General features: G+C 43.5%; 1 protein-coding gene and 1 long non-coding RNA gene across 5 annotated transcripts; one reads left to right on the forward strand and one right to left on the reverse strand.

The window, feature by feature from the left end:
• Positions 1-5,707: 5,707 nt before the first annotated feature.
• On the forward strand, positions 5,708-76,309 carry Ednra (endothelin receptor type A). 3 transcript variants are annotated; one of them, XR_005496613.2, is made up of 10 exons: positions 5,708-6,507; positions 10,126-10,601; positions 43,410-43,537; positions 57,114-57,312; positions 60,621-60,773; positions 63,819-63,952; positions 64,278-64,386; positions 66,474-66,695; positions 74,143-74,248; positions 76,126-76,309. XR_005496613.2 is itself a non-coding variant. In XM_039097468.2 (8 exons), exons 2-8 carry the CDS (start codon positions 10,182-10,184, stop codon positions 66,124-66,126), a joined length of 1,200 nt encoding a protein of 399 aa, XP_038953396.1. In that variant the 5' UTR covers positions 5,708-6,507; positions 10,126-10,181; the 3' UTR covers positions 66,127-69,633. The 3 variants fall into 3 exon arrangements, 2 of the variants coding, with proteins under 2 accessions (XP_038953396.1, NP_036682.1); XM_039097468.2 differs by lacking the exons at positions 74,143-74,248; positions 76,126-76,309 and having other exon boundaries at positions 66,070-69,633; NM_012550.2 differs by lacking the exons at positions 74,143-74,248; positions 76,126-76,309 and having other exon boundaries at positions 6,272-6,507; positions 66,474-69,633.
• LOC134483343 (uncharacterized) lies at positions 59,141-76,209 on the reverse strand. 2 transcript variants are annotated; one of them, XR_010060198.1, is made up of 5 exons: positions 76,077-76,209; positions 71,765-71,873; positions 64,626-64,720; positions 63,787-63,913; positions 59,141-59,770 (listed from the first exon to the last, which is right to left on the reverse strand). It is a non-coding gene; the product is annotated as an uncharacterized LOC134483343 (long non-coding RNA). The 2 variants fall into 2 exon arrangements; XR_010060197.1 differs by lacking the exon at positions 76,077-76,209 and having other exon boundaries at positions 71,765-72,056.
• Positions 76,310-106,755: the final 30,446 nt, after the last annotated feature.

The raw sequence follows: 106,755 nt of genomic DNA on the forward strand, positions 1-106,755 counted from the left end.
AATATTCTATAAAATATGAAACTATTCTCCTACATACAAAGACAAGATTTTAACATTTAATACATTTCAGGGTGGCTATATGCATCTATGTAAATGCCACGTGAGCAGAGGTCAGAGGACAATTTCTCAGACACCTTCTGATTTGTTTGTTTGTTTATTTGTTTGTTGAGATGGAGTCATTCACTGGCCTGGAACCACCAGTAGGCTAGGTTAGTTGGCAAAAAGCCCCAGAGATTTCCTGATCTCTAACTTCCCACCCAGCCTTAGGACAAATGCCTGTCAACCCATCTGGTGTTTTTCTTTACTTTACTTTTCTTTTCTTTTTTTCTTAGTTCTTCTTTTTAAAACATGTGTTCTCTGGGGCTATAACTCAGATTCTTTTCCTTTCAGCGCATTGCTGACTGTGCTGTCTTCCCAGCCCCAAACTAGTAAATTCCTAACACTATCTAATACTGATTTCAAGTGTCCAAAACAAATGAAAAGGATGACCTTTAGAGTTGGTTTTCTAAACCTGGACCTAATCCAAGACAATGCAAACGCCCTGATCCTGTCCAGTTGTCCATCCTGAAATCTCTTTAATATGGGGTGGGATGAAGAAGGGACTCCCATGGGCTGGCTTGCCTGTGGTCCTGGCTACAGTCACACCTTCAGGCTGCTTGCTTCCTCATGTTATTTGCTTCTCCTGTGGCCTCTTCGCTCTCTTTTCTGGAAACAGACGCTAAAGTCTTGATCATACTCAAGTTAGCCACTTCTGGAGTGTACTGTCAGAAGACACTCAGCATCTGGTTTCCCATTGTAAGTGATGCTAAGGCTAGAGCTTTCTCAGCTCTCTGATGACATGGTCAACAGCAACTGAGCTACATCGTGCATTAAATACTTTTTGATGGGGTATCCTGGGGGATTGGGAAACTGGGTACAGCATTGTTGACAAACGAAAACACCTCTGAATTGTCAGCAAGCCATCCATAGTCATGCACTTTGGAATATAGTTCACCCTAAAACACCACAGTTTTGAATTGCATGTACCCTCTTGTAAGTGAAATTTGAGTTTCTTTACCTAAGAACATGCTGGAAATTTTCTAAATATGAAAAAGGTATGTCATAAATGCACAGAAATAAGTAGAAAATGGCCTGGCTTGTCATGCACTATCATAAAGGACACATGAATGGTTTAAGAAGTTAAAATTTAAATAAAAATACATGCAAACACCAATAGACTGTGCATAGTGTCTTTGGCCACAGGATGCTTGAAACTATGGTTTAACTGTCATGCATTTTGTATTAGCATAAAAACTTAAATGTGTCACTTATTGTTGGGTGACAAGAGTGGCCAAGGTCTGCTTAAAACCTGTGTTATGCTGGTCATCTCCTGTGAACAGTTGTTTCCAATAAACTATGAATGAAGTAAAAGTGGCCTGTCCTGGTTTGTACACATTTTCAGCATATATTAAACACATGAAATGAAAAATAATTGTTCTGTTATTGGCTAGACTCTTGATCAACAGCAGGCTAGTCATGGCTGAATGCTAGAGAATTTATTGGGCAGCTAGAGCAGAAAGTGACCTGGGACAGCTAAACATCAGCCTGGGTGTTATCACATCCTGATCTGAGCTCCAACACAGGTCAGCACCCGGTATCACACCAATCAGCATGATAGACTCAACTGCCATCTAACCTTCAAAGCTGGGAACGCCTCACAGCAGGACAGAGAGGGAATGTTAGTGGCATCTGGTCATGCCAGGGACAAGAATATCATCATAAGGGTTTGGGAGCAGAGAAAAAAAGGTTTATATACGAAACAGATATGTTTTTATCAACGGGTGTGTTGCCAAGGAAGATATATTTAGACAACAGACCTCTATATGGGAGGAGAGCAGCCAGGGGCAGCTTCCTTGTGCAGGAGATGAGGTAAAGATAGAGTGCTGTGGAATGGGAAGGAGTCTGTGGGGGCAGCAATGTTACAAGCCCTGGTGGAGTCCCTGCTTAAGACAGCATACAAGCCGTCTATACCCATCATGCACTCTAATCATGCCCTGGGGGTCCTCCACATGATTAATTGTACAACTGGCAGAATTGTGAAGAGAAATAGGAGAAGCTCCAGAGTTAGGCCTTACTCCAAGCCACTTTACACATGGTGATCCCCGATGGGCAAGGGCCTTGCACCCTTTCTATACAGAGAGAAGTGAGGTGAGTGTTCATGCTGAAGGAGACAGGGTAGCCAGGATGAATCAATATGATGACATAGATGATGGTTTCATCAGGCCTTTCTCGCTGGACAAGACTAGCCTACACTGCAGTGAAGACCATGGGGAAATTCAAGAAGAGACCCAAGGTTAGCAGCCATCGCAATGTCCCTTGCTAATGCTGCAAACTTCAATAAGGGCCCAGATTCCAAAGTTCAAAGAGGAAGAAACAGTTCATCCCCAACTGAGAGTTCATCTGCTCTTGGGCATACAAGGGCTTCCTGTGGGAAAGTATGGGGTCAAGAACTTGAGGCAGTGTGCACTGCGGGGCAGCAGGGGAAGATGAACTCTGCTCACTTTCTTTTGATTCAGTCCTGGCTCTCACTCACCTATATATAGACAGTACTGCACAGAGAATGATACCGCCACATTTAGGACACCCTCTAGACACGCCCAGAGGTAGGTTTCCATGGTGATCTAGTCAGGTTGACTTTTCTAGTCAGGTTGTTTCCTCCTGGCAAACCAGGCATAGTATAAATTATCGCTTTAACCTCCTCAAGTGCACAGTTCATGAACACTAAGTATGTCACCATTGCTGTGTAGCTCCCACCACCGAATCCCAGAGCCTTGGTATCACCCAAACTAAGCCTCTTAAATGCATAAAACAGTCAGCCCCCTGCCACCATGCTTTTCCCACAGGGCAGTCAGCGAAGAGCACCTTTCCTTCATGAAGTTGCTTCTCGAATTTGGTCACAGCAATGAAAAAGATAACTGAACGGGAATCTGTGTCCAATTCCCAAGTTGTTTGAGCATCAATCATATTTGCTTTTGAAAATAAAGCACTTACTGGATAATTCTAAACAACTAACCTCAAGCCAACGGTGCTGCCGTCCTGCTCCACACATGGCTCAGATGAACACCGGGCTAACAGTTGTCAGCCTCTCGCCTACACATTTCCCTTCTTCCCTTCCTTTCTCTTTGTGGTTCTCTGAATCCTTCCTGCTCTCGTTCCTGCTGAAAAAAAGAAAAAGGAAAAAAGAAAAGATCAGTGCATACTTTTATTCTCAGAAAACGCTGAGACTCTGGTGTTTTACTGTGGACTGAGTTTGAGGATCCTGGAAGTTTAGCAAGTGTGAGATGGATTTGCAGACCTGAACTGTGAAGTAAACTTACGTGAATATGTGCCTTAGGAAACATGAACAGTTGGCTCGTAAGTGCTGTCTTGGGTATGTCTTAATCTACGGTTGTTTATTAAATCAATATGATTCCCTGCCCGGCAGAGTCACCGTAAGTGCCATGGCAGAAACGCTCACTGAACAAGCAGATGAAGGCAGAAGGAAGGAAAGTTTCCCTGAAGTCTAGAAAACTATCAAGCCCGAATGTACCTTCCAGGGAAAACAAAGAACTTTTAAAAGTTAAACTCAGAAAATTTGGCAATATATACTAATTGGCTACCCTTAGGAAGTACTAAACAGGGAGCACGGAGGAGGAAGCAAGAATATTGTCATGCTACAGGGAGGAGGAAGCTGGCAGACGTTAATTTAACCAAAAAGATTAATTAAAGTTCACTGGGGCCATGGCCCTCAATGTAAAACAGAGAAAAGAAGCTACACTTACAGCCACAAGGAGAGTCTATGGGGTCAGGGCTATGAGAGGTAGGGCTAAGCTTTCTAGCTGCAGGTCTGTTTGGGGGCTTCCAAAAGCACGTTTATTTGGATATGAAGGTCTTTCTTAGTCAACTCACTTTATACATAAACAGAACACACAGCAATTCTGGCTTTTATATGTAAATGAGATTTGTTACCTCCTGGCAAACCAGGCATAGTATAAATTATCGCTTTAACCTTCTCAAGTGCACAGTTCATGGACACTAAGTATGTCACCATTGCTGAGTAGCTCCCACCACCGAATCCCAGAGCCTTGGTATCACCCGAACTAAGCCTCTTAAATGCATAGAACAGGAAGTCCCCTTCTCCAAGTCTGAGAGTCACTAGTTTACCTTCTCTATGGTTTTGACTATTCTAGGTCCCTTTTGTAAATGTGATCATGGCATTCAATTAAAACAAACAAGCAAACAACAGCCACAGAACAACACAGAAACACATTTGAAATGGACTCACTCAAGCTGAAGTCCATGTCATTAAGCAGAAACTAAGCTGTTATCTGACCTTTTGGGGAATCAGTTAAATATCATGGGCTCATAAGATAGCTCAGTGGGTGAAGTCATTTGCACTTGAGCCTTCCACCCAACTTCCCAAGGTCGCCTTTCACCCCCACACACTCACATAAATAAACACATTTCCCAAATAGGCCAGTTTGCTGGAATCCTTTCTCTCTATATATATTTAATACAAACACTCGCCTGAAGTAACTTGATGTTAACCAAGCATGCACCTTCCTGCTGATCTGTCTCTTGGGCCCAACCTTAGAAAGAGCACAGCCTCTCTCTGGCTATAACACCAACCTTGTCTGCCCATTTTATAGACCTATGCAGGAGTGGCCCCTTGGTAATTTTGGGCGTAATTATTTGGGGAGCATCGCTGGCCTCCCACTGCTGTTGCCCACAGTAGACAGGAGCTTGCCTCTTGTTATCTTAGCTTATTTTCTAGCTTCATTTATGTTTAAATAGTGAACGTCCTAAGGAGTATGAAAGAGAAACGTTTAGTGCTTAGTCCACATGACAGTGGGATCAGCAAGAGGTGGGGGAACCTAGGGGTGTAAAGAAGATGAGGCTGACAGACATGCTCAGTTATACAGACGGTGCACTGTATGTCACCAGGGAGCAGGGCCTGAGACCCCGTACATTTCACAAACCAAGTTATGATCAGTCTTCTGGAAGGAGGCAGTAACTTTCCTTCCTGGAAAATAATGTGGCCAAGCTGTCGCCACAAAAGCTAACCCCTTCGGAGCAGACTGAGACGATTATTGTGGGTCCTTCCTGGAGAAACTCTGAATAAGCACCAGATTAGTGGACAGGGTAATGCCTGCCCCAACAGTACTAGGAGAATATTAAAATCCTTTCCACTGGGGTGTTCTGCTGATTGCTGTGACAGTTTTACAAAAAGGCCCCTGACAGTGGCGTCTCTGTGCCCTCCCCCTTTAATCAGGGATCAGTGGCTAACAGAATTGAGCAGAAGCTCCTCTGTCTCACTATCTGGACCAAGCCTTAAGTAGGTGGCATTTTCTATTTCCTCTCTTTTGGGATTTTTGTTCTTGGAATCTGGCCACCACACTGTGCGGGAGCTATTGCTAAAACCCATCCCTAGGGAAGATAAGTCCTATCTCCCTCTTCTCCGAGATGTCCCAAGAACAAACAGGTTCAATTCCACTGTAGATACTGTGGGGAAACAATGAGCCTCTTGGGCATCCATACAGTCAAGCCTCCTTCCCCAGGAGCCCTGGTGTTGGGCCCTTATCTCTCCTCCCACTCCCCCATCTTATCATACAAACTTAACACAGTCCGTGATAAAGACACTCTCTTCTGAAAGGTATCCCCATTGTCATTTCAACTTTCGGACATGATTATTTCTTGGAGCACAACCTAGAACTTTCCACAGACCCCCCAGCTCCCCTGTGTGCCTTGGGTTAAGGCTTTGTTATCCTGCAGGGCACACTTGAGCTAAAGACCTGTCCACCTGGATTCTTTAATTTCCTCTAAAGTGAAGAGTACTAACAAGCTAAGCAAAGTTGATAGGGGACAAAGGAGACATAGCCCTTGTTCCCTGGCTTCCCCTGCTCATCAAACTCTCCCGTACTCACTGCTCAAGTGTCTTGAATTTCTTCCTAAAACTCTACACAACCTTGTGTCTGGTCTGTTATTCTATACTTTTCAAACCTACCCATCCTAGACTAACCCCCAGCTTCATCTCAGGAAGGAAATAGTTAAAGATCCCTGCCCTTCAGGGCCTGGCGGGGGCAGCAGCATCGCAGCTTGGTGGCTGCTCCCTGGAGGGCAGGCGGGATAGCGCTCCTGCAGTTCGGTCCCAGAGTAGAGAAGGTCTGGGAGTCTGGAGCCTAAGGAGGATCGCGGGAGGCGTGTTCCTCCAGAGTTTGCTTTTCCTTGGGAGCCTCGCGCCCACACCCATCCCCTCTGGTCTGGCAGCTGTGTCTAAAGAGGTGGGGAGCCTCTCTCTGATCCAACGGACCATCGCAGGAGCTTGCAGGCTGAGCGAGATCTCCTCTAGAGAAGCCGGGCCGTCCTGGGAAGTTTCCTCCAGCCGAGACTGGGCTGCAGCCCTGGTCGCGCGCCACCCTCGAACTCCAGCTCAGGCTCCGTCTGGCTCCGGCGCGGACCTGGCGCTGTCTGCGTCCGAGGAGCTCTAAGGTCGGTGCAAGCCTTTCCTTCTGAGAACCAGGGCTGAGACTAGGGGCAGGGTTGCCACCCGGGGAACCGACTGGGAGGAACAGGGGTGTCGCGCAGCGCCGGCGAAACACAGCAGCGGGGCCTGGCACCTACCTGCCCGGGCGCCCAGTGTGAGGCGCTTTCCTGGGAGAAGAGCGCTGGGGGAGGGGGGTGGACACCAGACACGACGATTGAGCTTTGACTCGGATTTTTAGGAAAGGGGAGCCTAGAAGTTCGCCCAGGGGATGTCTTTTTCTCCACAGGCAGGCAAGAGCTTTCAAGAGCATCCACACCCAGGGCGCTTGCTCCAAAGCCTCCTGGTGAAGTTGGTCTTTTCTAATTCCGCACCCTGGGTGTGCGTAGGCTACTGTGAAGAACCGACTTCTGTGTACCCCTCCTCACACCACGATGGCAGCTGGGGTTGGAAATCTGCCTGTTGTTGGAGGTCTGGGCGGTTTGCTCTGGGCTGCCCTGTCCTTTAAAGGGCACTTGTTGCCTTTCATGTGCAGAACACTGGGACTGTTTGTAGATAAGCCACCTCTGATTACACCACCCTAATGGCCTCACCTCTGCAGACCCCAGGCGAAGGTATATTAAAGTCAGAGGGTGCCCCCAAGGAGAGTGGGATAATTTGTCTTATCCAGAGAGCAAAAGCACAGAGAACTCGAGAAAAAGTTCTTAGTTTAATACACAACACACACACACACACACACACACACACACACACACACACACACTTGTAGTTGTTTCTGGTTTCCTCACAACCACCAACTCATCTGTTTTTTAAAGCTGGGCTAACTGAAACACTTCAGCAACCACATCACATAAATTACCTGACTTAAACTGTGCAGTTTGGGTGCTGTTGGAATTTCCAAATTCCTAATGGCAAGTGAACATTTGTCCTGAGAATCTGATACATCAAATAAAGCACTGAGGGGTCAGCTTTGTGTACCACCAAACTCTAGGCCCACAAAAGGAAAAAGGCTGAATCCGTAGACATGTCCTTCTGGTCCGCATGCGAGTTGCTTCTCCAGAGCTCTGGCTGACTACAGCAGACAATGCCTGTCGAAACTTAACTAGAATACACTGAAATGAGCTACAGATCCGTCCCTGGGAAAGCATGTACTCGAAAGAGGTTTCTTTTATTTGGTTTTGTGTTTTTTCACTCTGTGGCAATATGGCATCCACATGTTTTTGACAGATGTCCCTTAGATGTGGTGAGCTGACAGAGGTGTCAAGAGAAATGAGTTCTTGGTAGTGTCTTTGTTGGGGGAAAGGAAGGAAGGAAGGAAGGAAGGAAGGAAGGAAGGAAGGAAGGAAGGAAGGAAAGAAAGAGGGGAGGAAGGAAGGAAGGGAAGGAGGTTTTAAAGGTAGCTGGCTCACACCATGGTAAGAAGCCATGGTTGAAACTTTCTCAGTGCCTGTAGCAATCAGCTGATCCAGGAAAACAGCAAACTCATGTGAGGACCACTGAGCTCTACACGAGTCGTACAGTGGCTGTGACAGCCAAGTGGTTCATGAAGTCCCCTCTTGGATGATTCTAATAGAGGTCATAAAGCTATTTTGTTTATGGAAAAGGCCTCTGTCTCTCATTTTAAAGAAAACTATTACTAAATATTCTATTCCCACTGGGGAACTGGGAACCGTTAATCACAAAGCAATCAGGAAATTAAAAGAATTGTGCCTCCTGTCACTATCCGAAGAGGCAGATTGTAATGAGCTTTGTGCTTGGCATTCTGGTCTCCATCAGGGAAAGGAAATGATGTTATTTTGCAGGCCTACTAATGATTCAGCCAGCTGCTCTAGACTGTAAGAGATGGGAGAGGAAATCCATAACTACTAACAATTAAGGGTGAATGGTAGGCCCATCACTTTGAAATCACGGCAGCAAGCGAATGCTTACGACCCATCTAGAAGATAGGGTGATGGTCCAGCCACCTTTGGGCTGTGTAACCACAGTCACTTCACTTATTCAAGACTCCTTCTCTAGTGCTGTAGACGTTGATTCTGTCTGTATAAATGGTGATGCTGAAGTCAAGAACCAGTTGGTGCCTGTGAGAGGCAATGTGTAAAAGGCTATGGCTGTTTCGGGAAGGCAAAAGCATGAGGGACCTCCAGCTAGTGTTCCCTGATACTTCCTATAGCATGTTGCCATGTCTTATTTGGTCCACCTATTGACTAAGCCTAAACTTAAAAATGTCCCGTGACAACTCTCACAATTCCTAAATGTGGTCAGCCTTGAACAGACTCAAAAACATGAGTCTTAAAATGTAGGATTAGGTATATATATATATATATATATATATATATATATATATATATATATATATATATATATGCCATAGACACACAGACCACTGTCCATGAATGAAGTTACCTAAGTATAAGAGGAGAAATCTAGATTTGCTGTGCACCAGGGACCACTGGCCCTTCAAAAGTGATAAAACCTGTGAATGCCAAGTAGTCTTTGATAGTACCTGAACGCCCCTCCCAGTCTCCTGCCTCCTCTAAATTCTGGAGACATCTTCAGCGTGTTGTTGGTGCAAATAAAGCACAGAAATGAGAGAGGCAGGACAGTTTAGTGGTTAAAGCTCAGGTCTGGAGTCAGATCAAGCTGCCTCAGAGTTGTGGATTCGTCTCCACCTTTGACCTTCATGAGCTACTGGGCCTTCCTCTCAGCTTCCCGTCCTCCTGAAGGACCTGTGGATGGCTTGTTGGTATCATTACACTAGTCAGCAGTAGGACATGGTGTATTTTGGCCCAGTGCCTGTCCTATCCTAGCTAGATAGGATGCTTGCAAGATACTAAGAAGTCAGATAGCCTTTGGCAAACCAAAAAGTGTGACAGCCTGGGAAAACCTGTCATGCACAGGACACCATTGACAAGTATCATGGTGGTTTCTGATGGATAGAAGTCGGGGCTTTAAAATATGTGGATTGTGCAGATTAGTCATCAAGGGTTTCAAACTAAATCTCTTCTCTTCAACAGTGATCAGTGATCTTTTCTTTTCTCTGTGGTTCTGGGGATGGAGCAAGTGTGAGTACGCCTAGCAAAGCAAGTGCCACTCCTGCAGGCTTTCGGTTATTTCACATCTAGTTAGAACTTGGAATGTTAGATGTAGTTATGGTACTAAGCGGACATATGGCTTTAAATGAACCCTTTAATGCTTTAGACAGCATGGCTGTCCCGTTCCTGCCATGTGGAACCCAGCATCCACTGGGGGATGCTGAATTTTTAGAATTAGATTCTTGTATTTTTGTGCCTCAGTCTGAAGCAATGTTTCTTCTTTTACCACAAAGTTTTCTGTCTCGTGCCTGAAAGATTTGGGCTCTCATTAGCCTGAATAAAGAGGGAAAAAAGGTTGCTATTTTTAAAGAAAGCTGAAATATCTTTATTCAATTATGGTCTATACAGATACAGCTGTGGAAACAGCCAGGGTTGGGAGATTTCTTGCTACAATAGATTTTTGGCCTTTTCTATTTTGATCTGATTGGCCTATATTTTCATTAAATCAGTAAACATTCATTAACTACAATCTTTTGGGACAGCTAGATTTTGTAGCAAAAAATAATAATAATTTTCCTACTTTTTTTCTTCCAGGGGAAGGAAAGGTGTGAGACCAACATAACAGGACGTTTCTTCAGATCCACATTAAGATGGGTGTCCTTTGCTTTCTGGCGTCCTTTTGGCTGGCCCTGGTGGGAGGCGCAATCGCTGACAATGCTGAGAGATACAGTGCTAATCTAAGCAGCCACGTGGAGGACTTCACCCCTTTTCCAGGGACAGAGTTCGACTTTCTGGGCACCACCCTTCGACCCCCTAATTTGGCCCTGCCTAGCAATGGCTCAATGCATGGCTATTGCCCACAGCAGACAAAAATCACGACGGCTTTCAAATATATCAACACTGTGATATCCTGTACCATTTTCATCGTGGGAATGGTGGGGAACGCCACTCTCCTAAGAATCATTTACCAAAACAAGTGTATGAGGAACGGCCCCAATGCGCTCATAGCCAGCCTGGCCCTTGGAGACCTTATCTACGTGGTCATTGATCTCCCCATCAATGTGTTTAAGGTAGGAAACTCCTGAGGGCTTGTCTGGCGCTCCACTGTGCTCTGACTGGGAGGTTTACTTCTGCTGTCTTTCAGCTCAGACGGTTTAAGAGTTTTACTGTTGTGTATTAGACTATTTTCCAATTTGGCTGTTAATGGAACAGTATTTCAAGGATGATCCCAGTATTTCGGGATGGCCTGAAAAGTAGGTTCCCAGGCCAGCGCTCAGCTTGCAGGCTCTGTGGGAGGCTTGGGGCAACGCATGACTGAAAATTGTTGAGATGCTTAGGATGAGATGTACAAAGCTCTCAAAGAATGTAAGGTAATACGCACACAATTTCAGTTACCTTCCCATGAGGTGCTGTTCAAAGTAGATCTCCACAGCAGAACTGAAAGCTGCTGTTTCAGTCTGAGTCTCTGGGTGAATGATTGAAGCACAAGGACTTGCTGGCTTCCCTCAGTGTGGGTGACTTGGAGATAACAAAATCCATCTACAGCAGGCCAGGATTGAAACACTAACCAAAACCATTCAAAATAGGTCTGATAACCCCTTCCCTCTTCAAGCTGTAATGTGGGCCCAGCCCTGAGCTAAGCCATAGGGCCCTAAAGACAATGAAGAAAAGTTGGTGTTTTCATGGGAAAAGACAAGTGTTGAAATGCTGAGATTGCCTTAGAGACTCTTTTAAACAAAATAAACCAAATCCAATGGGAACAAAATATTCCATATTTGCTGTAGTCGTTGTGAAGGGGAAAATCCCTGTACAAAAAAATTTAAGTACAGTAAAAGTCAAACAAAATTGGCACGTGTGTGTGCCACATTTTAAGAAATGTCTTCATCCTAAACCTGAAATTGCGTTTTTCAGGTTTCTCTCCTCCCCACTCCCCTCTTCCTCCTCCTCCCTCCTGCTCTTCCTCCTCCTCCTCCTCTTTTCTCCTCTCCCCCCTTTCTCCTCCCCCGTTCCCTCTCCCTCCTTTTTCTCTTCTTTCTCCCCTTCCTTTTCTTCCCCCTACCTCCTCTAGCCTGAAGTCAGGCTCCTCCCCTTCCTCCTCCCCATCCTTTTCTTTCTCTTCCTCTCCCTCTTTCTTTTCCTCCTCCTTTGCCACAGGAACAAATTTTCTAGGTCAGTAGTTCTCAATCTACGGGTCTTGGGGTCTCACATCATATCCTGCATATCAGATGCTTCTGTTACAATTCATTGGAGTAGCAAAGCCATATATATGTATACATACATACATATATATATGTATATATATGAAGTAGCAACAAAATAATGTTATGGTTAGAGTCAGCACAACGTAAGAATTAAAGGGTCGCAGTGTTAGGAAGGTTGAGAACCTCTGTTGTCACTAACACCATTCTGAAATACTATTTTAAACAACTTTTTGCCAATTAAATTATGAGACCCAGAGTAGCCTGGAGTAGCCTCCCCCGTTTCTAGCAGATATACTTAAATCATAGTGAAATCACATGAAGCTGTCATAGGCACCAACGTTCTAGCACTAAGATGAGAGTAATGAGTTTTGTTGTTTTGTTTTTTGTCTCTCTATGTAGTTCTGGTTCTCCTGGAGCTCCCTATGTAGACAGGGCTGGCTTTGAACTCACAGAAATCATCTTGCCTCTGCCTCCTGAGTGATGGGATTAAAGGCATGCACCACCACACATGGCTGATAATTTTTTGAATGTTAAAAAATCTTTTGAAATCATACCATACACCCTTTGGAAAGCTAGAGAAAGTAGACAATGAGTTATCAAGAGACAACACAGTATGTCTTTCCTTAGAATAAGTATGAATGCACAGGATTTCAGTTAGAACATAAAAACAGAATTTTGGAACCAAACTATGAAGCAGAATTGGAAATGCTTAATTAATTTAAAATGTTTAGCATACTCTTTAAATTTCACTTTTTTCTCTTAAAAAGTCCTTAATTTTCCATTTATGAGTTATCATAAGTGGTTTTTATGGCTTTTGGTCAAAATATGACTCTTTAGTTTCAATTGGTTATTATTATTAATTCTTGATTATCCTCGCTTAGGCACTGGTTAACTGACTCATCTTTGTTCAAGAGAATCACTGACCATCTCTGAACAAACTCCCTGCCTCTGTTCAACTGAAGCATCCTCTGTACATTCAGGCTGTGCCACGCAGTTTCTTGTCAAACCAATAGGTACAGCTGCTGGGGAGAGAGAGGGGTGAGGGTCGAGGGGGATGGGGTGGGAGTGGGAGTGAGGGGGTGAGGTGGGCTGGGAACAAGGGGATGGGATGGGGGAGTGAGGTGGATGGGGTGGGAGTGAGGGGGGATGGGGTGGGGGTGGGAACAAGGGGGCAGGGGATAGGGATGGGAGTGAGGGGGATGGGGTGGGAGTGAAGTGGAATGGGGTGGGGTGGGAGTGAGGTGGGATGGGGTGGGGGTGGGAGTGAGGGGAGATGGGGTGGGGGTGGGAACAAGGGGGCTGGGGGTAGGGATGGGAGTGAGGGGGATGGAGATGGGGTGGGAGTGAAGTGGAATGGGGTGGGGTGGGAGTGAGGTGGAATGGGGTGGGGTGGGAGTAGGGATGGGAGTGAGGGGGATGGTGTGGGAGAGATGAGGGGGCTGGTTATCTTTGAGTCACTCCTGCTGATCATCACTGTAAGTTTTATTTCTACTCCATGGTTGAGTCACGTTAGCTGAGAGCCTTCTGAGTATTGAGGAAATCCAAATATAATTTAGGGTGCTTTCAAACAGATTGAACACATAGGATGTCGGACAGACTTCCATACATGGTGACCCAAGTCCGTAGTACTTCACTTTGGAGACTCTCATGAGTGATTTAACTTGTTATAATCCAAAGTAACGTGGACATTCAATCATGGTACTTTTATATCATATCACTATAGTAGTTCACTTCCTGGTTTTAAATGTCATGTGAGCCACTGGACCAATATGAGTTTTAGAAATCAAACCTTTTAAACTATTTAAGTATTAAGTAATTGTCTCAGTCCTCTTTAGAGGAGAGGAAGCAGCATCTTTCTGAGCTCCGACGCCACAGCAAAGAAGAGTCATCTCCCTGTTTGCCTGCCACACAGGCACATTCTGCCTTAGGTCAGAATACATGACCTCTGGCTGCTCCTCTACCAGGCTAGTCAGGAGAAATCCTGCCAGACATTGTGAGGCCAGGCCCCTGCTGCCCTTCCCCATGCTGCCTCAAGATCCCAAGGCATTCAGTTTTCTCCCATATCAGAGCTGGATGCCTGTAGCCACATCTAGTTCACTAGGTCAACACTGTCTGTCTCACTCAATCGTGTTTACGTAGCCAAGAAAGCAGCGTACGGATATCACTGAGGTTGGATCCCTGAACTCTTCATCACTCACTATCGAAGAATGATATTGAGAGAAGAATCCCTGACAGACCTGCCAGTCTCTTTAAATAGATGAGTTTTTCAGGGCTGGGGATATGGCTCTGTAGACAAAGTGCCCGGACCTGTGTTCACATCCCAGCACATGAGCAAGAAGCCAGGCATGGCAGTATATGTCTATAATCTCTGTGAGGTAGAGATGGGTGGATCCTGGGCACTCAGTGGTCAGTCAGTCAACCCCCCAAAAACCTGTGAAGTTCAGTAAAAGAAAAAGAATTAGATATTCAACTGAGGAAGACGACATAACAACCTTTGATCTTCCCTCGTACCTGTTATGGGCAAGCTCACCTACGTACACTCATATATGCATATCACACACACACACACACACACACACACTCACACACACACTCACACACACACAGTCACACTCAAACACATATATGCACACACATACACTATTCTGTTTAGCAGTTACATCAGATATATTTTTGACCCAACGACCACGTTTCATTTATTTAATTAAAATCTATTTATTTAATAGATTTATTTAAGTTGTAGGATTCTTTAAATGCTTTCCATCACTTAAAAGTGAGCCAAATACTCTTAGAACATCAGTTTCACTATATCTATTTAAGGTAGGGACCATGCACATATGGGGTAATCAACGTGTCTTCCTCCAGGAAACACGTGCTGCAAACCCATGTCCCTCAAAGTCTCCTGCACCTGCCCTACCATCCAGTCAAGGCCCAGCTGCCTCACAGAACCCACACACAAGAGTGGGAGGCCACAGTAACTGCCTTCCAGGAAGAAAGAACCTTGTGTAAATCTTCTTTGATAAATATGTTATGTTTTGTTCTTATGACTTTCAATCCAACATCCCGCTTGTGGTGCACCAGAAAGTTTCTTCTGCAGAAATCTGATATAGCTAAGATCACAGCCTGCTTTGAGGCACCAATCCTTAGTTGAAGGCTATCGCTTGAATGAAGGCTGTCTAGTTCTTGGGCTGGAAAGATGGCTCAGTGGTTATAGCACTTAAGAGGACCTGCGTTTGGTCTGCAGCACTGACGTAGCAGTTCACAGCCTGCAGTTCCATCCAGGGGTCCAGCCCCTGCTTCTGACCTCTGCTGGTTCCTGCATACACATGGTGTGCCTAAATTCACTCCGGCGCACAGACACATATATGTAAAAATTCACAAATACATCTTTAAAAAATACTTTGTTTCTGTCAAAATATACCTGCAAACACTGCCCTTAGTAGCACTTGACTACTGTTTGGTCTTACTTGGTACTGAGAATAAATGGGTTGTAAATAGGTTGGTCCCCTTCAGTCGAGTCTTAGTCGAAAGGAGATCATAGGTTTTCTGTGAGGAATTCATCCGTGAACTAGGCTCTCTATCTACAAGTACTGTCTGAACACAGTATCTTAAGTCCATCCTCCCTCAGTTACTGTCAACCGAGTCGGTTATGTACCCGGCCCTAAGGTGTTTTGGGCAGAGTCCAGATACACACAAGTGGGTAGTCTGGAGGCTGTGTAATGACGTCCTGTGAGTTAAGTCAGCCTCAGCTGAGTCAGCTGGAGCAATGTAAGGAAGAAAGAGAGGCTACGTGGTTGCTGTCTGTTGCCATGGTGCCTCTCGGTCTCCCTTCGGGATTGTACAGGAGTGTCCCACCAAGCGCCACATAGCCGAGCTGCTTCCCTCCATGCTGGCCATGTGTGGCCCTGGTGGCTTCGCATGGTCTGTGGACATGAAAGAGGCCGCTGCACGCTGGAGCTTAAAGCTTCCTAACCGTTCTCACTCTTTCCAGAGTTCCTCCCACAATATCGCCTTGGCTTTGCTCTACATCACTTCTTCAGTAAGACAGTGAATTCACATTTGTGCTACTGAACCCCGTGTTCAGCTGTCAAGGCCCCCCGGACTCTGACTGACCATACATTCCCTGCTTATTAACATGCATGTACAGAGAGAAAGAGAGAGAGAGAGATCATATATATCATACATCATAATATATATGTTTCACATGCACGCATATGTGCACACACATACATATATATACATATACATATATATCAGTGAACCTGACCCCAAATAGTTTCTGTCAAGACATTTAAAGATCTTAAATGAAAAGCCGGGTTCAGTCTGGGGTGGACATGTGGCATCAGGAAGAAATAAATTAAAGACGTTGAGAGAAATGAATGGCTCCAGACCTTGCTTGCACACACTCACCCATGAGTGACAAGAGAAAAATCACAAAATCTAACAAACACGAGCAGATGGAACACAGAGAGCAGACGAGCGCCAGGCACCCTCTGGGTTTCCAGACACATGTGGGCCTTGCAAGTGGCAGCGCTGAGGGACATCTATGTCATACTTCATCAAAGGACAACTCTAATTTTTAGTTGCTCAAAAATCAGATAATATCATAATTGAAGAGCAGACTAATAAATCTCGGTAGAGAGCTCGGCTGCTCTTCTGCCTGAACGGGCACACAGCCACACTGGGGACCCTGGACATGGATTCAGTTTGTCAGAAAAATAATGGTCTAATATTCCAAATTCAGGAAATAAAATTTGGCCAAGTACACTCAGAGTGTTCACAAAGCATTTGCATCTTAGAAACACGGAATGTAATGATTTTTATTCTTTAATTACATCTGAGATTATATTTACATCAGGTAGTATAGCCTGTCAGGATATAAGTTATTATTTGAAATAAAGTAAAAACCTCAAAAGTGAGGTTTGTGGGTGGGCTAAAGCTTGGCAGTGTGCAGTTTCTGGATAATAATTTACCCAGATGTTCACGCAGATGTTCCCAGAAGCCACTGCGCCTTGCCTTTTAAGCAGAAGCACAAATGAGAGAAAACATATGTGTGAGAGAACCTGGGTGAAATCGATGAGAGTTACGGTTGAGAAGAGTCAGAGATGAGCTTGGTGGGACGGGTCCTCCAGTAGCAACAGGCTGAAACTGGGTGTACTCTTCAGATAGTACGATAGATGAAGATCCCCCATTTAGCCCAGAGCAGAGGTAGATGTGTGAGAATCTCAGGGACAGAATACAGTAACTCTGGCGAGTACTGATTCTGTGGTACTCAGTGAACCACCCCCTTACAGAAAGCATCAGCCAGCCGTGAGCAAACACAGTTTCTGTTTGAAATAGCGAGAGGGATTGTGATAAGAAGCCCAGGGCATCTCCAGCAGAGGGTATGAGGAGGATGAGAACAAGAGGTTCTGACCCAAAGCCAGCTGCTCTCCAGATTCACCCAGTCCCTGGCATCTTGTGCTGTGGGACCCAGGGTCCAAATGTCCTTTCCCAGTACAGTCAATCATCGAGACAGCTTGGATATCAAAATAAGTTGTCATAACATATACATCAGCTGCCTCAAACATAGGTGTTCATTAATGCTTGTTCTGAATTGATGTGAGCCTTGACAGTTGAAATTACCTTCTAAACAGATTTCTCTGAGACCTTCAGATGATGATGGTGACTTTGAAAAGATAATAGTGATGGTGGTGGAGATGGTGGTGATAATGATGATGATGATGGTGGTGATGATGAAGATGGTGATGATGATGATAAAGATGGTGATGATGGTGGTGGTGATGATGGGGATGGTGATGGTGGTAATGATGATAGTGGTGGTGGAAATGGTGGTAATGATAAGATGGTGATAATGATGGTGATAATGATGATGATGATGATGATGATGATGATGATGATGATGATGATGATGATGATGATGATGATAATTTCACCAAAGGATTCTTCATTTATAGACTAGGTACCTGTGGTCTGCACATTTTCAAAGTTAAATTCCCTATGTGGTGTTCATGTTTCCCTTTCACTTCATCTTCCTGCAAATAGAAGCAGTTATTTCCATGTATTCCAGTGGTCATGTTATAAACCGTGAAATCAGCTGCAGAAGCTGTCTCTATTTGTAACAGGGAAAACCATTTCCTTTGGTCAAGATCTCTGTCCCTTGCTAATGTACAATATCCCAGCCATACCTGTCTCCAGTCCAGCTTCTCCCCCTCTACTCCTTTCCCCCTCTTCCCCTCTCCCCCCTCTCCCCCCTCTCCCAGTCCCTCCTCCTCTCCCTCTTTCCCTCTCCCTCTCTCCCTCTCCAGGCTTCTATCTACTTCAACTACCTGTCCTACCCAAGATCTCAAGGTGGTCAATCCATTTCAAATAATGTCCCCTCGTGCCTCTTCTGGGCTTATCACACTGTGTTTCAGGACAGAGCTTAAGCATCTCCTTGTACAGCTGCTCTTCATGACCCAGACTAGGTTTCCTGCCCCCTTCCCTGCATGCTCCCACACCCTCCATTAACCCTGTGGGAACATTTAACACATGTCCACAGTATGCTTGCCAAGATATGTGCTTGCCTGTGAGTTCCTCCAGGCAAATAATACATACATTAATACATACATACATACATACATACATACATACATACATACATACATTCAATTAAACAGTTTTTATCCCAGACCTAAAAACAGACTTTCTTACTAAATTTCTTGACTTTCTAACTCTTCTCTGCACTCCTGCAAATCAACCCCATATCTTGGGGCTCATAAATCTGAGAAAACCTTGTGAGAAGCAGGACAGCCCACTCTGACAAGACAGACCCCATCCCTTTGCCTCTGGAAGTGAAGAGTTCTTTTCCTATTGCTCAGGAATTATGCTACATAATTTCCTCTCTCTTTGGGGTTACATATATAATCAGTCCAAGGGTCTTTCCAAAATTACTGTACAATAAGCTTATATAAACTTATATTTAGTTAAACGTATTTGTGAGGTGACTTAGATAAATATATTAAGCCTGCAAGTGATTTAGAATATTAAAATCAACATTCACGAAACATTCCATTTGCTTTTTGGAGAGTAGAGAATGAGTTACATTTCTGGCATTGTGAAGACATGCACATTGCAAAACTCCATCTAAGTGGCTTCTATAAGAATAAATGTACATATGAGATGACAGAGTGATAATTTATTAGCCAATTTCTGCTCGTTGTGAGGAAGTTGCTGTCTGGACAGACTTCAGAACCCTGCCCGATTCTACCTCCCCTCTGACTGTTCATTTCCTGTGTCTGGGAACCTCATTGCTTTCTCCCATGGTCACATTACATAATTATTCTCATGTGGGTCTGCTCTGCTTAACCCTTGCCATTTGCCAAGCACAGCTCTCCCACCTCAGCCACAGGGGATGGAAGTCATCCACAACTGCAGAACTCTTCCCCTGGCCAAGGAGGGGGAAGATGGTTCCCATTACTGTTGGGAGATGCTGAGAGGGAAACGGAGTCCTGGCTTATGGGAATTCCTCCATCAAAGAGTTCACCTCATTACCAGAGTTTGCTTTATTCCACACTGAACATAAAATACACATGTGGAACCAGTCTAGAAAATAATTTTTCACATAATGTATCATTTGTGGTGTGTCTGAGTGTGTGTGTGTGTGTGTGTGTGTGTGTGTGTGTGTGTGTCTTGTGGGGGAAGGGTGTGTATATCTGTAGAGAGTGGTTGTGTGGTATGTGTGAGAGGTTTCTGTGTGTGGTGTGCGTATGTGGGTGGAGGAGTGTGTGTGTGTGTGTGTGTGTGTGTGTGTGTGTGTGTGCGCGCGCGTGCTCCGCAGTAAAGCCTATGGTCTGGCTTTTTCACTCTGATGCAGCTTGTAGTATAAGCTTACATGCTGCTTATGGTGGTACACTTAGAATGAACTGTGCACCATAAGATAATTGGGAAAACGGAATGTGTGGGCTCTGGAGCTGATGTTAAGACTACGGCAATTAAATGCGGACTATTTTAAGAAATCGCATCAAAAAAGACCTAACATCCTGCCAGGAGTTCTAGGGCTGCTTTCTGGATCTACCATGATCCCTTGGGAGTGATGAGAGTAAGTTTCTCTATCTACAGTTTTGTATTTATCTAGGACTAGTTGTTATAGAGAAACTGTTCTCCTCTGAGAAATTAATTGTAGAAACTAAATGCAATAATAAAACTGAATCCACCATTCAGTGTAAATTGTTGGCGGCCTTGCAATTAAATTTGAACATCAAAACTCCTCATTTGAGTTGAAAAAGTCTGAGCCTCCCCCCTACTGTGGTCTTTGACTTCGAGAACCAGAATCAGATGCACCCACGAAGTCTTACTATCAATTGCACACATTTCTGTGCAAATTTAGACTCTGAAATCCTTGTTCTCTAGCTTTCTAATTTCTTAAACAACTTACTTCAGAATGAGAGCACAGAGAGTGGCAACAAACCTCAAACTTTTCGTAACTCTTACTCAAAGGTAGGACTTGGCGTAGAGACGTGGCTCAGTGGTTGGCAGTAAAGGCTGCTCTTGCAGATGACATAAGTTTATTCCAGCACCCATATGACAGCTCAGAGCCATCTGTAACTCCAGTCCTAGGGGATGCAATGGCCTCCTGTCCTCCTTGGGTGTGCAGGCAAAACACTGCACATAAAGTGAGTAGAGGAGGGGCCATTGAAAACTAAACAGGACTCCAATTAATTCAAGCTTACATTCACAGGCAAATGAGACAATAATTAACCATCTGAGGATTGAGTTTCATTACAGCTTTCTTCCTTACACTTTTCCCATTTGCTATACGATAAAGACATTGGGGGAAATAACAGCAAACAAAACAGATAGCCACTCTCATTTTCCTGGAGCTTAGACATGAGGGAAACAGAAAGGCAGGAGACATAAGTAAATGTGAACATAGGGCAGATGCCGAGAAGTGTAAACTGAGACAGGGGAGAGAGAAGGAAACATTAATTATAAAGTGGGTGAAGGATGGGGCACCTAATAAATCACAGTTGAATGGAAGTTTATCTGGGGAACCAGGGATGTAATTTAGGGAACGTCTTGTCTAGCATACTCGATGGATTTGTCTCCAACACCACATTTTTTTTCTTTGGGGTGTTTTGTTTCCTTGGTTTTGGGGTTTTGTTGTTGTATTATGTTTTGGGTTGGTTGTTTGGGGAGGGAGTTTATTTTTTTTTTAAGAAGTTGGGTGGATAAGGAGATGGAGAGGATCAGGAAGGACTTGGTATAGGGGAAGATAATGATGGAGACATATTTAAATTTAAAATTTGTTTTAAATAATTCAGAGGCCCCAAGACAAGATTGTGCCTAGATAGATGATGTTAGATAGATGATAGATAGATAGATAGATAGATAGATAGATAGATAGATAGATAGATAGATAGATTTTTGAGACAGTCTTGGTAGATGATAGATAGGTAGGTAGATAGATAATAGATAGATGGATAGATGATAGGTAGATGATAGATAGGTAGGTAGATAGATAATAGATAGACAGATAATAGATGGATAGATGATAGATAAATGGATGATAGATAGATAGATAGATAGATAGATAGATAGATAGATAGAAGATAAATAGATGGATGGATAGATAGATAGATAGATAGATAGATAGATGATAGGTAGATGATAGGTAGGTAGATAGATAATAGATAATAGATGGATAGATGATAGATAAATGGATGATAGATAGTAGATAAATAGATGATTGATAGATAGATAATACATAAATAGATAATAGATAGATGGATAGATAGATAGATAGATAGATAGATAGATAGATAGATAGATAGATAGAATAAGAAACCATGGAGGCGCACACTTGTAGTCCTAGCACTTGGGAGGTAGAGGCAGGAGGCCCTAGGGTTTGAGGTCTTTCTCAACTACATGTAGAATTGAACCCCAGCCTGAACCACATAAGACCTTATCTCAAAAAAAAATAAATAAATAAAAAAGACTAAGAAAGGAAAAGGAGAGAACAAGGGAGAGATGGGGGAGGGTGAGAGAGCACGCCTTGCTGACTGTAAGGCAAAAGTATTCACGGTACAGGAAACAGCAAATTCAGAGGCCCCGAGACAAGATTGTGCCTAGAAACTTAAAGGAAAGCAAGGAGGGTCATGATGGCTTAGTGGGAGGCTGGGGTGGTGCTGAGGTGACAGGGACAAGAGACGGCGAGAAGGGAGAGAGGCAGATCACAGCAGCTTAATAGGGGCTGAGCTTATAATGTATTTGTCTAAATCAGGACAGTTCTGAGTTAAAGGGGACCTGATCAGTAATTACCTATGGATAGATAATAGTCAAAAGTCGGGAGTGACCTTGATAACGTAGGAGAAAAATGGATATTCATCTATCTGCAAGGCCTCCTAAAGCCTGTGGCTTTCCTCTCAGAATGAGCTTGAAAGTTTGAGACAGTATGTGCAGGTGAAGGGTTGGTCAGGCTTGACTTTAACAAGGCCACCCTGCTGCTGTGTTAAGAAGCATCCCCACATTGATATAGGGGAAATGGGCTATCGTGAAAGATAGTACGTGTGCCCCACTTTTTATAGTCACTTCTTTGTATGTTGGTTCGTTTGATCATTTATTGTGCATGGGCACACGTCCTTGTACAAGTGTGGAGGTCAGAGGACAACTTGTGAGAGTCAGTCTCCTTCCACAATGTGGGTTGCAAGGATCAAACTCAGGTTGGCAGGCTTGGCAGCAAGCACCTTTGCCTCATGAGCCATCTTGCAGGCCCAGTGATATTTATCCTGAGAACGACATTGTCTAAAACTTAGTGTTCACTCTGTTAGGCTCACTAAGGCAATCTCCCTAGGAACTTAGGACAAGTCACTGTTAGACGACAAAACTGATGCCCAGGATGTTCACATAAATCACCTTGAGTTCAGGCAACATGCAGGGGGCTGGGTGTTCTCATCCACCTCCTGGAGTGGCAAATGCATCCAGTGCCACCCGCTGTCCCAGAAACACAGCTCCAAAGACAGCAGGGACAGAGGCCACTCATCCTTCCTCTCATGCCCCACTTTTAAACTCTGATGTATTCACTTATCCATTAGTGGCACTGGGAATGGAACCAAGGACCTCGGATACACCAGACCTGTGTTCTACCACTGAGCTGCAGTCCACAGCCCCCAACAGTTTGTTCTCTGTTTAGAATGGAGGTAAGATCCTCTTGAGGAAAATGGGAACGGTGGAGAGATTTAAACCTCTGCAACTGACAGAATAAAATACGGAAAATAAGATATAAATGAGCAGAGGAAAAAAGGTTGAGTTCTTGGATGGATTCTTGCCTAGACACATTCTCGGTGGAAAACCTGTGGCCAAACTAAGAACCAATGTCTTACAATGTTCCGTTCGGCCGTTGGAAGGCCAGGCAACTTGTCCCTAGACACAGTGCGGCAGTATGGGTGTCTGCGACTCACCCATCATGTCAGCTGAGAAGGAAACACCAGCCTGGACTGACAGAACTGAACTCTGTCTGCGCCGACTTCCTTCCCATGAGCTTATGAGATGCTCTGGAACTTAAGGGAAAGTGTAGAAACATTCACAGGCGAAGGGTAGGGAAGTGCCTAAACTGATTATTAAAGTAAAGTCAAAAGTCCTGAGTTTTAAAGGACTTTTCTTTTACGTTGTCATGTGATCCCTGTATGCCCTGACACGGTAGTGAGGTGCTCAGGACCCACCCGTGTGCACTGTGTGATGATTGGATCCCATTATCTGGATCCATCATCATTTGCATGTGTTGGCAGCACTCAAAATCCTCTCTACCTGCAACACTTGGAGCCTACGGTTAAATGTCAGCTGCCCTTACTGTGCAACCCAACGTTACAAATTGCTCATTCCCAGCTGCCTCTGTATCCTCTAACTCTGTATGCTCTTCCTTTGGTCCTGTTCTCTTCCCCATTTCCTGGTAACCAATCTTCCATTCTTGCCTTCATCTGAGATCATCATTTTCCAGATTCTAACATGATAAAACACTGTGCTTACCTGGTCCTAGCTTATTTTACTTAACATTACACCTTTAGTCTATCCATGAACAATCGAGTGAAATTCCCCGTTCTCATGGGGTTTACACATAAAGTATACTGCTATGAAATAGTTCCAGGGAATCAAGTTAACAGACAATTTTATTATTTGCCCCTAATTTTCAAAGTAAAAGTCTTGAGCATGTTTACACTGTCCAAAATCATTGCCTGAATGCATGCCTGTTTTGTAAGTATGGAATGCTGTGCATTGTGTCAGATAATGGAATTTTACAGAATGTACTTAAAAACGAGGACCTGAACCCCGTGAGGTTTTCACCCACAGGAAGAGTTGTGTCTAGAGTTTATTGGCATTTTTCTTTTAAAGGGTCTTTCCCCAACCATTTCCACAGATTTTTTTATTTGCTTATACAAGCCAACCCTATAAAAATTACAGTAGTGTCCCATCAGTTAAGCACCGTAATTCAAGCTAGACATCCTGTAGCAGAATAAATACTGAAAAATAAGCTCGTGATGGCTCTTGGATTCCACAAAGTGAACACTTGCACATCACTATACCCAGGAGAGAATGTTTTCAACTCCCAGACATCCATCCCTCAGTCACCATCCTAACTCTAGAGGAACCTGCTGCCTGGCCTTTAACAGTGTGAGCATGCCCTTGGTGTCCTGTTTCTGTGGATTCCGCTCATGGGACCTATTTTGTGTCTGGCTTCTTCGTCCCAGCATCGTACTCCAGAGCGCCATCCACAGTGTGGCGTTTGGGTGTAGCGCATTCGTTCACATTGTTGGACAGCATTTCATTCTGTGAATAGACACTGAAATGGTTTTCAGCTATAATGGGAAGTGCCACAGTGTGCATTTTCACACGCACTCTTGTGCACACATATATGCAGTCTGTTGCATGTGTACAGATACGTATGGACACTTTTAACATAATTCTTCATATTACATTTACATTTTAATTAATAAGTTTGGAGCACTATACCAGAACATGGTATAAAACTACGAATGGGACGCAATTTGCTAAGTAGAATTATTTTTCTGATTCAAAAGCTTAGGTATGCGTGTAGACTATTATAAACCACCCATTACACTTCTTGACCTTTCAAGAAAATCTGTCATTTCTCTCCATCTGGATAATTCCTTAATCAACTCGCACACTGGCTAAGCATCTTCGAAAAGAGAGACACAAAGGGGAGCTGTGGCTTCAAGTTACACAGATTTTCTGTTGATACAAGCAAGAGTTAGAGTTAGAATCCCAGGGGAGTCTTAGAATCTGCTGGTTCATTTGTTTGTTTGAGACAGAGCATCTCTGGGTAGTTGTGTCTAGCCTGGAACTCACTGTGTAGACCAGGCTGTCTTCTCACACCCAGAGATACAACTTCCTCTCCCTCCAAGTACCAGCACTAAGGGCCACCTGGCTTGTTGAACTTCCTGAAATCATAGGACACACAAAAAATTACTCCTTTTTAAATGCAAAACACCGATGAAGCATCTCTCCGAAAACATCTCTTTCTCCCAGAATAATAGATCAGGCTAAACTTTCAAACAGTCAAATGAATCTCAAAATATACAGAAAGAAATAAAGTCTGGCTTCAGTATTCCTCGTTGCTTATTTTACACCAGACAACACTCATTGAGCTGTAAGGCACACAGCGAAGCCCCGATTAAGAGGCACTGGTTACAGATAACGTACTTTCTAGCAGTCAGAACTGGGTTGGTGAGGTTGTCCAGACCATCTCTTTGAGATTATTTTTGTAAAATGGTATGCACCAAGTCTGCCAGTTTCTAGGTAAAATGACTGGGTTTATCTAGGATCTGGTCAATACACCACACTAACACATGATGAATATGGGCGAGAAGATTAGGAGTAGAAACTTTCTAAACTGTAAAAACTTAGCATGAATTGGAAAGAAAAATTCTTTTTTTAACCACCAGTAGAATGTACATCACAGCGTCCCCAAAGCCAACCTCTCAAAATGCTGGCCACATAGTAACTGGAAGTGACCCGAGATCTGTTTAGTCACTGATTTTCTCTCTAAGATTCAATGAGTTTTCAGCAGTTCACCATGTGCTTAGCTGTGTTCAAGTAATTAGGAGAGCCACACACCAGATGGCCAGGTTTTAGGTAGACATCCCTGATTCAGGTAGGGAGAAGAGGAGAATGTTCCTTGACCTTTAGAGTCCCTAAAGCTCTTAAAGGATGAAAAATACCACAGACTTGAAGCACTCCATATGAAAATCACTATACTTCATATTTTCCAGGTAGACCAATTAAATTATGCAGTCATAATTAAAGAACTGACTTTTCTTCCACCAGTGCTGTAAAGGTCAGGGACTACTTTCAGGGCCGTAAGAAAGCTGGGTGGCGGACAAAGGGTGGGGTGTGGAGGTGCTCATTGTTTAACACTGTGTGCTCATGCATGCATGGAATTCTCTGAGGCCAGTGTTCTCTCTAGGCACAGATCTTTCCAGACCATGTGGAGGGAAGGGAGGGAAGCAGAGTCAGGAGACGGAGGGAAGAAAGCAGAGTCAGAAAATGGACAGCTATCCTAGGACTCACCTCTTAGATGCCAGCACTCAGAAGAAGCCCTGTGTGGCTTTGCCAAAGGTCAAGTGTGGGGTGTGAGAGTTGACACACATGGTCCCAGCCACAAAAGGACAAGGGCATGTGCTATTTATAATGTCACATTATAAGTCATTTATAAGGGTCACAAAGGCAGCCATTAATCAACCCCTGCCTTAGTTACTTTCCTATTGTAGATGAGACACCATGACAAAGGCAACTTAGAGTCAAACAAACCATGAGTGCTCAACAAAGAGAGTTTGTTTGGGACTTACAGTTCAGATGTCACGAGGCAGCAGGCAAGCAGGCATGGTACTGGAGCAGGAGCTGAGCGTTCACACTGTAATCCATAAAGAAGAGGCAGAGAGACTGGGAATAGCTTGGGCTTTTGTTGCAAACCTCAAAGCCAGTGACACACCTCCTCCAAGGCCACACTTACTAATTCTTCCCCACCGGTTCCAGTTCCATCAACTGGGGAACAGGCATTCAAGTACATGAGTCTGGAGCTGGAGCGATGGCTCAGTGGTTATTGACTGTTCTCCCAGAGGACCCAGGTTGGATGACAACACCCAATTGGCAACTCACAACTGTCTGTAGCTCCAGGAGCTGACACTATCACACAGACGTACATAAAGGCAAAAACATCAATGCATACAGCACTTTTAAAAGTAAATAATGTTTTAAAATTATGTGTATGTATGTACAGGTATGTATATATAAAATTGTATGTATGCATATATACATATATGCATATGTGTATATACATACACATATGTATATGGGCCTATGGGGGCCATTCTCATTCAAACCATCACGGTCCTGCTTGCAAGTGGAGTAAATCAGAACCTTACGCATCTCCTGAAGATTTGAGGGTTTTTTCCTTGCTTGCAGGGCACTAGTGAACTGTCGGAAGTGAGGAAATCTAGTTTTCTTGCAAAATCTCACAGGAGAAAGCAGATTCTGGAACTGATGGTATCTGATAAAATGTTCTTTCTGAGCCAGAATTTTTGGATTGCTGATAAAGACAGTATTTGTCACTAGATTGTGGTTTAGGGTCTGAGATTCTTGATCCAAGCCCACATATTGTTCAGACTTCCCCTTCTCTGTGAACGCCTTGCCTTTCAGGGGCACTTCCTCTACTCCTAGCAGATGCACTCTCGTGCATTTATGTCTTCTCATTCAACACAAATTTTCAGAGAAAATTCTAATTTTCTTTTTAAAAGAAAAATAAGGAATGCACGCACGTGCGCGCGCACACACACACACAGACACACACACACACACACACGCACACAGGAAAATGGTATATACATTGAGAAGTAATCAGTCTCCTCATTTCTGTTGTTTCTATGTAGTTAGCAGTAGTTTTGTTTGTTTTGCTTTGTTTGCCATGGGGTCTTACTCTAGACTTAGACTAGGATTGACTTGAATTCATGGTAATCCTCCTGCCTCCTTAGTAGCTTCCCAGGTACTAAGATTATCGGTATTAGCTACCAAGCCCAGCTGTCCTATTTTTTTAGTTAAATAGTTAGATAGCTAGTCAGTCAGTCAGTTAGTTAGTTAGTTAGTTAGTTAGTTAGTTAGTTAGTTAGTTAGTTAAACTGCCCCATACCTGTACCATTCCATATTCCTGTTTCTTAATCAATATTCTTCATCTTGGTCTTTTCATATGTCATTATATCTCAGAGATCCCTGAGAAGCCTACTTTATTCTTTTTAATTTCATACTCCCCCAGTATGAGAGAGCACCATGGTTTATACAATCCTTTGTCCCAGTCTTTTCCTTTAGCAGGCAATACTATGGTTATAGATGCATATGCACATCCTACTTATCGGTATGGATAGGATGACTATATGGGAAGTTACTACACAAATTGCTTTGCCCAACTCTCTCCCTAATAGTTACAGTTTCTTGCACTCCACTAGAACGGAAAGGGTCTTTGTTTCCTAAACTCTGTTCATTTTTTCTTTTTTCAATGCCAAGAAAAGTATTGGGAATATAGGTCAGTGAGTAAGGCACTTGCCACAAGTGTGAGGGTCTGAGTTGGAATTACCAGAACCCACATAAAAGCCAGACACTGCGGTGTATATCTGTAAGTTTGGTGCTCCAGGATGAGTTGGGAGGGGGAGACAGGAAGATCTCTGGGAACTGTGGGCCCACTATCCTGGCATACACAGCAGAAACACAACAAAGAAACCTTGTCTTAAACAGGATGTGAGACAAAGACTTGCTCTCTGAATTCTGAATTCCACATGTGAACTGTACCGTTCTCTCCATCCCTCCCTCCCCCACCCCCCCCTCTCTCTCTCTCACACACACACACACACACACACAAACACACACACACACACACTAGTGTTGCTTGTAAAAAATAGTAAAATAAGTTGAAATAATTTGGGGAAATATACTGTGTCTTGGAGCAAAATGTTCAACATGTCATTTACTTATACTTAAAAATAAAGAAGATACTAATTCAAGAAAATATAGTATAACAGTAAACATTTCCTACTCTGGGGCAATCATCATTCTGAGTCTGTGAATTCTATACTCTTATTTCAGAATTCATTCACCTGAGAATTGTCCAATCCATTTGTCCTCAAACTAGATTATTGTTAATTATTAGAAAAAGCATCTAATGTCACCTCTTCCAGACTACTGCGTGTCACAAAATGTTCAAAATGGAACCAAATTATTTCCATCTCTAATTTGGGTTGAAACACTGCAGATAAAAATTAGGCTTTTTTTTTCTGTAATCTACTTTGTGAATTGTGACAACTGTCTCCCAGTCAGTTATCACTTACTTGCATTTTAGACAGAGAACAGTGAAAAATCCCAAAAGCCAGCAAGTATCAAAACCCAGTGCAGACACTCCCCGGTGGCAGTGCCAGGACCAGGCAAGAGTAGAAGACTAACAAAGCCTGTTTGTCACCTATGGTGACAGGTTATGCCTGATGTCATGTGACAGCCATGAGTACTCTGAGTACCATGGCCAGCCTGAATCTGGGTCTCACTGAACTGAGCTAAGTGACAAGAAGCCCAATGGGCTGTGCCCTCCCCCAATGTGCTATGCCCTCCCCCAGTGGGATGTGCCTTCCCCCAATATGCTATGCCCTCCCCCAGTGGGATATGACTTCCCCCAGTGTGCTATGCCATCCCCCAGTGGGATGTGCCCTCACCCACTGGATACACTGTGGCCCAGAGCAAGCACAGACTTCAGGAAACCAACCATAGCAATGAGAAGCCTTCTGTTCCCATGCAGAGTCCTCTACATACGTGAACCCAATGACATAGCTGCCTTACTAAGCTGCCCCGGACTCCCCCCACACTGCCCACTTCGGATTGTCCTGTTGAAAGTTAGTTGGGGCTAGAGACTGTAGCCATGTTCAAAGAAGTGGTGACTGCAAATTTTCAATTAAGACTGTACAATTATTTTTTGTACTATAACAACAAAGAAAATAAAATATTACCAGGGTATTTATGTAATCTTGGATAGGTCGTGTAGCATGTCTGTCTGTCTGAGTCCTCTCATCTTTTACAGTCTTGAAAATCAGCAAGATGGCTCAATGGGTAAAGGCACTTGCCACGAAGTCTGACAATAGGGACCCACGTGGTGAATAAAGTTGTTTTCTGATAGACAGACCATAAACATACACCTCGTACACACTACATACATACACACACACACACACACACACACCAGACATACCACACACATATACTAACCATACAACAGACACCATTAACACACACATATTATACACATTCATATATTCACAGATAAATAGAAATATACACACATCAATAGAAATAGATAAAAAGAAGCGTATTGACCTAGATCCATTTTCTCTAACTTTTGGGTCTCAGAACCTCTGTGTATTCTTCACAGTGGCTGCAGGGGCTGGAGATGCCTCAACAGTTAAAAGTGCTCATTGCTCTAACGGAGCACCTGAGTTCAGATCCCAGCATCCACCTCAGGCAGCTCACAGCTCTCCGTTACTCCAGCTCCAGGGGATCTAGTGCCCCCTTCTAGTGCCCCCTTCTGGCCTCCTCAAGCACCTGCATACATGTGTGCACACTCACAGACACATAATAAACAACTAGTTTATGACTATTGCTATAATCATTACAAGTAAAACACTGGGAATTCAATAGAGTTTATGTGCATTGATTCACAAAAAAGTAAAGTACCCATTAAATATTAGGTTATTTTTATACAGAAAATGGTATTTTAAAACAAAAAATACTGAATGAGAAGAGCATTAATTTGAATTTTAATAAACCTCTGTAATGTCTAGCTTAATAAAATGCAAGCGAATTCTCCTATTCCATATTGGATCTGCTCAATTCCGTTGTTGTGGTTTAAATACATGACCACATCTGGCCTCCCACCAAGAGGGAAAAGAGAACATTGGTGGTTTTTTCATGTAATCATGACGATTCCTTGATATGTGGCCACCACTGGCAGTTTTTAAAGATTGTCTCTGGCACTGTGGCCTGGAAGACTTCTGATTAACTTTCCATACATGATGCATTAAAAATGGATCTTTAGAAGCATATGGCTTTGTAACATCTGTCAGCCAGTGAAAAAAGTTTTCATTTATACATATCTTCTAAATGTTAGCCTACTCGAGATGTGGTGTCGAAGCCCGCATCCACCACTACCATCACCAGCCCTTGTCAGCCAGAAGATTAGAAGATTCACACTCTTCACGTAGCTTGTTGCAGTCCCTGACCAAATACCTCGTTATTTCCCAATGATACAAATAAGACATGTCAAATTCATTTTCAACACTAAAAAGGGTATAGTAATATTTAACAGATCCTTGACTAGATGCCTAAAATTAATAATTGAAATTCTCTTTTGAGACACTATATAGTGATGTTTTTTTTTAATATTTCCTTTTTTTTTTATTAACTTGAGTATTTCTTATATACATTTCGAGTGTTATTCCCTTTCCCGGTTTCCGGGCAAACATCTCCCTCCCCCCTCCCCTTCTTTAGGGGTGTTCCCCTCCCCATCCTCCCCCCATTGCCGCCCTCCCCCCACAGTCTAGTTCACTGGGGTTTCAGTCTTAGCAGGACCCAGGGCTTCCCCTTCCACTGGTGCTCTTACTAGGATATTCATTGCTACCTATGAGGTCAGAGTCCAGGATCAGTCCATGCATAGTCTTTAGGTAGTGGCTGAGTCCCTGGAAGCTCTGGTTGCTTAGCACTGTTGTACATATGGGGTCTCGAGCCCCTTCAAGCTCTTCCAGTTCTTTCTCTGATTCCTTCAACGGGGGTCCTATTCTCAATTCAGTGGTTTGCTGCTGGCATTCGCCTCTGTATTTGCTGTATTCTGGCTGTGTCTCTCAGGAGCGATCTACATCCGGCTCCTGTCGGCCTGCACTTCTTTGCTTCATCCATCTTGTCTAATTGGATGACTGTATATGCATGGGCCACATGTGGGGCAGGCTCTGAATGGGTGTTCCTTCTGTGTCTGTTTTAATCTTTGCCTCTCTATTCCCTGCCAAGGGTATTCTTGTTCCCCTTTTAAAGAAGGAGTGAAGCATTCACATTTTGATCATCCGTCTTGAGTTTCATTTGTTCTAGGCATCTAGGGTAATTCAAGCATTTGGGCTAATAGCCACTTATCAATGAGTGCATACCATGTGTGTTTTTCTGTGATTGGGTTACCTCACTCAGGATGATATTTTCCAGTTCCGACCATTTGCCTACTAATTTCATAAAGTCATTGTTTTTGATAGCTGAGTAATATTCCATTGTGTAGATGTACCATATTTTCTGTATCCATTCCTCTGTTGAAGGGCATCTGGGATCTTTCCAGCTTCTGGCTATTATAAATAAGGCTGCGATGAACATAGTGGAGCACGTGTCTTTTTTATATGTTAGGGCATCTTTTGGGTATATGCCCAAGAGAGGTATAGCTGGATTCTCAGGCAGTTCAATGTCCAATTTTCTGAGGAACCTCCAGACTGATTTCCAGAATGGTTGTACCAGTCTGTAATCCTACCAACAATGGAGGAGTGTTCCTCTTTCTCCGCATCCTCGCTAGTATCTGCTGTCACCTGAGTTTTTGATCTTAGCCATTCTCACTGGTGTGAGGTGAAATCTTAGGGTTGTTTTGATTTGCATTTCCCTTATGACTAAAGATGTTGAACATTTCTTTAGGTGTTTCTCAGCCATTCGGCATTCCTCAGCTGTGAATTATTTGTTTATTCTCTGAACCCCATTTTTAATAGGGTTATTTGTCTCCCTGCGGTCTAACTTCTTGAGTTCTTTGTATATTTTGGATATAAGCCCTCTATCTGTTGTAGGATTGGTAAAGATCTTTTCCCAATCTGTTGGTTGCCGTTTTGTCCTAACCACAGTGTCCTTTGCCTTACAGAAGCTTTGCAGTTTTATGAGATCCCATTTGTCGATTCTTGATCTTAGAGCATAAGCCATTGGTGTTTTGTTCAGGAAATTTTTTCCAGTGCCCATGTGTTCCAGATGCTTCCCTAGCTTTTCTTCTATTAGTTTGAGTGTGTCTGGTTTGATGTGGAGGTCCTTGATCCACTTGGACTTAAGCTTTGTACAGGGTGATAAGCATGGATCGATCTGCATTCTTCTACATGTTGACCTCCAGTTGAACCAGCACCATTTGCTGAAAATGCTCTTTTTTCCATTTGATGGTTTTGGCTCCTTTGTCAAAAATCAAGTGCCCATAGGTGTGTGGGTTCATTTCTGGGTCTTCAATTCTGTTCCATTGGTCTATCTGTCTGTCTCTGTACCAATACCACGCAGTTTTTATCACTATTGCTTTGTAATACTGCTTGAGTTCAGGGATAGTGATTCCCCCTGAAGTCCTTTTTTTTTTTAATTTAGAGAATACTTTATTAGTTTTTGTAATCAAACCCACGTATATAAGACCTTACATATTTAATACAGTGTGTTACTCCTGTACAAATGGAAAAAACTTAAGTTCAACATTTCTAGACCAATATGGCTGTTAATTTCTGTACAGTGCCAACTCAACACAGTAAACGGGGATACTTTTTTCGAAAGTTGACAGCACAGGTAAAGTTTCAAAAAATTCAAATTATATATCTGTATATATATATTTATATTTATATAAAAAGACCAATAATAGCAGTGTGTTATGCATCAACAGCAGCAACAGCTTTTCTAGGTTCTGCAGTCATCTGAACAAAACTGTAGAGACATCCAGCACACTCCATTAAAAAAAAAAAAGTAAAAAAACAAAACCCGAGAAAACAGCACAGTTCTGTTACTCTTGTGGTACCTGGCACCATTTTTTTTTAAATTATCTTCTCAATCATCATCTGGAAAGAAAACATTCTGAGCAACATCATTAAAAACAGCTCTGATAAAGCACGGTCACTACTACGTATCATAAAGCAGGTACAAGCTATTTTACATCCACAGAGGTATGATACAGTACTGTCCTACATCTATAATACTAGAGGATACAATTTAAAAGGCATTATTTGAGACTTGATTCTACTTTTCCAGCAGAGGGCCCAAAGGATGGTGTGACACAGCTTTGTAAAGAAACATGCTCTAGACAGGATTTCCTTTCACTTGTGGCACACTTCTAAGGATTCATTCTCTCCATGAATGTCAGCTAAAACCGTTATTAAAAAAATGAAATATCCCTAGAACAAAACCGTATAATCACCGGATTCACATGAAGATGACCTAGTGGAGACAAGCTGGACCTCACCTTACCAACAAGCTATCAAATCTGTTATGTTAAAACAGTGAGACCTCCAAGGAAGGAGATGCCAAGTAGTGCTTCAAAGCTTCGGACCACAATCAAACACAGCATCCTTTTCAACAGAAGCAGAAGCTCATCTGAATATGCTCATGGATGCTGACATCAACATTTAATCATCTCCTCACTCACCCAGGAAGAGGGGGAGATCAGTTACTACTGTACTTTATTGTGTTCAACCAAATCACCATGTTACAAAAATAACAAGCTGCCATAATAAAAAATAAGGCTCCTCTATCCAGCACCAGATAGCATCATTTTACTTTCAAGCCTAGAAATTGCACACTTGTATATAAACCAATCGAAGATGAGGATTGAGAGTTCATCTTGGTGGATTTTTCCTTTGGTGAATATGAAGTGTCCTTCCTTATCTTTTTTGATGACTTTTAATTGAAAATTGATTTTATTTGATATTAGAATGGCTACTCCAGCTTGCTTCTTCTGACCATTTGCTTGGAAAGTTGTTTTCCAGCCTTTTACTCTGAGGTAGTGTCTGTCTTTGTCTCTGAGGTGTGTTTCCTGTAGGCAGCAGAATGCAGGGTCCTCATTGCGTATCCAGTTTGTTAATCTATGTCTTTTTATTGGGGAGTTGAGGCCATTGATGTTGAGAGATATTAAGGAATAGTGATTATTGCTTCCTGTTATATTCATATTTGGATGTGAGGTTATGTTTGTGTGCTTTTCTTCTCTTTGTTTTGTTGCCAAGACGATTAGTTTCTTGCTTCTTCTAGGGTATAGCTTGCCTCCTTATGTTGGGCTTTACCCTTTATTATCCTTTGTAGTGCTGGATTTGTAGAAAGATATTGTGTAAATTTGGTTTTGTCATGGAATATCTTGGTTTCTCCATCTATGTTAATTGAGAGTTTTGCAGGATACAGTAACCTGGGCTGGCATTTGTGTTCTCTTAGGGTCTGTATGACATCTGTCCAGGATCTTCTGGCCTTCATAGTTTCTGGCGAAAAGTCTGGTGTGATTCTGATAGGTCTGCCTTTATATGTTACTTGACCTTTTTCCCTTACTGCTTTTAATATTCTTTCTTTATTTTGTGCGTTTGGTGTTTTGACAATTATGTGACGGGAGGTGTTTCTTTTCTGGTCCAATCTATTTGGAGTTCTGTAGGCTTCTTGTATGCCTATGGGTATCTCTTTTTTTAGGTTAGGGAAGTTTTCTTCTATGATTTTGTTGAAGATATTTACTGGTCCTTTGAGCTGGGAGTCTTCACTCTCTTCTATACCTATTATCCTTAGGTTTGATCTTCTCATTGAGTCCTGGATTTCCTGTATGTTTTGGACCAGTAGCTTTTTCCGCTTTACATTATCTTTGACAGTTGAGTCAATGATTTCTATGAAATCTTCTGCTCCCGAGATTCTCTCTTCCATCTCTTGTATTCTGTTGGTGAAGCTTGTATCTACAGCTCCTTGTCTTTTCTTTTGATTTTCTATGTCCAGGGTTGTTTCCATGTGTTCTTTCTTGATTGCTTCTATTTCCATTTTTAATTCCTTCAACTGTTTGATTGTTTTTTCCTGGAATTCTTTCAGGGATTTTTGCGATTCCTCTCTGTAGGCTTCTACTTGTTCTCTAAGGGAGTTCTTTATGTCTTTCTTGAAGTCCTCCAGCATCATGATCAAATATGATTTTGAAACTAGATCTTGCTTTTCTGGTGTGTTTGGATATTCCGTGTTTGCTTTGGTGAGAGAATTGGGCTCCGATGATGCCATGTAGTCTTGGTTTCTGTTGCTTGGGTTCCTGCGCTTGCTTCTCGCCATCAGATTATCTCTAGTGTTACTTTGTTCTGCTATTTCTGACCGTGGCTAGACTGTCCTATAAGCCTGTGTGTCAGGAGTGCTGTAGACCTGTTTTCCTGTTTTCTTTCAGCCAGTTATGGGGACAGAGTGTTCTGCTTTCGGGCGTGTAGTTTTTCCTCTCTACAGGTCTTCAGCTGTTCCTGTGGGCCTGTGTCTTGAGTTCACCAGGCAGGTTTCTTGCAGGGGAAAAGTTGGTCCTACCTGTGGTTCCAAGGCTCAAGTTTGCTCGTGGGGTACTGCCTAAGTCCTCTCCGCGGCGGCAGCAACTGGGAAGATCTGCGCCGCTCTTTCCGGGAGCCTCCGTACACCAGGGTTCCAGATGACGTTTGGTGTTTTCCTCTGGCGTCTGGATGTGCACAGAGTGCAGTCTCTTCTGGTTTCCCAGGCGTGTCCGCCTCTCTGAAGGTTTAGCTCTCCCTCCCACGGGATTTGGGTGCAGAGAACTGTTTATCCGGTCTGTTTCCTTCAGGTTCCCTCGGTGTCTCAGGCGCAGGGATCCTGCTGCTCCTGGGCCCTCCCCTACGGGAACCCAGAGGCCTTATACAGTTGCCTCTTGGGCCAGGGATGTGGGCAGGGGTGGGCAGTGTTGGTGGTCTCCTCCGCTCTGCAGCCTCAGGAGTGCCCACCTGATCAGGCAGTGAGGTCTCTCTCCCACGGGGTTTGGGAGCAGAGAGCTGCTGCGGGCCAGGATCCGCGGGTGTGGGACTTCCTATAGTGATGTTTTTAGCCCACTGAGTTAATTTACTATGTGGTTTAGCTTCCCCTCTGAAAGTCATAAAATAGGCTCATACATTCAAAACATATGGTCTTCTGGCTCCACCTGTGGAATCTTCCAAGTTCTGACAACCTGAGTTCTTTGGGGAGGGGAGAAGACTGAGGAATAAAAGCCTATCACAGTTGGTGAGAAGGATTAAAGAGCATCTGAGGCGGCAGGGCTAAGGGAGAGGACAATGGCAGGCTAAGAGGAGAGAAGCCAGAGTTTCACAGAGACCAATCTCAATGGCGTGTGGAAATCATAGTTTAAGAGCTTGCTGAGAATGTGGGGGACTGTCTGAATCCAGACCATCAGGGATTTTTGTGTTTTTTTTTTTAAACTGGAAGAGATGAGAACCAAGTCTCAAAGATTTCAGCCAGGGTTAGAGCTTGAAGCCAGGTTTCCACCGTCCCCTTGGTGTTAAGAGGGCCTTTTGTGCCTCGGATATTCTGTACACAGCACATAGCTTTTGGCCAGGTTCCTGAAACTTGACCAGGGCATGTGTTAAAATGCATGTTGCTTGCTCACAGCCACTTAGTTGAGTTGTGTGAACTCCTGTTGCTAGACACACAGAACCACCTCCATCTTCCTCCCCATCACATCAGCCACAGCAGAGGAATCCTCCTCGGCACACACATGGCATTGTTCTCCTTATGCTGCAGATGGTATCCTTACGGGGTCATTGTTTCCACGTACACACAAGATAATTGTGACCACATGACATGTTCCACAGTGGGAGCTAACTCGGGTCTTAACGAATCTGCACGTTAAGTCAGCGCGTCAGCCGTGTGTTTCCAGACGTGCTGCTGGGCCTCCATTTTTCCTGATTGCCATCGTTGTTGTTGATGAGCTTTGAGAGACAACCGCTCTGTGGAGCTCTGCAATCACAGACGCCAATCGTGGGCTTGTATGGTTAAGATAAAGTTTTCCATTTGGTTTTAGGCCTTGCTCCACGTCCTTATTTCCTGTCAAGGACTCTGCTTGCCTTTCATTCCAGCAGGTCATAGGCCTCCAGTCACCACATGAAGTCCTTTCTCTCCCCATCCAAAGTCAGAGCTCACTCTTCCCAACATGAATCTGTTTACCCTCTAAATACTAACCCATGCATTAGCTGCTCTAAACAAAAACTCCAATAGCGACATCTCATTTTTCTGCTGTAAAATTATACTCTTTCTGTGCAGCGATCTTTTGATTTTATGTCTGCAGGACTAGCAAGTCTCGGGTTCTTTATTTCTGGATCAGTTGCTTTGAATCCATTTTTCAAGGAAACACTTTGGCTCCCACCCCTCCAGTGCCTGAAACTGAAACCCACAGACACACTCTCCTCTAGGAAAAGAAATCCTTCTCACTCTCAAACTCTGTTCTGTTTTCCCAGTTGATTGTTTTTGGTTTGTTTTGGTTTGTTTTGTTTTGGTTTGTTTTGGTTTGGTTTGTTTTGGTTTGGTTTGGTTTGGTTTGGTTTGGTTTGGTTTGGTTTGGTTTGGTTTTGAAACAGGGTCTCACTAAGTGTCCCGGGCTTTCCTAGAACTCAGTCTATAAACCAGGATGCCCTCAAACTCATGGAGATCTGCCTGTCTCTGCCTCCCAAGTGCTGGGTTAAGCGTGTGCCACCACATCCAACACTGGGTCTCTTTTTAAAAATTCTTTTCTCTTCTATTCTATCTTCCCCTTGGTTATTACTAATATCTATGTGTTTTAGATTCTAGAAATTGAAGGCCTCAGCCAAAACAAAACAAACAAACAAAAAAAACGAACAAACAAAAAAACTGGCACACTGAATATTCAGAAGTAAAGGGTGTGGCAATTAAGTTCAGAAAAAAAAATCGTAGCAGCGATTCCATGCTTGCCAACACAAGTCCGAGAAGGAAGTCCTTAGCGTCTGCGCACTGTAGGACCAACGTTTACCCTTGCTTTACTCTGTGTGTCGGCCCCGTAGGACTCATTAGTCCATCAACTCATTTAGACATCAGCCACAGGGTGCAGATACTCTATAATCTGCCGTTTCCACTGAGGAACAGGACGTGTGCTGGTGGCGGTAAGACCACGTGTTTTCTTCTGCTAAGGTCCTGGTGAGAGGCTTAGAGCGATGGGTGCAAGGCTTCTGTCTGTCTTGTAGACAGTAAATTCCTTGAGATGGAGCGTCTTTTGTTTCTATGAGGGCTGCCACTACCAGTACTGGATTCCTTGAGTAGTGTTTTTTTACCATCTGCTCTAGTTTGGATCTTAAATGTACCTCAACGGGCATTAACGGCTTAGTTCCCATGGCACCCATCGCGCAGTGGAATCTCTACAGTAAAAGTCTACTAGAAATAAGTTAGGCCCCTGGGGGGCACGTCCTCATAGAAGACCGTGTAACTTTGGTCCCCTCCTCTTCCCCTGTCTTTGAGTTATGGCTTCCATGAAGTGAGAACAGCTTGCTCCAGCACACACCCCCTGCCATGAAGTAAGTATTACCTCACCTTGGGCCCAAAAGCAATGAGGCTGAGCAGCCATAGACCTCTGAACCCCTGGGCCACTATAAACCTTTCCCTTTAGTTTGTTCTCTCAGATATTTTTCACAGTGACAGAAACTAGCTAACCTCCTTAGAAAATGAGGCCAAGAGAGAGAGTTAGCCATAGGTCATCCAGGCTACAGTTCACATTTCTAGACCTTTCCTTGTGCTAAGCTCCTTGTGCATCATCTCCGATGCTACTTGTGGTAAGTAACCATCTGAGGCAGCTACCATAGCGTTCACTATAGAGGAAGACATGAGAAGACAGAGGAGTAAGCCAGGGTCCCTAAGTCAGGGGTCACAAAGATGCCACAGGTCAGGTCCACAGTTGACTTGAAGTGTCCTCTGTCCCCTGTGTCACTGAGAGTGCACACAGTCAGGCTAAATCAGTTGTGCTCCTTCTCTGAATGTCACATACTACAAGTTCTTGGCCGGTTCGGGAGGCAAGAGGAGCCTGACAAAGAAGACTGGGCGGGTGACACAGTTTTTATTGCATTTGTGGGAAAGCTCTGCAATCAGAGGGAGGCTAATGGAGTGGCAGAACCCACCCCCGTCAGGAGAGTGATTGATTTTATAGCATCTCAATAGCCAGAATCATGCTCTCTCTAAAAACTCTGTCCTGAGTGTCTTGGGCTTTTAATTCCATCTGCACTGGTGGGGTGTATGCTTCTCTACAACTTGTACAACCCAGTTCCTCTCCAAGAATGGAAGGCGAGAGTAGGAAGGGGAGGGGAGGGGAGGGGAGGGGAGGGGACAGGGGAGGGGAGGGGAGAGGGACGGAGAGGAGGGAAGGGGAGGGGAGAGGGGAGGGGAGGGGAGAGAGAGGAGGGGAGGGGAGGGGAGGGAAAGGAGGGGAGGGGAGGGGAGAGGGGAGGGGAGGAGGGGAGAAGGGAGGGGAGAAGGGAGGGGAGGGGAGGGGAGGGGAGAGAGAGGAGGGGAGGGGAGGGGAGAAGGGAGGGGAGGGAAGGGGAGGGGAGGGGAGGGGAGAGAGAGGAGGGGAGGGGACAGGGGAGGGAGAGGAGGGGAGGGGAGGAGGGGAGAGGGGAGGGGAGGAGGGGAGAGGGAAGGGGAGGAGGGGAGAGGGAAGGGGAGAAGGGAGGGGAGGGGAGGGGAGGAGGGGAGGGGAGGGGAGAGAGAGGAGGGGAGGGGAGGGGAGGGAGAGGAGGGGAGGGGAGGGGAGGGGAGGGGAGGGGACAGGGGACAGGAGAGGGGAGAGGGAGGGAGAGGAGGGGAGGGGACAGGGGAGGGGAGGGGAGAGGGAGGGAGAGGAGGGGAGGGGAGGGGAGAGGGGAGGGGAGGGGAGAGGGGAGGGGAGAGGAGTGAGAGGAGGGGAGGGGAGGGAGAGGAGGGGAGGGGAGAGGGGAGGGGGGAGGGGAGGGGAGGGGGAGGGGAGGAGAGGAGAGGAGAGGAGAGGGAGAGGAGGGGAGGGGAGAGGGGAGGGGGGAGGGGAGAGGATGCTGCTCTGTGGCTGCTTAACTGCCCCACCCCACCCCCACCCACCCATCTTGTCTTCCTACATCTGTCCACACTCCAGAGATTCTGCTGTAGTCTCAGGGATGGTAGATTTCAACCTCAACAGCATTAACATCTTGCATCCTGGTGGTTATTTGGGTGATATTAGCCTTGAAAGATATTAGCAACACCCTTAGCCTCTACTCCCCAGATGCCAGGAAAATCCTTCCTAGTCCTTACTACCCAGAAGATTCTAATATTGTAACATATCCTCAAGAAGCACATTACCCCCTGGTTGATCAGAAAAGGGTTATGGGTTATGCCCTAAATGCTGAATTTTTTTCTAGCTCCCGTAATAATGCTTATTTAAAAACCAAAATTTAGACGTCCCTCTCGGAAGTGTTTCTGCTGGTGATCAGCTTGAATCTGCAGCAAGTCAAAGAATAAAACCTAAGCATAGAGCATTGGATACAAGTAACAATAAGACAACGGGTAACAGACTTAGTTTACCTACAAAGAATAGAAATCACTAAGGTACAATTTCACATCATCTCGCCAATTCTAGACTTTTCTCATACTTTCCAGTTCTCAGGCATAGTCCAGAAAAGCAATACAAACTGACATTGTGCACGCTGAATGAGACATCACTTTGCACAAAAATACAATACACAGATGTGGATGGACATTAATGGAGCTTGGAGATTAGCCATTCTGAAAACAGGTCCTGGTGTGCTAGCAAATTGTGCAAGTTTGTAGGTAAATCTGTGTCCGGTAGGTTTAAGAAAGAGATAGCCTGTTGGTTTGTGATGTTGATTGGGCACTATCCAAATCAACCACATTTGCAGTCTTACAATGTGCATACGTTGCAACTGGTTAGAGCAAGGCAAACGTCCCCGGCCCTCAGTTGTCTCCAGCGCTCCTCTGAACTCCTCTAGAGAAAAAGGAAACCGATCAGGGTTTGCCTGTGGGACATATATCCTCTCCAGGCCCTAGGAAGCTGTGCACCTCTCATCCAAAGCTGGGTTCATGGCAGACAACCAACTTTGTACCCTCACTTTGTCACTTCCTGGAAACGCTACTTTGGAAATAATAAGTGAATCATCATGAACTCTCTCTCCCTCTCTCTCTCCCTCTCCCTCTCCCTCTCCCTCTCCCTCTCCCTCACCCTCTCCCTCTCCCTCTCCCTCTCTCTGTCTTCCAGGTGCCACATGGCCATAAACATGAGGTTCTCATTGCACAGGCCTTTTTAGGGCAATAAAAATAACCCATGCTTCCTCGTGCTCCAAAAAACGACCCTTGAGCCAGTTTGACTTGACCTCTTGTCAGAGTTGTTAGTTTATTCTGCCGTGGAACCCATCATTGCTTGTTAACATTAAAGAAATCAGCAGTGCTCTTTCTGCAGTCTAGATTTCATACTATAGAAAGAAAATGCTCAGTGGGTAGAGGCCCTTGACACAAAGCCTGCTGACCTGAGTTATTCCCTGGGTTTACAAGGGGGAGAAGACGATAAACTCTGATCTCCACACTTTTGCTGCAACACACACACACACACACACACACAGAGAGAGAAAGAGAGAGAGAGAGAGAGAGAATAAATAAACAAATAAATGAAATTTGAAAAGGTAAGTCTGAGAGTTAGACTGTTTGCTCCCATGATGTCCCTTCTTTTATACCTGTTTTATCGCTAGACAGAACGAGCTGGAAGATTTCCCAAGTCAACTTACCATATACCCTAACAGTGGTTGTGAGAATGAGATTAACATGTAGGCCCTTCTTGAGGTTGGGTGCTAAGAGGACAATCTGGGTTCCCAGCTTTGGAGGTCACAACCTGTGGTCAGTTCACCCCATTGCTTTGAGCTGGTAGTGAGGCAGCATATTATGGTGGTAGGGCATGGGGAAGGGAACTGTCCACCTCCAGGCAGACAGGAAGCAAAGAGGAAGAAGAGGGGTTCGCTTTCAGGATCCCTTCCAGTGGCCTAGAGGACTCATGTGTAAAATGAGCCTTATAATAACTGCAAAATCACGCCTGGCACACTGGGAACCCACCCATTACTCGGTCCATGAGGCTGGGGGCCTCAACAGTCAGAGCAGTTCCAGAAGAGCTGTCCCTGATTTAGGAGCGATGAGTGGAAGTTAATCAGTCCACATGGCTGCTGCCTCCATAGTCCTACTCTGGTGCTGGATACCAAGGCGTTCCTGGACTGCTGCAGGCCCCTCTTCTACAATAAAAGCTGGACTCAGCAGAGGCAGCAACTCGAGATAAACCAGCCCCTGTGGGTGAAGGGTGGGGCACAAGAAAGACCATACTAGCAAAAGAATTCTAAAAAATACCCTTTCTAAAATCTAGGGTGCTCAACCTTTAAGTATCAACAGATTTGAGCCTCCCACCTCAATCAAGGCAGCAAGACAGTTCCTCAGTTGAGATCCCTACTCAGTTGATTCCGATTTGTGGCAAGTCGCCGTGAAAACCACAATCCCTGTCTTTGTCAGAGTGATTTGCCCCCGAAATTGTGCCTTGTGCCTTTACTTGCACCAGACGCAGTCCTATAAATTACTTGTGAACTTCAGGAAGATTGGCAGAGTTCAGAGCTGCAAGTTAGGAGAGAGCGCCTGTTGACAAACCCTATGTGGGAATTTTGATAAGCCCATTAAGACTGTTTATTGTGACTCAAGGAAGAGACAAGGAAAGGTTGGATCAAAGGAAAAGATTCTTTCAAAACCTATTCAGAAGCAGGGTGGGGACTTGAAAGGGAAGGGTCTGGTCACAAGTTCACACTGGGGATACACGATGAGCTTTCCTCTCTGTTTCTTACCCCCATCTCCTCTCTGCAGCTGTTGGCGGGGCGCTGGCCTTTTGACCACAATGATTTTGGAGTGTTTCTCTGCAAGCTGTTCCCCTTTTTGCAGAAGTCGTCCGTGGGCATCACTGTCCTGAATCTCTGCGCTCTCAGTGTGGACAGGTAACGTGGCTCTTTAGTGGGGTTTAGAAAATCATTTTCTCAGAAGGAAGAGTGAGAGAGTCAGTACCAAACATAACTGTTAACCACTGTCAAGTGAGGTAAGACTTTAAAGTCTGCCCCCCACCCGTGTTTAGAATTGCGCACATTTGCTAATTAGTATTGATCTGAGATTCCTACAGTAGCACATGTGGTTAATGAGACACAACTAGCCTCCTTGAGACGATAAAAAAAAATTAGAATGATGGAAAAAAGTTGATGAAAACAAGAGAGCTAGAATATACAAACCCTGTACTTTAGACTGGCATTGTTTTATTAAGAAAGGGAAAATGCCATTGAGTTACATTTCAAATGCTTGAGCCAAGCAATAAGTGTATAAAGTTGTCCTGCATTTCACTATACCTCCTTAAATGCCACAAATGTTCCATATTTTTCAAAAGGGGGGAACAGAATAAATAACTGTATCAAGTTCTGAAAGACCCCTAATTCTCACAAATGACTTTAAGGGAGAACTTTGTAAGTGAGGGTTGCAGCCCCATGTGTGTGGGTGCCAGGGCAGAGCTGCAACAACAAAAGAATCAGGAAAAGGTTTCTGAGCATTTGATGACCAAAAGTTAATTCAAAATCAAATGCACAGTGGACCAAGGTATTCTGTACTGGTTACCCACAAAGCTCCAGGTGACTCGACTGCAGCCTTGGTTCTGAACACACAGTGGTGCTTTACAGTGTGCATGCTCACACAGTGGGGCTTTACAGTGTGCATGCTCACACAGTGGGGCTTTACAGTGTGCATGCTCACATTCTCACACAGTGGGGCTTTACAGTGTGCATGCTCACACAGTGGGGTTTTACATTGACCTGACTTTCATTTTAAAGTATCTTTAAATGAATTGGGATTAGAATAGACTTTCCAACAATTTCTGAAATGTCTCTAAACATGTTGGCATTTTTGTACTCTGTATCACACAAGGACATACCTTCAGCATTGACAATTATTAAGTCAAAGATTGGTCACTTCTGAAAAACATTGAAGATAGCTCACATGGTACAATATCAAAGTCAACTAAATTACAAATTTTTTTAGAATTATTTTATTTTACATAGCTGTGTGCAGGTACCCACAGAGGCCAGAAGAGGGCATCTGATCCCTTGTAGCTGGAGTTAACAGGTCATGAGCTGCCCAACATTGGTGCTGAGAACAGAACCTAGGTTTTCTGCAAGAGCAGCAAACGATCCTAACCACTGAGGCATCTCCAGCTCCAAGGACAGTGTTCTTTATGCAAAAATAAACAAGAATTTCCATGTCATTGCTATGTAATTTCACATTCATTTTAAATAGATGATAATACTTGATCCAGTGAGATGATACAGTGGGTAAAAACCACTAGCCATGCCAGCCCAACGACCTGAGCTCAAGGTCCAGAACTGATGTAAAAGTGGAAGTAGGGGTGGGGATTTAGCTCAGTGGTAGAGCGCTTGCCTAGCAAGCAGAAGGCCCTGGGTTCGGTCCCCAGCTCCGAAAAAAAGAAAAAAGAAAAAAAAGAAAAAAAAGTGGAAGTAAAGATCTGGCCCACAAAACTGACCTCTGACCGTGACATGTGCACTGTGACAATCGACATACTTATCATGCACACACAATAATAACAAGCAAAAAAGATTTTACATATTATATATATATACACATAAATGACTAGATTAATTTATCCATGATATATTATCAGTAAATTTGATCCGCATGCCTATTTTATGTACCCATTACATCGTGGCTCATAAAAATGTGTCAGGTAAGGGGCCAAAGAAATGGATCTGTGGTTAAAACAGTGCACTGTCCTCCAGAGAACCAGAGTTTGGTTCCTGGTGCCCAGGTCAGGTGGGTCTCAACCACCTATCATTCTAACTCCAGGGATACAATTCTGGCTTCATGGACACCTACACATATGCCCACAACATAATTCAAAGTAATTTTTAAAAGCTTGGAGATGAGAGATGGCTTGGGAGTTAGAGCACTGGCTGTTCTTACAGAGGACCTGGGTGAGGTTCCCAGAACCCACATTGCAGCTCACACCATTCTGTAACTCCAATCCCAGGGGATTCAACACTTCCTTAGGCATTCAGGAATGCACAGGGAGAACAGCATTATGCAGGCAGAACACCATACACATTAAATAAAATGAATTTTTTTAAATTCTCAAGCCACAAAAGGGTCATTAATGGAAAAATTTTAAAAGGAGTCCTTTAAAAGAATAGATCTAATTTAAGGCCAGCATGGGGGTACTTGGGAGACAGAAGCAGGCAGAGGATCTCTGAATTTGAGGCTAGCCTGGTCTACAGAGCAAGTTCCAGGACAGCCAGGGCTCCCCAGAGAAACAAGAGATCTGACTATATGATGTCACCTGCAACTTCTAACATTATATAGAGATACATGTGTCTATATTTAATAATTATATAGTATAATTCTTATAAGGAACCAAAGTCAGAATGTTACAGCACATTTTGTGGCACCCCTGCATATTTAACATAGTGCTGTGTGGTTGGTGTGTACAACACACCATTGCTGTGTGGTTGTGCAAGGCACCATTGCTGTGTGGTTGTGCAAGGCACCATTGCTGTGTGGTTGTGCAAGGCACCATTGCTGTGTGCTTGTGCAAGGCACCATTGCTGTGTGCTTGTGCAAGGCACCATTGCTGTGTGCTTGTGCAAGGCACCATTGCTGTGTGCTTGTGCAAGGCACCATTGCTGTGTGCTTGTGCAAGGCACCATTGCTGTGTGCTTGTGCAAGGCACCATTGCTGTGTGGTTGTACAAGGCACCATTGCCGTGCGTCTGTACCACACACCATTTCTAAGTTGTTGCTCACATACAACTTAGAGAAGCTTTCATTGTTTTACGCCATCCCACTGATGGCCACCCCCATCAGTGCAGCTCACTCTCATAATGAACAGCTAAGTGCTGTGGATACTCGGCTAGGACTTAGAATTTTCAAATAAAATTATTGCCGTGTTTGGACATCATAACACATTAGTAGTTATAAATTCTAATGGTGTCTTTTTTAAAAGAAACCAGATGGCTCTGACTCCTGAAACACAAAATAAATGAAATGTTTTGGACTGTTACTTAAAATAAATATATTTGCCAAAACTAAAACACAAAAGATAATGTTATCAATAGTTTAAAATACAGTGATATGGATAGCCTAAAATGTCCATATGTCAGTAGTTAAATGCAAAGATTAAAAATGACTTCACTGTCTATTAGAATCTGCAGCCATCTGTTGAGAAACAAGCGGTGAACAAGTTGCTTTAGCCTAAGTCTGAGGCTAAGGGCTGCTGCGTTAAGTCAGGGAGATGTGGCTCCGGGTGAGACAGTGACACCCAACAGGCTCATGCAAAGCCCAAGACTTAATTCCCAGTAGTAGAGAGATAGAAAGGCAACATAAGAGGCCACTATATAGTTCCCACCAACTAAACAGTGGATACCGGTGCGTCGGCCATTTCCCTAAGAAGCTGAGCAGGCACCAGCAACCTGACCTGAGTCACCAGGAAATTCTCACTGCTGTTCCCTACGTACACACACGAATATCATTTCTTCCTCCACTGAAGTGTTGTATTTCAAAACACTGGTGGGGTTGTGGTAGGCATGGCTGCCTCTTAACGTGAAAATTAGAGGTTTTAAATGGTGCCTCTGACACTACTGATATTCTCGTTATGTTATATGATTGAAATGTTTAAAATAAGTCTAAAAGTTTTATTTTAAAAGTGAGGGAAAGAAATAAGAAAACAATTCTGACAGTTGACAAAAGGAACAACATGCTATTTCCATGCATCTTGTCAGATGTTTAAAAGCTACAGTGTGTAATCAACATGAGAGAGAGACAGGGTTAGGTTAGCATTAGGGTTAGGGTTACGGTTAGGGTTAGGGTTAGGGGGTTTTGTGGGTTTTGTCTTCTTATAGCACTTCCATTCTCTTTCCTCTTAATAATGAAGATAATCCAAATAAATCCAATAGGTATTTTATATCTCTTATTGCTAATTTTTAATACTAAAAAAATTTTTGGAATAAATTATAGAGGAAGAAGCAAAGAGCAAATGATAGTTAGGACCAAAGCAGTCTACTTCTTTTTACTCATTTATTTTAAGAATTAGTTTTTAAGACTGTAAAGTGGGGGGGACGTGTGTGTGTATTTGAAGTGCATATGTTTCTCTGTGTGTCTGTGTGTCTGTCTCGTCTCTGTCTATATCCTTATCTCTGTCTCTGTCTATCTCTCTCTGTGTCTCTCTCTGCTGTCTCTCTTTTCCTCTCTCCCTCTCCCCTCTCCCCTCTCCCTCTCCTTCTCCCTCTCTCTCTCTCTCATTGCATGTGGCTTCTCATTGCATATGTATGTGTGTATACATGTATATGTGTGTGTATCTGTGTGCAGGTACCTGTGGTGTCTGGAAGAGAACATTGGATCCATGAGAGCCGGGATTACAGGCAGTTGTGAGATCTGTGGCATGGGTGGTGGGACCTTAATTTGAGTCTCCTGGGTGAGCAGCAAATACTATTTTTTTTATTATTGGATGTTTTTATTCACATTTTAAATGTTATCCCCTTTCCTGTTTTCCCCTCCAGAAACCTGCTATCCCTTCCTTCCTCCCCCTGCTTCTATGAGGGTCCTCCCTCACCCACCCACCCACCCACCCCCTCCCACTTCCCCACCCTGACATTCCCCTACACTAGGGCATAGAGCCTTGACAGGACCAAGGGCCTCTCCTCCCATTGATGCTCAACAAGACCATCCTCTGCTACATTTGTGGCTGGAGCCATAGGTCCATTCCTGTGTATTCTTAGGATGGTGGTTTAGTCCCTAGGAGCTCTGGGGAATCTGGTTGGTTAATATTGTTGTTTTCTTATGGGGTTGCAAACCCCTTCAGCTCCTTCAGTTCTTTCTCTAACTCCTTCATTGGGGACCCTATGCTCAGTCCAATGGTTGGCTGTGAGCATCCACCTCTGTATTTGCCAGGCTCTGGCAGAGCCTCTCAGGAGACAGCTATATCAGGCTCCTGTCAGCAAGCACTTCTTGGCATCAGCAATATTGTCTGGGTTTGGTGTCTGTATATGGGATGGATTCCCAGCTGGGGCAGTCTCTGGATGGCCTTTCCTTCAGTTTTGCTCCATATTTTTTCTCCATATTTCCTCCTGTGAGTATATTTGTTCCCCCTTCTATAAAGGTCGGAAATATCCACATTTTGGTCTTCCTTCTTCTTGAGCTTCATGTGGTTTGCGAATTGTATCTTAGGTATTCCGAACTTTTGGGCTAGTATCCGTTTATCAGTGAGTGCATATCATATGTGTTCTTTTGTGATTGAGTTACCTCACTCAGGATGATATTGGTTAGACAGGGTTAGGGTTTGGGTTAGAAAGAGTTAAGGGTTAGCATTAGGGTTAAGGGATATTCTGACACATCACTAGGGAAACAGAATGGGTGTTAGACTACACAGAAATGTAATGCATGCTCATGTCACTGGATAAAATGGAAGGACTGACTCATTTATAAATAGTGGTATTTAGCCCCCTTATAGGAAAAGTTAAATTCTTACTTATCCCTATATACAATAGTAAAAAATACAATTACCATTTATCAAATGTGTATTAGAACCAGTCTCATTATATTGAATAGAAAATATTTTCTCTAACTGGGTATTGCCATATTTATCCCCACTTTGCAGATAGGAAAGTTGAGGTTGAAAAGTTTTATCAAGTACATAAAACTATGAAGCCGGGGCTGGGGATTTAGCTCAGTGGTAGAGCGCTTACCTAGGAAGCGCAAGGCCCTGGGTTCGGTCCCCAGCTCCGAAAAAAAAGAACCAAAAAAAAAAAAAAAAAAAAAAAAAAAAAAAACCTATGAAGCCTAGGTGCCAGTAATCAAATGGGTCATCTTCATTCTTAACCACTATACTTAAACATGCAAAAATCTCAATCCACAAAGTAATAGAAGAAAATAATTCATTTTGATCTCGGGAATGAAGAACCTTCTCAGAGGCTGGAGAGAAGGCTTCAAGGTTAAGAGCACACAGTGTTCTTGCAAAGGAATGGGTTCAGGTCCCAGAACTCACACGGTGGCCCACAACCACCTGTAGCTCCAGCTGCAGGAGGTCTGATGTTTTTCTCTTCTGGCACCTCATGTATGTGGTGCACATAAACTCACGTGTCATACACATTATGTGTGCAAAACATATGTAAGTAACTCTTCACAAAGAAAAGAAACCTCTGAACTAAAAAATAATAAACCTAGCATAACTGTCCTCTGAGAGACTCCACCCAGCAGCCATTGGAAACAAATGTGAAGACCCAAAGCCACGCATTAGACTGAGCTCCGGAAGTCTTGTGGAAGAGTGGAAGGAAGGATTGGGGGACCCAAAGAGGACAGGGACTCCACAGGAAAAGCAACAGAGACAACCTGGATCCTTGGGGCTCCCAGAGACTGAACCACCAACCAAAGACTGAGCATGGAACTGGACCTGGGTCCCCCATCCCCACAGATGTGCACCTCAGTCTTCTGTGGGGGCTGTCCCCGATCTGTTGCCTGCCTGTGGATCCTGTTTCCCTAACTGGGTCATCTTGACTGGCCTCAGAGGGAGAGGTTAGATCCACTCCTGCAGTGACTTGATGTGTCAGAGGGGGCGATACCTATCGGGGCTGGGGGCAGCTTCCCTTCTCCTCTGAGAAGGGTAGGGAGAAAAAGGAGTGCATCTGTGTGAGGGGATACTGGAAGGAGAAGGGGTTTATTGGGATGTAAAGTGAATAAATATATTTTTAAAAGAAAAACTAATAGAAATTCTGGATGTGATCACAAATACGTTTTAAGAGGTAAATATTTAAAATTCAGACATTCATAACATTTTTTAAAATGAACAAGGCAGTGTCTTAGCCACTCAAAGCCCACTGCCAGCAACACACCTCTGCTGTCAAAGACATGCCCCCTAATGCTTCCCAAACAGTTCAACTGGGAACTAAGCATGTGCAGACGTGAAGCGTGGGGTCTCTCATCCACCACAGACCAGAAGGCAACAGGCCTCCGAGCTGAAGGGAAACCTGCCCCGATACACACCCAGCCAAGGCCGTGCCTACTGGTTCGTTTCCTAATCACGGAAGCCTTCTTCCTGAGCTTCAGCCCACCCAGCGTGGAAAGGGAGTGGCTTAGTTCACCAGCACCTCTCTCTGGTGTGTGGTACCCTCCACAGAGCCCCCCTCTCCTCATCCATTCATGAATTACATGATTCATGTTAGCCTTGAGTCAAGTCCCAAATAAAATGCCATTCTTCATTTAGAAGAGAGAATGATGATGGTGATGGTGATGGTGGTGGTGGTGGTGGTGATGATGATGATACCAAAAATTATTTCATTCAGATGTGTTGTGACTTTTAAATCAAGGAGATGAGCCACTTTAAAATGCCATTCTGGTTACATGGCCTTCACCCAGGAGAGGCCTCCTTGGGAAAAAACTCATAATCCTTTGTTGGTGGCCTTCACCCTTGTGTTTCATTTGATGCTGACTTTGAGCTTGAGGATCCACACTAGGGGGACAGATTTAGCATTTATATTTCAAAAGCTTTCATACTGGAGAAAGAACCACATTCACACACAATTTCTTTAATATTTTTTAAAGATCGTTTTATTTTTAAGTGTGTGCATGTCTGTGTGCATGTGCATATGTGCCGTGTGTGCGCGTGTGTATGTTGTACACATCAGTGTACAAGAAGGCAGGAAGTATTGCATCCCTTGAAGCTGACAGTTGTGGGACACCTGACATAGGCACTGGGAACTGAACTTGTGTCCTTTTTTTTTTTTTTTTTTTGGTTCTTTTTTTTTCGGAGCTGGGGACCGAACCCAGGGCCTTGCGCTTCCTAGGTAAGCACTCTACCACTGAGCTAAATCCCCAGCCCCAACTTGTGTCCTCTTAACTCCTGAGCCAGCGCTCTAATCCTTACAATAACCACATATAAAATATCATTAGCTTTGAGGCTTTACATGATCTCACCGTATTCTACTGGAGGGAGGAACCACTTTTTTAATGCGACAGCAGTAATAAGGAGGAGTCTGAGGTCCTTTAAAAACAATTTTTAGTTTTTAAAACCATATTTTTCTTGTCTGAATCAGATTACCACCCAGGAAGAGTTGCCATGGTATTTCAGTGATATTTTTAAAATATGATAATCATCTGGGTTTGGAGCTGTCCTGAGAGAAAGCATATGTCTAGGCACTTTTGAATTTCTTCTCTAATTACTTACTGAAATGCAGAATGCAATAAAACCAAGGAAAAGTCCCAGTTCCCTCCCTGTGGTGCTGAGACAGATTCCAGCTCCCTCCCTGTGGTGCTCAGACAGATAAACAAGCCTGTCAGAGAGGCGCAGTCTACACCTGGTGGATGAGTTTCCTTTGCTCAACTGTGGACCTGCCTCAGTTTAACCCTTTTGCTAACTCCTCAAGTTTAACTGTTATTTATTTACCCTAAATATATGTTCTTAGTCTCGTATGAGAAAGATAGGAGGAAGTTTCCAGAAATAGAGAAAGAAATCTAAGAACAAGTTTTGGCTTCCGCCCAGCTTTATCGGTAAACTTTATATTGCTAAAGTATACTTTACAAGGGGTGAACTTTTCCCAGAAAAACTATGAATAATCAACCATTACCAACCATAAAACGTTTTTTCTTGCGGCTGTGATGTGTTTCAAATGTTACTTTTACTTTGTTTGGGGGAGAACAGAAGAAGAAAGGCGACTCAACGCTGCTCTTTGTGAAGTTAATAGTCTTGTTTAAAGTACAAGACGATGACAGGGTCATGTCATAAACAAGCCTGGGTACAGATCCAACTTGTAGTTAGAAGATGTCTGGGGAAGGAGCCTATAAAAAGATAAAACTCTCTTAACGACTCTTCCAGAGCAGTGTATAATTAGATACCTGGAAACCCTGCAACGATCCATTAGGAAGGCAGATTTTTCTCTGTACGCCCCAAGCTTCAGACATGATGCCAGCACCTCCAGTTGTTGATTGGTACCCTCCCTGATAATCTCAGAGACGAATCCTGGGCCAGAAAGCATAAGGTGGTTTTCAGAGGTGCACCCCCTTTAGACTTGGACCTGCTCTCTCCCTGTCCTACTTGTGGTTTCCCACTGCTATATAAGAAGAGGGAAGCACAGAAGTGGTTGAGCCGAAGAGACGGGATGTGGACAAAGTCACACTCTGGCTTGGGTCTGTTCCCTGCAGCACACGCTTCTTCATTCTTTATCTTACTCTGCTGTCAGGACCAGGCAGCTGGTTAGTTTTGCTATCCCTGTTTCTCTTTGATAACCAGATACCCTCAAACTCAGTCGTTTAAAATAACCATTTTATCAGATCTCACTATGTTATGGAACGGGAATTTGGCCACTTCTGTACCCTGTCACTCCGGGCTCCAGCCCTTAGCAGGGTCAGCTGGAAGTCTTGAGGCCTCTCAGCCTGGCAGGACTGTGGTGGGAGCCTATCAGAGGCCAGTCCTGGAACAGGCTGACATCAGAACCGTCCACAGAAGTGCACACATTGGCATCTCCCCTTCACCCAACTCACGTGGTTTCTTGTGAGAAGACTCTCTGATAGGATTTTCCCTCCAACCTCTGGGTGGCAGTGGGTTTGACCATCGTTTAAAGATATAAATCAGAACTAACCATCACAAATGACCAGTTGCTCTTAATTAAAGACAGCAGTGGTGCCCCTTCACCTTCTTGAAGTAGCAAATTTGAAGAAAAACTCATGGGTTTCGGTGTAAGCAAGCATCTGTCTAGGCAGTTCCTAGATACTGCATTTTAAATCACCTGATCCAGCATGCTAAAACACAGCTGTCATGCGACTGGCCGGGAGACTGAGGCAGGAGGATCACAGAAGTTAGAGGCTAGAGTGACTCCCAGCCAGGCTGGGTTGCCCTGTGAGACTGTATCTCCAGAGCAAATGTGTGTTGGCTACCTCTCATCTCCTGGAGTTAACAATTCTACTGCTGATCATGCATCCAGGAAAGTTGCTCACAGTGAGAAAAAAAAATATCTCTATGTACAAAGGTGTGCTTCACTCCTCTGAGAGGCTAAACATGACTCATGAGAGAAAGATTGGTAGAAATGAGATCAATATCGTGCCATCATGTGCAGCCATTGAACTACAAATGCCACGTCTGTGGGAGAGTGTTCTCATGGAAACAGCAAAATACAGTTATAAGTGACGTGAGTAAAGGCTGTGTTCAAACTATGCTTATGGGAACAGCAATGACCAGGGACTGCTGGTACACACCCTTAATCCCAACACTCAATCCCAACACTTAATCCCAACATATCAGTCAGACTAAAGGCTGCTCAAATATAAGAAAAGTAAGTGTGTGTGTGTGTGTGTGTGTGTGTGTGTGTGTGTTAGAAAATAAACTTCCAAGAAAAAAATTCAACGTTGCAGCATTTAGAGTTTCACAGTTCCCACAACTTCCCCATGTCTGTCCACTGTCACAGGATGTCGTCTATTGTCGCTCCTGTAGTCATTGCCTCATCTCACAAAGATGTTAGCGAGATCAACATGATTACAAATGGAAAACATTCTGATTCTTCGTGAGATGAGTCAATAAAAGACTGGACTGGTTATGGGCCATTTAGTGAAGTATCTGCTAAAAACCACTTCTGTGTATAGCAATCTATATCAGCATATATGTATCCGAGTGTGTGGTGTGTGTGTGTGTGTGTGTGTGTGTGTGTACACGCCTGTGCATGCATGCGTGTGCATCTGTGTGCCCATATGCATGCTGCACATGTCTATGAACACACACACGTGCATGTGTGCACTTGTGCGTGCACACGTGTGTGTGTGTGCGAGCGTGCACTTGTGTGTATGTGTACACATGTGTGTGTGCCAGTCAGACTTACTTGTGATACCATATGAAATGAAGCTAATTGATAAACATATTCATCACATTGTCTTACTTAAGCCAAACCCTAGACACCAGCTAAGACACCTGCTTATTACTCTTTTGTGAGGAGAGGTGTTTTGCTTAAATCACCTAACTGAGGTGACGGAAGGGGACAAGAGGCAGATGCATCTTGGCTCTCAGTCCTGAAACACAGACATCTGGTCTCCACTCCAGCTTTTACTGCCAATCAATAAGCCACAAAGAAGAGAAAATAGAACTGGAAATCAAAATAAGCACCAATCTTTATCCTACTGTAAAAAAAAAATATGAATTTTAGGATAGAGTTTGTACTCTACAAAAGGGTTTTCATGGTCTGTTCATAGAGCTGCATTTTATTCCATTCTGAACAAACCTGGGGTTTTTCCAGGCATTCTTATGCATGCAAATCTTACTTACCCTAAAAACATTTTGCAAACCACTTCTCCAGAAGATTGAGATGCGCATCTATCATGTGGTATCATTATACTATACAAAATATATACTGTATGGAAGTTTACATGTTCTAATCTCTAAGCAAGTCTGGTAAAGAATGAGGAGTTGTCATTCTTAGGAGCCCTGTTTCACAGATGCATACTGTGTAGACATACTGTGTGAGGTGGTGAGCAAATATAAATGACAGGGAGTTCATTTGGTGAATGTGGGTGACTTGTGCATAGCCTTGGCTCATTAATCTCGAGCAGTCAAATGTGCATCCTGCAAACTCAAGCACACCTGTATCCAATGCTTTGGTCTGTTTAAAGCCTTCTTCTGTCTGGCACTATTCAATGAAAGCTATAAGAAGAAAATGTTTCCTTTCCATTACAACAGGAAGCAAATTTTCAAATGAATCCACAAAAAGAAAAAAAACAAAAAAAAACAAAAAAAAGTCATTAAAAAAAATAAAAAGGACCACGGTGTGTCTCAGGTCTTCTCTTTACAGTCTGTGAGCATCCAACCAGAACATCAAATCAAAGAGCATGCACTTTCTTCAGACATTTAAGCATGACTGCTGCCAAGGAAACATTAAATAACCAGACATGGTGGTACGCAGTTGCAAACCCAGCACTTGGGGAGTAGAGCGAGAGGATCAGGCACTCAAGGTCATCTGAGGAAATGATTTGAGTTGTAGGCTATCCTGGGCTACGTGAGACACTGTCTCAACTCATACATATCCCAAAAATATTGAAAACGAGAACTAAAGTAAGCACGGTTTCTTAATGCCAGAGGGCTATTTATATCCCATCTATCCACACTTGTGCCCTACCATCCATGTCAACCATTCTCGTCTGTTGGGTTGTTGATCTGAAGGTTAGGAAGGAAGATATCTGTAATTCATATTCTCTGGCACAGGTCTATAATGGGATAGATACTTACCAGATGGTGTGCATTGAACCTGCCACCTGGTAAAGTCCAGTCTGATGGTGTCTTGGAGTAAAGGAAGGGAGGAAATGGTGAAATAGGTGTGGTCATGATTCACTCGGGGATTGAATACTTCATTGGTAATGTTTCCAGTTTTGTTAATAGATCAAGAGAAGCCAGAGCCAGGCAGTGGTGGTGCACACCTTAAGTCCAAGACTCGGGAGGCAGGGCCAGGCCGATCTCTGTGAGTTTGAGGACAGCCTGGTCTACAGAGTGAGTTTCAGGAGAGGCCAAGTTTTAGGATAGCCAAGGCTACATGTTCCCCAAAAGCAAGTATATAGAGATATAGATAGATGATAGATAGATAGATAGATGATAAATAGATGGATGGATGGATAGATGATAGATAGATAGATAGATAGATAGATAGATAGATAGATAGATAGATAGATAGATAGATAGATACACACACACACACACACACACACACACACAGGACATCCTAGCAGCTCTCACTACCTTACCTGTATCCCTCTTCCCCCCACCTTAACGCACACAGGTACACCTACCTCCTGGTGCCACTTTCTAAAGGCACTAAAATTTTATTTTTGCCATTATTTATTTACTTACTGCCTTACTGACAATTTCATACACATATACAATACATTATGAAAATAGTAACCTCCCCATTACCCTCTCTTGTCCCCTCCCCCTCTCCCTGAACCCCTTCTTCCTGACCAGTCCTGTCTCTCACCTGCCCCTCAGTTCAATAAATGTTGCTTATGAGCTTGGGCAGATTGGGCAGATGGACAACTCACCAGTGGCCACATTGCTGAAGAAAATGATACCACCTCCCTCTGTCTGTCACCACTAACAGCCAATGGTAGCTACTCAGGAAGGGGTGGAGCCTCATGGGTACCACCCCTTGATAGACGGCTGAAGGGCCCAGTCCTGTGAAGGCCTTAAACAGACCTCCATCGCTGCTTCATGTTCATGGTTGCCGCACCCGCATTATATCTGGGTGACTGTGTTTTATAGCACTCGTAAATTTTAGATCTTTATAGATTTTAGACTCAGGCCTGGCAGGCCGTTTCCAAATGGGCAAGCTGGTTTGCTTCGTTTTATTTTATTTCCCATCAGGGCTCACAGAAAATTCCTCAAAAGCCAATGGTTATACTTCTGTCCGGGGAAGGCATTTTCCAGTCAAAATTAGTTCAAAATATACTAACAACGTGATTTACCCCCCTTCTTTTCTCTTCCTCCCTCCCCCTATCTTCCACTCCTGTTCAGGTACAGAGCAGTGGCTTCCTGGAGCCGGGTTCAAGGAATCGGGATCCCCTTGATTACCGCCATTGAAATTGTCTCCATCTGGATCCTTTCCTTTATCTTGGCCATCCCAGAAGCAATCGGCTTCGTCATGGTACCCTTCGAATACAAGGGCGAGCAGCACAGGACCTGCATGCTCAACGCCACGACCAAGTTCATGGAGGTATTGATCATGCACGCAATTCACTAACCACATCAAGCTCAGTGTTTTAATTTAAAAACGTCCTAAAGCTCAAACTGAGTTAGTTGGGGAGGGGAGGCACTGTGCACTCCACTGTCTTGAGGCCTGCTACCATCTCCACAAGGCTACTGTGCTGACTGACTGCCTGCCAGACAATCCTGACCTGTGTGTAGCTTCCTGAATAGAGCTACTCTGTTATCTCCCCTCTCTTCCCCCCCCCCAACCCCCCGGAGCTGGGGATCGAACCCAGGGCCTTGCGCTTAGCGCTCTACCACTGAGCTAAATCCCCAACCTCATAGCACAGCGATAGACAAAATCGGCTTTCTGTATCAAAGAATTATTAGTAAGTCTCGCTTACTAAGAGAGACTACCTCTGTGTGTGCAAAATGTAATTTGCTTTTATGATTAGCAGATACACACAAGACATTCCATCTGATAGCCACGTCGATGTTACTTGAGGAAGCACAGCTAGCTCAGATATATTCCTGAACACAAATCTCATTTGCCCTAAAGATTTTTGACAGAACATTTCTCTGACAAAATGAGCAGAACCTATGCCCTGTGAGGAATCATTGTACAGCCATGAAACTATAGGTTCTGATCTAGAAGCAACTTTGGTAAGGAATTAGACATCAAGATTCCTCCGAGTGGGCTTGCACTGCACATATGCAGCAGTGTTTATGGGGCTGATATGAATGCAAACAGACTCAAAGGCTGATATCTGAGAACACATCAATCAATCAATCAATCAATAAAAGAACTCAGGAAAATTGGCAAATTGGCAACTTCAAAATCAAAACCATTTTCTTATTGCCTTTTAAGTAGCTCAGGTTCCACAATGAAAAACAGGACAGGTGGGTGACCCGGCCCATGTTTAGGGGATGGCAGACAAGCATTCTAGACTGCAGCAAAAGGCATTAGAGGAGAAATGGTCCTCTACAAAGGCACTTACTGGTCCCTGGAAAGGGACAAAATCAAACAGGTGTTGCCTCAAAGCCTGCGATTCCTGTGTAAGGGGCTTGAGGAGAGGGAGGCCAGGCGCTGGCAGGTTCCCTCGGGCTGAAATCTGGGTATGAGTTAAACTGGTGAGATTTCAGGTCACTCCAAGTCTAGAGTACACTTTTTTCTAACATAGCTTTCTATCTTTTTTAATGTTCCTTCCTTCCTCTTTGCCATCCTCTAGCCTGTCCCAAGGCCCTTTCCAGTGTCTAGCTGAGGACATCAGTTCAGAAACGAAACTGCGTGACCCCTTTCTCAGTAGGTCCCTCCCACGGGGGAGGGGGCAGGGTACTCCATCCTGCGCTGTCCTGGGTCACCTTCCAGACCCCAGGCAACAGATTGTGGGCCATATCCACTCAGCCTGCAATTCTGTGGAAAGAGGCTACAAACACTGGGTGGGTGAGGGAGCAGAGGGGGCGGGGAGGGGCTCAAAGGATGTTTGTGCTTCCAAACAAGGACAGAGGCCAGATGCTCTATGTTCTAGTCAGAGATCCTTCTGCAATGGGGTGGACTAGGAAAGATCTGTTAATAAATGGGAAAAAACTAATTCCTTTGGGAGTTTGCACTTAATGCAGGATAGAATTCAGGGTCTATGAACTTGGATGGGGAAAAAATGTATTTGTTTTCACTAAATTTCCCATAAAATGTATTATTTCCTCTGATTTTAAATATAGATAATAAGCCACTATATTGTTTAAGGGTATCATGGCTTTTTTGAAGAGAAAAAGTGGCCATCTTAAAACAGTAATGTTCAACATTTTGGTAGGTTTTTTTAAGTCATTATATTATTTAATTAGAACTACGTAATGTGTAATTTGTTGATGAATACATATCTTTACCAGAAGTTTATTTTCAGTACTTTGCTAGCTCCATTTCTGTGTAATTGATTTCCATTGTGGACACATATATTTAAATGTGTGCTTATTAAAATATAATGTTGAGGTCTGGAAAGTTAGTTCAGTTAATAAAGTGATAAGATTCAGTCCCCAGAAGCTATGCAAGAAGCTGGTCAGGATGGCACAGGCTTGTAAAAACCAGTGCTGGGAAGGAGGAGGACTGGAAAGGCCCCCATGTGAGACCCTGACTCAAAAAACAGGGCAAAGGGCTCTTAAAGAATAATACCTAAAGTCATTCTGTCCTATACACATGAACACATGAACACATACATGCACACATGCACATGAACACATGAACATGCATAAACACACAAAATATTGTCCTCAGAAGGAATTCTCACTCTCAGCAGATTTCCAAGGGGGTTTGTGGTGGTTACAAAGACTTGCCTGGACTTCTGTCTTCTGGAATCATTTTCAGATTACTTAAACAGTCATAAAGGGCTCCTGTTCATACAGAAGCTGTCAGTATTCAGGGAACAGGGTGATCCTATCTTCAGGAACTGGTCAAACTATCACAGGAAGCCATGTTAGCCTCCAGAAATAACCTGGAGAAAGAGCACAAGGAAGGAAAAAGCGTGTCTTCCCAAGGTTGAGGAAAATTCATTAGAAGAAAGAGTTGAGTACCGTTCTCCCTTTTTGATTTTTATTCTCCATTAGAAAGACAGGAAACTGGACATTCTGGGTTTATATAAATCCTTGCTCACAGAGAGAGAGTGTGTGAAATCAGCCTTTAGCTAGAATGCCTCCCCCCTCCGCCGTTGTTTCCAGGTGGCAAGTATTAAGAGAGAGAGGAGTTATTGCTGGCTGAGCTGGCTGACTCTGGGGTCACATAGCAGACATACCAGGCAAAGGGCTAACTGCAGTTACACAGATAAGCTATTCATTGAGAGCCTTCATGGTTCCTAAATGAGGCACTCATGGTAAGTACACTTTAAACACAACAATCAAAAAGTCAGCCGATCTTATCAAAATGCCGAGGCTCATCAATGAACATGAACGAAATCCAACCCATTGTATGAACTTTAAGAGGAGGCTCTTTGTACTGATTCATTGTGCAGTAGAAATCAGTGTGTCGGCTTCTTAGGACCATCCTTCTAGGGATAATTAGACCATTTTAATATGCATTTTTTTCATGTGGTACAGCTCAGCAACATAGCACTTGCCTAGTGTGTGTGAAACCCTAGCTAGGTATGATCCAGTGTTCATGTGATAACATATGATTCAGTGATTAAATAAAAAAAAATACTGAGCACAAATGCAGGTCTTCACTGCTGACAATGAGGGAGGGTGGATATATTAACCGTATCCACGAGCGCAGAGACTGTGGGGTGAGCAGGGTGCTTCACAGTTAGCTTTCATTCCAATGTCCCATCTCCCCTCTTCCTCCCTGGACAGTTTTACCAAGACGTGAAGGACTGGTGGCTCTTTGGATTCTACTTCTGCATGCCCTTGGTGTGCACAGCAATCTTCTATACCCTCATGACCTGTGAGATGCTCAACAGAAGGAATGGGAGCTTGCGGATTGCCCTCAGCGAACACCTCAAGCAGGTAAACCCAGTTCATGAGAAGGTGGCCAAGGCCTCTTTGACTCCTCAAGCCAGGGTTGTACTGATCATTTATTTGCACACTTCACTAACAAGGTACAGTTGCCTACAGTATGCAGTATCCTAGGAACAATAGGCTAGACCACACAGTCTACTGTGAGATATTTCGTACCATCCAACAATGCAGTATATTCTATGGCGTTGTGCAGTGTTAAAATTGTCAAGCTACACATTTCCCAGAACCTCTCTGTCATTGAACAACACATGACCATGTGGTATCTAACAGATTTACCCTTATTTTCTAAAAATAAAAATGTTCTCTTGGAGCTGTTTCTTTATATAGCCTTAGGAATTCCTTTGGGGGAAGTGGGCTCCTGCCTGTGAACCAGATGGCCACGGGGAGGCTGCGCTGAAAGATGGTTAACTTTTGACTATTTTGCCAAGAGTGTATTGAGCATGTGTGTATGGATACTCTCAGGAGTGCCAGAACAGAAAGATTCATGTGGCCATCTTTCTTTGTGGGGTCTGAAGTCTAGTCGTAGAATAAAATACAAATAACTAGACAACAGAGTGATGGAGTGCAGCCCAGGAAGCAGTACAGCATACAGCCGGGACACACAGCCATACAACAGACAGTCATACAGCACACAGCCCTACAGCACACAGCCGGGGCACACAGATGTACAGCACACAGCCATACAACAGACAGTCAGACAGCACACAGCCCTACAGCACACAGCCAGGGCACACATGAAGTGGCACTATGGGGAAACTGTCATGGATATGGGAAAGGAGGAGGAGGGAAGGAGAGTGTGTTATTTGGTGGGGAAGCAGAGGACAAAAGCTGCTTTAGTGGGAGGGGAAAGAGCCCTGGGAGAACAAGGAATGGACACCAGCACTCAGGAGAAGGAAAATGGACATAAATTTGATCCGAGGAGCATCTCGAATGGGACTTGTTATAGGAAATTTAACTGAAAACAGAATAAAATGGGTGAAATCTTGGAGGCCCAAACCTTTAGGAGGAATTTGACCACGCCAGTGTGAATAAATGTATCTTTTAGAAACTGCTAGAACAGTTATGTGTGCTTTGGGGCTTTAGAAGGCAAAACCTTACTCTTCCACTTCCTAGTCATGTGACCTTGGGCAGATTACCTCATGTCTCTAAGCTTCCAGTTCTCCCTAAGTGTATAGTAATACACATAAGGTACCTAATAGTATCCAGTTCCTAGTAGACAGTCAGAAACAACTAGTTTACGATTCATAGAGTTAAAGTAAGAGTGCACGTAAATTCTTGGTAGCACCGGGAAAGTATATACAAACATTTGATTACACCCACAGGCAGCACTAGCAATCCATGGAGTCCCCACAGCCACACATGGGCACACATTAGCACGGTCCAGCTCTGTGCTGACTTCCTCAGCCCCTCGTCTACAAACCGGCCATAATAATACATGAATCAGTGCTATTGTGAGACTCTGAGGAAGTGATGTGCGTATGTGTGCCCTGTAAGTTCTAATGTGTCACAAATGGTAGCAATTACCTTTGACTGGCAATAGTGTTTACTTTGAGAAGCTTTAGCCTAGCTTTGTTCAGGCATGAAGGTTGCAGATACTCCAGGGACAAAATTAACCCTTGAAGGCCAGATGGAGGTGGATCTCTATGAGTTTGGGGCCAGCCTGGTCTACATAGTGAGCCCCAGGCCAGCCAAGGATGAATAGTGAAAGCTTGTCTCAAAAGACAAAGACAAAAGAACAGCTTTACAAAGCCCACAGTCCTAAAAATTGGAACACTTTATGTCTCTTCTCCAAACATGTCTCTGAAACTGTACCAGAGATTGAGTCTGGTCTCATGACTGTGGAAGATTAAGGGCTCCAGGTCTTTGGGCTTCTGCAACAGTTTGGGATAGCAGAATCTCTGGGAAGGGATCTACTGGAAAGGTTTGTTGTAGACTTCCTGAACTTAATGTTAGACTTCTTGGATTGAGTCAACAGAGTTATTTCTGCAGCCTGTTTCCAGTCAATATTGACCCATTACCAACAGATTGCATTTTATGTCCCTCAATGTGAGTGCGGCAGTATACCTCAGCAGTCTGGACTCAAACGAAGGGATACAGATAATTCCTAACCTCTGGCTGGTCAGACCATGAGTAGACTGAGAGACTGGGAGGCTTCAGTTGGAGTCAGTCATTTTCAACATGTCAAGTGCCTCTAATCATCACTGCTGAAAACCCCTCCCTTATCCTTCTGTTTGCAACAGCAGGTCTTTGAAAACTACATATCACTAAAAAAGGAATTTTAAAATTAGATGCAAATCTCAATCCAGGCATAGTGGCATATGCCTATAATCTAAACACAAGAGAGACTGAGACAAAAGGATCTCTTAGGCACAGGAGTTCAAGACCAGCCTGGGCAACGAAGCAAGACCCTGTTTCAGACGGAATAAGTAAACAGTAAATAAAAACAAAACATTTTCAACAATAGCTTCAAAACCAAAAATGAGTGAAACAGGTTGCTTTTTTTATGCACTTGTTGATTTTCTTGCTATGTTAGGTCTCCTTGGCTGAGGTGCCATTACTAAGGCCAATTACCTAATAACTCAGCACAAAACTAATCCCTAAGTAGTCACCTCTGGCCATCTGTGCTCCTTGAAAACACACATGCCCACATGTTTAGACTCACAAACACACATGCCCACGTTTAGACTCACAAACACACATGCCCTATGTTTATACTCACAAACACACATACCCACATGTTTAGACTCAAAAACACACATGCTTAGACGAAACCACGGTGTGACTTGGGCCCGTTTCTGCTTCCCTCCTGGCATAGATTTCTGCTGTTGTCCTCAGGGCATCCCAAAGCTGGCAACTACCCAGAAGCATGGTTAATGGCTCCTCCATGAGATGACCGCACTCTGGGTCTTCAAAAGTGACATCAGAGGAAGGCCACTCTCCAGACCCTTCCATGGAGTCTCCCTCCTTGTATGTCACTGTCCCTGCATGCAATAGCACTAACCATGATGCTTGTTTGCACACTCTTGCCCTTAGCGTCGAGAGGTGGCAAAGACCGTCTTCTGCTTGGTTGTCATCTTCGCCCTGTGCTGGTTCCCTCTTCACTTAAGCCGAATTTTGAAGAAAACCGTCTATGATGAGATGGATAAGAACCGGTGTGAACTGCTCAGGTACGACTCAAGGTGCCCATTTCATTAAGAAAATGGTTTCACAGCTTTTTACATTCATGAACCCCGAAACTTAAAGTTGTAAACTCTGTTATATCTTTTGAGCTGATACAGCCTATTGGTGATCCCAATGTCTGTGTGAGTCTTGTCTATAATCTTGTCACTTCCTTCCTGAGGCAGTGCATGGGGCTTCCACTTCCCTGCAGTGCTTCTTATAAGAGCCTAACTGCTACCCATAAGACATTGCTCTGGCAGGAGAGATGCTGATCTGGTGGTAAATGCCCCTCAGCAAGCGACATGTTCTAACGACCGTTTTCTTTTGCTCCAGCTTCTTGCTGCTCATGGATTACATTGGCATTAACCTGGCAACCATGAACTCTTGCATAAACCCAATAGCTCTGTATTTTGTGAGCAAGAAATTCAAAAATTGTTTTCAGGTAAGACTGTTTTGCAAATGTTCTCTCTCTCTCTCTCTCTCTCTCTCTGTCTGTCTCCCTCTCTCCCTCCCTCCCACTCTCCCTCCCTCCCTCTCTTCCTCTCCCTGTCTCTCCCTCTCTCCCCCCCCTCCTCTCCCTCCCCCTCCTCCTCACCCTCACCCTCCTCCTCACCCTCACCCTCTCCCCCTCTCTCTCCCTCTCCCTCTCTCCCTCTCCCTCCCCCTCTCCCTCTCTCATACTCCATAGCAAACAGGCACAGCCAATTCCAGTTTTTCTACTGCTTTGATCAGGCACCCTCCTCTTCATTCAAAAAGTGAAAATCACTTTTCGTTACCTAAAAAGAAGGTCAAAACTGTCATCAGAGCAGTATATATTCAGATGACACTTTCAGCAGCTGGTGCTAAAAGGACTGACTTAATTGCATTCAATTTACTGCCTCTCTTCAAATGGAAGGCTCAAATCTAAGCACTCTGCACCCTAAGAACAGAAAGCCAATTCATTGTCCTAGACTTTAGTCAGCCTCAGGCAGAAGTCAGCTCTGGGGTTGAGAAAGCTCTCACTAACAGCAGTTAACCGGTGCATTCAATAACAGCCTTCTCAGAGTTGGAGAGGTGGCCCGGGAGTTAATGGCATTTGCTGCTCTTGCAGAGGACTCAGGTTCCGTTCCCAGCATTCATAAGGTGTCTTAGAACCACCTGTAACTACGGTTCCAGAGGACTCAATGCCCTCTTCTGGCTTCCTTAGACCCCAGGCACACTCATGGTGCACATGCAGGCAAACACTCATACACATGAAATTAAGTTAAATCTTAAAAAATAATAAATAATAACCTTTCCAAGGAACAGAAATACCTATTTCAGGGCAGCTGTGCTACTGTGCTTTCTCTTGTAGTCACTTTCTTGTTTCAAAGCTCCTTCCAGACATGTCAACAATACCTTTAGGAAGTCCCGTGTCTTATTGACATCTCACTTTCTAGTTCTGGAATGACTTTAGCACAGCCCTAATGTTACTGGGTTGTGTTATCTTGGACCACGATACTTTCCTTAGCTCACAGTGTACTTTATGCATGATAGAGGTCAGGGGAAGAGGTCCTGAAAGCAGACAACCTTAGCACAGCTCAGCATCTGCTAATGGTCTCACCTCGGGTGTCAGCACCCCCTCCAGCTCCCTCAGTTACCTCACCACAAAAACTGATGAACCAAGTAATCATCCAGTAAGTAGAATTCAGTGTGGATGGATAGACAGATGGCAGACAGACAGACAGACAGACAGACAGATGCACGTGCAAACAATATGAGAGAGCTACTGCATAATACTGAAAAGGAAAACACAGTAACTACCCTCACAGAACCCATGATCTAAATAGAGACAGACATATTACTCAGAAGATGGTACAAACAGGTGACAGTTGATAGCGGAATTTCAGCTACCATGGCCTTGAGGTCTCCTCAAAGAGCTGGAAATAAAATGGGTTCACTCACACACAGGTCCTAACTAGTATATTTCATATTTGATATCATGTGCTGATTACTTTATATATTAATTAAAGGGCAAGAGAGGCAAGGGAAATCCCCGTTAAAAATCCTCAGAAATTAAACACACACCCAAGCAAATGGCCAAGGGAAAGAATCAAGTCTTGAGAGCCCTTGCTTCTAATTTATATTCTGTTCTTCCTATTCTTAGGCCTTGCTATGGTCCTTCATAAAGAGGTGTCAACAGCACCCACAGCTGGGTCTGTAGTGAGGGTCACCTGAAGTACTGACAGATACCAAGCACCTCGTAAGGAATTCACTGATGAAGAAGCAGGCCCTCCAGGTCCTTTCCTCGCTGGAAGAGCCCTACCTCCAACCAGCACTGCTGTCCCTCCCCTTAAACACAAGGAACAGAACCAAAATAAAAAGCAGGAGACCTTTGCTCCTAGTCTCTGCCTGGCCGTGACAGCTCTGGCTGTCCTTGTCTGTCCTTGGCTGTCCATGGGCATCTCTCACTGGATGGCCCGTGCTTTCATGTGTGACTCAGAATGATCGGCAGGCTGACTGGGTAATTTACACACACATTCTCTTTCTCTCTCGCTTTCCCACCCGCAGTCATGCCTCTGTTGCTGTTGTCACCAGTCCAAAAGCCTCATGACCTCGGTCCCCATGAATGGAACGAGTATCCAGTGGAAGAACCAGGAGCAGAACCACAACACAGAACGGAGCAGCCACAAGGACAGCATGAACTAACCCTGTGCAGAAGCACCGAGCAGTGTGCCTTCGAGTCCCAGGATGAAACGGTCACGCAGCAGCTGCGCTCCCAAAACCTCCCAGGTCTCTCCCCTGCTTTTTGTCTAAGTCCAGCCTAAGAGAAGAAATGCTCTCCTGCCCTCCCAACAGCACATGACGGACCGGTTCCACTCACAGCCATGGGTCTTTCCTGAGTACTGTCCATGATTTGCATACCGTGCCTGTCATTTCCAACACTTGAAAATCAGGACAACTGAGGGGGAAGGTGACAGTTCAAGGAAACCATGTGTCTGCCACCTTTGCTTGAACACAGAGTTTGCACGTTCATTTCCAGCTTCCGTGCAGTTCTATGGAACAGCCAGTGGGCACTGTTCATCCTAAGATTCTAGAGCAGTGGTTCTCAACCTTCCCAATGCTGCAGCCCCTTAATACAGTTCCTTATTTCCCAGTGACTCCCCAACCATAAAATTTTGTTGCTACTTCATAACTATAATTTTGCAACTGTTATGACTTGTTTTATCTATCTGATATTTCTGATAGTCTTAGTCTGCCCTGGTGAAAGGGCCATTCAATTCGAAAGGGGTCACAACCTACAAGTTGAGAACTACAGCTCTAGAAATTATGTTGAATTTGAAGCCCCGTGTCTAAAATCCTATAACTGGAGAGGTGAGGGAAGATGATCAGGTGTTCAAGGACAGACTCATTTACAGAGTTCAGAAAAGCCAGGGCTACATAAGATTCTCACAAAAATACAAACAGACAAAAAGTGTTTAAAAGTTATGACAAGATTCATTATTTTTTTACAACCAAACACATTGTGAGGTTGAAGTATTCTTTTGGAAATGACATTCAGTGTTGGGATTTTATAACTGCGTGGCACCTTAGAAATGATTGTTTCCTCTTCTATACATGCACTTTGAAAAAGAAGTGAGGAGGAGAAAGAGGAGGAGGAGGAGGAGGAAGAGGAAGAGGAGGAGGAAAGGGAGGGCATCTGATAAGGAACTAGGTTCTGTTTCTAGGGTACTGCTTTGTTTGGAAAAGATGATTTCCAAAGGTGACCAATTACCACCAGTCAGTCTAATAACTGTTAGCCAAAGAATTTTTAAGAACCTGTATTTTCTTCTTATGTTGTTGTTTGGTTGGGTTTTTTGCTTGAGGCTGGCCTTGAATTCACAGAGGTCTTCCTGCTTCTGCCTCCAAGGGCTGGGATTGAGGACACGTGCCTAGTACTCTAGCTTGGGTATATGTTTATGCTAAATTAAAAATAATAATAATACTTAGGAGCTAGGCAAGGTGGCGCATGCCACAAGCTTCCTACTCTTAACATCCTGAGGCTGAAGCAGGGGGCTGTGAGTGGGCGAGTGCCCACACTAACTAGAGGTACTTGCCTCCAAATAATAATAATTAATAATAATACTTAGGGCCAATGGTTCTCTCTTTCATAAGCCCAGTCCTTTGTAATGTGTTTTTTAATGTGAAACCATGTCCTGCAGCTTACATGTCACTGAAGTATGGCGAGACTTCCAGCCCTACGTCAGAAGCATTCCTAGGAAAAACATGCTGGCTGGTTCTGGAGGGCCTGGACATCTCGTACAAGCTCCACAGTAGTAGCACATATATAATGCATGCTTCCTCCTACGCTCTCAGGTCCTCCTACTGTGAGGACTGGCTACACTCCTGCCCATGCCTTCTTCCAGACAGGAAACAATGTCTGAGTGGCCAAATGAGCTGATTGTGTCAGGCGAAATGGACACCACCGGCCATGAACCTTTAACTCTTTGCTCCTCTATGATTGTGAGACGAACTTAAATTTTCATCCTGTCCCCAACTCCTCAGTGGTCACTATTTCAAAGGGCCCATGGTAAGTTACTACTGGGCATTTTCCCAGATGTTTACAGACTGTGAGAACAACAAATGTCTTTTATTTTGTGTGTATATAAATATATAAATAATTGTACATTTCTTTTAGCCAAATTTTCTGTGGTTATCTCTATGGAGTGTGTGTGTGTGTGTGTGTGTGTGTGTGTGTGTGTGTGTGTGTGTGTGTTGTGGTACATATAGATCTGGTGTAATCTTAGAATGCCCTGTGTTTGTGCCAAAACACATATTGGGAGTGGATTCTAGGTGATTACTCATTATACTACCCACTTTGGTCAGTTCTTACACATAAGAATCTCAAGCCTCCCACACTTGCTACTTAGCTACTATTACAGATCTGAGAGCTGCCATGCAAGGGAAAGTGACTGCAGGAGGGATTTGTTAGGTTGGATGATCTGACCAAGTAGGATTCCGTCATAGCCTTGTCCTTGCTGGAGCAGGATTCCCTGTCATAGCCTTGTCCTTGCTGGAGCCAAGAGTCCTATACTTGGAAGTATTACACTTTTCTCTTTACTCCCTTGGGTGTTCTTTTTGTTTCTGTTTTTTACTGTTTGCTCTGGGGATTAAGCCCAGGACCTCTGCTATGCTAGGCAAGTGCTCCACAACCCCAAGGAAGTATTATTTTGTTCTAGTCCCCAGTGGTAGTGCAACTGACAAGTCACCTGGAGTTTCTGTCAGATAATCGGTGGAAAACTAGCTATCTTAATTTTTGCATCATATTTTAATACAGTTAAAAATGAATCAAATATCAAAATCAAGATTAAAAAGTGCATCAAGTTGCAGTTGCTTGAATTTCAGGGCTGAGAAATACTACCCCTGTATGTTAGTAGTCAAGTGTGCCACTGAGTAACACACACCCATACATGCCTAGAGTAAGACATAGATGCAAACAGTTTTGTTTATTAGACCATTATCTTGTAAAAGATGCTTTGTTTTTTATATATAAAATGTATTTTTTATTCAGAACATCGTAGGTCTGAATACACAGGCTTCAGTGTGCATTTTGTTTATGACTGGTAATGATTTACTCATGAAAACAGTTCACCACATTTCCGACAAGGAACTTTGTAGAAATGATCCAGAAGCTAAGGGCCTGTGTTGGCAGTGGCCCATTAAACAGAAAATAAAAGTTTACAGAAGCTTTGCAAGTGTCTCTTCTTTTTTCTTTCCTTTTTTGTTTGTTTTGTTGTTGGTTTGGTTTGGTTTGGTTTGGTTTGGTTTGGTTTGGTTTGGTTTGGTTTGGTTTGGTTTGGTTTGGTTTGGTTTTTGAGACAGTGTTTCTTTTTGTAGCCCTGGCTGTCCTAGAACTTACTCTATAGACCAGGCTGGCCTCAAACTCACAGATCTACCTGCTGCTGCCTCCCGAATGCTGAGATTAAAGGCATGTGCCACCACCACTTAGTGTGTCTTCTCATTTTAAATAGATCTGTGTAGGGAATGTCGGTTGTACAATACCTTGCAAATTTCTCCTTAGCAACTGCCAGGCAAGCAATTTTCCTTTCTCACACATACTTCATAGTGGAGTTTAATCCATCACCTTCTTTTGTTTACTAAACAACTCTCTCAACCGTCCTTTATCTTGCTGAAAATTTCACAGCTAGGATACTAGATATACAGCAGTGAACAAAACAGGCAAAGTCCCTGATCTGATGGAGCCTTCGTTCCAGAAGACTTAGGAGCCAATCGTATGCTGTGTGGCTACCCAGAAGAAGACATACATCCATGGCCTCTATTTACTTGGCATCTTCACTTAGATGGCTAATAGACCATGATATATACAGATTGAACCTGATAATCCCAGCCTGGGCTGCTATAATATTCTTCTATTCAGTTAAATATAGCTCCGTCTTTCGGCTATTCAAGGCAAACCCTTGGAAGTCATGTCTAATTTCTTTCTGTTAGACGTCACCCCAACATCTCAACAATGCAATTACTGAGCCCCCTCTGCAAACCATGCAGAGGATTGTGGCCACCTCTGCCCACCTCTGCCTCCTGTCTCTGTGCTATCATCTCTGGTCGGTGTAACTGTAGTAGGTTCCCATCCTGTCAACTTGCTTCCTGCCTTGCACACAACCACACTCATGGGAGACTGTACTCCACCTACACTGATTGGGTAACGCCAGAACAGCCAGCATCCTTGGGTGGTGGGCGAGACTTCTAAGAAATCATAGGTCACAAAGAGTCTTCCTGCCCTTCTGTGTTCAGGCTGAAAACTTGTGTGCCTGGAGTTGGCACTCATGGTTTGGAAATGATGAAGAAAATCAACCTTGTCATGGCATAAAGATGGGAAAGAGTGTTTTGGTCCCCAGTTGTGGGTCCCCTAGTGCTTCCCAGGATTTGTGGAAACACATCAATTCATTTATCTATTGACCTATTCTGATTAGAATCAGTTTTCCACCTAAATTATCTTGATTTATCTTTTTCTATTGTTGGGTTGACTTGTTTGTTTTTGTTTGTTTTAGAGCAGTTTAAAGCGCACTAGAAAAGCAATCCGAAATTGTATTAGTTCTCCACACCCTCTTTCCTCCCTTCACCACTCAGTTTCCAGTTTGGCATCAGTGCCGTGCACTTGGTGCAGGGAATGGACCAGTGCTGGTGTGGTTGATTCCTGAAGTCCATAGTTGGTATTGGGGCTCCCCCTTTGTACTCTATCTACATCTTGTGAGTCTTCCCAGTCGTATGAAGCCGCACATCCAACACATCCATCCCTTTCATTCTAGAACTTCCCTCTGTGATACAGCTCTTCTCTCCCTTCGCCCTCCCTCCCATCCTCCCTCTACTCCTCAGACTCCTTGGCTTAGCTTTTCACTCAACACAAGTATAGATGTGCTGCCTACTTTTATATCAGCTTCCACAAGCTGGAGTCCTTTGAGAGAAGGGAATTTCAATTGAGAGGATGTTTCCATAAGATCTGACTGTAGGCAATGAAACAGTAATAGATGGGGAGGGACCAAAGCACTGTGGATGGGGCCATCCCTGGGCTGGTGGTCCTGGGTTCTATAAGAAAACAGGCTGAGCGAGCCATGAAGGGAAAAGCCAGTTAGCAGCAGCCTTCATGGTCTCTGCATCAGCTCCTGCCCCCATGCTCCTGTCCTGATTGCCTTCAAAGATGAACTGGGGTCTAGAAGCATAATCCAAAGAAAACATTTCCTCCCCAAGTTGTTTCTGGTCATAGTGTTTCATCACAGCAATAGAAACCCTGACTCAGAGAGTGAACACCCACCCTGTTACATGATACTAGCTGCCAGAAACGAGGTATGTAAATAACTACATACTTAATGGTGACTCAGCAGACCGGAACTAAGGGCTCAGGGGTCAGGATTCTTCTGGTGTCAGTTGGTCAAAACACTGTTAGGCCCTTCTTGCACCTGTTCATGTCTTAGTCTGTGGAAATAAAACAGACGTCTAGCATCATAACAAGAAACAGCAGTGTCACCTCTGTTGTATTTTTGTAAGTCAGTAAATATTACTTTACATTCAAAAGATAAACCTACCCAGGGACTGGAGGTCTTGCTCAGGGGTAATTTATTTACCTACCATGTGAAAGGGCTAAGTTTCCATCCCCAGCACAGCAAACATAAATTTATATATATATATATATATATATATATATATATATATATATATACCCAACAAGTCTTAAAGTACTAACATAATGAACTAGTTGGACATGTGTCCACAAAGCCATGATCCTAGCGTGCATGTAGATTAACCTGCCACCTGCATTGTTCTTACCAGTGTTGATAGCCTCTGATACAGTGGCTATAGACAGAAGATGGTGATCTATACCTGGAAGAGGGGTGCACTCTGAGATGAGGCCCCCTAGCCCCTCCAGGCTGGTGATGCTGAGCTCCTGTGTCTGTAATGGGCTGCACCATCTCTGTTGATTCTACGTCACACTTGAAGCAGGCAAAGTTACGTCAGAACACACACCCACCACATGTGCACTGACGGGTCCTGAGATGTTAATGACATCTTCCTATTTTTAAACTCCCCAGTGGTTTTTAAGTAGTCCTCTATTTGGCAGTGCTTCTGTTGTGTTTTTTCTCTGAGTAGTAACAAAGATGACCACTGCTATATTTGGTCTACACTAGTGCTCTGTGGCTTCTCATTTCTATAGGAAAACTGAGAAAAATCAACTCCTAGAACCAGAAAATAATAAAGGACTAAATAACTATGTTTGTCTTTGCAAGGCTGGTCTTCCCTGAGAAAACAGGCTAGCAGGCCCCCTCTATCTCCCCTCTATTCCTTTGCTTTGGCATCAGGATGATTCAGTAGAATCTATCAAATGTCTATGCCTGGGAGAAATTAAATTAAGAACAGTAATGCCAACTCTAAATAGAATCAGAAGAGTCATGGAACCTCCCTAGAGCAATCGAGAGAATTCCAAAGATTTTTTCCTTTTTAGTTCTAAACTACCGTCCCCTTATCTGGTTGACAATCAATGCTTATTTCAATGTGTTTCTGTGACAGTAGATATGTGCTTGGTGCTGTGGGATTAATTTATCCCAGATGGGAGTCATGACCTTGCCCAGACTATGCACTATCCCACTGTCAGCCAAGTCCCGGGATCAGGCCCCTCCAGGGCACATCTCTGACTCACTCCATTTATGTATTTTTCTCCAGAATACAGCCACTTCTCCATCAACTGTAGCTCTCTACTTGTCTTCAAGCTTAACTATGAAGTCCTAAAATGGAAAATCTACTAACTTGAGTGCTCTCTCTCTCTCTCTCTCTCTCTCTCTCTCTCTCTCTCACACACACACACACACACACACACACACACACACACACACGAGAGAGAGAGAGAGAGAGTGTGTGTGTGTGTGTGTGTGTGTGAGAGAGAGAGAGAGAGAGAGAGAGAGAGAGAGAGAGGAGGGGGAGGAGGGGGAGGAGGGGAGGAGGGGGAGGAGGAAGCTTAGGAAATTTAATAGAAATCAACAAGTGGAGAGCCAGGCAATTGGGGGAGAGGAAATGCACACAGCTAGCATAGGCCACTCAGCAGATCCCAGAAAGACAGTTCAAGAAGAAAACATCCTGTGCATTTCTGAGACAGAAGAACTGAGATCAGTGAAAGGAAAAGACCACGAGTGCAGATAAAACAAACACAACTGATTGAGCAAGATCTTGGAGGAAGGGAGAGAAGGACACGATTCTCCTCTGACTCCCACAGGGCCTGCTCCTAGGTCAGGCTATTCCTTATGAGTCCTTTGTCATCCAAGTCGAAGGACAAGAGAAGGATGTATCTACCTTTGAAAGCGTGGGCCAGTGAAATGGCTCAGAGGGCGAAGCTGATGAGCTGCCTTCAATCCCAGGAAGCCTTGTAGAGATATTCTCCTCAGAGTTGGCCTCTGATCTCCACACACACCATGATATGTGCAAACCCACGCCCATGTATTACAAAACAATAGTACAGCAATAATTGTTTTTAGGATAAAGCATTGGAACAATAACCAGCCAAGTCACCCATGTGAACACTTTGCCTGAACCAGCCTCTGGCAGGGTCCATGACACCACAGAAAACAACCAGCTGCTCTGGTCTGTAGTGAGTAATACGGTGACCAGAAACTGTGTGTGCCTACATAGATGAGCCCATATACGGGATTTTATATCAGGATGAGTCTCAGTCACACTCAGCTTTTGTTGGTTTCAGGGCTGGGGATGAAGTTCGAAGGCTCACACATGCTCGGCAAAGCACTTCACCACTGAGCTACGCCTTCAGCTGAACACTCCTCAACAACTGGCATGCAGAAACAAAAGTAAGAACATTTGATTATACGTGAGTGTTTATTTTCTCACAGAACTAAGTGGGGATGAATAACTTCCAGTTTGCTGAAGATGTATCTTTTTGGAGATGCCCAAATACCTCACAGCAGTCCACACTAAGACTCCTTCTCAGGATTACAAGCCCACCTGTGATGGCAACATGAGAAAGGAAGCTCCCATATAGGTCTGGTGGCCTGCACCTGTCCTAGGAGAATTTGCCAAGTCGTAGTCGGTTTTCTAACTACCCTTCTGCTTCCCTAGGTAGCAGGTTCCCCAGTATGCTTGAACCTGATACACATTAGGCTGAAGGGATTCTGGATTTCCAACTTTCTCTATTCTGCTTCCTAGATTCCCTATTTGTACATACCCAATAATACCATTATAAATTGCAAGGTGCCTTGGGCCCTGTTAGGTGGTAGAGTTATGCAATTGTATAGTCCACCTGATATTCAAGGGATTATTTTCAACCAAGCCACAGAAGGGTCAAAGGAGTTCATCTACTGGACTATGAATCTATCAAGGCAAAATGATGGTATAAATTCTGACATGACCCGTTAGCCCAAAAGACTGTCTCAGAACTGCAGGGAGTGTTTGCAGTTATGTAATCTGAAACAGGAACAATGATACACAGCCTACAACTTTACAAACTCCTGCCTCTGTTGTACAGGATGCAACAAGAAAAAGGGGGTCAACTTAAGTGTTGCCTCCCCAGTGGACCTTATATAAGTCATCCAGTCACTGTCACCTCACTCCACTTTAATTCTCTGCATAGCACATACTGCTCATGAATTTTTTTCTTGCTCACCTAATAGTAGGAGTACAATTTACTCCCTCGTTATGTGAAAGATGTGGTCTGGGTGGCACATAGTGTGATTTAAGATTATTGAACTTAAATCAAGGACACACAATAGAACTAGGAGGCTACCTAGGCATTCCCTGAAGCTACCTTTAACTCGGGTTAAGTACATCTGAAATGTTTGAGGGCGGAAGTATATCAGATTTGGGGGTCTAAAGGGTTGGGTATATTTGCATAGAATTTTGTGATAAGAATTATAAATTCTTGCTGGTCCATAGAAAAGACACACAATCCACGTTCTTTATTTACAAGCCATAAGACTAGATTGGTGTGAGGATCTGCTTGTTGTGGGGCAACCAGATCTTAGGAACCGGTATTGAGCATTAGAATGTACCAGACCAACCTCCTACATTTCCCTCTTTTTGTCTAAATAAAAAGGCTTTTTCTCTTATAATAGTAAACAATAAACAATGTACAGTAGGAACAATTATGAAACAGTAATGAAAACTATTAGGCCAGAGTTATATTCAAAAAATTCAATCTGTTTGTATTTGGGAACCTTTGGATAAAGAATTCTACCATCTCTCCTATCTTGGTGAGTTCAGATTTCTGTATCTAAATCACTTTTTCATTACTATCTTAAACATTTAAATCCTCTAATTTTTATAATTTAGAATTATCAACCTTAAAGCACTCGTTTATAATTTTCTTTAACCTTCATAATTTGTATTTGCCGTCCTAAAAACATGTCCTTAGATCCTCGTTTTCCTAGATCCTTTAATGATTAGGTTTAATTGTAAGACTATGACTATCTAGTCTTCAACCCCATCAGAGACCTGAGAAGGAATAAATATTACCTGAGTATGTAGGAAGTGCAGGTAAAGAGCTTCCAAGAATTGTCAGAAATGTCAGAGACAGCTGACTGCCTGGACAGAACCCAATAATCTCTATGAAGTAGGAACGTCCACCTTCAGTATATCTGACAGACATATTTATGTAGTAGGAATTGTGAAGGACTTGCTTACCCTGACTTGGCAGTTGACTTCCCTGTGTTCATTTGTCCTCTCTGAACAGTATTCTGTCTGCAGATGAAGTTAGGGCATTGTCTCTGCTCAGTTGCTAGCTGGCCACAGTTGAAGCAACTCCATATGGAGCTTTTTGATGCTGATCATCTTCCAAGTCAAAGGGGTACTGCCAGGAGCCGGCTTGTCTCATTGTCAAAAAGACCTTATTAATAAAGACATCTTTAAATACCACATTCCGTGAGTCTCTGAAATTTTGAAGACCACCTATCTATTCATAGCATATCTGAACAAGCAAACATTGTTTGTTTCTAGCTATTTATTATCTGTTCAACCCGGGATGCATATTTCTGTGATAGTCCAGACTAGTATCTAACACGACTATGAATTTGATTGTCTGACCTTTAATTTGCATTTCTTAGCCATTCCTAACTGTTTGCAAAACCACCTACTGAAAGGATTGGGATTAAGCTTCTCATCTTCATGTGAGCTGCATAGGCATAATATCTATATGAGTTGAAACATGCATACAAAATTAACCTTAAATTCTTGTACCAATATTCAAAGATTTTACCAAAATTGTTAAGCCTGTATCAATATACAATAATCAATCTTATTTGAGAATAGCAATAGCTCTAAGTTGAACTTCCCAAATCCAAAATTCTGAAATTTCAAAACTTACAAAATCTGAGACATGGTAAACATCCTGTCAGTATAAAAGGTTTTTGGTTCTCAGACTTTCTGATTACAAAAACCTACCTTATATCTGGAGAAGTGGTTCTGGAGTGACACCTCCATGATAAGACTAGATAACAGGGAGAGGGCTTTATTTCACTGATTTACAGGCCACCCTTGTTGAAATGATACTGTTCTAATGAATGAAGATATTTTTGTCTACTATGTTATAGCTACTGTTATTTTGGGTTGGTTTGGGATGTTTGGTGGGTCAGTTGGTTGGTTGGTTGGTTGGTTGGTTGGTTGGTTGGTTGGTTGAGATAGGGTCTCATACAGCCCAGGCTGGCCTTGAACTCAGTAAGTAGCCAAGGATGATCTTGACTTCCTGATCCTTCTGGGATTATGTGACACCATGCCAAGTTGTATGTACTGAGGACAGAAAGCAAACCTTCAAGCACACTGAGCAAGCACCCAACAGAGACCTTCTAGCCATTGCAGAAAAGCCAGAAAAACTGTGAGCTTGACCGCAAATTTCAACAGAGCAGGTACCCAATTATACCTACAGTAATCTGCAGTGTGGGTTTAAAAGGAATAGTGGGGCTGGGGATGGAGCTCAGATAGAGAGCTTGCTTTGCCATGGATGCTCAAGGCTCTGGGTTCAATCTTCAGCCCTTCAGTTCCTCTTTATGCGACTTCTGGCTTTCACTGATTCTGGAGTCTGTATTTTCCGCTTAAGTTTATTTATTTGTTCATTTATTACTGATTGTCCTTGGTCAATTTTTTTCAGATGAATGAAAATCACCTTTTCTCTTATTCTAAAATAATGCAGAAAGTCTTTATTCTAGCCCTCCCCAGCAACCCATACAAGATTTATCTTTTCCCTAGGTAATGAATTTTAGGGGAAAAAAATCATCTTTCCTCAGGCCAGGGTATTAAAGCTAAATCACCTGCCTAGAGTGCAAGTACTGGGTAAGAGGAGAGAGAGAGAGAGAGAGAGAGAGAGAGAGAGAGAGAGAGAGAGAGAGAGAGAGAGAATCTGGAGAGTTATTAGAACCTACAGTTGCTGGACTGAGCATATGGCCTATTGCCTATGGCACAAGCATGAAGGTACAAGTTTTTATCCACACTATTACATAAAGCTGGTTCCAGAGACACAGTCTGTATTAGTTCCCCAGAGGATCCCTGAAGTTCATTGGACAGCTGGTCTACTTGAAGGTGGAGAGCAATGGTGGAAGACACTTGACCTCCAGGAAAATTATGCACAAGCAAACACACACACACACACACACACACACACACACACACACACACACTGTGGAGAGAGATCTATAGTTGTTGAGGAAACATCTACTAATCATAAATTTCTTACTTACTTGAGATCATCTACTCTTGCTCTTTGTGTGTGCATTTTTGCTTTGCTCCTTGACCTTGGCACTTTAAAGATTTCTAAGATATTGTCATCAGCTCCTTCATTCAAACTCACTTAACAAAGGTCAAGCTATAGAGGAGTGCAATGACGGTCTGTAAATAGAGTCCAGATGCCCTGCCCCACTTTGGTTGTGTGTTTTTTGTTTTTTTTTTTTTTTTACTTCACATGACTGGACCACTATCACTCCTTTCCATCTGGAAACTCTGAATTATTTTTAATTCAGGGAAAATGTATTAATTATTACCTATTTTTACTTTGCCGAAGACTGAGTTATAAAGGTTAATGATAAAAGTCTCTCAAATTTTCCAGTATGTTTCATTCTACTCTAAACTCTGAAAGGTGACCTCAGTTTGGGGTTATCCATTTGGACTTCAGCCTTTAATTCATTCACCAAATGACTTTTTTTTTGTCTGATAGATGCAAGTTTTCCTTAAATCTCTCTGGGGATCATATTTACACTTTGTTTTAATTCTCTCATCCTCCTGAATAATGTTCCCTCCGGGACCTCCAGGGCCCCCTCAATCTGTCATGCACACTGGTTGTTTTCCTCCTCTGTCTGATGATTCACTCCCTGTTCACATCTCTCAGTGGTGGGTGAGGTTTTTAGCACTGTGAATCTAGACGGTGTTTGTCTAACTGTGAAAGGCAAGCTAGCTCTTTCCCATGAAGGATGATAGTAGACACATGGGCAGAACTGTGTTCCTAGGCAGCCAGTGTGAGTGGGGAGCCAAGTCCCTTTCAAATGTCAAATTCTGAGAAGCATTTTTGTGCCTTTCACCCTGAGCACTTTCTCCTTCTGTGCTTTGTGCTGTATCTGAGAAGCCTCGGGTCTTCATAAACTTTGGACTGCTTTCTTCTCAGGCTTGAGGAATCTCTAGGGGCCCTATGCAAGCCAGCTGTTCTTAATCAAAGCCTGTGAAAATCAGCTCCAGCAGCATCCCATTCAGGGGGCAGGGAGTGTGCCTAGCCAGACCAGGTGTATGATCTACAGGCACTGGTGTAAAAGTAAAATGTGTAGTCCCTTTGCCTTTTAAAGTTTATTTTGCCTTTATTTACAGTATGTTTTGACACTTCCTTGGCAAGGTTTAAGGATTATCACAGAAGAGGAGGGACAGAAAAATTATAAGGACTAGAGAGTGGACATTTGCACTGGAAAAATATTTGCTGAACATGACAGGGCCATTGTACGCAAGGACAAACAGGAGCTGTGATTGAATGTATAGGACCCGCACAAGGACAAAGCAGCCAAAATCCTAGCCTGGGTGGGGGATGCTCATGAAGTCCCACCAATCACAGAGGACATGTTGACAACTGATGGCTGCTGAGGAAGGGAGAGTCAATTTCATTCAGGGATAACTGAGCTCCAATAGAGTGTCCTACATGCTAAGTGTCTTCACTGGGTTTTAAAATAGAGCACATGTAGTTGGAAAGGAACAGCAGTGTGAGGGGAAAATCAGGAGGAAAGGAAAGAAGGTCGATTCAAACAAAATGTGTTCTCTGCATGTATGAAATTCTCAAGAGAAAAGTTTGTAAATCTCAAAAACTACACAATATCTTTTTTTTCATTGGATTTTTTAAATTTACATTTCAAATGTTATCCCCTTTCCTGGTTTCCCATCCATAAACCCCTATCCTATTCCCCTTCCCCCTGCTTCTATAAGGGTGTTCCTTCACCCACCCTCCTCCCCGCCCTGACATTCCACTACACTGGGGCATCGAGCCTTGGCAAGACCAAGGGCTTCCCCTACCAACAACGCCACTCTCTGCTACATATGCAGCTAGAGTCATGGGTCTCTCCATGTGTAATCTTTGGATGGTGGTTTAGTCCCTGGGAGCTCTGGTTGGTTGGTATTGTTGTTCTTATGGGGTTGTAAACCCCTTCAGGTCCTTCAATCCTTTCTCTAACTCCTCTAGTGGGGACCCCATTCTCAGTTCAATGGTTAGCTACTAGCATTCGCCTCTATATTTGTCATACTCTGGCAGAGCCTCTCAGGAGACAGCTATTATCAGGCTCCTGTCAGCTTGCACTTCTTGTCATCAGCAATATTGTCTGGGTTTGGTGGCTGCATATGGACTGGATCCACATATGGTACACTCTCTGGATGGCCTTTCCTTCAGACTTCTGCTCCAAACTTTGTCTCCATATTTCCTCTTGTGAATATTTTTGTTTCCCCTTTTAAAAGGACAGAAACCTCTGCACTTTGGCCGTCCTTCTTCTTGAGCTTCATGTGTTCTGTGGATTGTATCATGGGTAATCCAAGTTTTTGGACTAATATTCAATTATCATTGAGTGCATACCATGTGTGTTTTTTGTGTTTGGATTACCTTACTTGGGATGATATTTCCTACTTCCATCCATTTGCCTAGGAATTTCATGAAGTCATTGTTTTTAATATCTGAGTAGTACTCCATTGTGGAAATGTACCATATTTTCTGTATCCATTGCTCTGTTGAGAAACATCTGGGTTCTTTCCAGCTTTTGACTATTATAAATAAGGCTGCTATGAACATAGTGGAGCATGGTTCCATGTTATATGTTGGAGCATCTTTTGGCTATATGCCCATGAGTGGTCCTCAGGTAGTACTATGTCCAATTTTCTGAGGAACCTCCAGAATGATTTCGAGAGTGGTTGTACCAGCTTGCAGTCCCACCAAAAATGGAGGAGTGTTCCTCTTTCTCCACATCCTCACCAGCACTCACCTGAGTTTTTGATTTTAGCCATTCTGACTGGTGTGAGGTGGAATCTCAGGGTTGTTTTGATTTGCATTTCCCTGATAAGTAAGGATGTTGAACATTTCTTTAGATGTTTCTCGGTCATTTGATATTCCTCAGTTGAGAATTCTTTTAGTTCTTTATCCTATTTTTAATAGGGTTATTTGATTCTCTGGAGTCAAACTTCTTGAGTTCTTTGTATATTTGGATATTCGATGTAGGATTGGTAAAGATCTTTTCCCAATCTGTTGGTTGCTGTTTGTCCTAATGACAGTGTCCTTTGCCTTACAGACACTTTGCAATTTTATGAGATCCCATTTGTTGATTCTTGATCTTAGAGCATAAGCCAGTAGTGTTCTGTTCAGAAAATTTTCCAGTACACATGTGTTCAAGACTCTTCCACATTTTTCTTCTATTAGTTTCAGTGTATTTGGTTTTATGTGGTCCTTGATCCACTTGGACTTGAGCTTTGTACAGGGCAATAAGAATGGATCAATTTGCATTCTTCTACATGCTGACCTCCAGTTGAACCAGCACCATTTGTTGAGAATGTTGTCTTTTTTCCACTGGATGGTTTTGGCTCCTTTGTCAAAGATCAAGTGACCATAGGTGTGTAGGTTCATTTCTGGGTCTTCAATTCTATTTGATTGATCTACCTGCCTGTCTCTGTACCAATACTATGCAGTTTTTATCACTATTGCTCTGTAATACAGCTTGAGGTCAGGGATGGTGATTTCCCCCAAAAGTTCTTTTATTGTTGAGAATAGTCTTCACTCTCCTGAGTTTTTTGTTATTCCAAATGAATTTGCAAATTGCTCTTTCTAACTCTGTGAATTGACTTGGGATTCTGATGGGGATTGCATTGAATCTGTACATTGCTTTCCACAAGATGGCCATTTTTACTGTATTAATCCTGCCAATCCATGAGCATGGGAGATCTTTCCATCTTCTGAGATCTTCAATTTCTTTCTTTAGAGACTTGAAGTTCTTGTCATACAGATCTTTCACATGCTTAGTTTGAGTCACACCAAGGCATTTTATATTATTTGTGACTATTATGAAGGGTGTCATTTCCCTAATTTCTTTCTCAGCATGTTTAGCCTTTGAGTAGAGGAAGGCTACTGATTTGTTTGAATTAATTTTATGTTCAACCACTTTGCTGAAGTTGTTTAGGCTGCTTAGAGGTTTAGAAGTTCTCTGGTGGAATATTTGGGGTCAATTAAGTATATTATCATATCATCTGCAAATAGTGATATTTTGACTTCTTCCTTTCCAATTTGTATCTGCTTTACCTCCTTTTGTTGTCTGATTGCTCTGGCTAGGACTTCAAGTACTATATAGAATAGGTAGGGAGAAAGTGAGCAGCCTTGTCTAGTCCCTGATTTTAGTGGGATTGCTTCAAGATTCTCTCCATTTAGTTTCATGTTGACTACTAGTTTGCTGTATATTGCTTTTACTATGTTTAGGTATTGACCTTGAATTCCTGATCTTTCCAAGACTTTTATCATGAAGGTGTGTTGAATTTTATCAAGTTCTTTCTCAGCATCAAATGAGATGATCATGTATTTTTTGTTTTTTTTTTTTTGAGATTGTTTATATAGTGGATTAGATTGATGGATTTCCATATATTAAACCATCCCTGAATCCCTGGGATGAAGCCTATTTGATCACGATGGATGATCCTTTTGATGTGCTCTTGGATTTAGTTTGCGAGAATTTTATTGATTAATTTTGCATTGATATTCATGAGGGAAATTGGTTTGACATTCTCTTTCTTTGTTGGGTCTTTGTGTGGTTTAGGTATAAGCATAATTGTGGCTTCATAGAAGGAATTGGGGAGTGTTCCTTCTGTTTCTATTTTGTGGATGTGGAATAGTTTAGAGAGTATTGGTATTGTCTTCTATGAAGGTCTGATAGAATTCTGCTCTAAACCCATCTGGTCCTGGGCTTTTTATTTTTTGGGAGACATTTAATTACTGCTATTTCTTTAGGGGTTATGAGACTGTTTAGATGGTTTATCTGATCCTGATTTAACTTTGATATCTGGTATCTGTCTAGAAAATTGTCCATTTCATCCCGATTTTCCAGTTTTGTTGAGTATAGGCTTCTTAGTAGGATCTGATGACTTTTTTTAATTTCCTCAGTTTTTGTTGTTATGTCTCCCTTTTCATTTCTGATTTTGCTAATTTGGATACTCTCTTGATGCCCTCTGGTTAGTCTGGCTAAGGGTTTATCTATCTTGTTGATTTTCTCAAAGAACCAGCTCCTGGTTTTGTGGATTCTTTGTATAGTTCTTTTTGTTTCTACTTGGTTAATTTCAGTCCTGAGTGTAATTATTTTCTGCTGTCTACTCCTCTTGGGTGTATTTGCTTCTTTTTGTTCTAGAGCCTTCAGGTGTGTTGTCAAGCTGCTAGTGTAGGCTCTCCCCAGTTTCTTTTTGGAGGCACTATGAGTTTTCCTCTTAGCAGGAAATTAAATTCTAAAAAGTTTTTAATTTCTTTCTTTATTTCTTCCTTGACCAAGTTATCATTGAATAGAGCATTGTTCAGCTTCACATGTGTATGTGGGCTTTCTGTCGTTTTTGTTGTTGTTGAAGAAGAGTCTTAGTTCACGATGATCAGATAGGATGCAAGGGATTATTTCAATCTCCTTGTATCTGTTGAAGCCCATTTTGTGACCAATTATATGATCAATTTTGGAGAAGGTACCATGAGGTGCCGGGAAGAAGGTATATTCTTTTGTTTTAGGATAAGATATTCTATAGATATCCGTTAAATCCATTTGGTTCATAACTTCTGTTAGTTTCACTGTGTGTCTGTTTAGTTTCTAGTTCCATGATCTGTCCATTAATGACAGGTGTTAAAGTCTCCCACTATTATTGTGTAAGGTACAATGTGTGCTTTGAACTTTAGTAAGGTTTCTTCTATAAATGTAGGTGGTCTTGCATTTGGAGCATAGATATTCAGAACTGAGAGTTCACCTTTGTAGATTTTTTCCTTTGATTTTTCCTTCCTTATCTTTTTTGATAACTTTTGGTTGAAAGTCGATTTTATTCTATATTAGAATGGATACTCCAGCTTGTTTCTTTGGACCATTTGCTTGGAAAATTGTTTTCTAGCCTTTTACTCTGAGGTAGTATCTGTCTTTGTCACTGAAATGTGTTTCCTGTATGCAGCAAAATGCTGGATCCTCTTTATGTATCCAGTTTGTTAGTCTATGTCTTTTTTTTTTTTTTGGTTCTTTTTTTCGGAGCTGGGGACCGAACCCAGGGCCTTGCGCTTCCTAGGCAAGTGCTCTACCACTGAGCTAAATCCCCAACTCCAGTCTATGTCTTTTTATTGTGGAATTGAGTCTATTGATATTGAGAGATATTAGGGACCAATGATTGTTGTTTAGTGCTATTTTTGTGTTAGAAGAAGTGGAATTACGTTGGTGTGACCAGCTTATTTTGTGTTAGTTGAAAGAAGTTTACTTTCTTGATTTTTTTCTAGGGTATAGTTTCCCTCCTCGTCCTGGAGTTTTCCATCTATTCTCTTTTTTAGGGTTGGATTTGTGGAAAGATTGTGTAAATTTAGTTTTGTCATGGGATATCTTGGTTTCTCCATCTATGTTATTTGAGAGTTTTGCTGGGTATAGTAGCCTGGGCTGGCTTTTGTGTTCTCTTGGGGTCTTTATGACATCTGCCCAGGATCTTCTAGCTTTTATAATCTCCATTGAGAAGTCTGGTGTGATTCTGATAGGTCTGCCTTTATATGTTACTTGACCTTTCCCCCTTACTGCTTTTAATATTCTTTCTTTGTTTTGTGCATTTGGTGTTTTGACTATTATGTGACAGGAGAAATTTCTATTTGGTCTAATCTATTTGGAGTTATGTAGGTTTCTTGTATTTATGGGCATCTCTTTCTTTAGGTTAGAGATGTTTTCTTCTATAATTTTATTGAAGATATTAATTGGCCCTTTAAGTTGTGAATCTTCGCTGTCTTCTATACATATTATCCTTAGGTTTGATCTCACTGTGTCCTGGATTTCCTGGATATTTTGGGTTAGGGGCTTTTTGCATTTTGCATTTTCTTTGACAGTTGTGCCAGTGTTTTCTATGGTATCTTCTGCTCCTGAGATTCTCTCTTCTATCTCTTGTATTCTGTTGGTGATGCTTGCATCTAGGACTCCTGATCTCTCTTTTTTTTTTTTTCTTTTTTTCAGAGCTGGGGACTGAACCCAGGGCCTTGCGCTTGCTAGGCAAGCGCTCTACCACTGAGCTAAATCCCCAACCCCGGACTCCTGATCTCTTACCTAGACTTTCTATCTCTAGAGTTGTCTCCCTTTGTGCTTTTTTATTGTTTCTATTTCCATTTTTAGATTCTGGATTGTTTTGTTTAATTCCTTCCCCTGTTTGGTTGCACTTTCCTGTAATTCTTTAAGGTTTTATTGTGTTTCCTCTTTAAGGGCTCTACCTGTTTACCTCTGTTGTCCTGTCTTTAACGGAGTTATTTATGGTTTTCTTAAAGTCCTCTAATATCTTCATGAGTTATGACTTTAAATCAAAATCTTGCTTTCCCAGTGTTCTGGGATATCAGGGCTTGCTGTGGTGGTAGAATTGGGTTCTGATGATGCCAAGTGGCCTTGGTTTCTGTTGCTTAGGTTCTTGCCCTTGCCTCATCTGTTTATCTCTTGTATTAGCTGGTCTTGCTGTCTCTGATAGTAGTTTGATCATCCTGTAAGCCTGTGTATCAGCACTCCTGGGAGACCAACTCTCTCCCCATGGGATTGGGGTACAGAGAGCTGTGGCTCAGGGTCAGCTCTGGGTGTAGGCAGAAACTGGAAGGTTCCTGTCTCAGACTGCTCCTTGGTTCCTATGTCCAGACAGCTTCATGAGGATTCCTTTTGTGTCAGGAATGTGAGCTAAAATGGTGGCCTTGCCTATGCTCTCAGGTGTGTCAGCACTTCTGAGAGACCAGCTCTCTCCCTGCATGATCTGGGTACAGAGAGGTGTGACACAGAGTCAGCTCAGGGTGCAGGCAGAAACCAGGAGCCACACGATTTCTTATATGGGCTCATTTTAAAAAATAATTCCTTGAGTCAGGAGGTGGTAGCATACGCCTTTAATCTCAGGACTTAGGAGGCAGAGGAAGACAGATCTCTAAGTTCTAGGCCAGCCTGGACTACAGAGCAAGTTCCAAGACAGTCAGGGCTACACAGAGAAACCCTGACTCAAGGGGGGGGGGGTAAAAAGCTAATGATGAGATGACCATCAGACATCCCGAAAGGTGACAGCCCTGGGATGCACACTAGGGTGAAAGGGTAAAACTACCCCCTCAAAGTTGTCTTCTCACCTCTGCATACACACACACAACATGTATAAGTGAATAAATAAGTGTATAAATAGGGGCTGGGGATTTAGCTCAGTGGTAGAGCGCTTACCTAGGAAGCACAAGGCCCTGGGTTCGGTCCCCAGCTCCGAAAAAAAAGAACCAAAAAAAAAAAAAAATAAGTGTATAAATGAATAAGTGTACTTTTAAAATCAACACTAAGAATAAGAGAATAACTATCTGGCTAGGCAAGATAGTTCAGTGGGTAAATGCGCTTAGCCCCTAGCCTGTGGACTTGTGTTAGGTTCTGAGAACCCACATAGAGGAGGAAGAGAACTGACCCAGCAAGTTGGCCTCTGACCTCCACGTGCCAGCTCTGCTTGTACCAGCATTTACACTCATCTCACACATTCACACAAGTATACCTTTTAAACAGAGAAATGTCTAACAAGCATAACCTCTTACAAATTCAATCCTCTCTCATTCTAATCAAAGATTCTTCACTGGCAAAACCAGCTTACTAAACAGGCAGACTGAAGTGTCCGTGCCTAGCATGCAATTTCAGAAAGACCTCCACACTAAGCAACAGTGTGCTCGCTCCCTCAGCTTTGGGATACCAGGAATCACTTCAGTTGAATGCAAATGAGACTTGGCATTCAAGAGTGGTTGCAAACAAAGCCAATAGCTACATCCAAAGGCTAACTCAACTAAGAAGATTCTGATAGAGCACTGAGAAAGGCTGCCTGGAGGCTCATGGGAGGAGAGGGTGTTGTGAAGAAGACCAAGGGCCAAGAAGGAATTGATAAAGGTTTGCTTTCATTTCTCAGGACTGCCATAGCCTAAGACCACAAACTGGATGGTTTAAAGCTTCCGGACTTACATAGACGTAGAGTGGGTTCAGAGGCTAATCAACCCAAACCCTTCCAGACTCTTCCTGTCCTAGGCAATCCTTGTTGATCACTGGTGACTGGCGGTCACTCACTTCCACCTCTGTCTCTGTCTAATTTTCCATATTCGTATGAAGACACAGATTCTCAGACTATGAAGCATCTCAATTCATCTGTAAAGACCCCACTGCCAATCGAGGTCACATTCTAAAGCTCCTGATAAACAAAGGCATTTTCTTTTTTTTTTTTTTTTTTTTTGGTTCTTTTTTTTCCGGAGCTGGGGACCGAACCCAGGGCCTTGTGCTTCCTAGGCAAGCGCTCTACCACTGAGCTAAATCCCCAACCCCCCTCCAAGGCATTTTCTTAACCCCACAGCTCTCTGCTTTGGGCTGTACACATAAATGGCTTCAGGAGTCAACAGAAGAGCTATTACTGCCATTCATCAATCTTTACAGTCAGTCTTCCCAATATATGAAAAACTGAAGTGTATTGCTAGTATATGCCAGGAGCAGTGTCAAGTTCAGCAGTTTCCAAATCTACATCCAAGGTATGATTTCTTCAAGTGAAATTCTACTCCTGTATTCAGACAAACATAGAAGTTGTTCTGGTAGAAACAGCTCTGACAAGACAGAACCTCTTCCTGCATCAGATTATGTCAGACTATTTATTACTGGAAACCCTGTACCAATTATTCTTATAGCTCAGGGGAAAATTGCTAAACACAACATAGACCAAAACATGCACAGGGATCAGAGGAGAGGCAGGGAAAGAACAAAGTGGATGTAGAGAGACTCGAAAGCAAGCAGTTGTCTCTAAGTATTCAGATTAGGAAGAGAGAGGGAAATTCTCAGAATGCCTCCTGATGTTTCCAGGGGAGAAACAAAAGAAAGGGAAGAGACGGAGGCACAGAGCAGCTGAGCAGGTAAAGGCACTGCCCTCAAACCCAAAGACCCACCCTTGAGTTTGATACGCGGAAGTCTCAAATGAGAAAGAGAAGCAATTCCTGCAGCCATCCTCTGATTTCTACATGCATGCCATGGTTGTGTGTATACACACACAAACACATGTACACACACACACACACACAAAATAATTGTTTCTTAAAAGATAATCCATTCTTTCAAGAAATTAAAGTTGTAGCCAGTTTGTCTTGTGTCTTGTGTGCTGTAGCTCTCTGGCATTCCCTGGGTCACAACTGTATACAATGTATACAGAGAGCAGACAAATAAATGTACACTGGATGACTCAAGGATCTTGTTTCCCAAAGAAGTAGATAAACAAAGACTTGAGTCTCCAGACTCGTTAATCCGATGCTTTCTATGAGCACCAAACATATACAAAGGGCCAAATAAAAGCACACAACACAAATACATCAATAATAGCGTGTCTTTAGAACTGCCCAAAGAGAAATAAATTAAATGGCATTTATCACTCACGCCTTAACATATATGACATGCTTTTGACAGAGAGAGAGAGAGAGAGAGAGAGAGAGAGAGAGAGAGAGAGAGGCTAAACCATCTGATGAGCTTTTGTCTCCACCAAGGTTAGGGGTGGGCTTGTCAAGATGCCAAGGCCTATGAGATGGTTGAGCGTTTCTGTTCAGATGCCTAAGAAAGCACTCTGTAGTTTGTTAGCTGACATAGCTTAGCAGTTGAACCTAGTACATCTCATGCTTTAGAACGAACTGAACCCGACATGGAACATAAGCGTCAGAGACCCTTCTGATACCAGAGTTGCTAAGCAGTGTTGAGCAATGTCCTGAAAAGGCCTGAACCCACACCTCTGTGCTAATTCTACAGAGCTTCTAATCTCTTTTTGGCCATTGACCTTTTGGGGGAAGTCTAGTAGATAAATTCGGCAGAGGAGGAAGAGGAGGAGGAGGAGGAGGAGGAGGAAGAAGAGGAGGAGGAGGGGAAGAGGAGGAGGAGGAGAGGAGGAGGAAGAGGAGGAAAGGAGGAGGAGGAGGAGGAGGAAGAGGAAAGGAGGAGGAAGAGGAGGAGGAAGAGGAAAGGAGGAGGAAGAGGAAAGGAGGAGGAAGAGGAGGAGGAGGAGGAAGAGGAGGAGGAAGAGGAGGAAAGGAGGAGGAGAAAAGGAGGATGAGGAGGAGGAAAGGAGGAGGAAGAGGAGGAGGAAGAAGAGGAGGAGGAAAGGAGGAGGAGGAGGAAGAGGAGGAGGAAAGGAGGAGGAGGAAGAGGAGGAGGAAGAGGAGGAGGAAAGGAGGAGGAGGAGGAAGAGGAGGAGGAGGAGGAAAGGAGGAGGAGGAAAGGAGGAGGAAAGGAGGAGGAGGAAAGGAGGAGGAGGAAAGGAGGAGGAAAGGAGGAGGAGGAAAGGAGGAGGAAAGGAGGAGGAGGAAAGGAGGAGGAGGAAAGGAGGAGGAGGAAAGGAGGAGGAAGAGGAGGAAAGGAGGAAGAGGAGGAGGAGGAAAGGAGGAGGAGGAAAGGAGGAGGAGGAGGAGGAAGAGGAGGAAAGGAGGAGAGGGGGAAAGGAGGAGGAATATGTGTAAACACGTATGTGAGTGTGAGTGTGTGTGTGTGTGTGTGTGTGTGTGTGTGTGTGTGTGTGTGTGTGTGTGTGGCCTGATGCTGCTGTCAGAAGTCTCCCTCCCCTGCTCTGCACCTTATTCAGTGACCAAAGGTCTCTCAGTTAGAGCCAAAACTCACAGATACAGCTAGCCCAGCTAACCAGTTTATTCCAAGAATCCTGTCTGCACGCTCAGAGTGCTGGAATAGCAAGGAGGTTGCTGCTCCCCGCTGGCATTTACATAGGTGCAGGGATCCAAACCCTGGTCCTCACACTAGCACAGCCAAAGTTTGCCACAGAGCTATCATATTTCCTCAGCCCCATATATATGTGTGCGGATGCGTGTGCATGCATGAGTGGTGTGTGCATGCGTGCATGCATGTATGTGTGTAATTTATTCCTAATGAAATTTTACTCCCCAAATTCTGACCACCTCCATGAAGATCTCTTTGATTTCAGAAATTCTTCCTTTTTCACTAGCATGAGGGGGAAACTGATCTGCATGGTGCAATCACTTCAGACCTGCCCACTCCTATAGTTCCTCCCACGGCGCTGATAAAGGGTCTTCATTACTGAAGTCCTGGTGAATACCATAAAAATACCCAAGAGCCCCTCAGGATAACAAATAAGAAAGAACAGAGCCTGAGAATGGCTTCGTCGATGAAGTGTGTGCCAGGCTGACACGAAGGGCTGAGAAGCCGGAAATGCGGAAATGCGACGTAACTCTCCGAGTGAATGAGACTAAGACAAAGCACTGTCTTCGCCCGGCTCCCTTCTCAGCATGTAAGAAAGCTACTGGTGTTTTCCGTGTTGATTTTGTGTCCCACTCCTCTGCTAAAAGTGTTTATCAAATCAACACATCTTCCGGTGGAGGCTTCCATGTGTATCAACTAGAGCGCAGCATCCTCCGCGGGCAGGAATGGTTTGATGCCTGCCTTTCCGAGGAGTCCGAGCACTCTCATGGAGAGCATTGGAAAGCAAGGGCCTCTGTCTCACACGACTGAGGAGGAAGTGCTCTGTTTTCCAACATCAGTGCTGGCTTCCACTGGCCATGCGCGCCTTTTATTTTGTTGAGGTAGACCCTTTCATTCCCAGTGACTCCAGGACTTTTATCGTGAAGGGATATTGAATTTTGTCAAAGGGGGGGTCTTTTCCCCCCCTCATACATTTGATTTGTGTCCTTAATTCCATTTATTTGCTGTGTTATGCGTATTGATTTGCATATATTGAATTACCCTTCACTGCTGGCATGAAAACTAATTACCACACTGTGAGATCGTCTCAATGTGTTGTTGAACACAGTTTATGACGGCTTTTAGGTTTGCTTTTGCTTTTGTTTTAATCAGAGTTTACCGAGGAAATTGGTTTAAATTGTTTTGTTTTTGTTTTGCTTTATTTTAAGACTATGTCTTTCCAGACTGGTATCAGGAAATATTAGCTTTAAGGGGGGTTTATTTTATAAATAGTTTGAAAAACATTGGTTATAACTCTTCTTCAGAGGACTAATAGAATTCAGCAGAGAACCACCTGTCCCGTCTTGTGTTAGCTTTGTTGGACCCATCACTTGCTCTGAGCTCCTTGCTCACAACTGTTCGGCTGTTCTTGCCCACTAACCTAAGTTTTGGTGAACCAAATGGTCTACAAACGCTTCCATGTCTTAATTTTCAAATATACGGCAGGCTGGGTGTGGCACATGTTTTAGTCCCCGGACTCGGGTGGCAGAGGCTAGCCTGGTCTACAAACTGAGTTTCAGGATGGCCAAGGCTGTTACACAGAAAAACCCTGTCTCAAATAAATAAATAAATAAATAAATAAATAAATAAATAAATAAATAAATAAATAAATAAATAAATTTTACTGGAGTTTAGTTTCTCAGAGCATTTTTGGGATTTTACTTGTTTCTATTGTAAGGTTCCCTTATTTTCACCTCTGATTTTAATAGTATAGGTTTTCCTCTCAGATACCAAATTAAAAGTGGGGATAAGGAAGTAAAGAAGGGATTGTTGGGGATACAGAAGGCAAAGAGTGTGGAAGTCCCCAGAAAGAGCAGTGGAGAGGTAGATCCCACATGCCTACATGAAAGCAGCATGATAAGATCCTTCAGTTTATACAGTTAATATGCACTAAGAAAAGGGCTTGTTGGCCTTACCTGTTTTAAAAAAAATAGTCACACAAAAGCATCAAAAAAAAAAGTTCTAGTCTGTGGAGAGACAGAAAAGAATTCTTTCTTACTTGTCCTTTCTGTTTGCTTCCGGTCTTGACCAGATTAAACAGCGCCCACCCACATCAGGAGAGACTCTGATTTACTCAGTCCACAAGCTCATCCCTACAAACACACCAGAACCAGTATTTACACAAACATTTGTGCAGCCCAAGCTCAGCCAGTTAATACACAGCATCACCTTCACCGTTTCCTCACAAGATCAACCCAGCTTTGCCTGTTCTTGATCCGCTGTGTCTGCTTCTAGCCCTCTCTGAGCCATGCTAGAGGACCTTCCTTACTCTGAACCTCTCCTGACATGGATAAATTAAGCAAACGACTTAACGATTAATGCCTCTGTCTGTACCTCTGTCCTGTGATTCACCTAAGACGAGTGAGTTTAGTGAAAAATAGCAGAGCCAATTTTGCCATTTTAATAATTTTAAAGCATATAACTCAGAGCAGTTGAACACCTTCAGGAAGTTTGCAAACATCGAGTTTGAAATGTCTGACGGCATAGTTTCTTCCCATCACCCCATAACGTTTCTCATACCTTTAAGTAGACGCTCCTATTCACATCCCCTAGACTCTGGACACCATCGGCCTCCAATCCACCCATCCGACTACTCCAGTTATCTCACTAGCTAGAATCACATAACGACATGGGGTTCACTTAAGAGCTGACTTCTTGTGCTTAACTATATAAAGTTTTAACCTCCATAGTGAGCAAAGGTAAGGCAGAGGAAACAAAACTGTTTTTATCACCTAAATAATCTCTCTCTTCTGCTTTACTATTTTACCAAGACATAGACAACACATCTGCTTCATCTGCTCCAGAAAGTCTGCTCTTGTGTGGTTAACTCTTTCTGTGGAGTTCCAAACAAGCTGCTCCCAGCTGGGCTTCAGGTCAGGAGACCATCCTCTCGGCTCAGGGAGGGCCTCTTCCCAGAAAGTGACCTGGCAAGACCATGTTGGTCTTAAGGTCACATAGCCTGAGGGCCCCGATGATGTTTATCCCCAGACACTTAATAACGATGAAAGCAGGTCATCTTTGGCAGCAGTATAAATTATTCATGGGTTTTATTTTAGAAGACACACACACACACACACACACACACACACACACACAATAGCCACATCCATTTCAGAAATCCTTTCCAGAGAAAAATTACTGCCATACTGGAGCCCTGAGCGACACCGCTACTGGGATTTCTTTTTTAAAGTCCCATGTGTGTTCAGGTACCAGTTGCTACCCAGTAGAAACACGGGATGAATGCATGGCTTTGTGGAGAGGCACTTTGTGGATGCGCCCCCCACCCCAAGACTTCAGATCTCCTGCAGTTGGATGAGGGGGGAGCAGGAGCTGGGCATGGCGGATCTGAGGGTCTGAAAATGGCTCAGAAGCGTGGGGTCCCAAGGACCAGTGCAAGCACTGAAGCCCTTGTGGTCAGGAGCATTAGCCTGCGTCCCAGATCTCACCTGCTGTGTAACTCCCAGGGTTATTCAGTCTAATGAAGATCACTGAGCAAAGATATGGGTGATTTGTTTGTTTTATTTTAGCTTCTCTCTTAATACTAATCTCTGTCTTTTTAAACCAGTAGCCAGACACAGATACACCGCAGATCGTCTTAACCTCTCTCTAATTGCTACTACTCATATCTTACTACCTTCAAGTCTCGATTCTTCCTCAAACAGGCTCGTGTCCTTTTCCTGCTTCTGCTTCCCAACACGGACCACGAAGTCTTCCTACCTTTATGCGATGATGGCTGACTTAGATCTAATCACAAACAAAGGCACTGCAGTGACTCACTAAGTCCATGTGAGGGTGAGTTGTTCTCTCCTCAGAAGTTTCTGGACTCTGTAACTGAACACAGCAGACTCCAGGTGAAAACCTCACAACGGTTTCTTTCCAAATGATTGCAGCTATCTGCTTATGAGGCCCACATTTTACACCATAAATATTTACATTTAAAAGATACAACTACCAACGGTGCCACTTCATTTGAACAAGTCTGCCTGAATTTGCCAGCACATATGAATGATGGATGTCCAATATGTGTAGTCAGCAAACTGCTATGGACTTTAAAAACAGCTCTAGGCTCCAGTTGAGAGAGAATACTACTGAGCCTAAATATAAGAAGACAGATATAATCAGATCCAGCTTTTCTTTATCTTCCTTTTTGTCTTTTGTTTTTGTTTCTCTTTCTTCGTGTGCACATGTACATGTGCATACAGGGATATTTATGAGAGAGGGGAGAAAAAGGGGAGATGGGGGAGGAGAAGAGGTAGACCTGGAGAGTGGTAGGCAGAGACAAAGACAGAGAAAGAGGCACAGTCTGTAGTCCAGGTTGGCTTGAAGCTCCTTGTGCCTCAGTCTTCCCAGTGCTGGGACTTCGAGCACGAAGCTAACAGGGTCCTTTACCAAATACAAACACTAATTCCAAAAGAGGACCCTAAAAGATCTGGAACAGCCATGGACCTGTTGAAACAAGTGTCTAAACTTCCAAAGCAACTTCTCGAAAAGATGACATTAATTTGAATATATGGGTTTCTCTTTCCGAAGAAAAACGGGCTATTTTTAACCTCACTTGAGTTTCTCACACTATATCATTGGGAGTTGGCTAAAGGAAGTTGGCTCTTTTTCAGCTTAATGTAGAATCCAATTTTATGTAGTAACTCCATTTTTGGACCGAACAGAAATAGAAAACCTGCAAATGCATCCTTAAAAACATATATGGGGGGTTGGGAATTTAGCTCAGTGGTAGAGCGCTTGCCTAGCAAGCGCAAGGCCCTGGGTTCGGTCCCCAGCTCCGAAAAAAAGAAAAGAAAAAAAAAACATATATGGATATACAATATGAAAACCAAGTCCTATTCTATGCACAACTAGTACATAGAAACATAGGGTAAATTCTTGAATAATGATAAACTAATCACAAACTAAACATAGATATGCATATGGACAAAATATTAACATAGAAACTCTACCCTACAGGAGTCCCACGGGAGCTTTCTGAGGTTTGTTTTCAGTGCTAATTCTGCTATGTGTACAACTGGGTTAAAAGGGAATCGTGCTGAGGCTGGAGGCGCAACTCAAGCAAAGGTTGCTGGGATGCCCTCTGGCTTTCTTCCAGCTCCCCCATCCTTGGGCTCTTTGACGCACAGTGTAAAAGAAAGACTTTATCATAGGGTGATGTGGAGCACGCTCAGGAATGAGAGTGCGTGCTGGCCAGAGAACATTGTGCTGTTTTCAAAGGTCTCTGAAACAGGGGCCAGAGAGGTGGTTAAGAGCAGTTGCTCTTGAAGAGGACTAGGGTTTGATTCCCAGAATCCACATGGCAGCTCATAACCATCTGTACTTCAGCTCCAGATCTGACCTCTCTCTGACCTCCCGGGCACTGGGCATGCGTGTGGTGTGCATATATGCATTCAGGCAAAACATTCACATAACACATAAAATATACATCTTAAATGTTTTTTAACGAAACACAGACCCTGTGAATTAGCTCCCCACAGGAGAGGGCAATGCTATGTCACCGTTCTTTACGGGGGCGGGGGGAGCCTCCTGCTGATAGAAATCTTACAAACTGGCTGGCAGTTCAGAATGTCACTCTCCCCACAGGACAGAAGTATTAGTCAAACTCCATCCTTCTGTCCATAATCAAAGGCTTGCAGTTTTTGTCCCTGGCTTTGCAAGCTGCTGGGTGGAAGGGATGAGTCAGTCCTCGTTCTCAGAGTGGCTGACTAGTTGTGGAACAGCATGTGTAAGCCCCACCACCATCCATACACAAAGGAAGGCACACGCTGGAAACGTTAGCTACTAATGTACCCGTTACTTTACACAAGTTTCCTGTCAGTACATAAAAAGGTATAGAGAGGGATAAATTGTGTTTTGTTCCTTGTTCTTTTTACCAATGAGGAGAAGGCAGAAGAGCAAGCCACACACTGGACAGTCCATTATTGTACGCTGAGGGCTGCATCTGTTACAAATTCCCTGGTCTCCACAGTTCTGGCTACAGTCCATGTTACAGATGAGGAAAACGAGGCTGGGGACTGGAACAGCAAACAGAGGCAGCCTACGGCAAGTGAGAGGAAACCGTTCACATTGAGCTGATCACACTGGAGGGGAAGTCAAGGCCGTACCCACGTGTTCAGGAAATGGAACCTCTTCTGGAAGAACCCTCTGCTTTCCTGAGAAGCAGATCCTTCTAACTGCTTTGTTGTTAATCTCAATAATTCTCTTGCCATTCTTTTCCAAAAATGAAACAGGACAATTACTTCCTGAACTAAGGAAATAAAATGTTCTATGAATTTTTATCTCTATTTATACAGCAAGCTTTTGGGACACCAGTCAAATCTTTGGTGGGACATTTAAAAGTAAAGCGTGCTTTAAAAAAAACTGCTAAAGCACATAGAACAAAGAAAAAACCATAATTAGTGATTAGTGAACCGATACCGGGAGACAAACATTTAAGGGGCAAAAAGTTACAGATTCAAACTGAAAGAAAGAATATAGATGACAACCTTCATGTAAGACAGATGGGGCTGGGACCGTGGCAAGAGTCTTCATGTGATCTTAGAACCAGTTTTACGTTTGTGTTTAAGTCTTCCTTCCTTCCTTTCTTCCTTCCCTTCCCTTCCCTTCCTCCCTCCCTCCCTCTCCCCTTCTTTCCCTCCTCCCTCCTTCCTCCCTCCTTCCCTCCCTCCCTTCCTCCTTCCTTTCTTTTTGTTTTGTTAGTGGCTCTAATGTATCCGCTCTCTTTCCTGATTCTCCTCATTCTGCCTAGTAACACTTGCCTACTTTTGGCTTAATTTCTATCTCACAACCTATCAACTGGCAGTTTGAAAAAGAAGAAAGAAACCACTCAGATTAAAATAATGTTCTTTATTTCCCATCATCTTAAAGGGAGTAAAAAAATCTCAAATATAAGCACCACCATGTACTAATATTTCATGATTTGGGCTTGCCTTTGTTAAGTATTGTCCTGGCCTAAACAAACACTCTGTGAATCCTCATATATTAATCAGAAATGCAGGTTGTGGACCTTAGAGGAGACCCCACGTTCACTTGCATAGACACCGGCTCTGCTGCTATTTTTCTCTGTAACTCCACTTGTTTTTATAGCACAGGGGTATACAGAAACTTGAGGCTGGTCTCGCGGGGTCTGCATATGAAGCAGAAAACTTAATTTTCTTCCACTTCAAAGAGTTTACCGCAGGGTGCCAAGAAAGAAGAGCTGGGTCCCTCCAGCCACACACTGCCCTCTGGCACTCAGACTCAAGTCCCCAGGGACAGACAAAGACAAACTCTGGCTTTCCCAGTTCTAGGTAACATTTCCCACAACCCCTGGTTCATAAATATTGACATTTTGGAAGAAAGAGAAGGAAGGAAAATGCTTGAGAAAAAAAAGTTGAAGTGTTTATGTTTTGTTTTGTTTTGTTTTTTTAAATAAATATACCCTATCTTGGAAATTTTAAAAATAGTATTACCCAGCAGCAACTAGATAATATAGGAAACTAACTTTCAACGGGATTTTCCAGTCTTTTCTTTGTCTAGCAGGAAAATCCTTTCATCAGGCAAGTCTGAGTGTAAGGTCCTTTTCTCTAAGAAGTGCTGCAGAGCCCCCCATGGATGTTTTTTTTCTCCCCTGAATAACCGATCTCTAAATCACAGTAAATTTGGGACTGTTTTCAGCAAAGTGTTTTTGGTTTTCCTGTGAAATATTTCCTCCCACCAGTCTTCAAAAACAGAAAAACCAGGGCCGCCCAAACCATCGCAAACATCTCGGAGCCCAGCCTGATTCCGCTGCTGTGGAACTACAGCGCAGCCTGGTGGTCATTTCTGTCTCCTGCCGTGGTTCAGGGGGGCGAATGAGAATAAAGGGTAGAAAACAAACAGCGAAGAATCCACAGAGCCTGCCGACAAGCGTAATCATTACACATGGGATTTTAAGGCGTTTAACAGCAACATTCCTTTTAATAATACTCCTGTATTATTAAATACTTCTGTATTATTAAATACAGAGGTTGCAGGTGCATTGTTACATCAACAGAATCCCGAGCCTTCCTAGTCTTTCTTAATATTCTATTTTCTTTTCTAGACTGGGAACAGGATACTCACTGTGTAGCACAGGCTGTCCTGGAACTGGCTATGTAGGCAAGAATTCGGGGCTGGGGATTTAGCTCAGTGGTAGAGCGCTTACCTAGGAAGCACAAGGCCCTGGGTTCGGTCCCCAGCTCCGGAAAAAAAAGAACCAAAAAAAAAAAAAAAAAAAAAAAAGAATTCACAAAAGATTCCCCTGCCTCTCCCTCCTGGGTGCCGGGATTAAGAACATGTCAATACGCCTGGCAAACACTCCCCTTTCTGACTTTAGTGGTTATTTAAATAATGTTTTATCAACTTCTTTTCTTTCTTGCTTTTTGGCTTTTTGAGACAGGGTTTCTCTGTAGCTCTGGGTGTTCCAAAACTCACTCTGTAGACCAGGCTGGCCTCAAACTTAGAGATCTTCTGCCTGCCTCTGCCTTCTGAGTGTTGGAATTAAAGTCCGCCACTGCCAGGCCTTTTTTTTTTTTTTAAAAAAAAACTTCTTAAGCAAGGATACAAAGAAGTTACACTAAGTAGTTGTCAGCTATGGGAGGAGTCTTTTGGTTTACAAGAAAATGGTCAAAAGGAAAAAAAATGCCTTTATCATAAGACTTCAAATTTGATATAATTTGATTCTTTCTGCAAAGCCAGCAGCTGTCTCCTAAGTCAGCTAGAGACGGAGCAGCCCCGAGCCCAGCCTCGTTTCTTAGGGGCTTTTTAAGAGGTAAAATCACTGAAAGCAGGTTTACAGAAGACAATGGAGCATTAAGTACCAAAAAAAAAAAATCTCACAAACACAACAGCCACCACGGGATTAGAGAGGGCAGGGTGGTGTTAGGAAGGGTTTAAGTGTTTTCAAAAACAAGTCAATGTCATTGGTTGGGACAGCTCAGACTCCAGGAAACAAACTTAAAAACAGAAACCCCGTTCTTAGAGTAAATGGAAACTTAATTTTCAATAATACAATACAATGACTCCTGACTGGGGATTTAGCTCAGAGATAGAGCGCTTGCCTAGCAAGCCCAAGGCCCTGGGTTCCGTCCCCAACTCCGAAGGGAAAAAAAAAGTTACAATACAATGACTCCTGCCTTCAAAATGGAGGCAGGTGAGTTCCTCATCTACAGTGACAGTTCAATATATACTCAGCAAACTCCTGGGGACCAGCAGCTACTCCAGACCAGATTCTGGAATTTTTCTGAATAGTTCTCTAAAGTGTTTAGGCTACATTACAACTCCACTAGGTTTAGTCTCAAAGCTTCACCATATACATCTGGTGGCAACCTCACTTGTAAGCCACATTGTGACCTCCTATTGTGACACGTAGCCAAGTCTCAGCCAATCGCAGGCAGCTGTGCAAACTCTGTTCAAATAGAGACAAGAAGTGTAACCAATTGGACTTTTGAATTGTACCATAGAGAAGGAAAACTTTATCAGACCCCTGGCTGACGGGGCCACTGCACATCACACAGCAGAGAAAGTAATAGCAGCAATAGTGACTCAAAGCTTCAAGGCCGTGAAGGGCTGCTCACTTCTGGGAAGATTAAAACACAGAGACAGTACGGGCAGTTGAGTCAGGCCATCAGCCACCCACTTCCTCCAGCTAGTCTCCTCCAGGTTCCAAACCTCCAAAAACATTGCCACCAGCCGGGAATCGAGTGTTCAGAAGTATGATCCTGGTCAAAAACCCTTTACACTTCAAACCACACATTCTGATCTGGTTTGGTTTGATCTGGACTGGTTTGATTGGGTTTTGGTGGTGGTGTTAGTTTCTCATGTATTCCAGGCTGGCCCCAGACTTGCTCAGTAGCCAAAGATAAATTTGAATTGTGTGTGTGTGTGTGTGTGTGTGTGTGTGTGTGTGTGTGTGTGTGTGCGTGCGTGCGCGTGTGTATGTGTATGTGTGTTGTGTGTGTGTGTGCTGTGTGTGTGTGTGTGTTGAATATTGAATATTGGTTTGCTACATCAGCCTTTATTACTTTGAGACATAGTCTAGGGGTTGGGGATTTGGCTCAGCGGTAGAGCACTTGCCCTGGGTTCGGTCCTCAGCTCTGAAAAAAAGAAAAAAAAAGAAAAAAGAGACATAGTCTATCATTAATTTCCTTAGAAATGTTATCAGGAAGGGTCACACTGCATAGCTCTGACTGTCCTGGAACTCACTAAGTAGTGTTGGTACTGGGATTAAAGGTGTGCCCTACCATGCCCAAAGATACTGGACTTTTTCAAATGCTTTTCCTGAGTATTCTGAGATTGCCGTGTGGTTTCGGTCTAAGTTTTATTTGTCCTGTTCCGTTAACTGCTTTGCATATAGTGATCTACCCTTATATGCATGGGATGAAACCAACTTGGTCGTGATGTACGATCTTTTTAATGTGTTCTTGTTTTCAGTGCTGTATGGAAAATGTGTCTCTGTTCATGAGGAAAACTGGTTCATTTCCCTTATACTGAAGTTGTATAGCCAGTGTTTGTATTAGGGTAGTAAGGGCTTCATTAGAGGTTTGGTAGTGTCTTCCTTTTCTATTTTGTGGAACAGCTTGGGAAGCTCTGATGTCAGTTCTTCTCCTTGAAGCTGATCCTTTACTTTCCACCATGCTAGCCTGGCTACCAGGAGCTGCTTAGTCTGTACTTGTCTTGAAATGTTCATGCTTCTCCATTGACTCAAAGGTAACTTGGATGGGAATAGCAATGTTGGTTAGCAGTAACTTTCAGAGACTGAAATATATTCTTCCACATTTCCCTGGCTTTGAGAATGGTGATGAGAAACATGATGCTATTCTGTTGTGTCCACCTTTGTAGGCAAGTTGACATTTCCCACGACAGATAGCTGTTACTATTGAGTTTTTTGTTTTGCAGTTCTGACATCGTGGCTATGGTATGTCATGAATAGGTCATGTCTATTTGAGGTTCTAAGTTCCTCTTGTATTTGGATGTCCATTTCATTTCCTACATTTGAAACAATTTTTACTACAGTCCCATTGAATAAATTGTCTCTGCCTTGGCGGGGGGGGGGGGGCTGGAGAGATGGCTCAGTGGTCAAGAACACCAGTTGCTCTTCCAGAGGACCCAGTTCAATTCCCAGCACCCACATGGCAGCTCACAACTCCCTGAAACTCCAGGAACTCCAGCACCCTCACACTGGCATAGTGCATATAAAACACCAATCAATCAATCAATAATGTTTTAGAAAAACTGCCTTTCCCTTTTTACCTCAACTCCTTCTATGCTGCGGCTTATGTTTTATGTCTTGAACGTATTCCACAGTTCTTAGAAATCTTGATTTTTTTTAATTTATTAATTTCTTCCTTTATGCATATCTAAATGTGTTATTGTCTCCACCTTCTCCTTAACTGCCTCTAAAAGTGGTTCTACTTAGCCCTGCCCATTGATTGATGATGCTTGATCCTTTGAGTGACTGGCCCTTTTGGTTTTGACACTTCTATTTGACTCTTTTCCAGACTTTCAATAACCTTCCTGGATTTTTCCACTGTGTTTTTAAATCTCTCCTCCAAATTACACTCATACATACATATATATACACACATAGGCACACACATGTGCTCATACACACACACATACACACAAACGCATGCAAACACAGAAATATTTTATAGGGTTATCTTACTGTTCCCCTTTGTTTTGGCTCTTTTCATTTAAGGAATGCAAACTATGCCCAAAAAAAAGGAAAGACTGATGTGACTCAGCTTGAGAGAAGAATTAAGCACTAACTACCTGTGCTGGTCAAGTTTGTAGCACAGCTTCCAGAATATTAGAGAATATTAGTAATCAGGCTTTGTGCACATGAGGGACAGCTAAGGAAATGGTGATCAGAGGGTTTGAGGAAGAGTCACAAACTAATCCTCTTAAAGAACTGGAGTGAGGGGCTGTTAAAGCTTGCAGAGAACTCTAAGGAGGCTAGGGATACAAGTTTCAAAGACAAGCTCAGGTTGCATTTTCTCTGTGTGATCTCTGCTCTGCAGCCAAGGACCCGGCTGGACAGAAAGGAGCTGCTTCTGCTCTTTGGTAATCAGCTGAGGAAGATAAGCCAGACACGATCTAAAACACAGGAACAAATAGAGACTCACTCACCATTCTAACCATGGTGACCTGAGAGTGACTGTCTTAGTCTCCCTCTGTCTTTATAAATTTCATTCTTACTATAACTCAGAGTCATGCATAGAACATAATTCACAGCCCAACCAAGCATCCAGAGCAGAGCGCAGTACACAGCTTAGAGGAAAGGAATCCCTTGTAAGCATCCTGGAGTTGTCGAAGAATTGAAAACAGGAAATGAAAACTCAAACACCATCCAGGTCTTGTGGGTGTCTCGTCCTCCCTGCTCTCTGCTCCCTTACTCATCTCCCTAGCAACCGACCTGTCCCCACTGCAGAGGACACTGCTGGCAACTCCCAGTCTCTACCTCAGTGGCTCCTTCAGCTACATTCATAGAGAGACTCCTAGCTCTGTTTCTTGGTGCCCAGAAATCCTGAGAAAAGGACTTGGTGAGCAGGTGTTGGGCTGCACAGGACCATGTTTGCCCCATTGTTCTATCTGGATGAGAAAGTGGGAAGCAGTTTCAGAAGAAAGTAGAGTGGTGAGCAGAGACCCCACTGTGTGAGGAAGATCACTGAGTTATCAGAACTTAGGATATAGCAACTATTCTAAGGTTGTCTCTGCAGGCTTATCTCGGCCTTTCAAGATTGCTTGCCTTATTTGTTCCCATTTTATAGAGAAGGAAACAGAGACTCAAAGCTATATTTTTCCTAAAGCCCTAGAGCTATCAGTTAGTAACCTGGGGTTTCCAGGGTTCCCTCCCAGTAGTTCTATTGGTTCTGTTTGCCAGTATGTAGTGAGCTTTCCAAGAACACCACATTCCATACCTTCAAAGACATTATAGGGGTGGCTGGGGAGATGGCTTAGTGGGTAAACTATGAGCTACTCAAACTGAAGACCTGAGTTTGAACCCCAGGAACCCAGACAGTAGTATGTACTTTTGATCTGAGTACTACACCAAGATTTGAGACAGAAGTGGGAGATGCCCCAGAAGGTCCCAGAGCAGCGAACCTGGTGCATGCATCATATAACAAGAGATCCAAACATGGTGGATAACATAGTTGAACAGATAACCATAGAGGAGTCCTTGGATCGAATCAGGCTGAGCTTGGATGAGAGAATTAACGTGAAGATGAGAAATGACCGAGAGCTTTGAGGCAGGCCACATGCCTATGATCACCATTTAAATATGATCATGGGAGATGTGGATGAAGCCGTGACAATGAAGAGACATATGAAGAGATAGATAAATCCACAAAACGGAGCTTCCCCATGCTCTTCAACAGGGGAGGCAGTGTTGGAGAGGGAGATGGCGTCACCCTTGAGAATCCTGTGGAGGAAAGGGGAGTCTCTGCCCTTTGAGGTGTGCGGGATACTCACAAAGAGAAGCTCACACGCACTCTGATCCCCCACCCAGTGCCTTACACTGTCTCCAGGTCATCTCACTCTTTGCAGGAGTTTTGCTCGCTGTTGCTGCAGTTACTTCCAGGTTGGAAAACAAGAGACTCTACCTCAAACAATGCGGAAGGCAGTGGTTGGCACCAGACGCTGTCCTCTGACCTCCACATGTGTGCAGTGATATGCGTGTACCTGACAGACAGAGGAGAGAAAGGGAAGGGTACACATGGAGGGACACAAAGAGGATTAAAAATAGTTTTGTTTTTAGGATTTAATTATCCACCAAGAATAACACATACTGAGCATGCTCGTATAAATCACCATGCCAAGCTTAGTGAATAGAATTGGGTTTGCCTGACACAGCCCCAGTCTATTAAAAGCTGATTCACTGAGTAGATTACAGATATAAGATATAAACAGCCATTATGCTAGCCTGTCCCAATCACTAATCACAACAGTGTCATGAAGGAGTCAGAAGTTAAGATGAGGATTTTATCTAATAATTATTCTTTAATCATTTATTCCCTTGATACTGAGAATCATGTTCAATGCTAGGAGAATAAAGGAGAGGTTTAAAGCCTGGGTAAAAGAGAGGGCCATTATCCTATGTGCATGTGCACACATACACACACACACACACACACACACACACACACACGCACACACACGCACATGCACACATGCACACACATGTACACACGCAACACACACAAGTACAAAACCATTAAGTTCCCCAACCTTAAAATAATCTGAATACAGGCTGGGGATATGGCTCAGTGTTAAGAGCACTGACTGCTTGCTCTCCCAAAGGTACTGAGTTCAAATCCCAGCAACCACATGGTGGCTCACAACCATCTGTAATAGATCTGATCCCCTCTTCTGGTGTGTCTGAGGATAGCTACAGTGTGCTTGTATATAATAAATAAGTAAACCTTTTAAAAATAATAATCTGAATATGAAAATCACAATCTCTTCCTAAAGTTGAAATTCTCCAAATCCTAAATAAAGACAAAAATATAGATAAATAATGCGATATGTAATAACATAACAGCTCATTATTAGAAATATTAGAGATGAACTATTATTGGAAAGAAACTAAGCCACCAAACTTTTGTGGGTATTACATATTCTTGCACAGAAGTCTACTTATTATCAAGGTCAAAATTTGCTCTCGCTCTGCCTTGTTTCACCTCTTCTATAGAAATACATGAGGCACAGATGCGACCATGCCTTGTGGCCAGTGTGGTCGGCTCAGGGTCACTGTAAACTTCAGATCTATATATTGTCACTCATGTGCTCTTTCCAGAGGCACACAGCCCTGATTTCATGACATCTGTCATTCTGTATCACACTTTTTAAAAACACAGTGACGGTACAGCTGAAATTCAAATGCAATGAATTTGAATGGGTCAGCAGCTCCCTTCCAGTGACTTTTAACTGATTTTTGAGGCAGACATTTCTATGCGAGGTGACCAACTATGCAAAGCTGAGCCTATCAAGGGAAGGCTCAGTGTCAATGGCCATTCAGTTCAATGAAGCCGAGCTGAGGAGAACCAGTCATGGAGATGGCTGAAATAATTGTCGAGTCTGCACCAGGCACAAATGAGGCTCATTCAAACGTCGGAACAGATGGTATTCTCTCCGGGTAAGTTGGGAGTGGGGACTGAGGGGCCTCAACCAACCGCAGAAGACACTAGCAAGTAAAACACGAATCAATGTTTAAACGGGCGTACAATAAAAATAAACAATATAGTGTATATGAGTGGGCAGAGGTCTGTCCCAAACGGAATAATGGAAGTTAGCCCGCAATGGAAGCACTAGGGAGTTGGAGGATTTGAGACTGAGGACTGTTCATAATACTCTTGGCTTTCCAACTGAGTTAGATTCCTTCTATTTAACAACCTCAGCCCAGCCTCCCCTACTCTGTCATGTTCAAGACCAGTGAGGCTCGCTTTGGTTTCTACTGAATTTCACCAGTAGAGGGCAATGCTTGGATACGAGGGGAAGACAAACTGTTTGCACTTCCCCTGGGGGCGTGTCCACGCATACCACCCAGCACCACTCTGTTCAGTCTAACACCATATCCTTGAGATGCATTGCAGATCTCTCCCAGATGGCTTCTGTGCTCCTTGCTAACACTCTTTGTAAACAGCCCTGGCATTAAACTCTCCTCTATTCATGTGATTTAATTTAGCGTGTATTTTTTGCTGGAATCCTGAATATATTAGTAAGAAATCATGTTTAGATTTGTGTGACAATTAGTGTTCATTCAAAAACAGTTGTTTGAAGGTAACACAAAGTATGACTATTTCTCTTTACCTTGCTAATGTTTCCTTTACAAGTCTGGGGTAATTGAACCTTTGATATTATTTCTCAAATCTCCTTTAAGGTTATATGACCTCACTGTTATTCAGATGACTCTTGGTTCATGTGCTCTCTTGAGGAGCAGAGAGCAAGCAAACAACTTTGCCACGTTGGCTCAAGTTGGTCCTCTATCCTCTGATTGTAGAGTGTGTGTGTGTGTGTGTGTGTGTGTGAGAGAGAGAGAGAGAGAGAGAGAGAGAGAGAGAGAGAGAGAGAGAGATTTCACTCTGGTTTTCAAGTTTAATATTTTAGCTCGCATATTACAAGGTTGATTGGATAGACCCCTAAATTTTAGGGCTTTGGGCATTGGTGTTAAGACAACCATGGTAGGATGCACAGGGCATAGAAAACGGTTGATCTCATGGCCAAGAAGCAAAAGATAGAGGAAAGGGACCATTTGAGAGCTTGCCCCCAGAGACCTAAGGACCTACCTCCACTTCCCATCATCATAGAGACCAAGCCTTTCAACACTCAAGTCTTTGGGTGACGTTCATCACTCAAACTATCCCGGCTTGCAAGTAGGGCCAAACCTCACAGCCTTCAATCCTCGGCTAAGTAATGGAGTCCTCTGCTTCCTTCCCATCCTGAAGTTGGCTCCTTTTGTGTCCGGTTACCTTTTCCATCTGTATCCACTGTCCCTCTGGATACTCTGGGCTGGGAAATGCTGCTACGATGGCAGGAAGTGGTCACAGTGGTACCAATGCTTTTCTCTGGCATCACTGGGGAAAAGTCTGTGTTTGTGCTCCTCCCTTCCAAGTCTCTAAAAGTCTTTCCTGTAGGGCTGAGGATATGGCAGATGAGCCTGGGTTTAGTTCCTGATAACCACACAGCAGCTCACAACCATTCATAACTCCAGTTCCGGGGGATTGATGGCCTCTTCTATCTTCCATGGGCAGCAGACACACACATGATACTTGTATATTCATGCAGACAACACACCCACACACAAGAAACAAAACAAATTCTTTCCTCCATGCTATGTGAAGGAAATGTCAGCTCTTGACCACTCTCAGTGCAGAGGCACTTGCTTTAGTGGGTATGGCTTGCCAGAGCGAGGG

Source organism: Rattus norvegicus, chromosome 19 (genome assembly GCF_036323735.1).
Source record: "Rattus norvegicus strain BN/NHsdMcwi chromosome 19, GRCr8, whole genome shotgun sequence".
In the NCBI taxonomy this organism is placed as follows: domain Eukaryota; kingdom Metazoa; phylum Chordata; class Mammalia; order Rodentia; family Muridae; genus Rattus; species Rattus norvegicus.

Bases quoted from the DNA above. Each gene is read 5' to 3' on its own strand.
- Ednra (NM_012550.2), top strand. From the start codon at position 10,182: ATGGGTGTCCTTTGCTTTCTGGCGTCCTTTTGGCTGGCCCTGGTGGGA. The intron at 57,313-60,620 runs GTATTGATCATG...CTCCCTGGACAG, and splicing joins CCACGACCAAGTTCATGGAG to TTTTACCAAGACGTGAAGGA. The intron at 60,774-63,818 runs GTAAACCCAGTT...TCTTGCCCTTAG, and splicing joins TCAGCGAACACCTCAAGCAG to CGTCGAGAGGTGGCAAAGAC.